Below are 144,179 nucleotides of genomic sequence, written 5' to 3'. Positions count from 1 at the left end.
ATTCAAGCTGCTTTAGTTTCCTGTTGTTCCTTTTAAAGGCAGAGTTTCACATAAGGTGTTGTGTGTTACTGCTGAGCCTCAGGCAAACAATGTCAATGTTGCTTCATCTCCGAAACAGTAGCCTGTCCCTCATGTGCCCTTCAGTGCTGCTCTCCACAGATATTGGGAAGCAAAGTAATCTCTATCCTTCTGTCCCCACTTTTTTGTTAGTATGATTTTCATTAGCAACACATGGGAGAACTTAAAAGATGTCCTACTGGTAAAGAGTCAGATCAGAAAATATCCTTCTTAATACTCTCTGGCACACCCAGAGAACAACTGGTCATGTGCCTGGTTTTTACCAAGAATCCTAGTATAGTTTATCTGTACTTGAAGTGAACAGACACATTTACTATTCCAGATTTTCCAGGTGAATCTGGATGTGCAAGCAATCGAAATAGTGGCGAAAGTTGACCTACATGAAGTGCTCAGGTCTCAAGTGTGTTGCAGATTAATGTTGCTACTGAAGAGCATTGAATATCTGTCCTTTGGCTAATTGTACAGATGGCAGACCAACCCGATGCAGGTGGTGTTTGGCATTTGGATGAAAGGAGAAAAGGGAAGTCTCAGACAGTACTTGCTGAGAGCCACATGGCACAGCTCTGGTACCACAGCTGAAATCAGGAACCAACACCAAGAATCAAGGTAAAGAGAGCTCAGGAACTGACCCTGTTGAGTAGACACTGAAATACTTGCAAAAAGAAATCGGATTAACTAGAGCAAGAGGCCTAAGACTTACCAGAACAGGGTGAAAAACTGGCATAGTGTGTCATCAGTGAGAATATATCTTTTTACAAGCAGTCATTGTTGCAAACAGCCTTAGTGATAGATGCAAAGACAGAAGAATCCACAGTCACCTGAGACAATAAACTATGTGTGCTCAGGTGCAGTAACCTCAGGGCATTTTGAATGCATGAATCTCAAGGTGCATGAATCTCAAGGTGCATGAATCTCTAAGGAGAATTTTAGGTACAAAAATGTTTTGGTACTTCAAATGGTGTTTCAAGACATCTCTCTGTAACAGCTTTTAGAAATTAGCTGGACAAGTAATGCTCATTACAACTTATTTTGTTTTCTCTTTTTTGTTTGTTTTTTTCATGTCATTAAGACAATATTCATTACTGATGTGTACTAGGAGTTAAGCTCTTCACAGTTTCCTCTTTCCAGCACTAACTTGTTTCAAACACAAATTAAGTGCTATTGAGCTAAACCATCCTTTCAAATTTACTACAAGGAAATTTGCCATTCTCTGAAATCCTGAACAAAAATAGAACCAAGGTTTGTGTTTCTTGCAGAAAGCTTATAAAAGTCTATTCCAGGCTGAGAGGCATGTGCTGAGAGTTCCTGTGTTTTACAGCAGCTCTTGCCAAATCACAGTAGCATCTCAGAAACAACCTTCCAACTCTTCCTAATGTATTTCACATTAGTATGGAATAATCTGTATGAGAACTCAGCAATTGCCAAAATGAAATAGTGGAGACTAATGGCACAATGGAGCAAATATATTACACCTTCATATTAATATGTACTTGTTCACTTGCTTTCTTTGCACATGACCTGGCTACAAACAAGTACATCAAGGATAACTCATAATGAATGATTAGAGTCCACTCTTAATCACAAAGAGTTGAAAACACTAATAATTTTCCCTTCATTATAAACATTAGTTTTAACTTTTAAAGTGTAGACAAAATTACATTCTGGGTAAAGTTCACACTAAGACTCCAGTAGAAATCCTTTATTTTAAACTTATTTTAAATTTTGACAAGCAACAAACTAGGAAAAAAGTTTTATAATTTTTAGTAATAAAATATTTTAAATTCTCAAGCTTACTTTTCTGCTATACTGAAGGTCAGAACTATATTTTTTTTCTTGCAAAGGAAATTTTCATTTGTTGCTTAAGACTTTCACATTTAGGAATGCCATACATGTCCAGAAAAGTAAATAACAGTTACTAGTAATGTATACAATAAAAATAATACAAGAAATTAAACTTGAAAGTCATTTGCCTAAACATGTTTATTCATAATGTGAAAACATATTTTTTCTATTTGTAGTAACCTTCCAAGTATTCTAAACATACTTCTGGATAGATTTATTAGAAGATGGTCTATTATTATAAACAAGCAGTTCCAGTACATGGAAATCAACAGTGTCATTGCTTTCTTCTATACTGTTGGCAATTGACTTCAGACCTGAGATCAGTGTCTTGCTATCAACTCATGTTTTCTAGACAGATGGCAACAACATACATTCTTGGGATGAAATAAGGCACTGATGTAAGGCATAATGAATATATAACAATGATACTAAGTGTCAAGAAAATTCACACAATACAGTTCTAGAATTGCTTCTCTAGGGAAAATAAATTGTCTGCATAGTTTAAGAAGAGATTTTATTTTAAATCTCATCAAAATCCAGGGGTCGCCAAAAGAGTTTGTCCTTCATTTTAGCTCATGGGGAAGTTTTATGTTTGGGCTGTTTCTGAAACCAGGACAAGTTGTGGATGTAACATATGAGACTACAGTAAAATAACAGATTCCTGTTTGAAGGCAAAGGCCCCATATCTTATAATTCATTGGCTTTAGTGGCTACTTCACATGCTGACCAACTGGGGCCACGGAATGGATACACAGTTCAACAGAATGGCTTTGCTTTATCTAGCCATGCACATGTATTGGTTAGCTTTTCTTTCTAACCTCAGTCTTACTTAGTCTACATGTGTACTGAGGAGTAACTTCACTGCTGTAAACACATTTTATCACTGTTATCCCCTGGAGTTTCCCTAAAACTCCTTTATATGAAGTCACTATCACTGCTGTAAACCAGGATGGAGTCTAACATGCCCAGCTTCAAAGCAACCTGAGAGATGAGCCTTAGGCCTAAAAAATTGAAGCACTTAAAATAATGATTAAATTAGTGCCAGAAAAACTTAATTCTGACTAATTTATTTTAGTTTAATACATGCCCAGAGGCTAAGCCCAGAGCAAAGGGTGGCACAACATCTGAGGCTCATCCCCTCCTTGTTTTTTGTCTCGCTCCAGGGAGTGAGTAAGTTCCTACTTGCACTTCAAAGGCTGAAAGTCACCCTACTCTTTAAGCTGGGGAACAGGGAGGCTACATATGGAAGCCATTTCTTTGCCTCTTCACAGCCAAGTTGACCCTTGTAAGAAATGCCTTGAGAGAACGAAGATCCAATAAAAGGTACTATTCAAGCAGGCATCAGCAGGATACAGTGGCAAAGAGGTCCTCTGGCTATTTTAGTTTTTCTGATTTTACTTATTTCCAGCACAGCAAAATTATGCCAGCATATGTTGGCATATGCTGGATGGACAGCAATACACTTAGTGCCAACAACTTAACAAAACCAGCATGATTGGAAAACAAAACAATTTGTGGTTCAGCATATTTGAAGAATTTTCTTTGTTGACCAATGGCAAAAGGAAGAATAGTTTACAATTATGAAAGTTTAAATAATTCTAATGAGTTTGAAGAATTATTTGAAATCTTATACAATATATGCTCACATTTTAGAGTATTTGACTTGAATTTAAACCTTTGCAGATCTTTTAGGAAATGGAATGGAAAGGACACAGTGTTAAAGAGACCTTATCTTTATCTAATAAATTTTTGTCCTTGCTTTGATTGCTGCTGTTGACCTTCAAACATGTTTTATCACATTATATCCATAAGTTTGTTTTATTATCTTCACTTGGTCTAATTACCTGGATGATTCTATACTGTTCCCTACAGGGAAATATACTGCTGAAGTTTGGGTTTTTAAATACTAATTAAAAAATTCATTAGTGTGTGAATTAATTTCCACTCTTCATATTTTCCTCTCCCTCTTGATAGCCATCAGAATCTGATAGCAACGTAGTTGTTACCATACTTTAATTATATTGTTAGGATTCCTTAATCCACCTGTGGTATAGGGATGTATACTTTGTTACACCCAGTCAAAGTGCAAAACCATCTAAACTGTAGATCTAATAGGTTTAAATAGAACTAACATTCCTTTGTGTTGTATAAAATAGTTCAGCTGTGTTCCTAACATTTCTTTATGTATTTAGTGAGTGGAACAATATTTTAAACCATCCTTTCAAAAACTGCAGAATCTTCATAGAATCTTAGAGGTTGGAAGAGACCTCAAAAGATCATCTAGTCCAACCCCCCAATAATTCTTGTGCAATGTATTGAAGACTGTGTTCATAAATCTTATTTGTTTTGGTAAGTCATACACAATGCACTGCAAACAAGTGTCTAAACACTTGCAGTTCCTTACTAGAGGCTGGTTTTCATTCAAGTCTTACATGACTTGTACACACACAGTTTCATGAAAGTGATTTTAATTTTGTGGATAGATTAGTGGTAGGGGTTTTTTTTCTTATGATTGATATGTGCAAGATGGTGTTCAGTGAATGAACTAATTTGCCAGGGTTTACTGACACAGGATTCAGATTTGTTATGGAAAAGTACAGATATGGCATGACTGCTGTAAAAGCAAGATCCTAAGAGAGACTACTTTGTAAAATCACATAAAAATACTGTAACAACACAGTGGGAGCATCCATGCCAGTTGAGGCTCAGAAGCACCACTGTGTGTCACTGGTTACTAAGGAACACCTGTCCATGATATTATTTAAAATGCCGTTAACTGTAAGAACAAGCATCTAATCAGGTACATGTTCATCATCTGCCTTGTACAGCTTTGTTTATTTTTGTCTTTTTCCTGGTACAAAGCTGAATGAAGAAAACATCAGAATAGTTCCTTTGTGCTGTAAGTCATTAAGATCTTGACCAATTGACTTCTACCAGTCTTTATTAAACTTACAAGAAAAAAATAATGTGTCTTTCTAGATTGGGTCATTTATACTGAGAATGATAGAAAATACTATCATAATTCTTGTTCCACTAAGGCTAAAATAATACTAAATTACAACCTGATACAATGCAGGATACAAAAGTTCTTAAAATTCACCTATGATGATACGGTCAGAGTGCAACAATGGAGTCTAGCATTAGTAACTCAGGTCCATATTATGAACACTGAGCTGGAATTTTTTTTAATTTGACAAGATAAAAATGAGGAATTGATACTGCTATTGCTTTTTCTTACTCTGACTCCAGTTTGTTGAATTGCTTTCTGCACATTTACAGAGCTTCAGTAGGAAAGCTAAAAGCTGCAGATCCATTGTCCAGTAGTAGAAACTAAAGATACAGATCTCTGACTATGAAGGAGAACTAGAGCCTGGAGTTTAACATTCCAAATGACTACCGCATTTGTCAGGATGTTGCAGGCACATAATTACAAGAGGGGTTTCCAGGCTGCAAATCTCTATGCAAATCTCAAAAGAGGTGTTCCAGTCATGTCTCTTCTGGTGTCTCCTGAGGGCGATTTAGGTGTATCTTCACCACCGCCAGCTTTTTCAAGTGCTGGCTGAATTCTCTTTGGACATCCCTAGCTTGCTTTATGAGACATTTAACAAATTTAGAGAAATTATTTGCATTTTAGGTGTAGAGCAACCTGGATGAGAAGCTGTCTAGGTATTTTAATGTTATGTGTGACAATATTAAATATCAATATTCCCAGGCTCCTCTGTATAACTGACTTCATATTCCCTGACTTCCCTTCATATTTGTGCTTCAACTCCCCCAAACAGACTTATCTTTCTCAGAATTAAGTGGCTCTGAAGTGTGTCTGTTTTTTCAGAATCTGTACTAACACTTTCTGAAAACTGGCTGCAGTAGGCAATTTCAATTATTTGACCACAAATTCAGAAATATCACGATCATTGCTTATTTCTGAAAATCAACACAAATATGTACTTAGATATACACTTACAGAGCTGTACATAGACATCTCCTGGTACACACAAATAAAACTTCACGTACCTAACTCAGTCTTCCTAGCAAATAAAGATTTCTGGTTTTTAATGCCAATAAATATCATTCAGAAGCTCACAAGGAAACCAAGTGAAGGATAAAAAATCTGATCCGGCACACCCTTATTGACAAATTACAAAATAAAGGTTTCAAAACAGCAGACTAGCAATGCTATTCCTTCTTCTACCATCAGTAAAGTGCAGAAAACAAACTAGAAGAGCTCATTTGCATTCATTCATGTCAAACAACATTCCCACTATCGCACAGAAGATATACAATCTCCTCTTACTGTGAACACAAACTGGTACGGTTCCATAATGAATGTGTGCAAGTCTAAGGAGATGATTGCAGCTGGTTCTTATCTATCTCAGTCAGAATTTAGATAGGGAGGCACAAAAGTCAAAAGAGACAAGCAGCATAGGTGGCCTGTGGATAAAAAGGTTCATTCTTCTGTGCAATCAATCACCTTCAGGGGCAGAGAGTTTGCTTCATGGGCAGAGAAAACAAATACATGTATGACTGAGAGGGTGAAACCTGCTTTGAAGAGACATGATTGCATTTGACTGAGTAGTGACACACCAGTTTCATCTTAAACCTCCAGTTTAGATTACACCACCTAAATACACACTCAAGGGATCAAGTATGCGCTAATTTTCCTTAACTTTACTCTGGTGCTTTTCCAGCTTCATAGAAAAATCTTATTTACAATTAATATTCAGGGGGGAAAAAATCCTATTCTCATAAAAGGAAATTAATTTATTAACAATTACTGAGTGAAACAGAAAAGTGAATGCACCCTGAGCAAGTCTGCTGACAACACCAAGCTGTGGTGCAGTCGACACAGTGGAGGGAAGGAATGCCATCCAGAAAGACCTTGAGAGGCTTAAGAGGTGAGCCCATGCCAGCCTCACAAAGTTAACAAGGCCAAGTGCAAGGTCCTACACCTGGGTGTAATCCCAAGCACAAACATAGGCTGGGTGGAGAATGGATTGAGAACAACCTTGAGGAGAAGGACTTGGAGATGATGGTGGATGAGAAGCTCAACAGGTCAAGGGAGGTGATTCTCCCCCTCTTCACCACTCTTCTGAGACCCCACTTGGAGTACTGTATCCAGTTCTAGAGCCTCCAACATAAGAAGGACATGGAGCTTCTGGAGCAAGTCCAGAGGAGGACCACAAAGATGAGAAGGCTCTGGGGATGCCTTATAGCAGTATTCCAATACTTGAAGGGGGCCTACAGGAAAGCTGTGTAGGGTTTTTTCACAAGCAACTGTACTGATAGGACAAAGGGTAATGGATCAAAACTGAGAGAGGGTGGATTAAGGTTAGATATTAGGAAGAATTTCTTCATTATGAGGGTGGTGAGACACTGGACCAAGTTGCCTAGAGAAGTTGTGGATGCCCCACTCCTGGAAGTATTCAAGGCCAGGTTGGATGGGGCTTTGAGCAACGTGGTCTAGTGGGACGTGTCCCTGGCCATGGCAGGTATGGTTGGAACTAGATGATCTTTAAGACCCCTTCCAACCCCAACCATTCTATAATTCTATTAATCTATGATTCTATTACGGTTTTGTTTTTTGTGTTTTTTTTTTCTTTCAGAGAATATTGGGTTGAACAAAAGAAATACAAATTAAAATCATTCATTAATAGTCAGAATTTTCCTTAGGCTTGGGCAGAGCATTTAACTTGAAATTCATCAGAAAAAAACACACTGAAATATATTTCCGTAAGTTAACCCTAACACTAATATTTTTGGATTTATAAAAGGTGGAACTTGTATTGAGGCCCTGCGCTTGCACTGACAAATGTGTGAACAGGCAAGTGCCTCTGTTTCCTGCAAGATTGGAGTCTGAGACATCTATTGCAGGATCACTGTTTGGCTGAAGATGGAGAGACCTCTGGATGTCATCTGGTCTAACGTCCCTGCTCAAGCAGAGTCACCAAAACCAGTTGCCCAAGACCATGTCCAGGTGGCTTTTGAATATCTCCAAGGATGGAAAATGCATAGCCTCTCAGCAGCCTGTGCCGGTGTTCGGTCATCCTCACAGTAACATATTGTTTCCTACTGTTCAGACAGCACTTCCTGAATTTCAGCCTGTGCCCATTGCCTCTGATGCCACCACTGGGCAGCACTGAAAAAGAGCTTGGTTCCCTGGGTCATTTTTTTGCAAAGGTGCTTTCCAGCTGGGCAGTTCCCAGGGTGTACTGGTGGGCAGGTTTGTTCCACCCCAGGTACAGGACTTTGCACGTCCATTTGATGAACTGCATAACGTTCCTGTCAGTCCATTTCTCCAAAAATTTATAAATTAGTATCAAGATTCATCCCCTTAAAGAAAACTGGGATTGTCCAACCCTTCCATCTGACAAAAGGTGAGGAGAAGATAATACTCCAGTAAGTAAAGGATTTTGAAATATTACTTGGAAGATGTCACAGAAGTAAGAATGCAAATTTATTCTTGAGTAAAGACTGTGACAGTGCTTTCTAATCAGTAAACAAAATCTCAATTCATTTCAAAACCAGGAGTTAATCCTGTGTCCTAAGAACTGAGAAGGAGGAAAGGAAAATTTTTCTAATTGGTGTTAATGTATGATTTCCATTGTTAAAATCTGCAGCTCCAGTTAAACACTTGGCCAAGAGTTAAAAATGCAGTTTTGGATTATATGCTCCATAACTGGGGTTGCCATCACTTTGTCCTGTTGTTCCAAGTCCAAAAACTCTGAAGAAAGAAATAAGTAAACCAGAGAGATTATGTTTAACTTCAGAAGATGATTACCAAGCTGTAGTGTTTGCCAGAAATTGCTGATATGGTTAAAATAGGGAAAAAAAAGAAAAAAAAAAGTGTTTTTTTTTTTCTTTTGTTCTGACTGCAAAGATGCACAAAAGGTCACATATCTTTGAACAGGAAAATATTGCTCTTGACATATAAGTCAGTATAGCTTGTAAAGCATGAGGAAGTATTAGATGACATAAAACTCACCCTTCAAGCCTCTCCCTCAGTTCCTTTCTAATGATGTGAGGTGAATAAGTGTTTTTTTCTCTTACCTCATATCTTGTGACTAGTTAAATGTTAGGATCTTTTCATTAATTTGCCTACTACAGTGAAAAGTGTCTTATTTGGTATCTCTAGAATTTGAAAAACAACGATAGGGAATAATGGTTCTGAAGTGACAACATTCTTCATATTTTTGCTTCCCAAAACATGAGTATATTAACTTTTTAGCCTATCCCAAATGCCATATCTGGATTATTTTGGCTGTTTGGGGAAATCTTTTTCCAAACTTAAGACTTCTAACAGGAAAAATTATGCTGGGATGCCTCTAACACTTATATCAGTGGCAATATGGATCTTTCCTAGAGGCAAGTCTTACCTGTACAAAGCAATCTTTTTTTATTAACATTAGAAAGAAGAATGAAGGTTTATCAAATTTAAAAGGAAAGTGGCAGGAAGTTTTTGTAGATGTCTAGAGTTTAAAACTTTCAGAAAGGGATAACTTAATAATGCCAAGATTTCCCTCCAATATTAAAATGAAGACATTTGGAAATTTAATTTTTACCTACTTAAATATTAAATAACCAAACAAAAAATGCAATCAATAACAGAATACTATGTTAACTACAATACAAAACTTGGCACTAAATACAATTCAAGTAAAATCCTGGCAGCAAGACTGGACAATTTGGTAAGTAACTCACTGCTTTCTAGACTAGAATCAAATTTCAGACTGAGTTAAGGAGTAACATGTTGTACAATACACACCATCTCCTGCATGCTGAAAGGATGGATTTTATTATAGCCAAGTTCCAAATAAACCAATGTGCTCTCCTGGCCTACCAGGGACAGAAATAAAACCTTCTGGATTACATTTTCTGCAAGACCATGTGACACGACAGTATCAACTAAAAATAATTGCCTATGTTTGTATATTGCATAGAAACACACTAATAAAAGCAGGCCCAGACATAATCCTTCATAGATTTTCCAGTATTAATGTAGTTCCATCTATGCTTGGTTCTCTGCTGTAACTGTACATGGCTACAGCATTCATAGCAGTGCCAGGGCTCAGCAGGACATAAATATAAAGGCAAACATTAACCATATGCCAAAACCAACACCTTAATAAAGAAATATTTGAGGAAAAAAGTGATGCATAAATTCAGTACAGGTAACCAATTCAAACTGTAAAATGAGGAAGGTAATAAGAAAATATAAATGTGGTACATAAAATGACATTTCTTTCTTAGAATCATCAAGAGAGTAAAAAATACAAACTTCAGATATCTCACACATGGTGTAATCTGTCACATTGTGATTTAAGAACCCAGTTCTACTTCAGTTACACAAAATCCTTTTCATTTTCTAGGATGTAAAATATAAAATGATGTCATAAAGAACTATTGCAGGCAGGTCTCATCAACCAGTCGTTAAAACGCAGAACATCTGAAGGGTAACTAAGACCAGGGTTTTTAGAAAAAACAAAAAGCACTGTGAAAGAAAATACATGCATCTATAGAGGGAAACATTTAAATCACTATAAAACTATTGTAATTTTCTTGTTCTGAATATAGTTAATATTTGATTAGGTAGGTGCTTGGAACTAATGTTCTTCTTAATTAAATGAGACTCCTCCTTCTCTACCCCAAGAGAAAAGAAAGATTGATCATGCTTTTTTTCAAATGCTAATTACTACAAGCAGGGAAAGTCTTAAATCAGAATGCTTTATTCAGTCCTGCTGCTTCATCCATTTGGATCCTACTCACATTTCCTTGGGAGGCCTGCTCTTTTGTATCTGCAAAAATAAGCACAGATGTTGGCTTCACCTTCCTCAAAGCAAGTTTTGCCTAATGACCATTTTGAATGTGTCCCACTTGCACCTGTTCAACATTTTAAAGTAAAATGGAGCACTTGATTGACTCCAAATATCTTCTCCAGATTTTCTTATCCTGATTATGTTGCCATAAAAGCCAAGAGATTATTTGAGCAGCAGTCACAGTATCAGCTGGAGTAGAGCCAAAATCATCATTTCTGGAAGCATTTTTTTGTTACTGTTGAAAGTCTGACTTGGAAGATATTGCAGATTAATTAGAACATTAGATGGCACTACTACTGCATTGAGCTACAAAGGGAAGCAAAGATAACCATATGTAATTATTCAGAGGGCACTAAGTATACAAAAATGGTAACAGTAATACAGTCACATTGATCTTAATATGACGTTTCTATAGAACGGCTCTCCTTTGTAGCTAGAATACACTAGCTCTCTTACTTGCTTCCTTCTCCCACAACAGAAATCCTTGTACTTAGTTTCCTATTACTTCCATTACAAGTGTCTGAATTGAATTCAACACCTCCTACCATAATTAAATTTCTTGTCAGTTTCCTAAGGTTTTCAGCAGTCTGGAGAAAATACTTTCATTTACACTTTAATAAATACAAGTAAACTTTTCTGAAATCTATAGAGCTACTTCTGGTTTTGCAATTCTAAAGCAAAGGGAACATGGTCTCTTAACACCTAATAATGTGTATGTTCAAGTCATTATTATCACCATTTAAATTTACAGAAAACTCATTGTTTACTAGCAAATGATACATCACTGTATGAGTGATTTTGCTCCAAAATCAAATGAAACCTTGATGTTCCATAGTTCTGTTTGAAAATGAATTTGTATATGAAATGATGGGAAAAAATTACACACGATCAACTGTAAAAAAAATATCAATTTGATATTTTATATACACATGCTATTATGTGACGCAACATTTAAAAATTGAACCAGAAAACCATTCTGCAAATATGTATTGGCATTTTCATTAAAACAAAAAACAAACACAAGATGTCTTGTTATTACCAGAAAGTATTTTCTTTACTTTCAGTTATTTTGAATAAACATAAAATTGTGAAATATTACAATTTTGACTATATTATACTTTCCAATAGAAGATAGTTTTGTAAATCAGTGGTGAAGCAAGAGAAGAGTTATTTGACTTTAGATTTTATACATCATATTAGAATACCTTGATTGCAGTTGCTTAAAATTTTATTATCACATTTTTTCCCCACAATATCTCAAATAAAGGAATCTTGTATCTATTTCTTGATTTTGTAACTCCTACATATTTTCCTAAGAGTCCTGTAATATGAATTTTATCTTGTGTAATTCTGCATGTATGTACAAATAAGAAATACATAGGTGTGTATGCATGTGCATTCCAAGGAAAAATGTATTCAGTATCATATCAGAGGAGGATTATTAATAGATAATAAGGTATAGATCACTAAAAGGTTCACAATTTATTTTGCTGATTTTTTTTTTCTCATGAGAATAGAGTAAGGCAGAATTCCTACAGCATTTCTAAATATTGCTAATTTTAATATATATCCTAATACAAAAATACAAGAATACTAATGAAGTCCTTACAGAAAACCTGCATTCTAGCATCTCCTGACCATGTGCTTTCTTTGTTTTTTTAGCATCCTCATTAAAGTATATTAAATGCCTATTGGTACAAACCAGTTTTATTAGTATTATCTAGTATATCATAAAGCATAATATTTTTTAATTAACTGTCAACATGTCATTATTAAAAAAAAAAGAAAAAAAAGAAAAAAAAGAAGAGATGATGTTCTTTAGGTGATAAGTGGATAATAATGCAAAACTAGAACACTTCTATATTCTTCTCTAAATCATGTCAAACCTTAATGCAAACCAAAATCAAATTACTTATCAAATGGTATCATAATGCATAAAATTGGAAAAATTGGAAAGATTTGTTATTTATATCAAATGTCTGGTAATCAATTATGTCAGTTGTTATAATAAAATATCTGACCACCATTCTCACATATGAAGAAAGACATAAGATGTGTTGTGATTTGGTTTTCCTATAACTGTACGTAAAATAAAATTATATCTGCTGAATAAAAGTAATGATCCCATTAAACACAGAATAAACGCGTTATAGTGGCTAAAAATCATTCAAAAGTACACTGAGACAGAAATTAAACTGTCACCGACAAAATATCAAGCTGCACCTTAACCAATCAGATGAAAATAATGTTTAACAGCACAGAATGGAATTTCGTACTAGATATTTCTTTGTATTAGATCTGTTGCATCTTCAATCTTCTGTTAGTTGACTTGGCAATAAAAGTGTTGAATGATTAATAATGCATAAATCCAAGATTATCATTAAAAAATAATGTCCTTTTATTTTTCTGTCTTAATATCTAGTTGAACTCTATGGACACACTGACAATTTAATAAATACGCAGAACTTGAAATAATGATTTTCAAGTTATATGTCAAAATTAGTTTTAAGTACACTTTTTTTTTTTTTTTTAATTCAAAACCAAACTTTTAAAAACCCAAATAAGAGTGCAATGTAAAACATTGAAAGAGAGAGGTTATTTTAAGGCATTCCTAAATTGTTGCAGTAACCCAACAGGTACATCTAACCATTTAAACATAAAGGGTGAAACACGTCATGCCACCTTCCTTACCTACACAGTTGAGCACACAGAACAGCCAGATTCTCAACTGAAGTAGGTTGGCAATAGCTGCAGTTTAATCAACAGGACCAAATGTCTTTGCACAAGCCGAGGATCCAACCCAGAAAATGGAATTACCAAGCAAAGGAAAATTCCCTCACTTATCTTGGATGAAGGACAGCTTCCAAGCTGGTGCACCTTCTACATTCTTATTGCCCTTCATTTCAGTGCATACACATTATATTTTCTGAGTACTGACAGTTTACTCCACACAAACACATTTTTAGACTACCGTATTCATAAAAGCACTCGATAGGCAGGGTTACACAGTAATCATACCAGGCTGTATTCTCCAACAACCTCTCTGCAAAAGTGAAGTCACCAGCATCAGCTATTCATGTTCCATGACTCTTTGGCAGTGACTGTTTCCTGGTACTATCCAGTTAATCTATACATTCCTTAAAGAAAGTGCTCTCTGATTAGCTTTTCAGTGGGCTGACATGTTAGGATATTACTAAACATGGTGAAGTTATTCAGACAATGCAAGTAAAGGTTGCGTGTATGTAATGGCAGTTAGCTGTGCAGTTGGCACAGTCTGTGATTTCTGTTAGGCTTGCACAGCAAATTGCAATTTTAAGGGTCTGGTTTTAGAAACATTACTTTGCAATTTAATATTTTTTTTTTCTGAGATTTTATTCTGATTATACATGGCCCTGTATTTAAGATACTATGTTTCATGCAAAGCATCCTAAACTTTCCTAGAAAACAGTCTTCTTGTATACATGACAAAACAATATATATATCCTTGGCAAGTAGGAGTCCCTACATATTTGTAGCGGTCATATATACAATTTTCTGCTAATTGGATAACTCCATTACTACAAAAATTCATTACAGGTATGTTTCATACATTAACAGAAGCTTTTAAGAGAAAACTTCAGCTCTGATCTCTGAGCTGAAATGCCTTTGAAACCCCATTAGCTTCAAAACCATTGAAACAAGTCACCCTAGCTGCATTTTCAACAAGTTAGATTATATAAAGATAACTGAAAATAGATCATCCTATTCACTCTAAGATGCTGTTTGCAGAAACAGCTAAAAATATTCCTTTCATATTGTACTGAGATCCCTTGTCAAGATAGGAAATTAATTGTTGCTATACAGCTTATTAGCCTCTACTAACTAAAAAAAAAAATACAGATATTTGATGAAAAAATAAAGATGTGTAGATTTTTAAAACAATGGACAACTCAGACATCTAGTCTATACACCAGAAAGACTCTATCATATCCAGTAATATTTTTATTGAACATAATGCTTATTCCTGGCAAGAGTATCTCTTCCAGGAGGGTATTCAGATTTGGTCTGAGTTAAGAAACATAAAATTAAAATATAAGCTTTGAGCTGTGACACAATATTTTCTTATATGTTTTCTTCTGCAATACATTAAATAATATGTTTGTGAAAGAATAAAATGTAGTGAGAAATGTACATATAATTAAATTATGGAAGTGGTTTGCACAGATCTTAGAATTAATGTACTCTGTGACAAAAATAAAAGAACTAGCTGAAAATGAAAAGGATAAGGAAGAAGAAAGATGTATTATTGAGCCAAGACTGTCTTCCAGCAAAGTCTTAAGCAAAATATAATCTCCACAGAGTATCTGGTTAGGTGAGCTTAAATACGAACAACAAAAAGGTCATGATGACCCAGAAAACATTACTGACAGCTATGTCTTTTGTGTCTCCTAAGAGAGTTCTTTCCCAGAGATTCATGAATTACAAATCCTAATTAGATATGTTATTAATCTTATTCACATGAGAAAAATTACGTGTGCACAAATATTTGTTAGATTAGAGCCATAATATGCTTCTAGAGGCTTTTTGAATGTAAGCTTCTTGTAATTTTCTAATTCAGTGAATGCCTTCCATCTCAATATTAAAAACCGTTGTTCCTAGTTAGTTTTATGGTCTTTTTAAAGCATGCTTAGCTTTATTTTTCCCAGAATCCAATAAATATGTACAATGTCACCCAATGATAATGAAGAAAATATTTTTTTAATTGAAACTACAGTAATACTGCTAAAGTGGATGCTACTTAATAATTAAGAAAAGGTCTTCTGTCATACGTGCTGAGAAACATTTTCCTTGTACAAATAATAAAACATCTCCAGGAAGGGGTAGGAACATTTAAAAGCTAATCAAATACAAATGAGATAAGTGAGATTTTAAATCATAAAAGAGACAGCAGTTCCAGGATCTGTGAGATATGTTACCTTTTTTTTACTTTTTTTTTACTTTTTTTTTTTTTTTATGGTTCAAACGTGAAGGGACCTTAAAGATCATCAGATTCCAGCCTCCCTGCTATGAGCAGGGACACCTCCCACAAGGAGGCCTCATCCAATCTGGCCTTAAACACTTCCATGGAGGGGGCTTCCACAACATCCCTGGGAAACCTATTCCAGTGCCTTACTACCCTCATAGTGAAGAATTTCTTCCTGATGTCTAACTTAAATCTCCCCTCTTTCAGTTTAAAACCATTGCCCCTTGTCCTGTCACTACCCTCTCTGGTGAAAAGCCCCTGCCCAGCTTTACTGTTGGCCCCCTTCAAGTACTGGAAAGATACTAGAAGGTCTTCTCAAAGCTTTCTCTTCTCCAGGCTGTACAGCCCCAACTCCCTCAGCCTCTCTTTGTAGCAGAGGTGCTGCAGCTCTTTGATCATCTTCGTGGTCCTTCTCGGGATGCTCTCCAACAGCTCCATGTCTTTCCTGTGATGAGAGCTCCAGAGATGTACACAGTAATTCAGGTGTGGCCTCACCAGGGCAGAATCACCTCCCTGACCCTGCTGGCCACACTTCTTTTGGTGCAGCCAGGATGCAGTTGGCCCTCTGGGCTGTGAGCACACATTGATGGCTCATGTTGAACTTCTCATCTACTACCACCCCCAAGTCCTTTTTCTCAAGACTGCTCTCTAGCCATTCTCCTCCCAGCCTGTATTTTTGTCTAGGGTTGTGCTGACCCAGGTGCAGGACCTTGCACTTGGCCTTGCTGAACTTCATGAGGTTGGCATTGGCCCACCTCTCCAGCCTGTCAAGATCACTCTCCATGGACTCCTTTCCCTCTTGGGTATTAACCACACCACACAGCTTGGTATTGTCAGCAAACTTGCCGAGAATACGCTGAATCCCACTGTCCGTGTCTCCAACAAAAATGTTGAATAACACTGGTCCCAGTACTGATCCCTGAGGAACGCCAATTGTCACTTGCCTCCATTTGGACACTGAAACATTGACCTTAACTCTCTGGGTACAGTCATCCAGCCAATTACTTATTCACTGAGTGGTCCATCTGTTAAGTCCATTTCTTGTCAGTTTGAAGACCAGGATGTTGTGTGGGACAGTATCAAATGCTTTGCACAAATCCAGGTAGATGATGTCATCTGCTCTGGCACTATCAACTATCTCTGTAGCCTTATCATAGAAGGCTACCAAACTGGTTAGGCATGATTTGCCTTGAATGAAGCCATGATGGCTGTTACCAATCATCTCTGTATTTTCCATGTGTCTTAGCAGATTTTGCAGGAGGATCTGCTCCATGATCTTGCCAGGCACGGAGGTGAGACTGACCGGCCTGTAGTTCCCCAGTTTTTCCTTTTTCCCCTTTTTGAAATAGGGGCTATGTTACTTTTTTTTTTTTTTTTCAAATTGACAGGACCTTCAACTAGACCACCATGACCTCTCAAATACGATGGACAGAGACTTAGCAACTGCATTCACCAGCTCCCTCAAGACAGGATGGAACCCATTATGTCCCTTCGATTTGTGCACCTTCAGGTTCTTTAGATGGTCATGAAGCTGTTCTTCTCTTATGGTGGGGGGTACTTCATTTTCCCAGTCCCTATTTTCTCCTGCTGTGGCCTTTGTGATGAGTCTGGAGCACTTGCCAGAAAAGAATGATGCAAAGAAGTCATTGAGAACCTCAGCCTTCTCAATATCCTGTGTAGCTAGGTCTCCCGTTTCTCCCTCTCAGGAGAGGGCCTACATTTTCCTTGGTTGTCCTTTTACGTCCAACATAGCTATAGAAGCTTTTCTTACTGCTCTTTACATCCCTGGCAAGATTTAATTCTATCTGGGATTTAAACTAGTAAAATGCTGAGTCTCTGCTCCTGAATTCCGGAGTGCATTTTGATTTTCACTATTTGTAATAGTACAAAATCTAAAATACTCAGCAAACTCTCACACAACTTCATTACTTTGTGCACTGATTTCCACAGAAATTAAACACTGGAACAAAAAGCCATGGTGAACCCCAACCTCATATCTGATCTGTACAAGCTTGAATTAGGACACAAGTGCGAATCTGACATGCTATGAAGTCTAGGTGAATCCAGAAACACATACAAACAGAAGAGATCTTTGTCATGGGACAAAACAGAAATTAAGGAGGTGACATGCAGAAGCACATACTAACATTTTATAATCTTATGGCAGTAAACATGGAGTTCTTGTGCTGTTTCTTAAAATTGGAAAGGTGAAAAATAAATCTTTTGTAAAATACTTGTCCTTATTTACATGACAATTTGTGTCCTTTAGTACTTGGTTCTGTTTCCAGATATTTTCACAGTTCTTCATTTCACTCTGCTAGGACTGGCATATGACTGTGTGAAGACAGAGCTACCATCATCTGTGATCAATTATCATCCTTTATAATTAAGAACCTTTCCACTGACTTGTATCTGAACTCTGGAATTTAGCAAAAATACTAAATTTAAATGCATTTTAAAGCAGCAATAGATTTATTTCTCTTTTTTTTCATGGAAAACTTGAAATAAATAAGCACAGTCTTTGATGTTTTGAAATAATTAAAGCAGACCTCAGGAAAGCACAATTCACAAGAGTTTACAGACAAGAAAGCACAAGAAAACTTCAGTAGTCTAATCTACTGAAACAGAAGGGAATGTTTTCAATTTTCTATTTAAGAGAAGCTTAATGCTAATGTACATGCAGCAGAAACATCCAACAGGATTCTAGTTTTATGTCAACAAGCTATCGTTAACACATGTTATTCATTTTTCTTACTGTGTTTCTCTACTGGTGGAGCCCTGTAGGCATGGTCCAATAAGATTATAAGATTGTCATTGTTCAATAGCTTAAATATCACAAACAAAACTATAAGATGAACCTTTAAAAAATTCATCCATCTCTCTTATTTTCCTCCTTTTAGAATTCACTTGTTTTCTTCCTACTGCAGTTCCCACAGAAACAACATGGACAGTTTCCCCATTGTGAGCTATGTCAACCCTGATGTTTGTGCAACAGGTCAATAGTATCCACTTTCTAAGTACAGCCTTTCAAGGTCCTATTCTGCTATTCAGCAAAACCCATTTTCACACTTAAAACTTCTGCCCCTTCAGGCAATTCTAGAAAAAAACAGAAGAGTGACAACCCAAAACACAGAAAACAAATCAGTGTTGACCATGGTATTGAAAAGGTGATGTAGATTATTTGCTTTACAACCTTTATGTACATATAGACATTTTTATATATGCACATATCTTTCCAATAATTAATATGAAGAAAGTCTCTTAATATTCAGGATCAAAAGGGTGCTAGCAAGACTGCAAAATCTGGGCTGTAAGAGATTAGTTATGTATTTGCCAATACACACGCATATCATTCCTCACTTTTCTATAAATACCACCTTCAAGCATTTTGTGGATTAGAAATTATTTTCCACATGTTTCTGCATATGAAAAATGGCTCAGGCTTTCTAATCTTGTTAGCATTGTATCATTCCATTTGTTAAAGCTGCATTTTAATTGCTAAATTGCTTGTCATTGGTTGCTTGAAATACTTTCTCAATTCCATTATAAGCATGAAAGACTTTCAAAGGTACTATGAAACTTTCTCTACAATAAAGGTATTCACTTTTCAAAGTAAACCTTATGTATGTGTCTTTCACAGGACATACAATGTTAGCTGAGAGAAAACCACTTACTAAATATGATATAGTAAGGCTGATATATAGGATTTTGGTGTCAGCCTAAATTTTTGGTTACTGTGTATTTTTCATTTTAATGCAGAGTTTACATATTGCCTCTGTTTGCCTCTTTATGTCTTTCTCATCCCTGAAAAAGGTATCATGAGACACCAAGCAGAACCAAGCTGGGACACCAAATGGCTATTTCTGGTTAGACAGATGTCAGTGTTACAGTCTTAAGGTTTTGGCTAGAGATACGCTAAGAAGACCATGGTCAACATATTCAAGGTCTGGTGTCTCAGCTGCTGAAACCAGATTTTTAAGCAGTCTTAACTGTTAGACAGATGACTTTGCCAGCATGCCAGCAGGTCAGCTCTTCCTTAGCTTATTTTCCCCTAAACTACCAAAATACCTAATAACTGTATATTAATAAAGGGTAAGATCTGATTCAGAAAGCGATACAAGGCCTAGACACACTATTGAGATTCAGGTGTCATATTTCTCACTATGGTTCTTACATGTTAGGTACCAGTATAGTTCATATCACCCAGACTGTGCAGGGAGCTGCCTAAGATGGTAGAAAATAATCAAGTGTTGGAGAATTCCTTCAGTTTCAGGTGTCTCTTCAGATTAAGCATCTCATTAAGATGAATGACAACTTCTTCCTCTGCTCAAGATATTCAGCTCAAACAACTGGAGGAAGAGTCTCTTCTTTGCCAACATGGTTGGAAAATAAGCTTGTTGTCTTCCCGTCCAATACCTTTGGAGATCTAGTTCAAATTTCTGGCCATACTCAAGCACTTGCAACTTGAATCATGAGAATTGAAGGACAGTAATTACATAAGATTATGATGTATACTGAAATATGCATCAGCAGGTAAGGTGCTGAAGTCATTTTACTTCATGGGGAATAATTAAGTATTCATGGACGTTATTTTAAAGCATGTGCTTTGCCATACTAGGTTGAATAGAACAGACTAACATCCACTTAAGACACTGTCCATAGTGAAGATTCAGCTGAAATACTTTAACTAGTTTAGTCAATGCACTTCAAGAAAGGTGCAAAGATGTTGACAAGACTCCAGAAGAGAGCAACGAGAAAAATCAGAACTTTAGAAAATATGACCTATGGGGAGATGCTAAACAAATTGAGGTTATAACTGATGGGAAAAAGTGAACTAAAGCTAAAAATTATAACAGTTTTCAAAAAATGTGAGAAATACCAGAAGTAAATTGTTTGCCATGGTTACTTTGGATAGAACATGTGATTACGAATTTTTCAGAAATGTGGACTTAACATGAAGTATGAAGGGATATAAATCAGTTTCAGCTTCACACACATTTAGGTGATGAAAACACAGGCATCCACATGTAAGCCAGCTATTTAGGCTACCAACATATTCAGTGGAGCTTTTAGACAGCTGCCCATGTTATCCAAAACTTGACACTTCTACTTGGTAACTGAGTTAGTCCCTGGACTCCTCTGACTCTGTTGACTAGATTTTCACCAAGTATAACAGCAGCTCAGACATTCAGCTCACATGCAGATGTCTGCTTTGTATAAACCTAAAGGTACATCTGAAACTCAAGATGAACCCTGCTGTAAGAGTGATGCTGCAAGTGAGGTTGTTGAAGTTCTAAAACAGATTGGCTGTGTGTGTTGTCTCACCCAGTAGCAACAGAGAGTGGTTTATACAGAGCTGATCTTTCCTTGGGGCAAAAGGAAAGCAGAATAGCCTAGCTCAATAAAACTTGAAATGATATCTTCTGTACTGCTGTTAAACACTGCAAGCTCTGCTCACTGCTTCCTCTCTCGGGAGCCACACAACATATGGAAGAAATCAGAATTTTCTTCCTGTGTGTGTCCAAGCTGGCATAAATGCAGACGACATTATATCTCCAGTTCCTGGGACTGATTGTATTAACTGGGCAGCAACTATCTCAGCAAAGGAAAAAATTAGATGAGGTTGCTTCCCACACTCGTCCCTGTGCAGGATCCTGTGTGGGAGGAACAGAATTTCCAGCAGGACCAGAACCCTGGACTTCTACAGAGCAAACTTCGGCCTCCTCAACCAATTGTTAAGGGAAGTCCCATGGGACAGAGTGCTAGAAGGTAAAGGGGCTCAAGATAGCTGGACAATATTCAAGGACCACTTCTTGCAAGCACAGCATCAGTGTGTCCCAATGGGTAGAAAATCTAGTAAGGGAGCTAGGAGACCAGCGTGGTTAAAAAAGGAACTGCTGGGGAAACTCAAGTGGAAGAGGAAAATCTACAGATCATGGAAGGAGGGACTGGTCACTTGGGAGGAATATAGGAATGTTGTCAGGGAATGTAGGGAGGCAACTAGGAAAGCTAAGGCCTCCTTGGAACTTAACCTTGCAAGTCGGGTTAAGGACAGTAGAAAGGGCTTTTTCAAATACATAGCCAACAAAGCTAATACCAGAGGCAATATAGGCCCACTGCTGAATGAGGTGGGTGCCCTGGTGACAGAGGATATGAAGAAGGCAGAGGTTCTGAATGCCTTCTTTGCCTCTGTCTTTACTCCTGCAGGCTTTTCCTATGAGCCCCAGATTCATATAACCCCAGAAGTAGTCAAGATAGGTGAGGACATAGTAGATGAGGATTGGGTTAGGGATCAGTTGCATAATCTGGACATCCATAAATCGATGGGTCCGGATGAAATGCATCCAAGGGTGCTGAGGGAGCTGGCGGAGGTCATTGCTAGGCCACTCTCCATCATCTTCGGTAAGTCATGGGTAACTGGAGAGGTGCCTGAGGACTGGAGGATAGCAAATGTCACTCCAGTCTACAAGAAGGGCAAGAAGGAGGACCCGGGTAACTATAGACCGGTCAGCCTCACCTCCATCCCTGGAAAGGTAATGGAACAACTTGTCCTTGGCACTATCTCTAGACATATCAAGGAGATGGGGGTCATCAAGAGCAGTCAACATGGTTTTACCAAGGGTAAGTCATGTTTGACTAACCTCATAGCCTTCTATGAGGAAATTACTAGGTGGATAGATGATGGTAGAGCGGTGGATGTGGTCTATCTTGATTTCAGTAAAGCATTTGACACCGTCTCCCACAGCATCCTTGTAGGTAAGTTGATCAAGTATGGGTTTGATGATCAGGCAGTGAGGTGGATCAAGAACTGGTTGAAAGGAAGAAGTCAGAGAGTTGTAGTCAATGGGGCAGAATCTAGTTGGAGGCCTGTGACTAGTGGAGTCCCTCAGGGGTCGGTACTGGGACCGGTGTTGTTCAATATCTTCATCAACGACCTGGATGAGGGCACAGAATGTACCCTCAGCAAGTTTGCTGATGACACCAAGCTGGGAGGAGTGGCTGACACACCAGAAGGCTGTGCTGCCATTCAGAGAGACTTAGACAGGCTGGAGACTTGGGCGGGGAAAAACCTGATGAAGTTTAACAAGGCCAAGTGTAGAGTTTTGCATTTGGGGAAGAAAAACGCCATGCACCAGTACAGGTTGGGGGCTGACCTGCTGGAGAGCAGTGTAGGTGAAAGGGACCTGGGGGTCATGGTAGACAGGAGGATGACCATGAGCCAGCAGTGTGCCCTTGTGGCTAAGAAGGCCAATGGCATCCTGGGGTGTATTAGAAAGGGTGTGGTTAGTAGGTCAAGAGAGGTTCTCCTCCCCCTCTATTCTGCATTGGTGAGGCCACATCTGGAATATTGTGTCCAGTTCTGGGCCCCTCAGTTCAAGAAGGACAGGGAAGTGCTTGAAAGAGTCCAGCGCAGAGCCACAAGGATGATTAAGGGAGTGGAACATCTCCCTTATGAGGAAAGGCTGAGGGAGCTGGGTCTCTTTAGTTTGGAGAAAAGGAGACTGAGGGGGGACCTCATCAATGTTTACAAATACGTAAAGGGTGAGTGTCAAGACGATGGAGTTAAGCTTTTTTCAGTGAAGACCAGTGATAGGACAAGGAGTAATGGATACAAGTTGGAGCATAGGAGGTTTAAGATGAATATCAGGAAAAATTTTTTTACTGTGAGAGTGACAGAGCACTGGAACAGGCTGCCCAGAAAGGTTGTGGAGTCTCCTTCGCTGGAGACATTCAAAACCCGCCTGGACGCCTTCCTGTGTGATGTACTCTAGGTGACCCTGCTCTGGCAGGGGGGTTGGACTAGATGATCTTTCGAGGTCCCTTCCAACCCCTATGATTCTATGATTCTATGAAGGACAGCAAAAATATCATGTGCAATTCTATTTGAGCAGAATCTAGTTCCCAAATCAGAAAACCCTTAAATTAACCTCTTGTAGATAAAAGTAGTAGAAAGACAAGGCTGTGAATCTTGGTAGGGTTTAGGCACATACACATTAACAAACTACTTCATAATTTGTCCTTGAATTAATTCATCTTCTGTAGTTACATTGTTCTCCAATTTTCATACACCTTCATAGTATGAACTGTAAATTGTCCTTATGCAAATTGTTGTCTAAACTGTTTTCCACATCAACTTCCAAGTTCAAATAAAAACTCTGTAAATACTGTTTTCATTTTGTAAAGTCTAAAATAGTTTATATCAACTTGGAGGACCACAATTCAGTGCCCAGAGAATAGTGAAATAGCAGACACCATCTCAAAATGTGAATTTCACCTATCTAACTTGAGGAAATTAGACTAAGAGATTCATGAATCATCAGCCAAGAGAGACAGGTGTCTTTGGCATCCATACTGAACATCTAAGAACAGTAGGATGAATGTTACGAGCAATGCTTTCCACAAATTGAAAAGTGGACCGCTACACAGAAGACTTCAGATCTTTTTGCTTTGACAGTGAATGCCAACCTGTGCACAATGACTGACAACTACAGCTGGAATTCTAGACACATAAAGATCTGAATATTATCTTGTCTTCTTTATGTTTGTGAGTTCCATATTTTCATATAATTATTGTATTAGGGTTTGCATGTAAAACTCAGTGATGTAACCTTTGAGTATGAATAGATGTTGAATCATATAATTGTCTTTACAAACACTGACATTAATATGGTCTTCTGTTCTGTAAGGATAAACTGTACCAGAAAATTTAAACAAAAATCAAAATTGTAAGTTATATTTCTATGATAACTTCCTTTTCAACTGGCTGAATGGGGTTTAAGTAATCTTTCTAAAAATAATTGGGCTAAAAGGAATATCTTTTCCTTGGTTAACTTTCAAAATATACTATCAGTTACATATGGATACACACACTAAAGTCCAGTTCATTATCTGATTCCGAGCAGAATATCTGCAGTTCAGCAAAGTATATCCTATTGGTTTTACTTCTAAGCTGCTTTTTCAAAAACTGTAGATAAATGGATTACAATAACATCTTCAGTTTGTAGTTAAGTTTCAAAAATAGTAATTTAAATTGTCACCAAAGCACATTTTAAAAAAAATACAGTTTAGAATTGAAAACTTTAGGATACATTTTGCTTATGTTATCTTAATGTGTACAGTCAGAATACCTCTATTGAAATTTTCCTTTCTGTTTATTTGGGTTTTTTCTTTATCCCCATAAATTAATAAATATAGTGAGTGAAGACTCAAAGCATACAGAAACAGCTGAATTTTCACAGCAAAGTATTCTGGTGGTAAATACATTATGTTGCTTGAAAAGTATTTTTTTATAGTATTAGAGAAAACTGGGGTAAAATGCCCTTAAAAAAAGAAAAAAGAAAAAAAAAACCCACAACCAAAAAAAGGCTTCATCGTGTAGTACATAGTTGTTGGTACAATGGGCTCTGAGTAACCAATTAGCTGTGCTTTTTTTTAAAAAAAATTATCCTAGGCTTTGTCTCTCAGCTGAACAGTAAACAAGACTGTGCTATCTCTGTCTGTCCAATCTAGTTAAATCTTTTTCTAGGAAACAACCTGGCCTGAAGGCCAGGAAGGACACTCATTCCAAGACCTTAAGTGAGCTAACTGAACCTAACTCCAAAGAAGAAAGATGCTCTGTTAATTTGGCATGTATGGGTGAGTGCACATCAATACCACAAAGGGCTCCATTATTGCTGTATCAAAGTAAATGACTGAAAAAAGTGAGTCAGGGAGATAAATGATGAGTTAAGTCTTAAGCAGACACTGAACGGAAACAGTGAGTATCACACAGTTGCTCTCAGAAGGAATGTGGCAATTGTTAACTCCTTAATTTCCTTTGTATTAAACCAGGTCTTATGCAGAACTTTTTCAAAGTTCTTTTATTACCCAATTCAGGGAGATTTTGTGAAACCCTTTAATAGATTAACACAGTCTGTGGGGCCTGGAAAAACCTTTCCTACATTAAAATCCATCCTAAATAGCAAGTAATTTTGCATTTGAGAAGCTATATATTCATTGCCAGAAGAAAAAGTTATTTTGACCAAACTTATATAGGCTCTGAATCCTGTTTACAGGACAACATGAGGCTGACAAGAATTGCTTCTCCAGGACTTCTTGGGAGACTTCTGGGTCCTGGCAAAAAGAAATACCTCACAACTTCCACCTGCACCACCTTCTTGCCTGCCACCTTTAGGACTAGGAAAAAACCAGAAGACAGTACTTTAATCCAAAAATTACAATTGTTCCTGACATTGCATTCCTTTCTTATTTTATTCAAATGTGCTCAGCAATGAAGAATCAAGAATAATCTAGCCCTTTTTTCTTTTCTAGATCTGAAAATTAAGCAAATGAAAACTGAAACCGGTACTTGCTAACTCACATTTTCCAAGACACTACTACAGCCAAGGTAAAATAGATGTTAATCTGGACTGGACAAAATACAGAGTCTAGTAAAAATTTTTACATGATGGCTGTGCAGTGTTACTGCATGTGTAAATGTAATTACTGTCTAGTTCAGTTACTAAAGCTAGATATGCTATAATTCACGTGAGGGTAATCAACACTAGCAATTCTAAAAGAGGTGCTTTCCAAAAAAAAACCCAGCAAAGTAATAATTTATCTTTGAGCAGGTATATATCTTTCTGTGAGAATATAATTGATTTTTAAATGATAGAAAGGTAGATCTAACCTGTTTAGATTTTCAAAAACACATAACATGGGACCTGAAAAAAAAAAAAGTTAAATAAAAAGAATGGAAACAATACCAATTGAGTGAAAAGAAGAATAAAGGGACTTCTGTGAAAGAAATGTGAAGGGTAGGATACAGGGACACTGCTTATTAGAACTAAGATGGAACAAGTATCATTGAAAGTCTTAAAGAACTATTTTTAGGACTTAACATACTTAATTTTATCACTATTTGTCTTTGCAGAAAAAGAGAAATGTACTTATGAAATGCATTGATAACCCACAATGTAATTAGAGAATATAGTTAAGTATCATCCAGAGAGAAACCTGATATTGAGAACTAATATAATAAAAGTGTGAGAAATCTGCTAGTGTACATTAGGGACTAGAGATAAAATTCTTTGTTAAGTAGGGAATTCAGGTGGAAAGGCAGAAGGGAAAACAAGCCTAAGTGCGTGAAATAATCACTGGAAGTATCCGTGAAAAAAATACAAGGGATTTCTTGTCATACCAAGGAAGTAATAGTGACATTTTACTAGGGATGGATAAAAAATAATCTGGCAAGCGTTGTTTTAATAATAAAAGTGATTTAAAAAGAGATACTGAGATAAAACACAGAATAGAATGCCTGTCATACAAGAAGGACTAAAAGAGCTTGACTTCTTGCAGTTAGACAGATAAAGGGGCTGTGACTCTCTTCAAGTAGTTAGGATGCAAGTTCATGCAGGAAAAGGGTGGAAAAGAATATTACGCAAGACAGTAAATGTAAAGAAATAAGCAGTACAAACCTATACAAGCAACAATGACAAAAAAAGTATATACTTTTAAAGATTTAACACATATACTAATTAATAAATATCTGGAAATATTTCTTAGAAAATACAAAAAAAAAAAAAAAAAAAGCCCTGAAAAAGCCCAAATTGATCCTTTTCTAATAACTAAAAATTGTACTGTATGGATGTGCTATTGCTATCTTTAAATCTTCTATTTCTGATATAATAAAGAGTTATCAAAAGTGTCTGTTAATAGAAAAAGTGGTCTCAGAGGTACAGTATCCCTTAGGGGACAGATGCCAAAAGTAAAGACAGACAGATTGAAAAGAGTAATTCCTTACATACCTTCAGCAGAGATCTACAAGTTACCGCTGAATGCACTGATACACAGTGTTAACATTTCCAGGCAGCTTACTGGTATATCAGAGCTCTGTCCACATAGTTTTAATAAGTCTTTCCAATTGTTTCTTTTCAGTACTCCAGTATCAGAAAATGAATCTATGACAGTTGCTTCAAAGTAGACAAATTACTGAATCACGGAATTCCATTTGGAAGGGACCTAAGAACGTCTCTAGTCCAGCCTTATGATTAAAGCAAAGTTAGCTCTGCAATCAGACTTGGTTGCTCAGAGCTTTATCCAAGTTCACCTTCAAAAATTTCCAAGAATGGAAACTGTACAACCTCTTTAGGCAACCTGCCCACTCATGGCTGTTTGCATGGTGAAAAAGTTTCTCTCTCTCTGTCTCCAATCAGAACCTCTCTTGTTTCAACTTAAGCCTGATGCCTCTTGTCTCCTCACATGTACTGCTGTATGAAAAGCCTGCCTCCATCTGCTCAGTCACCTCCCCACAGACAATGAGGCTGCTGCTATGATCCCTCATACCATCTCTGCTCCAGGCTCCATAAGACAGCTCCTGCAGTCTCTTCTCCCAGGGCAAGTGCTCCAGCCCCCTTTACTATCTTGGTGGTCCTTCAATGACCTCACTGCAGTTATCAAGGACTTTCTTGAATTGGGAGCCCAAAATTGGATGTAGATTTCCAGATACAGTTTAACTAGTGCTGAGTAGAGCATGGTAATCACTTACTCCTGATCACAGGACACTTTCGGTTTCTCTGCTGCCAGGTCTCACTTCTGGCTCAGGCTCAGCTCACTGCCTACCAGGACACTGAGGACCTCTTCAGCTCACTGTGCAAGCAGGCTCTGAACTGTATCATTGCCAGGGACTGTTCTCTCATGCATGACTTGCTTTTGTCCTTATTGAATTGTCCTCCGAACAGCAGCAGTGCATCAGCAGTCCACCAGCTATTTGATACCATCTCCAAACCCGAGGAGCAAGCACTCCATCAGCTCCTCCAAGTCATGGATAAAGATATTTAATAAGACAAATCCCGGAACCCACTACTGTGGTCTCCACCTTTTTACCAGTCTCCTGACTGATTACAATCCATTCACCAATAAAATTTACCAAAATTACTTTTTAGGTTATTTATTTTTTCTGGAAACAAACCTCTTTCTGAAAGCAAATACAAGTAATTTACAAAAAAAACCTGCAAACTTCCATATGAGGAATAGTTGCATTATGGGTCTAAATTTTTTATCTGCCATTAAACTACTGACTTCAGACTTATACTTGTTCCTGAAAAAAATCTGGCAATAAACAGTTTTCAGTCTTGGTCCAAAATTTTACTTTATTTCAAATTCAAGTTGACTCTGCAATAATGTTACACTGTTTGCCACAAAAGTAAGCTGTTTTAAAAATCTGGATCTAACTCTTTCACTGAAGCACAAACATAGCAATAAATTATAAAAAAGGAAGATATTGGATTATTTTATTTGAATTAAAAAGAAGTATGAGAGAAGGGGGAAAATACAGGATATAGTCTTATGTATAAAGACTGCAACATCTAAAGAAGGTGACATATGGATAAGGTTGGCTATGCCATATTCAGGAGATGTTAAATTAAAAAGTATTCTGAAGGAAAAGGGCAGGTTGGAGACCTGCTCATAAAGGTCAAGCTGGTGTAATCACTGACACTTTGATCAATTGCTAGGTATAACTATGAAAGCTGGATCCTCAAGGCAGCAAATGTGAAGTCATCAGAATCCTTTGAGATTCTGTGTGGCTGAGATACATTGAAGACCTCAGATCAGGAAAAAGACAAATGAGCGTGTATTGCAGCAGTGCAGAAAGAACCATTTACTGCTCCCAGAACATAAAGGAGAGAAAGCTGAAATATTTCAGGGACGTACCAAGGAGAGATGGAGATCGATCAACAAAAAACAATACTGCAAGGCAGAACTGCAAGCAAAAATGGAAGCATGGATTGGGTCAGCAACATAACAAAAGGGAAATTTCCACAAGTAATGAGGGGATGTCAGGTCTTGTGAATCATGATGCAAAGGGCCACTGACCTCCAAATTTAAGGCAGACCTTGATAATAATGGATATAGGTAATTTATCAAACAATAATGTCATCTGGTAAGCAGCCTAGTTAAAAGACACATGAAATGTAGTTTCATGTTTCTGACTCCTCAAGCACCATACAAATGGGATTATGCTGTTTTCTAGTAGAAGCTGTGGATTTCATAGATTAAAATCCTACTTCATTCTAATTCATAAAATATATCTAGGCACTCCTTATACATAATCAGATATCATAACCATTTCTCTACTAGGAAAAAACAAAACCACATACATCAGTTATATATATATATATTTTTAACTCAGCTTAAATATTCTTATAATGAACTTTTATATGACAAAAAATATGGTGACGAAAAAGGGGAAGAAAAGGAGGAAATCTTACACATTTTGCTCCTTTATCATGAGGAATAATATATTATAATACAATATCTCTGGAACAGAACTCCTGTATTGTTGGCACTTTGAAATCTCAGCTACCCTTAATGTAAAGAAGACTGTGAGAAATACCCAATGAAATGTTTTCCAATGAAAAACAACAATATTAGAACACAGGTCAGTTTAATTGAAATTACTACCCTCTGAATGAGAACCAACATACCAAGCTGGGCTCTTACACTAGAGCAGGCTCACTGAGCTCCCAAAATATAAATGCAGGCACTTGAATTAATATCACAGACTGTTTTTATAAATCCCAACTAAAAAAAATACGGAAATTATTTTGTGTACATTGTAACTTTTAGTAGTCTGGACCCCTTTGAGGTTTCTATATGGACATTTTACTTCACTCTTTCTAGTACTACATTTAAAAATATCTGCTATTTTGCCCTACTTTGGTCTTTTCACTGTCAATCTGGACAGTATTCATTCCCTTCACACCATTCCAGTACCTCTAAACCCAGTGTTTCCCTGCGTAACCAAAAATGGCTTCTTCATACCATTGCAAGTAGCTTAATAGCTTTAAATAGTTTCATCCACTGAAAAGCCTGTTTATCTAAACCTCAGCTAACACGAATCTTCTTTCCACACCATGTTATATTACTTCTTCCTGCACCACGGATATCCAACAGGGCATATTCTTGTGTTGTATCTGTGGAACATCTCTTTTTTGCCTAGAATAATCATTGTTCTACCAAATTTATGCTTCCTCTCTTCTGCAAACTTCTGAATCATTATCACACCGAGCATGAGAGAAGATCTAAAAAAATAAATAAAGTAATACATGCATTATTTCCATACTGAAATAATCTTCTTCTATGATCAGATTTGTTACAGAAAGGTTACACAGAACAAAACATAATGAACTGATTACTTTAAAAAAATAAATATAACACTTTATTAACAGGCTTAATAAACTTCAAAAAAGGGGTTTATATGTGGCTAGTATTTCCTCACCTACAACCTGGCATTACAGCCCTGTAAAACGGGATCACATTTTTTAAGAAAATGAACTTTTTCTTTCTGTTATGCCTACTGCAGTGTCTTAGGTAGAAAAATCCTCTGGGGATGTGCTACTTCCTCTTTTCACCCAAAAGTGACAAATCACAGATGCAAAAATTGCTGATGCTCCCAAATATTTTAAATCTGTAGCAATGAGTTACTGCTTTATATGCCCTTAGTTAAAAGCAGCCTTAATAGGAGAGGAAAACATTCCATTGGGTGCATTAGCTGTATTGAGCTAATTTCTCTGTGTACATTGCACTTGATAAATTGCAGCTTCTAAATCTGAATGAACTGCTTAAGCTACTTCTGTCTACATGCCATGGCTCCTTGAAAAGCAAGATATATGACTTCAAAGATTTTTGTGTGGTTATAGATCAAAAATAAATAACACTATCCAATTTAGTTAAATAAAGTAAGTATCTATATAAATCAAGAGTCCTCTCATGCTTTCAAGAGATGAGCTGGCAAAGCATATATAGTCCTTCATGATCAGAGTTTGTAAGTTCATGCACTTAAAACAAGCATGTCTTGGGAAATAAATAAAAGTCACACTACTACGTATTCTGTTTGGAAAATATTTGATATTATAGAAATTTGCCAATAAGCAGCAAATCAAGTTTGTGAATAGGTGAAACAATGTGTTTAAGGCATGTTCAGTGTTGACTGCAACAAGACAATCACTGAAATTTTCTATGCTATCCAGCAAGATCTAACTCTTGTAACTCTCAATATATAGACAGCTTTAGCCTTGAGCACATTTCTAGCCTGCTCATTTTCAACAGCATATTTTTAAATCACATTGCAAAACAAACCTTCAGGGGTTTTGGTTTTCTTTAAGGAGGAATATGTAACTAAAAGAATTCCTGGGAGACGCACAGCTATATTGTTTCACTGTGTGTCACTTCACTGTCAACATCTTTGAACATATAAAAGAAGTGTACAACAGAAGTAGTCCTAGGGGTACTGTGACAGCTGGGAAAAAGAACTAAGACATGGATAAGGTGGAACAATATTAGTTTATATGAGTGAATGCCTTCCGATAACCTTTGACATGTAATTCCATATTTTTTGTTTCCACATCTCTAATTTTATTTTTGTTGTTTGCATTGAGTAACATCATTTTTAATGTAATTGTAACCCATAACTGGCTATGCAGATACACAATTACTATTGGTCTAATCACATAAATAGAACACATATTTACATAACAGAAATACTTTATTAGAAAGTGCAGTTACAGTGTTAATGGAATTATGCTTTGTGTCAACCTAAAAGTCGCCATAAAACTCAGTGGGAAAAGGACCTATAAAAAAACACTATAAAAAAAAGAGTTCAGAATTTTCTCCTTTAGCCCTCTTTCTCAGTGTTATATCACCAAATACTCATTAATTTTGCTATTATAAATGGAGGTTGGCCAACATTTATACCTATTTTAGAAGTCCAAGTCTGAATTGTGGAAATTAGAGATAAAAATAACTTAAGACCATCTATTTATTTTACTACGGTTTACTTTTTTGAGGTGGAAGAACAGTAATCGCTCTAGAAGATTCTGGCCTTAGTATTTCAACACAAACCTATAAGACAAATGGAACTTTGCAAAGATCTCCTAAGTAGAAGAATCTAATAAACTGAGGACTGCTCTGATGGATTATATTGATTGCATTTTATTTGAAAGAGTAACCTTAAATCCTATTGGAATCTCTATAATCGGCTCAGCCTTTCTTTCAATGTTAATAAATATTTGACTTCTTAAGTCTGAATACTTTTATAGTAGTTTCATTCCTCTATTGACTTGAAAGGCAAATAAGCAACCTTTGACTTTTGTCATTGATTGTTCAAGCAGTTACTGGATGGAGTCACACTAAAGCTGTCTTTCTACCTCCTCCCTCTATATTTTTGCTGAACCACAGTTGCATGAAATGTGCAACAGTCCTGATTTTAAAAGAATACACTCGGAAGGAAGATGCCCCAAGTTTAAAAGGACTATGTCTCTTCCCACAGCAAGGGAGTTGGAACTAAATGACTTTTAAAGCCCCTTCCAACCCAAACCATTCTATAAGTCTATTAAAACAATGTGTCTGGGTGTTTTGTTTTGTTGCTTTTTTTTATGGAAACTTGGTGCTGCTGAATTAAACTTAAGCATAGTAAGGCATATGAAAAATACTATTTTTTCCCATTCAAGTATATGTGTACAAATATAAATTACATTCAAGTTGTTGTTTATCCCTTAATTTAAAACATTAGTTTAAAAGCAGCATTATTGTACTAAGTATGTAGATGTAGTCAAAGCACTCTTAGAAGAGCAGGTTCAGCTGAAACCACATAAAATACTGTTCCATATGTTACTTTCTGTGTTTACATACCTATTACTAAAATATGAAAAATTACAACATTGCAGGGTGACCCCTGTGACCTGTTCACTGAAGTAACTACCTATGAATATCCAAGAATAGTTTATAATGACGGGCTTTGTCTTCAAGGAACCTTATTATTTGGCCACTCCTTTTCTGAAGGATTCTCACCTTGCTCGGTAATGAGAAAGATGATCCATCACAGCCATTGATACTTTGTCACACACCTGAATCAAGTGCTTGCTCCATGTTTCAGAGCTGGAGTGGATAAAAAGGCATTTCCTGAGAATACCATCTTGATGGCAGGAGAAAGAAATGATCTTTTGAGTTTGTAGAGATTAATATCTACAGCCTTACATTCACTGAGAGACATAAAAAGGGGACAGAGTAAAAGTCTGAGGAGGTTATACTGCAGTACATGTACAGCTATAAGTGGATGCTGAAATTGCAGGTGTAAAAGCAGTGGGAAGCTGACAAATGTACATATATGAGATCGGTGTTCAAATTCAATGTTTTAGGTCAGGTAAAGCATGGGACAGAACACTTAGCAATGCAAATATTTAGCAGATGAAATTAAAAGATTCTGACTTTGGTAATATTATTTTTTTTTTACTACTTGTGCAAACCTGCACACAGGTCACCCAACCTGTGTTTTGAAATGTGCCCCTTCCTAGGTGCAGTACTATACTTGTAGCACAAAAACTGGAATGGACTGAAGAGTGTAAATTACTCCAGCAACTGCTTTTAGAGTGGTGACACCAGTGAGAATATGGCTGTAGTTTCCTTCTTCAGATTCGGTATGCTGCATTTTAAAGCCTGAAATATTAATCAGAAAAGCAGATAGGGCCTATCTGATCTTTACAGTAGACTAAGTATTTTCTGACAATTTCAGCATGTACAAATGGATTAGCTTTGAAGTGAAAAGATGTCCTAGATATTAACCTCTCAAGTCATGGATAAGCTCAGTAGGGCCTGCTTCTGAAGGAAAAAAGAAGCAGGAGCAGAGGGTGACCAAGGCACAGACCACAGTGCGCCCACCTCAAGCAGGACCTGAGCAGGGCCAGGCTGGGTTATCGAGCTTGGCACAGGTCTGAGTAGCTTTTTTTTTTATATTACAATTACTCCCCTTTTTTAAAAGTAGTCTACTTATGGCATTGTACAATCCATGGCTTAGATTAAGAACTACCTTTACTACAATGAATTAACATTATTTACAATAAATAAGCCTACTATTCAAGGGACATTTTTTAAAAAATTAAATTGCTGCATTTGAAGCAGTTACTGGTTAAGTACTTGAAGCATAAGTGTGTTGTGATGATAATTCAGCTGAAAGCAGCAGCAGCTGCCTCTCCTGCCACATAACCTCCAGCTAATGCCACAGCATTCCTGGGCTAGTTCCATGAGATTCCACCATTTTGCAGAAGAATATTGGCCAAAAAAAATCTTTAATCTGGCCTAAAAAGTCAATCACATGCAAGATAATGTGCCTCTGGTACCCTGAGAGCTCCTCAAACAAATGCTCTGTGTCTTGGCATATAATTGCAGCTCTGGGGAAGTGTTTCTTGCACCATGCCTCACAGCATTTTATGGCTCATTCAGAAGAAGCCCATAGCCTGCTGTTACCAGATGATAAACAAGGCAGGACTAGAAAAGCAGAGGATATTCATATTTCCCAGTGATTACTGCTTCAGCTATCTGTGATCCTAATTTCCTGGTACAGTCCAATTCATGAAGTTAAATTCAGGCAACTTTGGTTCCCATTTCTTTGAACAAATGTGACATAGCATGAAGAGCAGCACTTCACTGGTTCTCTGGACAATAAGGACTGTTGATATCTAAGATATACATCTGCAAATTCACCACAGCTATGGCATTATCATTATGTAGACTGTCAGAAAAAATACCAATATCTAATTCAACCACAATCATGTAAGAAGTAAATATACATCTTTAATTATATTTTTTTGTTCCAATACTTCCACTTGTTAAATTGCTTAACTCCATGTAAAAAATAAACTTGTATATCGAAAGTTTTGGTATTTCAATTTTTTCTCCACATACTAAAAATGACTCACCATTGTTTTCTTCATAGATCTGAGACTTTTCAAGGAGATCTGGACTAATTTTGGAAATCATTTTCTTCAGTGTGCTTTCAAAAGTAGATTTAGAAAAAAACCTAAATATTGCCAATAGAAACAGAGAAATATTTCACTGACATGTAAAAATCACAATTGGGCAGTTTGCGTGACCTGAAGCAAATTAAAGTAAAACTAAAATGTAATACTCAGAGTGAATAAGACTGTCAGCTTGCCATCACCATAACCATGACATTATCAGCATGCTCTTCACATTACACCTACTCAAGCATGTGATTTACTCAAGTATTTGATTTGTCACAATTCTCTTTTGGCCAAAGAAGAAAGTTATTTCAATGCAGTACAAGTTGGGCATGTCTGGTGTTTCGAGCGTGTTTGAAGTGTTGGGTGTCGATCAACTGTGTATTCAGTAAGGATTTGTAAACAAGTTATACATTTCCACATTTTGCACCTAGACATGTACAGGAAAAATAACAAGAGCATATGTTTTCATTTCATGATGCTCCAGGTTAGGATTTGTAGCAGCATTATTCCATCAGAAAGAATTGCACTACTGGAGCCCATGGGCACAGATTTAAATATTTCAGTCTTATGCTAAGACATGCTGCCACCACTATAATATATGCTGAAAGAAGAACTGCTTCTACTGCTTCTCAAATCTCTTCTTCAAGGGATGTTAGAAAACAGTTAACATGGTTAAAAGACTCAAGTAATAATTTTTATTTTAATAGAATATTTCAGCAGATAGCCTACACAGCCTATTGATTATCAATGATTGATTTGGCTTCGTTGTTTCCATGGGCAAAATATTATATAGAGGATACACAGAGTTTCAGTTGAAGAGAACAGGGAAAAAAACAAACAAACAAACAAACAAACAGACAAAAACTAAATTAATTGTAACTGGCTCCAAATATAAGAACTCTTCAATGAAATGCTTAAACTCCTCAAAACTTCCTTAGCACCAGAGCCCTGAACAACAACTAATTCATCCAGTCTTTAAAAAGAGTTTCACAGCAATCTGTCTCTGGTAAACTGATTTCATCCCTGTCCACACCAGGGGAAACTATAATAAAAAATAGAATTAGTAGGATTATGGATGATATGACAAAAGAAGGAAAAAACTAGAACATCTTTTCTATATGAAAGTTACACCTCAGTGACCTACTTAAATTCCTTGAAAGAGTCAACAGGAGATACAATAGGTGTCTGGATTGTGAGTGTTCAGAGAGTCCTCATTCCTTACCAGCCTTTTGAAGAAAGCAAGCTGCTATACAACAGCAAAGAAAGTCCACACATAACCAAATACTTAGTTAAAAGAGAAGAAGCAAAGATCAGGAGTAAATTACCAGTTTCCACAGTAGAATAGCATTCCCAGGGATATGCGATAATATTAATCAGTGTCTTATTGACGTGACTCTACAAATCCATGAATTGTCAAAAAAAAAAGTGTAAACAGTGGCAACATTTTCCAATGAAATCAAGGCAAGGTCCAATGGTGAAATAATGTAGAAGGACCTAGTATAAGTGACTGGATGACAAAATGTAATTCAAAGTGCCTTAATATAAAATGGAATACATAAAATAATAGATCCTAACTTTGCATGTAAAAGGACCTGACTATTGCCAGTTAGGAATGATACCTCAAGACTAAGATGCATGAAAATGCCAACTAAGCAGCTATCAAGAAAGCAGGTCAAATGCTGGACATTTTAAGCAAAGATCATCCTAGTCCTGTGAAGAAAGCATATTCTTTATTGAATCATAAGATTGTCAGCAGTAGAATTAAACTGAGGATTTTTTCTTTTTTTTTAATAGGCTATGTCTCATAGAATTAATTCACCACAAACTTATTTCACCTTGACTACAAGACAAGAATTCAATCATTTTCAGACTTTTTAATGTTTGGAGTAAATCCAAGAGAAAAGGTTGCAAGTATTGAGTATTTAAGCCATGGAATTCTTCCAGTTATGAAGATCTTATCTTGCCATAATAAAAATCCTTTTACCTATCACTAGCTAGCATCTAACAATTACATTGATCATCTTGCTTTCCTCGCTTATCATAACTAATTTCAATGACCAATGAGCTATGACACACAGAATATTTCTGTCTATTTTCCATGCCAAGGCATGGTTTGGGTTTCAGGCACAAATTATGTGGCTCCTTTCATAATTTTGTTTAATTTTATCTTCTGAGTCTCCCCCATGAGTTTTTATTTTTGTTATAGTAAGGAAGAAACTAGGTACAAGCGCTAAACTATTTTCTTAATTTTTCTGCTCACACCTTTCTTCTTGAGCATTAAAACTGACTTTGAAAACTGCTTGGATTTTTAAAGTTAGTAGATCTGGAACCGTAAAGCTGAGGTTTTCCTAGTTAACAAAATGCAGTGATGACAACACTAATTTTTGCAATACCTTGAAACTGCAAGTGACAGCTTTGCAGTTCAAGTATCTTGATCAATAAGCACGCGGCAGCGCAGAGCAGAGAGCGGCAGCGGCCGTCACAGGAAGTGGCGCGAGGGCAGGCACGGAGGGAGCAGCGGGTGCCTTCTCACAGCAAGAAAAGCAAACTAGTAGCTAGATAGATCATGGTCACTACGCGGCCAAAAACCATAGTGAAGAAGAATGTGGGGACTCAGACAGAGCTCCCAAGCAGGCACGCAGCCGTGCAGGTCTCTGGCTGCAGTGAATGCCTGTGCCTGGCACTGGTATCAGAGGGAACCAGTGACACCGCATGTGTGCGGTGTGAGCAAGTAAATGATCTCCTCAGGCAGGTGGTTAACCTGACAGAGGAGGTTGAAAGACTGAGAGCCATTAGAGATTGTGAAAATGAAATAGATTGGTGGAGTCATACCCTGAGGCAGGGGCAGATCGAAGAGGTTGAGAAAGTGACGGACGCCCTCCCCTCCTGTCACCAGACAGATGGAGAGGACTTAAGAGATATTAAGGAATGGAAGGAGGTCAGACCTCGGAAAGGCAAGAAAAAATCCTCCCAACCCCTTCCACCCTCCCAATTGCCCTTGAATAATAGATATGAGGCCTTGGAAATTCAGGGACAGGAAAATGAAGTTGGAGGGGTAGATTTATCTAGTGAAGCACCTAGGACTCATCAGTCACCTCGAGTCCTTAGAACTTCTTCAATCAAGAAGGAAAGGAGAGTAATTGTAGTGGGTGACTCCCTTCTGAGGGGGACAGAAGGGCCCATCTGTCGACCGGACCCATCCCACAGGGAGGTCTGTTGCCTCCCTGGGGCCCGGATTAGAGATGTTAAAAGGAAACTCCCTGATCTTGTGGGTTCCTCTGATTACTATCCACTGCTGATTTTTCAGGTTGGCAGTGATGAAATTATCACAAGAAATGTAAGGGCAATGAAGAGTGACTTCAGGGCCCTAGGACGGCTAGTTAGGGGGTCTGGTGCACAAGTAGTTTTTGCCTCCATCCCTCCTGCAAGATTGGGTGGGGAGGTATATAGGAAGAGTTTCCAGGTCAATGAATGGCTAAGAGATTGGTGTCAAAGACAGGGTTTTTGTTTTTTTGATCATGGGATGCTATATGAGACACCTGGCCTGATGGTGGCAGGTGGGATGCACCTGTCCCAGAGGGGGAAGAGGCTTTTGGGGCAGGACTTAGTAGGGCTCATTGAGAGAGCTTTAAACTAGATGTGAAGGGGGAAGGGGAGAAAACTGGGTTTGTTAGGGACAAGCACAAGAGGAACGTACCAGGGCCTGAAGGCAGATGGTCTAAGGAAGATTTAGTCCCACCAGTGGGCTCTGTTTGTTTCCTGAAATGCCTGTATGCTAATGCACGCAGCATGGGGAATAAGCAGGAAGAGTTAGAGGTCTGTGTGTGGGCTAAGGGTTATGACCTGGTAGCAATAACAGAGACATGGTGGGACAGGTCACATGACTGGAATGTGGCCATGGATGGTTATGTACTTTTTAGGAAAGATAGGGCGGGGAAGCGAGGTGGTGGAGTTGCTCTTTATGTGAGAGAGCAACTAGAATGTATTGAGTTTTGTGCAGGGACTGATGAGGGGCAAGTTGAAAGTCTGTGGGTAAGAATTAAGGGGCAGGCTGGTGTGGGTGATACAGTTGTGGGGGTCTACTACAGACCTCCTGACCAAGGCAAGGAGGTTGATGAGGCTTTCTACAGGCAGCTGACAGTAGCCTCACAACTGCAGTCCCTAGTCCTCATGGGAGATTTTAACTACCCCGATATCTGCTGGAAGACTCACACAGCCAGCCTTTCACAGTCTAGGAGGTTCCTCCAGTGCACTGATGACAACTTCTTAATGCAAATGGTGGACAAGCTGACTAGAAGAGGAGCGCTGCTGGATCTTGTACTAACCAACAAGGAGGGCCTTGTTGAAGCAGTGGTGGTCAGTGGCAGCCTTGGCTGCAGTGATCACGAGATGGTGGAGTTCAGGATCCTGTGTGGAAGGAACAGAATACCCAGTAGGACCAGAACCCTGGACTTCCACAGAGCGAACTTTGGCCTCCTCAATCAACTGTTAAGGGAAATCCCATGGGACAGGGTGCTGGAAGATAAAGGGGCTCAAGATAGCTGGTCAACATTCAAGGACCACTTCTTGCAAGCACAGGATCAGAGCATCCCAAGGGTTAGGAAATCTAGTAAGGGAGCTAGGAGACCAGCATGGTTAAAAAAGGAACTGCTGGGCAAACTTAAGTGGAAAAGGAAAATCTACAGATCATGGAAGGAGGGGCTGGTCACTTGGGAGGAATATAGGAATGTTGTCAGAGAATGTAGGGAGGCAATTAGGAAAGCTAAGGCCTCCTTGGAACTTAACCTTGCAAGTCAGGTTAAGGATAATAGAAAGAGCTTTTTCAAATACATAGCTAACAAAAGTAACACTAGAGGCAATATTGGCCCACTGAGGAACGAGGTGGGAGCCCTGGTGACAGAGGATATAAAGAAGGCAGAAGTGCTGAACACCTTCTTTGCTTCTGTCTTTACTCCTGCAAGATTTCCCCATGAGCCCCAGATTCATATAGCCCCAGAAGTAGTCAAGATAGGTGAGGACATAGTAGATGAGGATTGGGTTAGGGATCAGTTGAGTAATCTGGACATCCATAAATCAATGGGTCCAGATGGAATGCATCCAAGGGTGCTGAGGGAGCTGGCGGAGGTCATTGCTAGGCCACTCTCCATCATCTTCGGTAAGTCATGGGTAACAGGAGAGGTGCCTGAGGACTGGAGGATAGCAAATGTCACTCCAGTCTACAAGAAGGGCAAGAAGGAGGACCCAGGTAACTATAGACCAGTCAGCCTCACCTCCATTCCCGGAAAGGTGATGGAACAACTTATTCTTTTCTCTATCTCTAGGCATATCAAGGACATGGGGATCATCAAGACCAGTCAGCATGGTTTTATCAAGGGTAAATCATGTTTGACTAACCTCATAGCCTTCTATGAGGAAATTACTAGGTGGATAGATGATGGTAGAGCGGTAGATGTGGTTTATCTTGATTTCAGTAAGGCATTTGACACCATCTCCCACAGCATCCTTGTAGATAAGTTGATCAGGTATGGGTTTGGTGATCAGGTAGTGAGGTGGATTAGGAACTGGTTGATGGGAAGGAGTCAGAGAGTTGTAGCCAATGGGGCAGAATCTGGTTGGAGGTGTGTGACTAGTGGAGTCCCTCAGGGGTCGGTACTGGGACCGGTGTTGTTCAACATCTTCATCAATGACCTGGATGAGGGTATAGAATGTACCCTCAGCAAGTTTGCTGATGACACTAAGCTGGGAGGAGTGGCTGACACACCAGAAGGCTGTGCTGCCATTCAGAGAGACTTAGACAGGCTGGAGAGTTGGGCGGGGAGAAACATGATGAAATTCAACAAGGCAAGTGTAGAGTTTTGCATTTGGGGAAGAACAACACGATGTCCCAGTATAGGTTGGGGGCTGACCTGCTGGAGAGTAGTGTAGGTGAAAGAGACCTGGGGGTTCTGGTAGACAGGAGGATGACCATGAGCCAGCAATGTGCCCTTGTGGCCAAGAAGGCCAATGGCATCCTGGGGTGCATTAGAAAGGGGGTGGTTAGTCGGTCAAGAGAGGTTCTCCTCCCCCTCTACTGTGCATTGGTGAGGCCGCATCTGGAGTATTGTGTCCAGTTCTGGGCCCCTCAGTTCAAGAAGGACAGGGAACTGCTTGAAAGAGTCCAGCGCAGAGCCACAAAGATGATTAAGGGAGTAGAACATCTCCCTTATGAGGAGAGGCTGAGGGAGCTGGGTCTCTTTAGCTTGGAGAAAAGGAGACTGAGGGGTGACCTCATTAATGTTTACAAATACATAAGGGGTGAGTGTCAGGGAGATGGAGTTAGGCTTTTCTCAGTGATGACCAGTGATAGGACAAGGGGTAATGGGTGGAAATTGGAGCATAGGAGGTTCAAGGTGAATATACGAAAAAATTTTTTTACTGTGAGAGTGACAGAGCACTGGAACAGGCTGCCCAGGGAGGTTGTGGAGTCTCCTTCACTGGAGACATTCAAAACCCACCTGGATGCGTTCCTATGTGATGTACTCTAGGTGACCCTGCTCTGGCAGGGGGGGTTGGACTAGATGATCTTTCGAGGTCCCTTCCAACCCCTAGGATTCTATGATTCTATGATTCTATGATTCTATGAATAAAGGTTAAAGTTCATAAAGGAATACATAGTTCATATCTCCTGGCTGTAGCTCCAATACTACAGCAGCTTTAGAATGAACTTTAAAATGCAAATATTTTGTGATCTGAATATAAGAATACCCAAGTTGATTTACTTTTCCTATACGACTATGAAAGGGACAAACACATTATTAGGAGATATATTTCCTGTAGCTGTTAATGCCAAGCTTCTTGGTATTGTAGGTAAAATCAACAGTTGCTCTCAAAAAAATGAAGAACTGGCAACATGCCCTCCTGCCACAGGCTGGGGAGAAGGAGAGCAAGGACAGACTGATCTGTAGAGTAGGGAGTCAGGAGTCAGGTTGACAGCCAGGTTGGATGGGCAGGGGCCCTCTGTCACATTCCCAAATGAGGTAAGCAGAGCAGGGCAGTGATGGCCACCAGGGTCAGCCAAGAACCCACTAATCTGCAGAGAAGTTACAGTGATGAGGAAAGTCTAAAGTCCAGTCAGTGAGTCAGGTTATGATCAGTATCATCAAGGTCCATGGACACAGGCACAGGCATCTGCCCCAGCAAGGACCATGGACACAGATATGGTTCATAGGCACTGTTGCTTAGGGGAGGACCAAAGATGAGTGTCAGTTGACACACAGCCCATGCTTGAGAGGGGAGTCCCTAGTTGCTTACAGGACAAGCTGCACTTTTTCCACAGGAGTCTACCTTGCCCCAGCTGTCAAGGCTTACAGTTTTCCCTGTTATTAAATTACTAGAGCTGTTCCCACTGCGAAATTGCTAGATCCATCCCTACACATGATTTTGGCTCAGGCCAAACAGCATTTTTGTGCCCCAGTCAATGGCCACATAGAGTTAAGGGGCCAGTTTTGGGCCATGTAGGTCGGTGACCATTGCCCACGGTTATTAATTTAGAGCACCTAGAACACCAGCTTAGGGGATTTTTCTTAAAAGACCATTAACACCATATGGAAGAGTAACTGAGCATATTTTTACTATTTTATCATAGTATAAACTCAATTTAGGGTATTTTAAAATTATTAATTAATTTAAAAAAACCCACAAAGCCAAACCAAATAAAACACCACCAAAAAACCCCACTAAAACCAAACACAAACAAACAAAAAACCACAAACTGTAACACAAAAAAAACCCTGTAACATTATTGACAGTAATTAAACCTTAGATTCATTAAAACACACCCATTACTGAGCATTTAGTTAACACTTCTGTGCATACATACATATTTTGCTATATGGTTAATTACTGAATATATCCTTATACAAACAGACAGTTTAAACATAATTAATAAGAAGTCTTGAGTTATTTGCAAACTCCTTTGATAACTTCAGTTATTCTTCATGCAGAATAAAGGTTTACAGAAATGGGGTGCATGTTTCCATTCACTAAAATAATTGAAAACAAAACTCCATTTAACACGTACAAGCAAATGTCAATTCCTGAACACACTGTAAACCAATATCCATTTGTGTTTCAATAACCAGGTATGCATTTTGTATAACTACAAACTGGATTTTGTTACATAGCAACAGCAGACAAAAATCAAACCCTCTTGGTCTTCCACTTAGATTATTGCCAGAAAAGATGTATAAATCAACACTCAAATGTAAGTGCAAAAATTAAAGGATAGTTGTATGATTAAGATATGTATCTAGGACTTTGAATGTTTACATTTAAAGCCTAGCTCCACAGCATGCCTCTTGTATCAGCTTGAACAACTACCTTTGAGCCTAATTCTATGAAGTGCACTGGAGTCATTATCAGAGCCGCAACACTTCCTGAGAGAACAGACTGCAAAGTGTGTCAGATGTGTTTTTTCTGAAATTGAGGGCAATAAGCACCAAAACCGAAGGTGGTGAACAACGCACCATGCTCAAAATGTCTCCTGGGTCTTCAACTCTAGTCATCTGCTAATGAAGACAGCCTACAACACCATCTTTTTTATAAGCTTCTACAGTTCCACTGAAATAAACCAAGATTTTGACTTCTTTCTTCTAGAAAGCTGCTCCAAATTTTCACAGCATTCACGGTTCATCAAAACACCAAGTTTCTTTTAATTTCACATTAAAATTAATTTATGTCCTTGTGCCAACACTAATTTAACTCAAATACATCTTCTCCCTTCCCCCCACTGGTGATTAATCATACCTTTTTCAATCTCCACTTTACAAGACTAAGCAAGTCTCCTTTACCAGCCTCTCTTCAAATAATAGTTTCCAGACATTTGACAATTTTTTTCCACCTGTTCCAATTCTACAAATGTCTCTTTCTCAGCCCTGAGCACCAAGCCTTGGAGGCCTTATGAGACAGTACGTCTCTACCTCCACTAGAAATACTTCGCTCAAAATGTGTTCAAGTAACATTTGCTCTTTTCATGACCATGTATGTGGACATGCTTTATTCTCTGTCTTGTACAGATAAAGAGCCATTATCTTAGCAAATTTCAGTTCCTAGTTCATGACCATGTTCCCCCCATTATTAATTCTCTTTCCTAAAAATAATATTCCTCTCAGTTCTCATGGTGGTTCAGTTTTCCTACCAAATGATATTCTGATAGTCCTTTTTGTTAAGGTTATTTTGTGACCTTAGTAATTTTTACTAGCATGTGTCTACTTCTTCAAATTTTATTTATGACAATATTAAACAAAGTGGTCTGAAGATGGATCTATGAGAAAATTCTATGTAATGACTTCCTTCCAACCCAACAGTTACCCTTTCAGCTTCACCCAACAAAGCCTTTTTTTACCCAGATCTTTACACACATAATAGTATATCTATTAATCCTCAGCTTCTTCTGTTGAAATAATAACCTCTCATGAGGCACTACGATCAAAGACTGGATTGTATTCTAGATAGATGAAACCTGCTACAGTTCACTTGTCTGGAAAATCAGTTATCTTCTCTTAGGAAACCATCAAATTAGCCTCACACATTCTGTATTTGGTAAAACCATGTTGTATCTTACCTCATTTTTACGTATCTGCACATTTCAAACTCTTCTTCACTTCTATAACTACTCCATTATGTTGTGTATTATTAAAGTTATATTAACAAGTCTCTAGCTGGTAAATCGGGGATTTTATTTTTTTTATTAAATATACACACATGTAGGTGCTACATCTTAACTTCCAGTCATATTGAGCACTTCTAATTCCATAGGTAATACAACAGATATTCTTGACAGCAAACGAGCAATTTTACATGCAAACATGTTCAGTGCTCCAGTCTAGAGACCACCCAGTCCTAGACACAGAAGTATGACTGCAAATCAGGTATGTATAACAGGAGAGATCTTCTTCTGAAAATCTGACCATACTGATGGTGAGTTCTGTATTCATCTTCAAAATGGACATACTTTGTCTGCAGTAGTTTTCATCTACCAATAAATAACAAAACAGATAATAAAATAAGGTGGCTTACGACTAAATGCATCTTTAAACTTTCCAACTCCCCATATATAAAGAATGTTAGACGTGTTTCTCAAATGGCTTAAAAAATTATCCGAGGTTAGAAGAAAATACCTCATAAAAACTGAATGAGCTCAGTCTATACCTTATTAAAAAGACAGACAAACAAAACCAACCAGAAACAAACAGAAAAAAGCCCTCACAAAAAACCAAACAATCAAACAAAACTAAAAGCGAAATGTAAAACAAAAACACTGAAAGGAAACCTAATTACAGCATTGAAGTACAGGAGGTATTCAGACACTGAAATACTTAAGCGAAGTAAAAAAATGACAGTGGCTACAAGTCAAAGCAGATTAATTTAAATTGGAAATGAGATGCATTTTTTTTAACAAATTATAGAATCATAGAATCATAGAACTATTCTGGTTGGAAAAGACCCTTGGGATCACCGAGTCCAACCATTATCCCTACTCTACAAAGTTCTTCCCTAAACCATATTCACCAACAACACATCCAAACAACCCTTAAACACAATTTCCAAGCTATTTATTGCACTTTACTTATACTAAGGTGATGTTAAATACCTGGTGTGCTTAATGCCTGAATCAACATACTGAACACTCAAAGTCATGTACTAAAAACAGCAGCAGATTTAGTGATTATTTTGATGCTATGCTTTAGGTTCCATCTGTTGATTTTTCTTCCCTATATCATTGTTCGTTTAGTTATTTAAATAATACACTTAGTTCAACTGAGATATGTTCAGACAGTCTAATTAGAAGTTAAAGTAATAATTTTAATCATATACAAAAATATCCCCTACTAAAGCTGCAGTGTACCTACCAGTGGCAATATCTTAATTCCTTTTCCATTTTTGTTTATTCTATCATTCACCACAGTTTTTATTCAACATATAGACTTTCCAACAGTGGACTTCAGTGTTTGGGATGGAGAAGGCAATACACTGTTGCTAACACTCTGCTCTGAAGTTATAAAACCCCATTCAATCACACAGCCAGCAGAACACAATAATCTCTTCATTTTTTTACCCCTGCAAATTACACTGTTGTGGCAGCTGCCCAGCTGAGTTGGGAGCCACTTTCTGAGTAGAGTTGCTGGCATAATGTACAGCATGGGGGGGAGGAAACGCCAGAGCAAAGGCCCTTCCTGGCAGGGCTCTACCAGCAGTTCCATCTCTCTAATTCAAAATAGCTTAACGTTGAAGGCCTCAAGGTCATCCATAGTATAGTAAGCAATGCTAAATCATAGATTTCAGAATTATTTTGCAATAATCCATACTGTTTTTTAGCAGGCTTCATCACATGGATAGAGAACATGCCATGCTAGTCATTCGGGAATAGTTTGTGAAATAGCAGGGCTAGAGGGCTTCTCAGGAGACCATTCAGAAGAGGCAGAATAGATTAATTAACTCTGTTCTGGGGAGGAAAAGATTTTAACCATACATGTGTCTGACCACAACGCTTAATCTTATGGGTAGAGAAGAATCCCTGCCGCACTCTGGCCACTAGTTTATGTGGCTTGTAGCAGTAGACCTACTGCTTGTAGCAGCAGCAGTTCAACGGAGGGAAGAAGTAGCCTCATTGCAAAAAGGAAAGGTTTTCTGCATATTTCATCTATGCCTGATACACACAGCTCCATTCATCAGTTTGCTGCTGTCCTTCCTCATGCGAAGGTCTCTGGCTGCCAGGCTGAGCACAACCACTATTCGCAGGGACATGCTTGCAATATATGCGGAAAAGCAACCAGACGGCCAACAGCTATAAATTTATATATAGGTGTCATAAAAGAGGAGAGAACAGGCACCTCCATTGCTTCAGAACACTGTTCTAGCTTAGTGCTACACAGGATGATCTGATCAGATGCAATATTAACATAATCATCATTTGTCATCATGTGCATCCAAAGTAATGCTCATGCTGGTGGTTGATGCATCCCTCTATGCAAAAGCATTAAGCTAATGCAAAAATAATAGGAAGAGTGGACCATCTGAGGCTGCTGAGCAGGGCAAGTAAGCAGTCAAAGATGCCAAGACACCTTTGTTTTATCCATTTTCTCCCTGTTACAGAACTTCTTGGATTAATAAATAATTCTTTGTTTCAAAGATTTTTAGCTTAGAATCATTTTAATCAATCAGTGTTATGACTCACAAGTGCTCGCTTGGTATCTAGGTCTAGAGAGATAACAAGACAGGATGAACCACAACAGCAAAGGTACAAGTACTTTGCAGCCAAACACAATGACACTTTGCAGATACATGCTCTTGCTATCCATGCCCTTAGCTGTGTAGCTGCTCTTATGCAGGCCTGAGCTCCAGCTGTTTTCTCAGACTTATTTCCTCAGCCATGACAAGGCACAAATCCAGCATGTCGGCTGGTGGTGTGAAGCACAGGCAAACAAACTGGCATCTGCCTGCAGAATAGCTCATTGATGCATCTCAGTAGTGACCAGGACACATGTTTTGACTCAAAGAGGAGAGAAGACATGAAAACTTACCCTGAAAGTGATAGGCTTAGAAGTAACCAAAAGCAGTTTAAAGTGTTGTTGCTGTTTTCACTATGACTTCAAGTCACTGTAAGGAATGGAATCACAAGCTAAATATATCAATGGACTTTTTAAAGACTCTGAGTCTGATATCCAAGGGCAGGGACATGGTTGATTTTGCAGAATTTCCAGAGCCCATTAAAACATCATTTGTCTCTCTAGAATATCTTGCTTTGAATAGTATCTTTCTGCTCTAAAAGCATTTCACTAGACCTCATATTTAAAACTAGATACACAGGAGCAGAGAGAGAAAAAATTAGCAAACTATAGAGCTGTGAAGTGGTAATAAAAAGAATACAGCTGGTTCCTGACATGATCATGTCTCTTCAGTGTCACAGTCAATTGGAATTTCACCAGACCTCCACTTTGAGTTTGATAGCTGCTACAGGAACTTCCAGGAATCAGAAGGTTGGGAAAATATTGCATCAACTCCCACTCATGTCTCCACATCATCTAAAATTGGGATTCAATCCATTATCACTTTATGTTTCATAGATTTGAAATAAATATATAAATAAGTACAAGAAAAAAAAAAACCTACAAAAAAACCCAACAACAACAACAAAACAAAACAAAACAAAAAAAAAAAACCAAACCAAAACTAAAAAGAGTACATAAATTATTTGAATAATTATATTTGCTTCCATGTCTTAGTCATCTTCTTGCTATTCTTATGTAACTTGAATGTTAATACTCCTTTTTTCAGCTAAAACCCAGACATGGTAGCCTGGGACTAATTGCTACCCATGGGGCCATCAGTCATGTTAGTTCACATGAAAAGGCAAACAGCATGGGGCCAAATTTAGTGTGGAACTTCATACACTGACTGCACATGTCTAATGTCACCACTGATTTACTTATAAGTACTGTCAATCTATACTGGCAATATATGAGAGGTAGGAAAACTTTTGGAGGCAGCTTAATTTGCAAGTTTGGTGAAAATCCTTTTACTTAGATAGAAATAAACAGTAATAGGATAAGCATGTGCATATTTCCTGTGCTGATTAACTTCCCATGGGTTCGATCCAATTTCAACTCAAGTCAGTGGGAATCTTTCAACTTTCCTCAATGGCAGTTGGCCCACTTTCTCAATAAAAAGAATACTGCACTGAGCAGCAGTTGTTCTCCTTAAGAAAAATATTAAAGGTTTTAAAGTCCACAAGTAAAAAATGGGAATAAGATGTCCTGCAAGCATGCTGACAAGATAATCACAATGAGAAATGAGCAATTTAATAAACTGCAAGTCACATTTGGTAATTTGGAGACTCAGGGATTAAAATTTACATATAAAATGCTTTATTTGTTGCACTGAAAAATTCATTACACTTTTGGCAAATGTAATCCTTCAGGTTAGATGAACTTTGCCTGTTTCAGATTGATAATATCTTCACCTCATTGATCACGTAACTTCAGTGGGATGTTTATTCCAATAGCGGTCTTAATAGTAAAACTGAGCTTGTCTGACTAGAAGCGGGTGGGGGTGCACATTGAGGTGAGCTAAATTGGAACAACAGGGGCTTTTCATCACTTAAACAATGAACAGTAACAACAATTCTGGCTGGAAATGGAAGACTGATTTTCATGTGCCTTTACTTCCTGAATATTACTTTGTCAGGAAATACTTTATGCTCAGAACAACGCAGACAAAAAACACCTTTATATTTACATTTATTTACAATATCAAAACTTACATTTTCAGGAATTCATTTTATAGAAAATCAGTAAACAGTAGCCACAACAGCTTAATCACTAGTATTTGTTCACTTGCACTGTCCTAAGTTTAAAATACCCTATCATCCACATCAATAAATACTACCACAGAAGATGACCAAAAAGATGAGGCAGTGAAGGTCTATGGTGTACCGAAAATTACTTTATAAGAGTTATGTACCCAAGGATAACTAGTAGAGAGCACAGTCTAGGTCACCAGGTAATACCCTGAGTCTGAAGTTTATGTATACCATACTACTCCATAATTTGTGCTATAGAACAGAAGGAAAAAAAAATAAAAATAAAAATAAAAAAATTTGGAGGGCCATCTAGTGTCATTCAAGAGAAACGCAAGGTATTTAATTGCTTCAAATGCATGTACCTCTTCTCCTAGAGCAGCTGAAAATTTCCCAAGTATTCACTTTTGTTTCAAAATAAACTGATAATTAGCACCTTCAGAACATCATTGACATTTTGCAAGGAAATTGTATTCAATTTAGGTGTCACAAATATATGAGACTTCATATCAGAAAATTATGGAAGCCAATATTTCTAAAAGGAAAATACACACAAAAAACAAAGCAAGTGAAATTGGTGTCATTGTAATACTTTGTCAACTAACATTAAAATGTCAAGATGTAATGAAATATAACTTTGCGAAATAGGAAATCGGGAAGATGGTGTGATACCAAATCTGACTGAGGAAAAACAAATTCATTCAGTCACAGTGTAGCAACATAGCAGTGGAAATGTGTTAACTGTAAATGTGTTTTAAGCTTGAAATAATATTCATTGCATAGCTATTACAAGTGTGACTGAATAGAGAACTAAATAAAAGTATCTATTACACCCATCTTAATTGCTTTCCACTAAACACATGCACAAATGCTCTTACTCTAAGACCAGAAGGAGCAGCTCTGATTACCTTCTCTTTCTTTATGAAATTATATAGGCCACAGAACCTCGGTGTGCTCATCATGCATACAGCATGTATAAGAAAATTACTCCTTTCACAGTCATCTTTATCATTGTTTTATCTACACAAGAAAAAACTTTCATACATGTGATAATTTACTTCTTTTTTTTCAGATAAACCATTTTATCCTAGTAAGAAAATAAATTGAAAGAATAATTTGAAAGCAGTAATAACTGTGTTTCCTTTACAGTATACTGCTCACTTTTGCTGTAACACTATACACTCCTCACTTCAGAAATGCTGGGAGGCAAACAAATTACCTTAGCATTTATCTGAGATTATATACCAGGCTAATGGCTACAGCAGCCTTATATTTAAATTAAGGATTTAAAGTTTACAGCTCCAGGCTTATAACACTATATAAAATTTCCTGTTAAAAAGTACAATTGCTTTCTGATTTGACTAATGAACTCACAGTGGGATTTACAGTGTTTGTAAAACTTCTTTTTTTCCTGCACATTTCATTGTAAGCTATAGCAAGAAAAAAACAAATACAGCTTCATTAGTCACAATTTACTATGGTGTCATTTGCTCCATTTAACATTTTCTGTTAAAAAGTAACAAATTCACACTGCTTTATGAGTGGTGTTGCTCAACTATGACAAAATTCAAAGACGGGAAGAAGAGTAACAAGTTTTATACCAAATCAGAATTTTAGGCCTGATTTCACACTAAATTCAAACCCCTGTCTCATGTTTAGTCCACATAGTCCCCCAGGGGTCAATACTCAGTCTGTTCTTGTTCAACATATTCACAATGAGCTGAACAAGAGGACAGAGTGTATCCTCATCAAGTTAACTGATGATACCAAACTGGGAGAGGTGTCTGACATTCCAGAGGCCTGTGCTGCCATCCAGCATGACCTGGACAGGCTGGGAAGCTGGGCAGAGAGGAGCCTGATGAGGTTCAACAAGGGCAAGTGTAGGGTCCTGCATCTGGGGATGGAGAATGCCAAGCTCTAATATAGGTTAGAGGTGAATCTGCTGGAAAGCAGTTCTGATGAGAAGGATTTGGGAGTCCTGGTAGATAGTAAATTATCCATGAGCCAGCAGTGTGCCCTTGCTGCCTAGAAGACAAATGGAGTCGTAGGGTGCATAAGAAATAGTGTGGCCTATAGGTCAAAGGAGGTCATCCTCCCTTTCTACTCTGTCCTGGTGAGGCCACATCTGGAACACTGCATCCAGTTCTGGGCTCCCCAGTTAGAGACAGGGAACTGCTGGAGACAGTCCAGCAAAAGGCAACAAAGATTACCGGGGAACTGAAGCATCTTTCGTATGAGGAAAGGCTGAGAGAGCTGGGACTCTTTAGCCTGGAGAACAGAAGGCTGAGGGGAGACTTTATTAATGCCTCTAAGTATCTAAAGGGTGGCTGCTGGGAGAGTGAAGCTGGACTCTTTTCAGTAGTTGCCAGTGATAGGATGAGGAGCAATGGGCACAAGGTGGAACACAGGAAGTTTCATTGTTAACTAGTGTTACAGAAACAGAGGGTTCATGAACTACTAGTCACCTTCATTTAAGGTTTCCTAGTGCTGCCTTCACCTGAATCTCACACACTTGCCTTTCCCCCTTTCTTTGCCCACAGAGGCAGTGACAGTCTCTGGGGCTAATATTCCTGATTTTAATTCAAGTACCCTTTACTCTTGGTCACTGCAACATACCAATGTTTGTCCTACTAAAAAAGAGAAAAGTCTACCATTCCAAGCTTAATTCAAGCTCCTGGAGGAAGAATGATCCTAACACTCTGTGGTTAATGAAGTCCAGAAATGGTGTGTTATCTAGCAGAAAATACCCAAGATCCTGAGACACTGGAGCTTAGAAATCCGTATCTCTGTCTCGTTTTAAGTACAGCCAACTCCACCTTTTCTACAGTTCTGTCTCCAAAAGGGAATCAGGTCACAGAGATAATCTAAGTGGTAGAAATACCTGCTGTGGAAAGCAGTAAACAGGGATGCAAGGACCTGGCACAGTGATTCTGAGGTGATGTTTTAGATATGAACTTCCTAGGTTGTTTTCTACAGAGCAAATGAAGGGCATTTAGTCAAATGAGTGCTGGATAATCAATGGGTCTGCGCTGTCCTGAAGGACAGAAAACATCTTCTGTGATGTTTTCTCTTGCTCTGAGTCAAAAGTATGGCTTCAAAAACACATTTGAATTCTGGCCTTATTTTAAAACCTACAGACAAAACAATATCAAAAGAATCCTGTCTTTCCCCAAAATGTTTGGCTTTGAACTAGCCACACTGGGCCATCTTCTACAATGACTGATTATTTTCAGAGTATTTTAAGTTTGCATTATAAACAAAAGCATCTTGAGGCTTGTAATCATCATGCTGAGAAAATACAGCTGAGCAGTGATTTCTTGCCCAATCTCTTTGTTTGAGGACAGCACATCATATAGCTCAGATTTGTTAGTACACGTAGCGTGAATAAAGTTTCATGCATCTGACATGCATATCATCTTGTGTTGGAGAAAACCCTTGTCTCCAGAATTTCTAGTGGTATCCTGTCTGGGCCATGAGTTGAGCATGGAATCACTGTTCTCCCTTGCAGGTAAACATACAACGAGACAACCTTTGAGGAGCACAGAAGGATGTCTCATATAAATTAACTTTGAAGATAAGTAATATCTCTAAAGCTAGAAATCCAAAGGTAGATCTCCAGAGATCCTCTTGGCAAATAATAGATGTGCATGTGGTACTCTGTAGGCTCAAAAGGTTCTATGCAGACAACAGGACCAAGGTTGGAACCAGTCTTATCATTGCCTTGGTGTTGCACTGCCAATACACACTCTCATTGCTCAGGAACATTTTAAAATAAGATTGAGAACCAAACCACACATGCTGTTTTAAGCAACACAGACAGATCCAAGCTGTGTAGCTTCCTAAACTAACAGTTCAGACTGTGTCATTATATGCAATAAAACCAAACAGACGTACAATTAGTTTAACAATATAATTACCATAAACATACTATAAACAAACATAGCCTTTATTTCTTTCAGAGTCAGTCTAGGATTTTATTCCTAACAATAACTAATAAGCAGAGGTTTGCAGGTCTGTACATTGGTCTCTTCTGCCACCATAAAATATTGTTTGACTCGGGAGACAAGTGAATGCATTGTTCAGGTGACAGATATGCTCCACAGCCATTTAAACATGGCTTTGGACATTTATGTATTACTCGCAGCAACCTAAGAGGTAGTTGCCCATGCAAATGAGCAAACATTTCAATCTCCAATACCCACCCATGCAAGGCTAGCTTGTGGCAATACCCAACAATCCTCTTGACAAGTCTTCAAGTGCCAGTCCAGAGCTGTAAACAACCTCATCGGGGTGTCTCCCACAGCACACAGGGCATCAGTGATCCCAGCTAATTCTTTCTCCAATGCCAGACTTCTTTGAAACAAGCAAATAGCTGAATCCAATTGCTGGCACAACTTTTGAAGTTCTGCTATCGCTTTCACTGAGCTATTTATATATCATGACATTCTTGAGTACTAATGCCATGGTGTTCAGCACTTCCCTTTGATCATGCTATAACGAAACAGTTCCTGGTTTGACATAACTGCTTTATCATCGCATCATCACAGTGTGGGAAAAAGCAAAAGTTTCAACAACATTATTACTCAGTTGTATCTCAATGTGCATATATACATAATGAGAGATTAAATCAAAAGTTATATTTGCATTATTTGAAAAATAATAAACTCATTTCAAGAATTATCACATTGCAATCTATTTCACTTCTTCATTTTGAAGGATATATTAATACAATTTTATTATTTATATCTATGTGTTTCTATATTAAAAATGTATCTATATTTCATATTAAAAGCCAAACACTAATGTAGCCATATACTTATAAAATAACTAAATCTTACTGCAAATATTTTCTTAGCACTTCTTGAAGCAGGAAGTCATTTGCATTTAACTGCATGGGTGAAACTCAAGACTGAAAAGGAGGAACACATTATGTGCACCACTGAACCTTTTTAGAAAAATCAGTTCTTACATCTTCTTCCATGATTTCTCAGAATTCAAGTTGTTTAGGTACTGCTATTTGCTGAAAATTAATATATGGGAGATAACCAATTGTTATGTGATTTATGGTCTCTTATAAAAATAGATATACTAGTAAAAAATCATTAACAAAACTGTTTTGAATCCTTTTTCATCTTGCTGAAAAATCTAGAATCCATGTAGAATGTGGTCTCTGGTCACCCTTTAAAAAAAACACACTGTCACCCAGAAAATGGAAAGCTTTGTCTCCTCATTCCTTGAACTTTTTTTGAAACCCATGGAAAAAAGTAATATCTTTTTGACTTGCTGTTTAGGACAGTACTTTGGGACTGTCAGCATCCCTACCCCTTCTTGAGTATAAAACCTCTCATTGGTGATTAACCAGCCATAACAGCCATTCCTAGAAGAGCCAGAGTGGAAGAAGACACCTTACAGAACATACAGCCTACAAGGAGAAAGGTGGATTTAGGTGGATTGGATGTTCTTTGAAGACTTTCCAAGACAGTCGAAGAAGAAAATGAGGTGCTTCCATGATTTTCAGCCTCACAAGTGCACTGACCTGTTAGGAAATTTAAACAGGTGGGGTTTTTTTTGATAGACCACATTGACCAGCTCTGCCAAAAACACAGGCAGTGAAATTGAGCAGTCTGGATTACACCTCCTGTAAAAAGAGAATTAAGCTCTTCTAATAAAGGCAATAGTGCTAAGGTTATTAGTAGCTTATTAATACTCATTCCAGTTTCATCTGTAGTAGAAAGGAAAGTTTTACTGAGGATCTTGTGGAGTACACAATTGTGTCTCTACTGGAGTAAAGAAGAACAAACATAAAAAAAGAGGACACAGAGAATTAGAAAACTTTGGCTTAAAAATTTCTTAATCAAAACAGTTTTTAAATTTCTGGGAAATAACATAATGAATTAAAATAATAAACTTAAAAACAGAACACAGTTTTTCTTTGATGGTGAAGCTTGGTTGGTGAATAAGTGGAAAGGAATGGTTGTGACATATCAAGGATGAGTGTAGCTGCCTTCCAAGCAGTTGATTTGCCTCAAGTTGTACCAGGAGAGACTTAGATTAGGAAAAATTTCTCTGAAAGGCTTGTCAGATGCTGGAACAGGCTGCCCAGGGAAGTGGTTGAGTTACCATTCCTGGAGGTATTTAAAAGAAGTGTAGATGTGGTGCACAGGGACATGGTTTAATGGTGGACTTGACAGTGCTGGATTAATGGTTGGACTTCATGATCCTAAAGGTCTTTTCCAACCAATATTATTCTATGATTATCACAATCAAGCAAAAGAGATGCAACCTAGCTTCAGTCATCCATGAAGCCATGAAAACCAGAAATTCTTGCAACAGCCCACAGTCTATACGTGGCTGCTCCTGGAATGTTCCCAGTGCCATTTTCCTGTAAGGTCATGTAGCAAGAGGGAAACTAGTACCCTTTTGAGGATGACTTTGTGCACAGCTCTGGATGTAGATGACTTAGAACAGATACATCAAATTTGGGGGCATTTTTATTCCTAGTCCTTTTAGCACAGCAACTTCTGCTCTGGCTCTTTCTGCAGTTCCTCCTGCTGCATGAAATCTCTGGCTCATTACATCATATGGCAGAAGAGATTTATGCATAAATACTTTCAGATAGGCCTTTGTTCACCTCTCCAGTGTAGCAGGATTCTAAGACAATTCATACTAAAACACAAACTTTTGAAACAGGAAGTTAAATATTTTTTATATTGAAAACTAATCACAATTGCTTTTTTCAAATTTGCATTACAGCATATCACTGTATCACTCAAACTGCTCATCCCTGCTAAATCTCATTTACACTCAGACTTACAGAATACCAGTATCTTCCCCCAGGCTCACCTTCTTCAAATTTTCTTCCATTCTTGGATCGGAGCATGAAGCAATGTACAGGGTAACAACAGATCATGAGATGTTTCTCTCCTGAACTGAGCTCAACAGACAAGCACCAGGGAGCTTGCCATTTGTAAGTATTTGTTCAACACAGTTGTTAGTAAGTGCACAGCCTGCCACAGCTCTAGGAATTACCTTCAGGACATCTGGCTTCATGCCAAACCTCTCTATGTGAACTTCCCTGAAAATAAAACACCAGAAAATATAAAAATGTATTGACTTGTCTGCAGAAAAGATTTGCAGGTTGCTTGCTTTCTTGTAAAGTAAAAAAGTAACAAGGTTGATGTGAGCAAACAGAAAGACATAAAGAAGCTAAGACCTGTCAATAAAAAGACAAAGCATTATGCAGCTGAAAGTCATTCCACTGGGGATTATCTCTAAAATCAAGCTTTATTTTTGACATCGACTTTTAAAAAGTTGCTTGAACTTTTCTTTAAAAAAGTGATTATTTACAAGACTTCATGAAAGAGAGGATTAAAGAACGTCTCACAGCAATTATTATTTCATTATTTGAAAAATAAACCAGTAGTTGTGTACGTGTGAAGAACCAAACTTCATGCCTGTGATGCTTAAATCACTGGGGACCCAATACTTGAATGGCCCAAGTAGCTATGGTTTGGTATTTTCATATAGTTCCTGTGTTAGGGAAGCAAGTTTATTCTTGCAAAGAGACTCAACCAGTGTTTCTGCACTGGAGTAATTCTGCTCTGTACTCAGTGTCCCATTTACCAAGCATTTTAATCCCAAATGATAGTTCACATTGTTTAAAAGAAAGCCAGTAAATTTAAATCAATGCAGCTGCATGGAAGTAGAAAGATAAAAATTATTATTACTATTGCTCTGAACATTTTGTACTCCAAGAAATGCTGGTGTTTGCTTTCAGTTTTCTGCAACTATTCTGTTTTCTTGTTTTGCCCTTATCAAAAAAACCCACAAAACCAAACGAACCAAAACAAACAAAATAAAATACCCACCTCAAAATAGAGAAACTAATTAAATACTGTTTTTGCAATCTTTTAAATAGGCTATTGACTAGAAGGCAGGAGAGATCTCATGAAGCAGTAATATTTATTTAATTTCTAGTCTTACTGGCACTAAAGCATGATTTGAGAAATCCAAAATCTGGAACATAGGAGATTACCTTAAGAATAAAACACTATTTGTTAATAAAAGTCTTTTTAAAAGAGGATAGACCTTATTCCATAATAATTGAAAAGATGATCAGTATTTTTGTCATCAAATGGTATAAACGAAGCATCTGCTGCTATAATTAATGAATTAACTAGAACATGATTCCACAAAGAATTTGGTCACTCTTGCAGGTTTTTTGACAGATTATCTGAGTTACAAGTGAAATGAAGCATATGTGTAACAGTATATTCAGTAAATGAATGATATAGTTTGTTATCAACACATTTAGAAAATATATTAATACATTATCTGTTAGCATATATTATTTTGCATGTTATTAAAAAGTAATTAAGTGTAATCTGTAATTGGTTGTAATTAGTATTATCATGAAACTATTAACAGCATTAAGAATGCTGTTGTTCTACTACAAAATCAAGATTTCTATTATTTTAAAAGTAGAAAGCCTAGAAGATATTCAAAGTAATTACATGTATATTAGAGCATATCTTCTCATTGTAAGGACAATTTCAATTTAAGAGACCCCAAACTCAAATTAAGTGAAAAAATATTGCTTCTTTCACGCAATTTATAGCTATTCTGCACTGCCCAGAAAGTATCAGCTAGAGGAGATCCTAAAATTGTACAGCACCTCTCAGGAAATCCAGTTCTCCTTTTGCACTCCAGGATGCTACACACTTGTTCCCTTAGCGATTAAGTTAATGTCTATCAGAAGCTGGCTGCTATTGCTGTCTTGAGCTCATCTGTGCCCATTGTTATAATGACCACAGTCAATATTTAATTTATGGTCTAATAATACTTAAAGGGTACAAACAGATGTGAGCCCATTATACTTTTTAATGCATGTACTCACAGACAGTCCCTCTCCTTAAAGTCACGCAAAAATGAGCCCCTAACTCATAGGGAGATCTTGGAAGGAAGTTGCAGTGTTTCATAAGACCTCATTAAAGTCAGTGAAGGTTTATCTGTATACAGCTCACCGTGGCTGTTTGATAGTACAAGAGGAAAAGTGGGGTGAAACTAACCATATTCATCTTTACTGTGACAAGTAACAGAGTTTATTGTCAAGGTTACCTGAAACTCCTCAGCATAAAACACTGATTTCTGTTTTTTTTCCACATTTTAATAATATGTTCCACCTCACATTGAAATCTTCTGGAAAAAAATCCCCTTAAATTAATTCATGCAAGTCTAAAGACAAATAGAAGATAATCTAAATTGTTATGTTTGTTCCTAAACCTTTTTCGTTCAAGAGATCTGACCACAATTTGAGGCAAGGATTCAAATTTCAGACTTTGAGTCAGTGATGTACATTTAATTACCTCTGCAAAAAGACCAATAAAAATACTAATACAAAAAATGACTGATAGAATAGGTAATGAAATTTATATTGCTGCAAATTGTAGGATGACTTGCAGATGCTTCGACATAAGGGAGAGCAAGACAGACTTTTTCTGACTGAAAATACAGAAACTAAATGAGTCAGTCACGAAGATTCATGGAAAGCATTAGAAAAAGAAAACTGCCTCAGGAAGAGAGACAATGGAAACCAGAGGGGTGAAAGGAAAGTGACAGCGATAAAAACAACAATTGTTACACTTCAAAATGGATCTGGGGGACAGAACCAGCACTGGGAGCAGGGGAGGAAAGCAGGGAAAGTTAATGGGGCTGGAGGATCAGAGAAAAAAATGAGGAATAACTGTGATTGTGCAAACAAGAGAAATACTAAATAAAGAGACTTGCAAGCAAGGATCCTGGAAAGAACTGAATAGACAGTCTGAAAACAGGACTGTTTGGGGGCTTAAAATCAGAACAGAAGCTGGGAAGGAAACAGCAGAAGACACTTGTAAAAGAAAAAGATGCAGGAAGTTTAGGGCTCTTTCTTGGACAAGGGAGAAGAAGAGAGAGACAGATATCAGGTTCTTCCTGACTCTTTGTAAAAAAAAACAGGGGCTTCTACCAGGAACCAGAAACACTTGTCCACCAAGGCTGTGTGCTTAAAAGATACAGATGTTCATACCACAGCATCTTTGAAATATCAACACTAGCTGTTATCAGGAATCCCAAGATGCACTTGCAGAGGAAATGCTTGGTTTCAAACCTTTCTTAGGCAAACAGCACTCAACATCCTTTCTGGAAATAGCAGGGAGGAGGTATGAATATGCCTTTCCAGAGTCACACTGTCTTGAGAGTGAGGCAGATCTGTGTGACCTGCCTACAACTGCAGCTTTTACTCTTAGAACAGAACAACTTTCATTTTTAAAAGGTAGCGGTTGTCCTTGGGCCCCAAATCAACTATTGTTTATATATCACTTACTCCATTTGTCATCAGTATAATTTGTAGCAAGACATTGACAAAATCCTTCTTTCTATCTTTTCCTGAAGATGCTTTGAACATACAAAATAAACCCTGGTTTTGCTCGTTTGTGGGTATTTGCATCAGTATTACATGTGTATTCGAAGGCCTGAGCCAGGATTCTCATGTATTATTATTCACAGAGATAAGCAGATTATTCTGTGGATGCCACAAACTAATGAATCCTGATTTCTGTTGTACTACTTTGTTGCCATTACCTGATTTTTAAATTTAAGAATGTGTAAGCCCCATTCATAGTTGGGACAATAATGAAGACTCTAGCTAATAACACAGGAATTAATTTTTTCCATAGTCCTGGCAAGATTTGCCTCTTTACCCTGCTGCCTTTCTTCATAACATTCAGAATCTTAATGACCTTTTCCTTCTTGCTAGATCTGAGAAAAAAAAAAAAAAATAGTATTTGTCATGTGTAAAACTGCACTGTGCCACAAATTCTTGAGATTCCCTAATGTCAAGTCTTCTCAAAGTAAATCGGTCATTAAAAAAATAATTAAATAAACTTTCAAGGAAAAGCTCTACAATCCAGAAATTTGTTTTTGAGAAATCAGTCTGTTTCTATGAATAGATTAAGAGCTCTGTAACAGGAAATTTCATTTATGTTCTATCCTGAAGAGCAGTCTGTCACTGAAAACAAACTCCACCCACCTCCAAATTTTTGATTATAAAAACCAGAACATATCTTTCCAGCTCTTACAGACTACTGTAACATTCACTTGCCTTTCATTCTCCTTTTTCTTATTCCTTTATTTTCCCCTCTCTAGTGGGTTACTGTCTGCTTGCTGTCTCCTCTGCTGTTCCTGGTCCCCTCAGTGAAATACTACTATATCAATAGAAAAGTGTTTGATTTGAAGATATTACCAACCTGCCTGCAGGAGTACGTATCAGAATAAAATCAATTTTATCAGAAACTCTGTACTAAGCAAAATGTTGGCCAATGAATACTCTTCTCCCTCTCCCTTCCCTTCCTTTTACTTGCCTTTATTCTCCTCCCTGTCTCTCGCCTTTTCAATGTCAATCAAAATGCTTAGAAAACACTGCGTTTGGCATTTTTGTTCTGCATAGCAAAGCTCAGATTAAATTATTTACACAACGTAGGAACCTCATGATGCCCATCATCAGTCCATGACGAAAAACGGAGCAGGTCCTATCCAATGGACCTTTATGAAGGAAACAGACATGTATGCCAATTGCCACCTACGTTATTCCCATTCATACTCTCTTTCTCAGCTTACACAGATCATATAAACTCTGGTTTCTCTTCCATATTTTTTCTAGTTTAAATTTCCTCTAGAAATTTGCAAGAACAGCTTGTTGTTGCATCATATGCAAGACTGACAAAAGTAATACTGTACAGCAAGAAGAATTTAGGAGCAACATGCTTCAAGTAAAAACACAAACAGAAGTTTAACCTCAGAAAAAAATATATGCAGAATATGTTCCATTAGTCTCATCTTTTTTAATACTAAAGCAACATGGGTGTATATGTTACACAGCCTTACCATGCCCCAAACTTTTATCTGAATCAAGACAGGAATTGTATCCAATAAAAACAAGGATGTATGTATTAATTACACCAAAAGACATGAAATAGAATAACTTTATTAAGATCGCAGACTGAAGTGCTCCAAAAGATACTAAAAGTGAGAACTGGGGTTAGCCAACAGTCTTAGTTTGACTTCTTTGAGTCTATATAAGAGAGCTTTCACTGACTTGAACACTTACTCTGTTTTTCCCAGGATCCACTCCAAGGTACAAGTGTGCATGAAACAGGACTCTACACAACTGACTTTATTCACTGAACAAGAGCCTGGCCATGACCCTAGAGGCTGGAGGTTAAAGGCAATCAAAACATCAATTTAGAATTTTATTCTTAATCCTACTATTATTTCAAGTTATCTACAGAAAGTGGAAGAGCTTCAATAGGACAGACTGAAATACACTAAGACTTAAACAGACTCTCATCTCTTGGGGATGGAGAGTTGCTTCAAAAGGATTTCGATGCACTCTAGACACTCAAACTAAGCAATCTACCCACTGGAGTTTTTTTTGTAAGAAAAACAAACAAACAAACAAACAAACCCAGAGAATTTTGTCCTTTAAGTTCTCAAAATTATCAGCCTTTTCCTAGGCATCTTTCCAAAATATGTGGATATATATATATATATCTTTAATGTCAGGAAGGCTAAAATGTACTGAATACTAAATTTCACCTGAGATTACAGCTTTGGTCAGTCTCAACCTGAAGTTTTACAAACAAATAACTTGATGTAAAGTATTTTCTCTGTTCTGCTGGGACTGGAAAAGCATAGATTTAAAGTGTATACTAAGTAATCAGAAAAGGGGAACTCTGATTTAGTTAACAGGATCTGGTAAATAGCAGCAGAACCTTGCTATCATATATTCTTAATCTGGATTTTATAGAATAGCATGCCCCAGACTTCATGCCATCACTTTAATCTATAGTGTACTAAGCAAATAAAAAAATAATTAAAGACTGTTCCTAAATTATTTTTTTAAAGATTACCATAATATTTACTTCTCTTAGAATAGTCAGCCCTGCAGGTGGTTTCTAGCAATTTTTTTCACCTGTTGTCTCTCCTGCCTATTTTTAAGACCCACTGTGCACTTCATGCTTGCACAGACTAATAAAGGAGGGTCGCATTCTCAGAAATTTCTACTCACTACCTTAATTATCCTAATTAACCATAACAGTTCAGTAAAACTCAGAAGAATTAGTATCTCTCACTCTGAAAAATGTGTTTGCTCCTCTCACAGTAATGAACATATTTTAGCTTCATATTTAGGCTCAAGCTTGAAGTTTTACTTATTAAGATTTTAAAGAAGTAAAGAATATTAAGTTATGCAAAAAAAAATGGAGTTTTTGGCTTCTGGTCCTCCAAGAACTGCCTGCCTCTATAAAATAATATTACTAATTGGAGAAGATACATTTCCTCTTCTTTGCATTTCCTTGAACTTTAGAAATTTCAATTGATTTGTGCCATATTGGAATAATTTGGGAGACTAAGGAGCTGAGCATGTAGCTGATTTAATTAAAACACACAAATTACACAGTATTGCAACCAAATGAATACGAAGTGTGCTGCATACTTCATGAGCTACATCTATGCATATGCCAAATTACATAAACCTCAGGGGGAGAAAACAAAAGCATATCACGCTGTGGACTTTTTCACATTCTATGTTAGCTTATAACCATCAGCTATTTTAGTATTAAAGCTACTAAAATATACAATTTTTGGGAAAAAAAAAAATCACTTATGAAAAATGTTCCCATCATATTTCTTAAAGCTTGCAAAGGAAAGAGTTCCCTCACTGCTCCCTCCTTCATTTTAATATTTCTGGATGAAAACAAGCAGCAAAACTAAACTGAAGGTTTAAAAACACAAGGATCTAAAATAAGGGAACCTTTATGCAACCCAGTAAGACAATCTTAACCACAAGAATCAGAAAAACACCCTATTACAATGCAGAAAATGGTCAATAATGTCACCTACAGTTGTCATCACAGTTTTTTGGGTTTTTTGTTGGTTTTTTGGGGTTTTTTTTATGAAAAAAAAAATAATCAGAAATGACCAGGAAATTAAACACAAAAATTGGGTAGGTTGCTTTTGTTTTTCTGTTGAGATTCTTCATTTACAAGTACCATTTCTCCTAATTTAAATATCTCCCTCTGTATACTAAAGAAAGGTCAGGCCATCCTCAGTTTAGTTTTTGGTATGGAGCACATGATAACTTGCATCTTCCATCAGAACTGTCAACCTACATGAAAACATGAGCAAGGAAGCCTTTGTGGTAAGATGCCTCACTAAATCCTCTTTTTGCAGGCAGGTGTAAGTGAGACTAGGCAGCTGCTTCAAGCTTAAAACTGATCCCTTCATTCTGCATGGAATTTCCCAGCCGTTTCCACATCCTTATCAGTACTCATGCTTGGAGTCAAGCCCTTCAGCCAGGGGATGACAGATTCTAAAAACAAAGTGATGATTTTTTCATACCAGTAATGACCCTGTGAACAAAGTATGAAATGGCTCTGGGTTGCAGTTTGAAAGGTGGATGGGAACTGATCAGCACGATTTTCTTCTGGTTTCTCAGAAGGGGGAGGTGTGGGCTTGGGGCTTTTTTGCCGCTGTTCTTTTCTTTAGCCCAGCCATCATGTGGTTGGCAAGAACCTATGCAATGCACTAGCACTGCACAGAGCCGCTCTTGCTGGTGCCAGATATTACTGAGTTGTCTGGGCCTAAGAGCCAAGATACTCACCAGGTGAGGTGTTACTCCTTTTGTGCACTTGTGGTAGATTTTTACTACGCAGAGCAAGAATAAGATTGAGAAAAACATCCAACACAGAACAAGAATTGTAAATGTACAAGCAATCTAGCAGCAAGTCCTTCTTAAAAAGTGAGAACCAAAGCAAAGAAAATATCAAATTTCAGCTCTGTATTTAAGATCCACAATTTTTGTCATCAAATTCCAGTTATCTGAGTGTCTTTCTTTTCCTTATACATCAAGAGCAGTAGTTTTAAAACTATAAATTTATTTCCCCAAACCATCACTTCAGTGTGAAGTGTCCAATTTGGAGAACTGGAAGGCATCCAGGCTGGAAGTTCATATTACCAGGTTGTAGTTTCAGACTCCTGTATGAATGCACGTCAGTTGACAGTATGTAAAAATTACATTCTCTATTATCCACTTTGATATGGCAAGCAATCCCTTATTAAATCAGTTATTTCTCATAGGTAGTCATAGTTTGTAGACAGGTATTTTAATCAAGGGCAAAGATTAGACATTTAATTACTCCACACAGCAGCAGGACATAGACCCTGCCTTTCTTACTGCCTATGCTGTGCCTAGACAATGTCTAAAAAGGCATCAACCAGTACACTTTCTTGTGATTTACAATATTATGTAGAAGGCTGAAAATCTGCATATTTATGATTAAAGGATTGATGTCTAAAATTAAAGCTTCTGTTCATTGATCAAAAGCTTCTTTTTGTGACTGGAATAGCTATAGCAGGAAAATACTGGGAGTAAACATGAGAATGCACCTTTAGGGGCAATGTTAATATTCAAGGTCATCAAAGGGTGGTCAGCTACCAAAACACTATTTCTGCATTGAAACTTCATGGTTTTGTACAGACAGCATGGTCTTTATCTCACTGGGGAATGCTGTCTCACTGACCTGACCAACTGTCCTGACAAAAACTTTATACCTGGAAATGCTCCATATAACTGAGAGGGACACAGTGTTTACCCTAGAATGGGTATAATCCTAGCAATAAAGTAAAATTGCAATATACGAAGCCTTCTGTCTCTACTGAAACTTGTTAGTATATTTTTCTCTTCTGAACAGACACCTAACCAACACATGCAAATTATGTAGCTCCAAATAGCACCTTTACAAATAATAAAATTATTTAAAATATTTCTGCATCAACCTGACTTTTGCATTCTAAGCATCAATATGCTGTTTTAATCTAAAACATATCACCTACAATATTAAAGATAAGAAAGATAAAAGGCCAATAAAGAAATAATAATGCAGAAGTACCTGACACAGAGGTGTCCCGGCTTGTTAGAGCTAGGGGGAAAATACTGTAGGAAGTGTTATCATTTACATAAATTAATGTCTACATGGATTTAGTTCACACAAAATTGAATAATTTTTCAACATTCTTTTTTAAAAGAATAGACCTGATTTCATTTATTATGCATTATTAGAAGAACTGTAAGGTCACTGAAAATGTATTCTCAGCAGCAGAAAAATTCAAACAAGCTTGGTGTGACTCAACAGATATCAGGTATATATATTAATATTGTGGGGAAAGTATTCAATTTATGTGTATTATTTATTTACAATATATATTCTGTTCTCCTCAGGACCTCAAAATATCCTATATTTTGCTTTGAAAACTCCCGTGGAGTCAGACTAATATAAACTGATCAAGTACAAACCCATCGTTTAATGATTCAAGGTTGAAGATAATGACCACTTCTGACAAACCAGAAATACACCATAAGTGCAATCTTTCAGTACAGAAGAGAGGAGTGGAGAAAGGGTAGAAAGATTCAGCCAAGGCATCCTCTCCATTAACATTCCCAAGGAAAAGATATTTTCCATTGGTTAAAGAAGTGGTATAAGAACGGGAAAAGTAGTAATTTATCCAGTAATTCAAAAAGATTCTTCTGCACTTGCAAGGCAGCAATTCATCTGCCTATAAAGCCATTCACTATACATGTAATGCTTTATAAATAAGCACAGTAAGAATATTAAGGTACAAGATAAAGGGTACTATAGACTGGACTGAATATCCTGGTTCTCACCCTTTGACACATATTCCTGACTTTGCATCCCACTCACCAATATATAAAAGAAACTTCCCTCAGTCTGGAGTGTTTTTAAGTGTTGATCATGCTCCCTATTCTCCACATTTATCCTGCTTCATTTCAAGCTAGGCATATTGTTTCAGCCGTATTTGCTTACTAAAACCAGGTTTTTTTATAGTGAAAAATGGTGGTATCACACTTAAAAGTAACTACTTCAGTTTGAACAAAAAATTTCAGGCTGTATTCTCAAAATTGTGGGTTTGCTGGTTAATTTCTCATTTGGTAGCCACCGTTTTGGCTGACCATCTTCTTTTGTGAGCAAGTGCTTTGTTCAAGTCACCCTCTACTGACAAAAAAATGTTCTAAAGTTTATAAAAACAATCAGAATCTATAAAACTAGCACCAACACAGTCCTGAAAATTACTACATTTTTGTATTGTAAATGGATATTCATTTTTTTAAAACTTCAGAGTTCTATTAACTTGTTGCTTGTAAAATGTTTTTTTGAGTTAAACAGAACAGATTAGCAAATTCAAAGTAAAACTTGTAGGTTCAAGTTCTATCACAAATATATATACACAGACAACATTCAACATAATGACTTAAGCTGATCTAATCCAGACATAAAATATAAAAAGCTGTCTGCCAAAGAGGTGTCAATATGTGTCATCTCTGATGGCAAAGTAATTATTAAGCCACTTAACTCATCAATATGCCTGACAAGAGATTAGTATAGAAAATGGTCACTCTAGACATGCTTTGACATTTTCTATAATTTTTCTGGTTTAGAAACTCACAGCTATTTTCTACAAAAGAGGTAAATAGTTGCAAAGCTTATATAGAAGCCTTCAACCTTCTACTGTTTCCCATAAGCCTTCTCTGACATTTGACCTACCTCTCACAGGTCAGGACATTTTATCTGAGTTGGGCATAATTACAACTGACAGCAGCTCATAGGTTTTTTTTTTTCCTTAGTCTTAGTTAGAGAGAAAGAACAGAGACAACAGATTAGAGGATTGTTCAGCAATCCAATTTGTGGCCTATTAGAGTCCTGAGCAATCTTTTACTCTTGCTGGATGGGCTCACTTATAAGTTTATCTCATGGAAACTTTGGTCACAAGGAAACTCATGTGATAAGAAACTTCATAAACAATTGTTAATGAATTACAGTCAGAAATCACTTCCATGGAATCTGATTCATTATCAGGGAGTTCAGTATCAAGGAATAATGTTGATATTTTTTCAAGTAGGGATTTTCTAATGTAATTCTAAAACCAGACACTGAACACTTTTGAAGATTTTCATTATGCCTTTTTTCTGCACAAGGTTTCATCTCTTCTTCAAATGGTCAACTAGAAATAGGTCCTGTCATTGCTAATTTAAAAATTACTTAATTGTCCAGTTATCCCTTACAGCCACAGCTTAGCTTTAGAATTAAGTATGGCCCAAATAAAAATAAATTTGTAAGGCCTAGGCATTAAATTAGAAAAATAGGCTGTAACAGAACTTCCTTGTAGTTCTTTATTCCAGAATAAAGGTCCCCCCTTCTGGGACATTTTTTTTAGTTGATTCTTACTTAGAAATTCCTATTTCTCTTTAGAAGCAGCAGTCAGCATCTTACTAGTTCAGCATCTTCTGATTCTTAGTGGTTTTCTTTTAATAAAATGTCTTCATCATTAAATGAAGATGTTTAAATAACAGCATGATCCACCTCTCTTCATAAATCTCAAATACTTCATTTGCATTAAGAGAAAATATTCACAAGTCCATTGTAGAAGATTCTGCTCAAACTATACTAATGTGCAGTAGAACAAGAGCCTCTCCAGCAGCATCCTCCACCCTGTTGAGGAACCAGTGCATTCGCTGTCAGATAGCCACCTTACCCTGTCCCTCCCACCCCAGTTTTACTAATGTTAAGTATCTCACTCAGCCCAGGGAGAGGCTCCAATATTTTCATAAAATTCCCACATTCAGAGAAGTCCTGTTATCTGGCAAACCTGCCACTGTCTCTCTCCTGCAAATCAAAACTAAAGACGTTTTCTTAAGAATGTCATACTGTATGAAAACCACCTAAATGGTGTAAACTGGTTGAATATTTATTACTACAGGTATTGTCATGTGAGGGTTTGTGTCTCTGCTACTCAAATAGTTCAGAAATGCTGTGCCTTGTCCCATTAACACCATTACGAGACTGAGATGCATCCTCACCAGTGCTGAGTACAGGGGCACAATCACTTCCCATCTTCTGCTGGTCACACTATTTCTGATGCAGGCCAGGATGCTGCTGGCCTTCTTGGCCACCTGGGCACACTGCTGGCTCATGGTTAGCTGGCTGTCAACCGCACCCCATGTCCTTTTCTGCCAGGCAGCTTTCCAGCCACTCTTCCCCAAGCCTGTTGCGTCGTATGGGGTTCTTGTGACCCAAGTTCTGGACCTGGCACTTGGGCTTATTGAACCTTATATAGCTGGCCTTGATCCATAGATTCAGCCTGTCCAGCTCTCTTTTAGAGCCTTCCTACTCTCAAGCAGATCAATGCAGCAGATCAACACAACAGATCAACACTAAGACTTATGGCTTAGTGGCTACCCCACTCAGAAGGTGGTGGGGTAGATTTTGGTTTGGTTCTGTTATTCTTTTTTGCTCTAATTTAGATACAGACTAGGTTAGCTGTGCAACTACTTTACAGCTCCTATTTAAGCATTAAGATTATTAACTTGAATCCCAAATAATTATTAAAATTACTCATTTATTTGTGACAGCAGAGTTTTTTAGCTGAAAATGTGTCTTAAATAGGACAAATAGTTCCTGAAAAATGGCATAATGAATCTAGAATCTGAATACTTCATAATGTTTTTATTAGTAGGAGGACATTACTGAGCTATTGTGTGGATTAAACAAAACCAGCTCACATTGCATGAGGCAGTAGAAATAACATTTTCAATAACTATTTCACTACTATTCTGTACAATCCCATCTTTACAGGTATATTGTTTTTGTCAAAAGTGTATAGAATAAAATACTGTAATACACAGTAACACCATTATAAGACAGGCCTAAATAAAAAAGAACAAAGGAATTTCAGTTTGAAAGCAAAATAATTTCTTGTCATTTTAACAAGTCTAACATCATAAAGAAAATATGTTCAACACTGTTTATTTAATGTATCTTATATGAATCTTTAAGGTCCCTTCCAACCTTAACCATAACCATTCTAATTTTAATATTAGGTTTACAATTTAATGATATGTGCTTAATGATATTGCTTAATACCTTTGCTATGTAATTTCACCAAAGGTTTGACTAAATTTGCTTAATAAGAAATATGGCCAGTTAAAAAAAAGGGTAATGTTCACTAAATAGCAGAAAAATAACTATGATTGTATGTAATGAATGTAATGAAGAATTGTAACGGAAGAAACTAGAACAACTCATAAGACTACAGTGCATTTTCTATTTATTTAATTCTACTTATTCATAGTATTCAGTGAATCTAAAGACCACCAAACTAAATTTTTCATGTATTCTATTGGGGGAAAGGTTTAGCACTGTAGGATCTCTGAGCAACCTGATCTAATTGAAGATGCTCCTGGTCACTGCAGGAGATTTGGACTAGATGACCTTTAAAGGCCCCTTCCAACTCTGTTCTGTGATTCTGTGGTATTAATGCCTTAGTAATTTTATAAGAAACCAATATAAGAAACTGGTCAGTGATGACCAGTGATAGGACAAGGAGTAATGGATACAAATTGGAGCATAGGAAGTTTAAGGTGAATATCAGAAAAAAATTTTTTACTGTGAGAGTGACAGAGCACTGGAACAGGCTGCCCAGAGAGGTTGTGGAGTCTTCTTCACTGGAGACATTCAAAACCCCCCTGGACGCCTTCCTGTGTGATGTACTCTAGGTGACCCTGCTCTGGCAGGGGGGTTGGACTAGATGATCTTCCGAGGTCCCTTCCAACCCCTATGATTCTATGAATCTGTGATTCTATGATTTTCTTTTTTTGACTCTCACCAGGTGGGAAATTACTTGATTGGGGTTTTTTTTGTGTCTGCTGCATTACTGAAGTAGGTTGGGAGTATTGCAGCTTGCTGCTGCTCTGATGAGGTGTGGAAATGAAGTCAACACTGAAATCCATGTCTGCCTCCATCTTTTGGATAGCACCCTCTGGGGCTAGTAATTCCCCTTTTCCAGGGGATTATAGGTGTTGATGCTGATCACAGACAAGACAGGTGTGCTACCTTAGGTAGATGAAACCAGATACAGAAAAAAAAAAATAAAAAAGCAGAAGTCACTCCTCCATAAATACTACACTAATACCCTGCTAATTAATATCTTAACAGCACTTAGAATGTTACTTCCTCCTACTAGGAGGCAGAACTTTGTCACTCTAATGAGTCAGAAACCTTCAGAATTCCATCCTGTGTTTATTCCTGTCTGTTAGTTACTCTCAGTTGTTCACATGCCAATAGTGTCTCTCACCTTAAATATTCCTTTTCCCTTTCCAGCATTCACTGCCCAGCATATTTATACTTGGCAACCTTCTTAGCCCTCATTCTGCTAGGTTAAGCAAAGTAGTCTCTTTTGTGAGAACAAGTAGGGTTAAGGCAAACTGGAGTTGCTCCTCTTCTTCTTTTATTAAAAGCAAAATAATAATTCCCTTTCTTTTTCCTGTTCCCACAGCTCCCCCTCCCGTTGCCATCTATGCAGGCTGTTGGAAAAACACAATAGCACCTGGAGCAAATTCCCTTTCCCTGTCAGAGTATGGAAGTCAGTGTGAAATGCAACCTGTCGATACGTGGTGAGTTTAATTATGGTAACATTCAATTAGGCTCACATATAATTGAGGAGTAAGGACACCAGGCCAAATCCATCCCTTTTGTTCACCTGTGAAACCATCAGAACAAATTCTGTTTTCCCACACATGTAAATATTGCTCTGTGTGAGAGTTTGCATTGGTATGAGAGCAGAATTCACCCTCTGACCCAGCTATGTAGGCTCTCACACCTCTTGCAATTATCTCACATCTGTTCAAAAGAGAACTGACCTATATGTGGGCAAAGGTCTCTGCAAGCTGACGTATTCCCCCAGGAGAATGTCATGGCATGTCATGCTGGTGTGAGGCACAGATGCAGGGATGCTTTTATTGTAAGAGCTGGTGAGACTGATTGATTTAATTTTAGCCTTTACTGTAAAACCTGAAAATTCCAAGAACCTGCAAAATATTTTCATGTTTTCAATGTTCAATGCCAAGATTTTCAAAACCCTGTCTGCTGTTTGGATGTCTGTTTTCAAGTAAATGTAGCAAGAAAGTCTAAGCAAATTTGAAAAATCTCAAGCTAATCTGTATTTTAAATGTTATGAGTTTAATGCTGTAAATATACAGTTTTGAAGTGATTGATAGAAATAAATTTATTTACATTTGCCTCCAATGCTTACAAGTGAATTTTTGTACCAGTAAGTACATACAGAGTCATTTCATAGCCTGTGATTTCTGTGCTTTTCACATGCACCTGCGTATCACACAGTAAAACATACAAAATGTTCTAGAAATAACCTATATCAGTACATATAAGCTATAGGGATGCAATAGTATTTCCCAGCTATGGCTGTTCTGCTAATCAGGATCTAAGTATCTCTCACCTTGAAAACTGAAACCTTCATCCATTTATTAACTGATAAAATATTTTAGGACCCTGATGCACTACTGAAAAAAAAATGAGAAAGAAAGTGAATACATAAAAGGAGAGTCTTACTCATTTGCAGACCTTCTCAGTTTAACGTATCTCCATCAGCCCCCATTTCTAAAATTGAGAGCACTTCCCTGTTGCAATATTCCTGGAGCCAGACTGATGTCTGACAAGGTGTAGAGGATACCAGGAGAACTAGCATCCCATTCAATATCAGATGTGTATGAATATGTACCATTCTCCCTTTTGCAAAGACCATCAGTCCAGACTATCAGTTAAGTGATATGCATCCCCTAACTACATAACTGTACCATTTTTCTGCCTTGGGCCTGTATGTTAAACACAAAAGGGCATTATTATGAGCAAAAGCTATTTTGTTAAATCCATAACACGTGTATGACAATGAGCCAATGATTAAGAATACAACTGCCAATGTTCTCCACTCCTATAGTTCCAATCCCTCATCCTCATCTCACGGATTCATTTTCAACCTACAAATGCCACATATCCACAATGTTGTCCCATCATCGTCCATTGCAATATCTGCACCAAGCTACCCAGCACAATGACTGCTCCAGATTTCTCTTTTTTATTTACTAGGTTCTCACACATCTCATTAAGTCTCAGTACCACCTTACCTCTAGCCAGCTCCACCTACTACAGCAAAAACTATTTGTTCAGAATGTGCTGCTGACCAACACTCTGCTTATCAGCAAATAAACTTACAGTTTGCAAAACTAGTTAAACAGCAGCTAATCTCCCTATAGTATTCTGTGGGATTTCTGTATCCTGTTCTGTGTATTAAATGCATTTGCCAGTTCCTCAAATTAAACAGTGGCAGCTTTAGAATTAAACAGCGTAAACTAGTAACTGATGGTTGGCAGGTTCTTGATGCTGTAGAGCTTACTATACAAGATGGTTTCTGGTCCATGTTTGCCACCATCAGTTTGGCATGAGAAAAATATAGAGGAAACAACAGTTCAGGCCCATAAAAATATCTCTGATGATACAGTTCAGAAAGAGGCCACAGTAAGGCAGCTCAGGAAGTCCCTGTGGAGGAATTATGATAGCAAAAGATGTTGGGCTGACATAAAGTACAAAAGGTAGGTTCAAAACAGATTTGGTGGCCTGAAGTAATCATAATGCTTCACATGCACTTCTCTCAGATTCTTCAGATTCAAAGCATTCATTGATACTACCTAATAAGTTAAGCTAAAAGCTTTTAGAAGCCAGAAAAGGGCTCACACACAAAGAGGGGGAATTCATCTCACCTGGAATCACAGAATCACAGAATTGTCACAAGTTGGAAAAGAACTCTAAGAACAACCATCCACCCAGGAGGAAAAAAAGAAAACCAACAAAAAAATGGCACCAAACAATCAACAACACTGGTGACCAGCCACCAGCTGGATTTAACTCCATTTACTAGCACTCTCTAGGCCTGGTCATCCAGAGAGTTTTTTACTCAGTAAAGAGTACACTTGTCTATGCCATGATTCGCCAGCATCTGTAGGAGAATGCTGTAGGAGATGGTGTCAAAGGCTTTACCAAAGTCCAGATAGACAACGTCCACAGCCTTTCCCTCAGAAGCAGAGAATCTATTAAGAAATTATTCTGTTCTGGTTTTCTAGTTCCTGCTGTAGTCAAGAGGGAAAGACAAGAACATCCACAGCCTGATTCAATCCATTTAGCTAAGACAGATGTCTAATTGCCTTAGACAAACAGGATCTGGATCCAATGCTTATATGAGACAACTACCCTAACCTAGGTTCACAGCTCTTGGTGATTGATATCAGGACAACAATCCTGTGCTAACGCTCAGATGTTTCCTCAAGGCATTGTGAATCCCAAAGTAACTAACTCCTAGAGGGAACTAGGCAACTCAGCAGCTAGGACCTGAAGCATAAATATATATTCAGCTAAAATAAAGCAGAAGTTATGAAATTATAACAGCAAATATTAGGAAAGGTAGCTCCAGTGCTATTATGTTGTTTAAATGAAATGTTTGCTTTACTTGGTAATGCATCCAGTGTATCTTATTTGGGAATAACCAAGCACAGAAATATAAAAGACCTTAAACGCATTATGCAGAAATACAGACTCCAGATATTTCTTTCTTTTCCACCTGAGCCATTTAATACATATATATAATAAAAACAAGGCATTCAAATATTGCCAACCTTCCAGAAGTTCTCGTCTTGCTTTGTGGGCTGTGGTATTTGCTAAAATAGACTTCTTGAACGGGAAAACCTTTTGGCCTACTTAACTGACAATTCATCACTGTTTGAAGGATATCAAATTGGGTTAATTTGCACTGAGTACAAATTAATAAATTAATCTTTTCCATAAATAAATAGAACATGCAAGCAGCAATCACAGATCTAAATGTTAAAATATTGAAAGCTTTTTACAGTCACAATGCAATGCTTCTAGGTTAAGGCCTGACTTATTAAATCACCATCAAAGTTTACTATTTCAGACATATAATCTGTCAGTAAAGAGCAAATAAATAATATTTTACTTGCCAGGTTAAATGGAATTCATGAAGCTGAAATAATACTAATTGCTTGTTCTGTCTAAAAGTAGCTTTTGCAAAAAAAAAAAAAAAAAGAGAAAGAAAATGAATGTAAAGTGGATGAAAAAGAACTTGAGATAATTATCTGTCACTACATCCAGTCTCTAAAAAGCAGTAGTTTAATGATGGTAACTTACCTAATGATGCTGCTGAAGACTTCCTCTAACACACATTTACACTCTAAGAAATGTTTCAACTCCAGCTTCTGCCTCAACATGGCAGAACATCTCATCACCTTGCAGGTGCTCAGGGACCAGTTGTGAGGCAGGGAAAGAAACAGTTCTCAACCTGGTAAATGCCATTTAACTTGATGTCATTCCAAGCAAAATTTGGACAACCAGATTTGTTTCAGAGAGCCAAGAAAGGAGACAGTCCCATCAGGGGAGCAGCATATAAATGCTGCTGGCATTTATATTATCTAAGATTACTTGCACTGCCAGACTAAGAAGCTGCTGCTTTAAAGCTAACATCTCTTTTGTCTCTATCCAACATAAGAAGGGTTCAGCAACATCTAGGATTTGGTGGTTGTCAGTGGACCAGTGGCATGCATAATGCACACCAACCCAGCAGCTTGAAGGAGTTGGAAGTAGTCATCACCTTTCAAAAAAGAAATAAAAAATGACAGTAGGGGACAGTGGGGAAATATTAAAAAGTATTTTAATTTTCATCCTTATAGAGTGGGAAATAGCAACTGCAAATCATAAGAGAGAAATCACTGGCAACTTTTCTGACAGTGGCATATGCACAGTTCAGCAATCTGTTACTCTCAGAGAAACGGACATGAGATTGACAAGTGACTGGCACAAATGTCTCTGGAATAATTGCGGCAGGGTAGTATAATAGGCATCAAGGCAGGATTTATTGCAGGGTGCTACTTAAACAACAGGAAGGCTCCAGTATGAAAAAACTACATACAGTAACCTTCTCCAAGCAGAATGGAGAAAGAAATCTGAGGCAAGGTCAGCAGTTTTAGCAGCTTCTAAAATGGGCAAGTACTTACAGATCCTAGACTCAGAGACTTTGAGGCCTAAATGGATTCTTCCAATCATCTCTGCTTGCTCACAAAACATAAGCTAAAGCATTCCATCTAATGACAACTTGTAGAATTAAAACATATGTAATTATTATTTCACACTTGACATGCTGTAGGTGTTTGGAAAGTAACATGCAATAAGATAAACAGGAAATGAAGATACAATAGCTATCAAAGCCTATAGCAGTCGCAGTGCCAAGATTCAACAAAACAAGGGTAGATTAGCTGCTGACTTCTTATGTGTCATGCATGTAATGCAAATTATAAAAGTAATGAAAAAAAGTAACATGCCCGAGTGCTCACAGTACGTGTCACCTAGACTCTGTATAAACTGTGGCGACTTATCTGAAACACACTGAAGGGAATGGGACAATTTATTGCATCTCTCCAGAGATATTTTGATCTATTACATATATACAATGTTGTACATAGGCACAGATCTTATATCCATATTCTCTTATAGATGAACAATCTTCATGAAGAAATAATTTAAGAAGTACTACTCCAGTAGTAATATTACTCTTTGCCAGCTAGATTTTCTTCTGTGAACAGAAGAGAGACCTCAGAATCTACCAAGCAAAGGAGCATAAAAATTAATTTTCTATAATGATGACTAGATAAAGTGCAGCCACTTGGCCTAAAATCAACTGCATTTCTTCATGGCAAGTAACTATTTTATGACTTCAGAACACCATTCATATGCAAAACTCCACTTTGAGTTACTATGCATCACGTAGTAATAGTCTTCACACCATTCACCCAGGAAATACAACACTTGCAGCCAACAGTAGAAGTGGTATTCTGTCCCCACAATTTCTTCAACGTAAATAAATATTAAGGGTTTCCACACTGTGGGTGGTTTTTCATCCCTTTTATTTTTCTTTGTCTTTTGCTACTTCAAATAAAACAATTAATTCGCACATGTTAACATATCTGAATAGATACATGTTTAAGACCTAAAAGCACAGATGGTATTGGAGGTAAGCCAACTTTGAGGTTTATTTTGTAGCTTGATGCTTTTTACACAGCTGAGCTGCTTTCAGAAACCACCATTAGTCTCAAGAAGCAAAAGACCCAGGGTATTCACAGGCATAGGGAAAATTTTTGTCTCTGTGTAGGCTGAGTTAAGATCTATGCTGTAGTTTTGCCAGATTTCAAGCATGTGGTTGGTATGCAATGACACATCTGCTCTGACTGAAAGGGAAAGAGAGTAATGCATGAAATGGCTACTATTTCAGTTGCTGCCTCAAAATTACTTCAGCATCACAATTTTATTGGGCAGAAACAGAAGCTGGTTGGAACAAGAGATATGGAATTTAGAGGAAGGATATCCAAGTTAATGAAGATAAAAATAAACATGCAAAATAGCTTTACTATTTGACATTGAACTTGGGTATGTCAAAGACAAAACATTTCAGGAGATTAATTTTTTTCTGTCTCACAAAGACTTTCCTTTTGTTCTCTTTCACTTAATTTTCCTACACCTTTACAAGGACAAGCCCTAAGGCACCATCCCTAGCACATATTCACTTTTGGTTCAACTTTTCCTCAAAGGACATGTGGCACAACCATTAAAAAATGTGCAAAAGAACTAGAAAAGGTCTATTTCTGTTCTGTTGCTGCCATAAATTCTCTGAGAAACCAAATCTATATAAACCAGTATTTCTGTGCTCTTCTTATGCTTCTCTAAAATTGATCCAATTTCCATTTCATTTTTGTGCCTGGGGGTTCATCTAAAATTCTTCCAGATAAATGACAGAAATGCAGAAGTAGACAATCTCTATTCTAAATAGATCATAATATTAATAGATAAAATACTAAAAATGGGAGGGAGAGGAAATAAACAAAAAAATAAATAAATTTCCTGATTATATTAGGAAACAAATAAACAGACAAAAAGCCAAACCCCAAAAAAACAAACAAACAAAAAAACACAAAACCAAAAAAAACCACCAAACTTTTCTGCGCGGGGAGTTCTGTAACTTGGCTGAAGTAACATGCAAATTTAGGAATTGAATCCAGATTGATTACCTGAAGGCCAGCTGGGTGCTGGGTGCTTCTCAACTAATAAAACTCCCTGATACATTTACAGGGATGTTGTGATATTAAATGAATTAATGTAACCAAGAGAGACAAAAGAAGGTATAGAAATGTTTCAAAGTGTGTTAAATCCAGCCTCAAGCAAAGACTTGGGAGTATAAATCTCTGTGTCACAGAATTCCCACTGGTCACACAAAACAGACCTTGGTGTTCTAACACCATTCTCCACATGGGAGAAACTTGAAGGTCCAATTGTTCCTTTAGGCAGAACCGCCTTACTAGTGAAAAAAGAGTTCCAACACAGAACAGACACTCATTTTCACTTGGTGCATTAACATATCATCTCCTTTCAGGTAGATAAAGTCCAACAGAGTTACATGGTGTCTTAATTCCAGCTTTCTGCATCATATATCTTGGTAGCTTTTAAGCATTATTTTATTAACAAATAAATATACCTCATTGCATAAAGAAAAATGCATTTCTTACTAGTGTCATAAATACTAAGCTAACAGAAATTTATGTGGGCCTAGAAGCCAAACTTCATCTCTGTTTTTTGCTCCAAATTAAGTAGTCTTGTGCATGTAAATGCTCAGGACATTTGGAAAAATAAATAAATAAATAAATAAATAAATAAATAATGACAAATAATTAAGGAGTGGCAATTTTTGCTCACAATCTTCAGAACTCGAATTTTACAAAGTACCATTACAAAACTACTAAAACAATCCACCATACTTTATCTCATGGTTCTAATTACTCTTCTCTCCATATTGATTCCACTCTTCTTTTTTTATGATTCTTAAACGTCAGATAAACATATTTTCAGCATCATCTGTATTTTTCAGCTTCCCCATCAGTATAATTTCTTTTCCAGTCTATAATGATATAATTTTGGAAGAAATTTTCACATCTAATGCTTTCATACAAAATGCAATTTATTGCATTTCAGTGATATTTAAGAAATAAAATTTTTATACTGAATTATGCTACAAATTATCTCTAGCTAACTTGTAACTTATAGCTGCTTAGTTAACCATATGTTAAATCATTCATTTCTATCTCAACTTGGTAAATTTGGTATAATAAAGCTGTTGAAAAGTATGTTCTTATATTAACTGTGCACAAAATAACTTGTAGATCAAAAGTACAAAGGCAATGGAATTCAAAAGATGCATTTGTTATGTCACCACAGATCAGTTAATAATGCTGATGTCTGATTATGTAATTAGATTTAACATTCAGATGCCACACAGGATTAAGTTAATTACAAAATGGATTTAAAAATCAACTCTGCAAAAGGTAAACTTTTATTATGGGGTTGTTCAATACATTTTTCAAATATTGTAAGTGAAGATATAAAGTATTTAAATAACACTAAATACAAATTAATGGAGAAATATTTTGTGTGTTTCTTCTTAACAAAAAAATGGCCATACATCAAATTTATAGTCCATTACTTTGTCTAGTGGATAGCAGATAATACTGAAGCTAATGCAGAACTCTAATTCTATCTGGAATAATATGTAAATAAAAGTAAACAACATTGTACCAAATAAATGAAATCAGAATTCTTCTAAACTCCATTAATCGGCAAGAAAATGAAGTAAGATAGGTTGACAGGTTAACTACCAATATTAAAAATTACCAGGGAAATCTTCAAACTCTGATGGGAATTTGAGCCAAACCCATTGCAAAAATAAACTGGCAAAATCAAGAGTCTGACTGAATCTATATTTTCTTAACAGATAATGAAAAAAAGGGCCCAAAACTGTAGAGCAAAAATATGCTTCATCCACTGAGAAATCAAGTGGCTCTCTACACACATAATGAACCAAATCCAAAACCTATTAGAAGTTAGAGGAAAAACCTACACTGATCTCAATGTGCCTCAGATCAAGTACTATCAGGCTCCTTAACAATCACAAACCTATTATTTAACAAGTCTTAGTTTAGAGTAAAAGCACTCGAGTGAATGCTGCATGGCTACTGCTTCTGTATGGGCTGTGCAGAACCAGGATCTTGTTCGAAGCTGTTAAAAGCACAAATGGCTCCTAGGTGCAGTTTCAGCTAGTCAGAGACTACCTGCTTTTTGTCCTTTATCCTCCCAGAATGAAGAATCCAGAAAAGTCACCATGTGGGACAGTCTCAGCAAGTGATTGTACTTTCTTCACTTTTCTCACTTGAGATAAACCCCTAAGAAGTTCTAACCATTATAAGGTTCATAGCTTAAGGTACTAGAAGCAAAAACTAGCTTTTTTGATTAATGCATAAAAATCACTGACATTTTAAAGCCTAATCAAATGATAGTTAAAGACTCCCCATGATTCCACCGGGCATTAAGATGGCACCAAAAGAAGTATCTAAACTGGAAGAAGGCTAACGCAGGCAGATTTATTACTTTTCCCACTTTAATAATACCACAACTATCCCAAGGGCATTACAGAATGACAGAAATGAGGGTCGGAAGTCATGTATCCCAATCTTTTGTCTGAAATGGGGTTAATGTCGGTTCTGGTTTGTTTTGGGGGGTTTTTTGGTAGTGGGGGAAGGGCCCCAGGAGTGATTCCATAAGAAGCTGAGAAGTTCCTCTGCTCCAAAAGCCAGCCAAGGAGCCATTAGAGGGACAAGAGATGTGCCTCAGTGATTAACATATGAAAGAACTAATATCTGAGCAGAGAGGGACTTAGGGGAGAAGAGCTGTGCTGGAGGAGGAGACTGGTGCTGGTGGTTGGTGATGAAGAAGGGGAAGAAGGAGCCAGTGACTCTGTGAGAAGCCCAGGCTGGAGCAGCTTGCTCTGGATCTTGTGGGAAGGACTCATGAAGGAGAGGTTTCTGAAGGACTCTCTCCCATGAAAGGGACCCCATGGGGAATCAGGGAAGGACTGTAAGGAATCCTTCTTCCTGAGGAGGAAGGAGTGGCAAGAACCACCAGTCTGTGAACTGACTCTAAACCCCATCCCCTGTCCCCCTGTGCCACTGGGGTGAAGGAGGGAGAGAAGCCGGGAACAAAGTGATTTGGGCCCGGGAAGAAGGGAGGGGTGGGGTAACGTATTCAAGCCCTGCTCTTTGTGTTGTCTGTGTCCTGTGTTTGTTTGATTAGTATTAAATTATTACCTTTTTTCCCCAAGTCGAGGTTTTTTTTGCCTGGGACCTTAATTGGTGAAGAACCCTCCTTGTTCTTTGTCTCACCCCAGGAGCTTTGTCCTCATCCCAGGGTGTGTGGGGGAGTGGGGAGAGGGGGTTGAGTGGCTGTTCCTTTGGTATCATTTGGGCCCAAACCACAACAATGCCAACTCTAGATCAGGTCAACTACAGCTTTGGCTGAGTTCTCCAAGAAAGGTACACATTTTTTTACTTATTTTTCCTAATGTCCAGTCTGAACTTTCTAAGAGCAATATATACCTCTAACCAGCAATACACTGACCCAAAGTAAAGTGACAAGGTGTTGCCTTATGAAGAAGCTGAATTTGAGGCATGTTTCTGTATAACATTCACTTTTCCTTCCCTATTATTCAGCATGTGACAATGAAGGCTGCTATGAGTAGCAATAACAATTCAGAAGAACCAAATCTTCTAGACTTTTAACCAATTCGCATTGCTGAACAGCAGAGAGGAGATGGTCCATCTGCTTCTTCCTAACATCTATCCTTGCTGTTAATGACTGCAATATGGAGTGTGGAGGAAGTAGGTCTGCAATTCCTATTTGTTTAAGATCATTTCCTAGAGAAGACAGGGAATATTTGTTTCTCTGCAAGGACATGAAACATAAGCTCCAAGCAAGTTCACAGCAAATTTCAGTTCATTTCAGTACCTTAGTACACAGAGCCTATTTAATAATAATAACAGCCTATACATGTTCTAATTCGGCCTGTTTCCTTGTCAGACAAGATTTTCTTCATTCTTTGATATACTCTGAATAATTTTTAATGGTTTTCATAATTATTATATTTTTATTAAAAATAATCTAAATAAAGAATGTATTTATACAAATTATTGTACTGACAATCCCTCAGCAGTATGACTTCCTACAAAATCATAAGTTTATAAAGTTTTAATTTAATTTTACTTTTTGGAAGAACACACTGACTTAACAAAATTTTCAAAGAAAAACTGAAAAAAAGATTACTGCTATTCCTTTTTGAAGCTAAGTGGTTAATTTTCATTGTTATATTAACTTTACTGTATAGTCATTACTGTAAAGTAAAAAAGATTCAAAATTATACATTTGAAACATCTTTTAAACCACTTTAATTCAGAAAGTAACACAGTCAGAGAAGGTTCTGTGAGATCACCAAGCTGAGAGGGGAGTGGAACTTCCTGCTTCCCTTTGATTCATAATGCAATTAATTTTTAGAATGTCAGAATTTTCTGCAAAAGGTAATGCCAGGTCCTGACCAGCTAGGTTGATTAGGGCAAAAATATTTAATTCTGTAGTTTACTGTCTGATTTTACTATTTTTTGAGTGTCAGAGTGAAACATTAGAATAAATGATCAGTAAAGGTCATTCAAAATTAGTTCTAGTTTAAAAAAAATGTGCACATATAATAGTTGAGAATCTACTGCTTCTATAGATACATTGGTTGCATGTTTACCTTCAATTCTGCTCATACAAATACACACTCCCACCAATATGGAGCTGGCCACCTGCCAGTATAAGAAATACATCAGAGCACACAAGGACCCATTACCATTAGGTACACAATAAATACTGCCAGATGTGCACATGCTGTAAATTTAATTTAACATGTAGCTTTTTGCCAAGTGTACAATCTTAAAAAAATAAACCAAAACAAACAACATAAAAAAAGGTTTTTTTCTGTTTAATTTAACAGCTAAAATTCTGATGGTCAAAACTAATGCTGATTAGTTAGATTATTTTAATTTCCCGTGCAGACATATTCAGAGTGACAGAAAATGCCAACAAAGTTAAAATGCAAAAAGGAAACCCATGTTGTTTATGGCCAGCAAAACCATGGCACCCTGTCCCGTTCAACTGGGTGCTGGCACTTCCAGTGTGAGGACACTGATGCATCTTATCATGACTCTGCAGAGGTGAAATGGAGTTTAAGACCAGCCTAGTTGCCTCTACACCACTATTTAAGTGGTGAAAATAAAACCATTTGTGAGTTGCCTCCTGCTGTGTTGTTTGGTTTTTTTTCATGGAGCACCTCTGTGGACTGACCAGGCACAACCAGTCATTAATGCCAGAGGAAACTGGGACCAGGGAATTGTTTCTGACAAGGATTCATAGAATCACAGAATCACAGAATCCTAGGGGTTGGAAGGGACCTCAAAAGATCATCTAGTCCAACTCTCCTAACAGAGCAGGGTCACCTAGAGCACATCACACAGGAATGTGTCCAGGCGGGTTTTGAAAGTCTCCAGCAAAGGAGCCTCCACAACCTCTCTGGGCAGCCTGTTCCAGAGCTCTGTCACTCTCACAGTAAAGAAGTTTTTTCTGATGTTTATTTGGAACCTCCTATGTTCCAGTTTGCACCCATTGCCCCTTGTCCTATCACTGGTCATCAATGAAAAAAGCCTGGCTCCATCCTCCTGACACTCGCCCTTAACATATTTACAAATATTGATGAGGTCGCCCCTCCATCTCCTCTTCTCCAAGCTATAGACCCAGCTCCCTCAGCCTTTCCTCATAAGGCAGATGTTCCACTCCCTTCATACGTTTTGTGGCTCTACACTGGACTCTTTCAAGAAGTTCCCTGTCCTTCTTGAACTGAGGGGCCCAGAACTGGACACAATATTCCAGATGCGGCCTCACCAAGGCAGAATAGAGGGGGAGGAGAACCACTAACCACCCCCTTTCTAATGCACCCCAGGATGCCATTGGCCTTCTTGGCCACAAGGGCACATTGCTGGCTCATGGTCATCCTGCTGTCCACCAGGACTCCCAGGTCCCTTTCTCCTACACTGCTCTCCAGCATGTCAGCCCCCAACCTGTACTGGTACATGGATTAGTAAAGAGACTAAGCCAGTCAATTTGAGGAATTTTACTTTCTTCAGAAAATTAGAATAGTATAGAAAATTAACAAAAATTGTCTGTTTAATGAGCCCATGACAGCGTACTATACATTTTAGTCTTATGTGCAGACCAGCCTCATCCTGGTACTTCTCCTTTTTGACTTCTAACAGTGATCTTTCTCTCATCAGCTCCACTGAACAAAGTTTTATTATTCCTTGCATTAAACTGGATTTCTGATTTTCCCAAATGGTAAATGTCCTCCAGTATGTCAGTGTTACCATGCCATCTAGCACATCCTATAGCCATGTTAAGCTTAAACTAGTGTGCTGGGAAGCAAATCAGACATTCCTGCCTCCTGTTCCTCTCTCACCATTCTGCTGCTCCTGCCCAGGTACAAATCACCCCAATCCTCCAGCTTTGGCTCACTCACCAGTGCTATCTGGTTCCTACTTACTGCCATAGAAACGCTACCTTAGGCAGACCCCAGGATAACAGGGTCCACATTTCAATACCCCGATTGAATTTAGAGCCCCTGGCAGAAGTCTGGACAGTTCTTAGTACCTGATAAAAAACAGAGTATCTTCCATAGTGAAATGATAACTATTTATTAGAAATAATCATAAAACCATAGCACTGAAAGGACCAAGCACTCCACCTGTTCAGACAGACTTACTGAATATTTTGTAATACAGAGATCCAAACCATCCCAACTGGCACCCTTGGCCACCATGCCAAAAAAATATCTGTCATCCTAAACAGAGAGAAACTTCAAATTGTCATTGGAAAGCATAGTCTTAGTAGTATTTTGAAGCACCTTTCAGTCCCTGAAGCTCTCCTAAGCCACTGATGTGAAGCCTGGCATTTTCTGAGGATCAGCACTTCACTAAGCCATGGTCACACTGTGAGGTGTGGAGGTGACAAATTACATGTGCTCACTGTAGGAGAGCTTACTGGAAAATGCGCATTTCAAAAGTGACAAATATAGTCTTTCTTGGCTTCAGACAGCAGAGAGCTCACCCTCCCCCTCCCATAACTGTGCACTGAAGGAAAGTGCCCTTGAACTCCAGGCCCTAAGTTATCCTCGGTAAGAATGCTCTTCAAGTCCCGTATTGAAACAAGGTCAGTTTGCAGCTGGGAATACAAGACATGTCAGACAGAGAGAGAGGACACAATTAGATGATATCTGTATATCATGATGAGAGGAAACCAGAGTTCTGGCCCTTGATTTCAGAAATCCTTTAATACTCCATCCATGCAGCTGCTCAGTCTAGCTCTCTGTACTGTTACCTAGTAGGAGAAGTGGAGCATCTCAGAAGTGATGGTTAGAGCATTCTAACAGGAAACAGGATGCCAGGGTTCAAACCTCTTCAATCTGAGGTTGGCTTACAGAAAATTTCCAGAGTAAATGCTGTGATTATTTGACAGTAAATAATAGGCATCACACGTTTCTCTGGCTGCCCTTCTTAATTTATTCAGAACTGCCAGGACTTGCCAAACAAGCTCAGCTAACAGCTAAACCCCTAGGGACACTTGGGTAAACAGGTGTCTTGCACTAGAGAGGGTTCCCTCACTCCCCTACCAAGGATTCATGTGATTATGGTTGCTAACCTCAATATATGTGCTTTGGGAGATTTTTAGGTTGGCTGCTAAGACACCTATGATGTGTTTTAGTGATCAGGAACCCAAAAGACCCCCATGACCACTCTTCTCTGCAGGGACTGGGGAAAACTATGCCTGATAGCCAGTATTAGCACTGACCTGCCCTTTGAGCTAGTGAAAGACAATCTAGATGCAACTCAAAGGCAGAACAGTCACTTTCCCAGAGCACTGAGTCCTCTCCATCATATCCTGCACCTCAGCAGAGCTCAGCACTGCACTTCCCCACTCGTATCGTTTCCATGTGCCTTGCATTTTAACAACCTGGAATAGTTTGCTCACACCTCTCTAACATTAGAACTAGCTGTTTAGCCATGTATAATAATTTTCAACCAGCAGAGAAAGATAATCCATTCCTAGGCCTGAAGAGTCTATTTCACAGTCATTTTCCTTGCTTTATATACAAATGACCTGGGCATACAAGTAAAAGCATTTCCCTCTTTTTGAAAAGCCTAGCACTGAGCTTAGATCTGTTCAAGGGCAGCATTAACTTTCGCACTGTTATTTGCCTGAATTTGTGGTCTTTTAATTATTGCTGGGTCACACAGAGAAAAAGCTGCTCTCTTCCTTTTAAGCAATGAGCGGGTACAGGAATTATTTGTGGGTTACTGAACACATCTCTAGTCATTAGTCCAACGTTCATTTCACAAGAGTTTGATTACATTAACAATCCAACCATCACAGGAAACCTAGAGATGTAATAGTCATTTTTTTAAAAATAAAAACATACATTGCAAAATAAAGCACATGTAAAAACATGCATTCTGGTTTTGTACAGGAGTACTGTCTTGAAGGATATCTGAAGAAGAAAAGTTTTTCCTTAATACCAAGTCCTGTGAAGGAAAAACTTCAAACAATTTTATGTACTTTTACATGCAATCTCCAGAAACAAACAAAAAAAATTAAAGGAAGCTCATAGCGACAGTGCAAATGAACATATTAAGTGGAATTTGAAACCAGTTAATTGACTTCTTTCGCATACACCTTTCTTCTTTTTTCATTGCTCTTTAGCATCTTGCATACAAAGACAGAAGTGCATGTATTTGCAGCATGTCACAAGTTCCACTCTGCTATATAGTTTATTCATAAAACTATATCCACATCAAGCACACTTATTGATTTTTGCTATTAAAGATGTAGATTATATCGACAGTTCTGTACTGTGAATCTCTTGGGATAATCTTATACTCCTGTGCAGCCTTGAATTCAAGAGCTTCACCTTTATCACACTGGGGTGAACAAAAGAGGTTGTTTTCAACCCTGTATATCACTAGCTTCATTCTGCTGTCTTCAAGTTGAAATATGAAAACCAAGCCCTGTAAAAGCATTAACAAATTGGTAAAATAACTTGATAAACAGCAGAAATCCCTATTTTCCACAGTTTCTTCTCAGATTGAATTGGGCCATTTATAGCACATACAGATCACATTTTCCCAGATGTCCCTGTTTAAACACTAACTTTTCAATACATTATGTAAACCGTCAGTACAATTATTGAACTTATTTGTTGCCAATAAATTAGTGGTTGGATTTGGCATTTTCTCCATTAATAACTCACCCAGGAACCAAAAGTAACCTTTACGGATTTACTTATCACTTGTGATTTTCACTCCAAGTAGTGTGACTTTTCCAATTTTCTTTTAGTGTTCTTCATTATCTCATTGGTGGTTTTGTGACATTGGTAACCTTAAATAAGATTATATTTTTTCTAAAAGCAGGAAAGGGCTGTATAGGGGCAAGACGGCACAAGACAGGCAAAAAGGTTTATCATGTACCATTCTCTTCTCCTTCAACTTACATATGATACACCTCTAAGAGTATTCATTCTGTTAGATTGAATGTGTTCTTAGAGTGACCATCAATTAAATAATTAAAAACACTGATACATGATGACGTACCATGATAATACAGTTAAACCATTTTCCAACATTTAACTTGTGGCCTCACAGACACAAGAGTTTGTCAAACCAATTTTTCCCTAAATGCATCTGAAAGAGTTCACATTGACACAGGAATCAGCTCCAGACTGAAGACTTAATTTTTTTAAGAGTAAAATCATGAGAATTTAACACTTTATTCAAACTTGTTAGCCATTCAAATATTGCAATCAGTAATTAATCAGTAAATTAACTAATCAATAAAAGCCTTTAGAGCCACAAAGATGATTAAGGGAGTGGAACATCTCCCTTATGAGGAAACGCTGAGGGACCTGGGTCTCTAGCTTGGAGGAGACTGAGGAGTGACCTCGTCAACATTTATAAATATGTAAAACATGAGTGTTAGGAGGATGGAGACAGGTTCTTCTCAGTGATTTCCAGTGACAGGGCAAGGGACAACAGGTACAAAATGGAGCATAGGAGGTTCCATGTGAATATCAGGAAGAACTTCTTTACTGTCAGAGTGACAGAGCACTGGAACAAACTGCCCAGAGAGGTTGTGGACCCTCCTTTGCTGGAGACATTCAAAACCCGCCTAGACAAGTTCCTGTGTGAGGTACTCTAGGTGACCCTGCTCTGTCAGGGGGGTTGGACTAGATGATCTTTTGAGGTTCCTTACAACCCCTAGGATTCTGTGATTCATGGTGACCTGATGAACTTCAGTTTGTCTCTCTGCAGGGACCATCATCATCTCAAAACCAAAAACATCCACAGATGTTATCTCTGTGTGAGTTACAGCAGACACATTGCACGTACACTTCACAACCTTGTTAACCTTGTTGTGGCTGTGAAAGAGAATACCATTATGTCATCAATAAGAAATTGGATCTAAATACATGAGCATTTCAATATAGCTTTTTCTCTAAGTACCACAGTTTGAATTAAACATTTCTTTAGCTTGTACAAGATGCAGAGCTTTCCCTATCTCTTTTTGTAATGTGCAAGCTACTGATCTTGATAGAACCCTCATTGGCTAACCTCTGATTTGAAGAGTATATTTTACTTCCAGGTTGCTTGATTATTTGTCTTACATAATTGCAGCAGATTTTATTGTTGTTTCTGTAGCCAAGGTGAGCTATAGAATCAGGGGCATCCTGAACATGAATTTCTGCAAAAGAATGTGCTCAGAATGGTCATTAGGAGGAGTCTTAGCCATCATTTTGCTGTGCCAAAACTGCCTTTGAAAAATAACTGTAGGTTTAAATTCTTGGCCCCTGGACAGCAGCAACATTTGACACTTGACACTGCTGACTAAGAAACAAGAGGTCATTCAACTTACAAAGCCTATAAATTCAAGGCTCCAATTAAGAAAACACTTACAATGTAAGACACTGTATCAAACCAAGAAGAAATAAATACAATTTAATATCAAGAGTACTACAAAATTCAGCAGAGAAAGTGATCAGGCAGACTTATTTTTCAAAAACCCTAGTATATAATGGAGAAAGTCTTAAAATACCAGAGTGGAGAAGCAGTGTGCTGCAAAATAGCACTGTATCATCCCATGAAATAAAAATAAAAGTGGGAATATAAGCAGTCAACCAAAGGCACTGTTCATCATATCTGTTAGCATAGGCTGACTTGTATTAAGAAATAATTCACTAGCAATTAGTGCTGGATAGTTTTGCACCTCTCCCCCATGATATGTGAATATGAATATACAGGAATTAAAACAGTTTAAAAAAAATAAGGGTGCTAAGTGACAACAAGCTTTATCACTTTATTAATCATTTCTGAAGATTCATATTGAAGAAAACAGCTAACATGGGTGCCCCTATTGATTTCTAACCAGACAAAACTTATTCTTCACTGGTGTGAATACTTAATTTTAAAACTAGTATCTGTGTTTATCTGGTAACAGAAGTACAATTGTTTATTTCCATATTGAAATGTGTATGGATTTGACAGGTAAATACCTTGTTAAAACAGACTCTTCAGTAATGAGTTTGGTTCTCTGGATATTTTACAAAACACGTCTCCTTTTCCATCTTTTGTTAATTGTCACTACTGCACGACTTATATAAGTCATTGTACTCTTAAAATGCAGATACATGTGATTTAAATACTCTTTTTGTTTCTTTTTTTTGGAAGATTTAGAAGTCATAGCTTCTGGAAACAGTGCAGTTGCCTTAGGTCTTATTGATCCCTATACACTCAATCAAAGTCACTAGTAGTAGCTCAAGAGCATTATTTTATAATATTCCAGCTTGTGCAAGAACTCCAAATAAGACATTGCAGTTTACACTTCAGCAACACGTGAAATCTTCTTATGTGTTCCTAAACTCAAGTATGGTTGATTCAGCACAAAACCAAATTGTTTCTCCTTTAATTTTATTTAAATTAAAAATAAAAAATAAATGCCCCATGTGCATTTCCTTCTCCCTGCTTGCTCTTTCTTTCTAGCACACATAAAACAAAGTTCAGAATCCTCTGAATAAAGCGCAGCATACAGTTTCTGCTCTGAATTTTTGCATATCTCTCCCTCTTCTCAACAGCCAGGATTTTCCAGAATTTCTGAAAAATCTCTCCTTCCTGATATGAAAGTGTGTCCTTCTTGTCCCTTTGGCTTTGGTCCCAGGTATCAGTACTCTTTCTCAGTTTCTGCCCCCTTATATTTCCAAAGAGCAGTACAGACACCAACGTTTTTCTGTCTCTAGGAAGTTAGCTTCTCTAGATTCCAATACAAACACAAGAGTTGGAGAAAACTCTGTTCCCTAGGATGTAGCATGCCAAGAGGTTTCCAGCTCAATAGGATTTCAGAATCTAATCATTAACCATTGTTCTTACCTTGGGGGTTTCATCAGTATGTGCTCATATAGACTTATCTCTACATTTTCAGAAAACATCTCTTGAAGATAAACTAAATTCATATAGCAAGCAGCAAAAGCATGAGCAATTATGTTGAGACATTTTCATTAAAATGATGTTGAAATCTCCAAAGTTTTTCTCTCAGACAAAAGTAACAGGGCAAACCCTGAAGTCTTATATAAGAGTCCTGTTGCTGCAGTCCACATAACTTCTTTGATTCATGCCAGCTGAAGATTTTGTCCATAGTTAAACAGTTAAATGAATGAGGTGGAACTGATCATCATATTGTTACATTAAAGAAATGAGTGTCGCTGTCCCAGCTAATGCAAGAAAACTAAAATCCACATTCTCCTTGTAGCTTTGAAACAGAAGCAGGAAAAAAATTCTGTCAGTGGAAGTGTACTCTCCAGTAGCAATATGTCATCCCAATATCTTGCAGAAGGCACTCACTGGTGAAAGCCCATTGTCTGTCACTGCTACATCACCTCAGTATCTTTCCAATTGAATTAATACGTTCCTGACAACAACAAGTATTTTTATTTTGGTCTGTTTTTCTTTCTTCAGTCAACTTCCATAATGAAAAATCTCATCCATTTTGCAAATACCAATAGTTTCTTAAATATTTGCCACTAATGCTTGGATGACTAGCTGGTCTAGTTACGTGACTGACTGGTCACTGCTTCTGTATAGCTACCTCAAAATACAAGTAAGAGTAGGAGACTATATAATCTATGAAAAAGTTGAAGCAAAGCTTTTCCTGAGATAGAAGAAAATGTTAAACAAAAGTGAAACGTCAGACCAAGAAAGGTGCTCATGATCTGTAGCTCTGACACAGGCAACTGTCTTTGCAAATATGCCTTACTTTCCCTGTTGCCTTCTTGAGAGGACTGACACCTTTCAGGATAACCAAATAGTGTAATAGAAAAATACATAAAAACAGATTTCAAGGGGCAGCTGATTCCAGGCTACTGATCATTCATTTAAACTCATATGCAGAGACATATCTATGCAAAGGACAGCAACAAAATGCTGTGCCATAAGAGGCAACATAGAGTTTGTATCAGTGCTGAATTGCACAGTATTGTTATGCAACCATTCTGTCCATGTCTTTGTAGAAGAAGAGGTTGGGTGATTAGCCAAATCGGGAATCAATACCCCTTGGGTCGTTAGAGCAGAAGTATACATAGAAAAGGATCAGCTATAGAAGTATTAGATGTACTTAGAGTAGACAAAGCTGCAGGACAACATAATATGCATCAATAAACATCATCAGACTTTTGTTAGGAAACTGGTGAACCTTTAAATTACATTTATACAAGTTCAGTAGCTGCAAGAGAGATTGTGGAGGAACCCAAACCACATGTTCCTAAAAGATACAGGTGATTTAACGTGATTTCATGTAAGAACTGATATGGAGTGAGATAATGCTAAGAAATAGCTTAAAGAATAAGATGACATCTCAAAAAGCATAAGAAAATGTTTTAAGGGGATTGAAAAAGGGGTGAGATAAGGGTTATATGCTTTTACTACTCTGGCACATCTTAGCATATTGAATAGAAGCTGTAAGGAGTCTCAGACTTCAGCTGCCTAGAATTGGTGGGTTCCCTGCTGAGAATAAAGCAAAACAGCAAGACAGTTCTAATTTTGAGGATAAATTGTGGAGTTCAGAACAAGGGATTCAAGCTGCAAGTCCTTTCACTATTGAATGAGAAGCTAAACAAGGTGGCATGAGGAATTTCCTTCTCCCTGAATCTGTTCAGGCTCTTAGAGGTGAGTCTTACAGTGCTGTGGGAAGAGCTCTGCTTCACCTAGCAGAAAACCACTGAGAAAGGACTTGTTTATTCTCTTATTTTAGTAGGTGGTGTCAGAAATCTGGCAGACCCAATGTACTGCTACCAATATCCAAATTTGCAGAAAGAAAGAAAGAGTGAGTTGAGCTTCAAAGTGCTCTTTATTTGAACTGTAGTTACCTTTACTTCCACAAGCTTTATTTGGACAGTTAAGCCAGTCATTACAACTTGGCTTAGATGAGGAAAGGCTTAACTAAGTGAGATGAGATTCAGTTCATTTAGAGCACACAGTCAGATTCAGAAAGACTGTTTTTGGGAGACAAGTAGGAAGGATAAAAAATGCTGTCATCAAAACAAAAGGAGAGGACTACAACCTAAACATGGTCGTTCACAGGTAATGCAGCATGCACTGATGACTGATGACTACTGTTTTGACAAATGAGACAACTAAGTACAGATCAGACTTTCAACCTAATTCATTTCAGATAACATGTAGTAGTAGAATGGCTGATGATAGGGAGGAAAAAAAAAAAAAAAGAAAAAACCAAACCAAACCAACCAAACAAACAAACAAAAACCCAAACCAAACCAAACCAAAAAAAAAAACAGAAGTAAAAGTTTGAGATCAAAAGCACTATCTATTTATTCAAAGGCACAGAGTGGTTATCAATAAGGCCTGTCTCTATCTTATCTTCAACATAATATTTGTGAAAAAGAAATTAAAGCAAAATGGAAAATATATGAGTCAGAATTGAAACTCCTTGTAGCAGATACAACATTTTTGTGTAGGTACTTGTAAGATTCTATTGTGACCATTTAAAATGTCACTAATACCAATATTAAACCATGTGTTGTTCTCTTGTAGCTTTATTGGAAGTGATGCTCATTTCCAGATAACGTTTTTCCAACATACTCTTTTCTGCAGGATACTAAAACTCCTTCTGAATATAGATATTTTAAGCCTGTAAATCACTGGCCACTATACCTATACAGTGAGGCATGAACTTAAAGTTAAAATTACATATTTCTCAGCATTACATATTATATTAAGCTCGGTATTTTTAGTATATAGTTTCTATGCCTAATTACAAACTTAAGTATCTTACTTCTACACAATATATAGAAAAATTATAACCTCAAGACACATAATTGAGCCATCTATTGCACAGTGATATGGCAGCTGTGGGTTTCTACATTATGTAAATTGTAATCATGGCACCAGCAGTATCAGAGTTCAAATATTAACATCTCTGTTGATATTCAATGGTTCCTTGGGCAAACACTAGCGACATCAAGCCATGTCACACTAAAAGGGACATTGAACAAAAATACTGTTAATATATGCTTTAACACATACACAACTTTTATGTATATTCACATTGGCAAGGTTATAAAGCTGTAGCTTCATTTAAAACTTCTTTCTGCTCTTTGATGTTGCAGAATCACCAGCTGCTCCTTTGAAATGCAGCAGCAGCTGAACCAAATCACTCTCAATTGACATTAGTGATAACCCATTCAATCTCCTGTCCCACGGTTGACCTCAGTCTGGTTTTGATCAGAACTAGTTTGGGTAAAAGAGCATTCACCTTCACAGGCTGACAAGGAGAGTCAGGTAAATTGAAAGCTATTTATGTCAGCATTTCAATATCTTATAGCTATTACAAATATCTATATAATCAGCATTATACAAAGTACACTCTATGCTATCTGAACTTTCAGTTGATGAGCAGTTGATCAGAAATTAATGTTTTAATATACAGCTAAACAAATTAATCAGTATACACAGACTTTTTTCTTTCTTTTTTTTTTTCATATCCTGGGTTATAAATTGACAGCAGCAGCAGCTTTCATGCCAGTGGTATCAAATATATGATCAATGTCTGTGAGAAATTCAAAGTGACTTTAAATAGCAATGTTCTAAGCTACTTTACTCTGCTGACTGTTACAAGATTCTGGATTTGGATATGCATTTTAATTTGACCTTTTACAGCCCCATTACACTCTCACTGATGGTTTTCATCTTTCCTGTGCTTGCTCTGAAGTAACCCTGAAGAAACCTAGGGACTGGCATTATCCCAATTCACCACTGTTTACCAGGTGCTAAGTATTTCTTGGGGGATGATGTCTAATCAAAATGTGACTATATGGCAAAAGAAACACACTACAAACAAATTTATTTCAGAAAGGCTTAAGAACCCCAGTTCCAGCAGATTGATGCTAAAATCAGTATTTTTCTGTGCAAAGTTGGGGGTATTCTATGCAGCAGTATCCAGGATGCAAACAAACACAACTTGCTTCTCTGAAATATTGACTTAAATAGATTTCAATTTACCTGACTCTTGGGGCAATATATTCCAGTTTTGAAGGTCTAAAACATAGCACATGAAAACAATGTGTTTTCAGAAGCACACCACGCAGAGCATTTAGTTTTCAATAAATCAGGTTTGTCAAATGGGCTACAGCATTATTATAGGACTAATTTTTTTTCCCTCCGTGCTATCCACCAATAGAAATTAGATTTCAAAGACAAATAGAGCAGATCTCAGCCATCAGTTATGGCTGTGTATCCCTACTGCCTTTAGATGGAGTTGCACAGCTGTAATGAATGACAGAATTCTGCTGATTTAGGCAGACAGCTAGACTGGCTTGGTGATCACAGGAAGTTTTTCTGCAATTACAGATTCTAGTTTACATAATATATTTACAAGTTGTCACAGTCAGCTCTGACTGATGGATGCACTATATGTTTGGTTGCATATGAATACTGCAACCCAGAACAATAGGCAGGAAAAAAAGAGGAAAAAAAAACAGAAATTAAAACATCAGAAATAACATTTTTAGAAGGCCTTAACAGGTCATCTAATGACATGTTCCAAGGCCAAATCAACTACACCTGCCTCATGCCTGAGAGACTTTTGCATGGCTTTTTCTTAAAGATCTCCAACGATAAAGACTTCATAGTATCTTCCAAACAATGCATTGCTGTACATAAAGCTGCTGTTAAAAGATTATTTGTTCTGTCTAATCTAAATATTCCTTGCTTCAGCTCAAGCCCTCTACTCATCATCTTTTCTGCCTCTGGTTATCCAATGGACAGCTCTTGACCAACAATGTTGATGAAACATGTAGGACAGAGCAGGGGTCAGGAGGAGGCACTGGTTTAGGACCAGACCAATTACAGAAACTGGAGGCAGGAACTGTTCATCTCTGAAATGGAAGAGACACCTGTTCTGTCAATTCTGTTAAAGGTAAAACAGTCTTGTGATATGTAAATTTGCTGAATGTGTGTTGAGAGTGGAGTATGTCATTCACAGTAGGACATTTGTTAAGTTTGTGCTCTTCTGCCATGAAGAATCTTGAGCAGATATCTGTATACTCACATCTATCCCAATGATGTGAAAGATAGAGAAATAAGTATAAATTAATTGAGGTTTAACCAAAACTAGCAATATATGTACAAATATTTTAATTAGATCGTTTGTGGTTTAAAATTCATATGACAGTATCAGAAACCTTACAGAAGTTGACTCATGAAACCTGTTCCTTGTTTTTTGAGTGCAATAATTTCTTTGCTGCTATGAAAGGAAAAGTTACTGGCTTAATACACAAATTAAGGTTTAATTTGCCTTACACAAATTCTTGCTGTTCCTAATTCTCTCAGTTTTTGTTTTGGTGCTTTCATTCTCTCATTTCTCTTTGATTATACATGACAGTTGAATTTAAAGTAGATGAGCTGATAATTTCTCCTCTCCTCCCTTCTTTCTTTCCTTTTTGATGACAGAGTTCACATTTGCCATTTCCTAGCTTTCCAGTAACCTAGCTGTCTTACACAAATCTAAGATATCTTCTTATTCTTATGAGACTTCCTCAGTCACTCTTGAACATCCTAGGAATAAGTCCTTGAGGCCAAATGATTCAAAAGTATACAATGTATTCAATTTCTTTCTAACAGTTATGGAAAGGATGAAAACAAAGACAGGCTTGAGAAAGTGCTATCTTAAAAGTAATATAGAGTACACAGCACAATATCTTCCTTGGATTGCAAACCATGAAACAGTTGGCAACTGGTAGCCAGGTGCTTTCTGCTTCTGGCAATATCTTATCAGTACTCTATCTCTGAGGTTTCTTAAAAAATTCTCAGAAGAATCTAAATTCCTTAAACTTGTAAGTATTTAAGCCTACAAATTCACATCTACAATTTATGTGTGGCATTTCGTACACGTGATGGTGAAGTTCTCCTGGCAAGCACATCTTAATGAATGCTAGAAAACACTATTTATTATACAGGCTGGCAGGTCTTATGGGGAAGTGGAGAAGCTGAATATAGACATCAGGGGAGCAGATATTTCTGAAAGTTCTGATATGCAGAAAAGTTTATTATTCTTCCTCCGCAAACTGTTCTAAAAGAGATTTACCAAGCGTGATGATGATCACAAGGAACAGAAAGCAATCTGAAAGATATGAGACAGTTAAAACTTCCTTCTCCTTAATTTTAATAAATTCTTATATTTATTAAAGTAACAAGACCTTAGAGAAATAAGGTGGTCAACAGTCTTTAAAAGAAAGCATTCAGGTCACAGTGCTTTTGCCTTTAAAAAGCACAGAATTTTCAAAGTTCTTTTACCACCCAAAATTATCAGAAATTTTATTTAATAAAAAATATGGACTCTCCATTTTTATTTTGGAGTAATTAACTTAATGTTTGATAAGCATAGGGACTGGGAAAGCCAAATCAAACAGAAGCAACCTTCATATACAATGAAATTCAATGCTTCAGAATGAAGCATTTTCCTAGACATTAGTGAGAAAAAAATCAGGAAATTTTTTAAAATTTCTCACTCCTCTCTCAAGTATCAATAACCAAATGAATAAAGCATTTCATTTCTGCTTCATTAGAAGTCCTGAATATTCGGACAGGCTGTTAAGCATCTAGCTTTAGTGCATGAAAAATGCATGCTAGTCATTTTTTTCTTATGTCAGTTATTTAACACATTCTATATAAATCAGTTTGCAAGATATGAAGTTTAGTATTTTCTGGGTTTATTGCTTTACCATTTCATTTATTTATGGCGCATTCTGTGAAGGTGGAACTTTGATTTTAAAATTGGCATTTGTAGGCCTGAGTGTCGATACTACACACACAACTCAATCACTCTGATAGATAATGCATCGTTAGGCTTTACAGATGTTATCCCCTCTGTGGATCAGTAGAATTTTTAGTCCCCAATGAATTCACATGGAATGTACATACAGGACAGTCATGTCCTTTGCATGAGAGCTACTTCTCATTGTCTGTGCAACATCAAGCACAGTGTAGCCTCTATCCTATTCAGAGGCTCTAGCTGACACCATGTAATTTATGTTCATTTGTTTTCTCTACTGGTAAGAAATAGTAATTTATTAGTCAAGATTATAGCTATGTTCTACCTGCTTTATATTCACTTTTCTTTAAACACAGCATAGAAACCTAGAACAAAAAAGCTTTCTTGGGGCCTGGGGGCTACTGTCTTCTCATTGTAAGCACTGAATCCTAAAGCCCCCTTCCAAAAGCAAGCCAAACAGGAAAATCTGTTATGCTCCACCTTATTAGGAGGATGAAGACTGAGAATAAGAAAGGAAGAATTGGAGATGGGACATAGCACTTGTGTGATTATTATCACATAAGCAAAAATACCTGGGCCTATGTGGAGAGCTTCATTCCTCCTGGCACACCGCTGGGTACCCACCAGAGTGCCGAATAAAGGCAGGCTACTTCTACCAATTCCTGAGGCTCATTTGGAGACAAACAACAAACTTGTAACCCTTTACAGTAATTTGATAGTAACAGGCACCTTTAAGTATGATTTATCTAGCCTGTTTTAGGTGTTTACTTTAGAATTATCTGAATTACCATCTACAAGTGCCTATTTCTGCATTGTCCATAAAGGGAAACTTCAGTGCTCAGAGCTGAGTACTTACACTGGAGAGATTTGTGTTTGGTGAGATGAATTCAAGCCTTAGAGTTTAAATAGACAAGACAAAGAATGAAGTGTTTCAATAGCATGCTTGCATCAGCATCTTGCAATACGCCCTGAGATTTTTATCTTTGCAGGAAAAGGGGTTACCAGAGGGACTTGGCCTTTTTCAAATGTTATTGGATATGTGTTTGCTAAGTAGAGGGTAAACAGGAAAAGAAAGGAAAGGAAACAGAGGTGAAGGACTAATGAACACAGGGCAAGGAAAACAACAGGAGAGAATGCATGATTGACATGAGGTCATCAGCGTGTGGGGAGTATGGTGGGGTATGAAAAGTCAAAACCAACAACCAGGAAGCTTAGAGTTCACGGTATCCAGCCAGAACTTCTGAGAGAAGCTTGATCACATAATCACTCCTGAGCCCAAATAGCTATTTCTGAACTTTCATAGATCCTGAATCCAAGAAAACAATGACATGGACTTGAAAGGCAATACATAAACATACTGACGTTTAACAGCAATAGAAAACACTATATATATATATTTTTGTGAATCTGATAGCATATTCTTAATTTTTTGGAACTTTTCTCCAAAACAGAGAGAAAGAGAATTAATCTCACTTTTAAAAAATATTAGAATATGAAATTCTTTATACAATAACTGAGCTCCTAACACAAACATTAAAATTTGCCTGATTGCATTAGTAATTCTATTAACAAAACACCTGTTCTTTCAAACTGTTTTCCATGCCTTTTCTTATTTGTTCAAGTTTGCAGGACCTCAGGCTAGGATCTATCTGCAACTTCTTAATTACATAAGCCTGCATGATTAAAGTTATTCATAGCTGTCACATGGGCTCTTCTCTTACAAGAACTCACGGTTAATCTTGACATAAATGTCTCCAGCTTAATTCGTAATAGTGAATCATCTGAACAGTCAGGAAACAATCGGGTTTTATAAAATTTCAGATTAACAAAATATATAAAATTTAAAAAAAATCAGCATTGTCTTTACATGGACAACATGGACAAGACAACTACTTTATTTGGCATGGTTGCTGCTTTTGAAGCTTTCCTGTGCCCCAATTGCAGATTATTTCTACTGTGTACTTGGGAATGAGGTCCCATGAGCAATATGAAGACTCAAGTGCCTCATGATCCCATTTACAGTGCAGGTAATCCATACCAATCCTGAGTCCAGTATCACTACAAAACCTGTCTTCTCTTGTGGTTAGAAAAAAAAACAGTCCTAGGCTCCTGACCATGCTCTGTGATTAAATACTGCAGGGAGAAATGGGATATATAGAGCTTCTAGGATTGCTGAAAATGCCTATAGCAGATAGAAGGATAGCCTGAACAACATGGATCATCTGAGGTTTGCACCATGATTGCTAAAAAAAGTCATCTAAGATGCTCCAAAAGGAAAGAGGAAAAAGTGAATTAATCAGGGCTCTAACCAAGTCCCTCGCCCAGAGTGCAGATCTCATCAGAAAGTTAACAGAATTGAACCAGGTGAGCTACAGCCAAAACTGTAGACACAGGCATTTTGGCCTTTGTTAAAAGATGGAAAAGTGTTTTGTTCTGGTATTTAAACCTACATAGTACATGGTTGCATGCCAGGGTCTCTCCCACCTATTTGAAGAGAATTCCTTGAACAGCACAAGTAGCCTGAGAATAAATTTTCTCAGACAAGAGTCTTAGTTTCCCATTACAATGATGCAACAGCTTTTGAAAGAGCCTCAGTTATTTCAGAAGCACCTGCACAGCATCAACAGCAAGCTCACTCCTCAGACTAGAGGAAACATTACTGTAAAAACCCTCCAAGTACCTTGTGTACTACAACATGATTTTGTAACCTCTCTTCAAATATCTCTCTATCCCTAAGGATTTAAATCCAAAAAGCTCAGAAATCAGTGGCCATTTGGCCTCCATTGGCTTCAATAAGTTTTAAATAAGACTGACATCACTGTGAAGTAAAAATATTTTCCAATAGAAACATTTCACATTATACCAAATAATTCCCAGAGTAAATGGAATCTCAGAAAAGAAGTTTTGCTTTGCTCTGCTTTCATTTCTCTCTCAGAGGGTATAAAAGAAACAGAACTTTATCCAGGATTCATATGTGTTTCCTGAACATTTGGGGATTATCTTCTTCTGTTCCTAAAGGTCACTGGGATTATACATTTGGGTATTTCCAGCACAGTTACTTGCATGTTCTTCCCTTCTTCTCAGAAGCTGAAAAATCATGCTCAATCAGTATCCTGCACATAGGTGGTCCTTTCTGGTATGTCATCTTCAAAATTGGGCCATCAAATTAATTTTATCTATTTTGCTCTGTTGTGAAATTGCAAAAATAACCTCAAAGCCATTTCCCAAATAATGTTCTCAAAAGTAGGACCTCTTTAAAAAAAAAATTAAAAAAAAAAAAATCAGTTTTGATAAATCGGAACTTTCTTTTGAAAACATTCTCTCAAAAATTGCCCCAAAAGTTTATCAACTCTTTCAATTTTCCCTATGCCTTCCTTCTTTGAAGGTGAGTTACAAAGCATTTCTGAGGTCTTAATGTAGGGTTTCAATAAGAGGATTGCACTGGGAAGGCTGAACTTCATTGACAACAGAAGCACCAGGCTGAAGGGACTCTTCCCATTTATTAATTTCCCCACTGTGTTTGCTTACAAACTGAAAACACCAAATTATTTTCATTGCTCTACTTCTTGTAATCTTGTCCTACACATTCAGGCAAGCTGGACGCACACAGACAGGTGGAGGTGGACAAGTTCATTAGGAAAAAATCCATCCAACACCCTTATTCTTCAAAGCACTCAATGCAGTGTGCTGACTCTCTGCAGATAAACCCTTAACAAGGAATATAAATGCACCACAATAGAATGAGTTTGTTTTTTCAGTGCCAATGTGAAACTAGATTGCATGCTACTTTTTTTCCTATTAGTGAATATTTGTGTGAGGATGATGTTGATGCCATTTACTTACTCATTTGGATCTTCTAATGAAAACTGTTTAGGAAACCAATGGCTAATTATCTTCCACATACAAAAAAATTAAGCATTCAGAACATGATATTTAGCAAGGCTGGATATTAGTATTAAATATGATACCCAATTTTATCTCAAAGGACATACTGGGACAATTCAGGGAAGGAAAAAAAAATAAAAGAAAAAATATAAATCACTCATGAGGTGGAAAGCTGCTGGGGAAGAAACTTACTAGCAAAAATATTATGTCTGGATTAGCTCCAGAGGTTCATAGTACTTGCACTCATGTTTACTACTAGATATTTATCAAGCATAGATGGTAACGTAGCAGACGAATATTCACTTAAAATACTGAGTTCCTAAACTTCAGAGCAATGATGTACTATCTGACTCTTGTCCACATTTCCTGAATGAAGAAAAGATCCTCCCTTATCTCCCTCAGGGCACACTTAGGCTACATAATTCAGTGCAACACAGGGATATGCCAACCAGCTGCAGTGCACACTGAGCGCAGTACAGCTGCACTGTGACACTACTCCAGCTGAGATGAGCAGCTCTACTAATAATCTGCTGGGACTGGAACCTGCTCCTTCAGCCTGCACTCAAAATTCTCCAGAGGGTAAAGTGGGAACAACCTGGCAGCCTGTACAACAGCTAATATCTATTATTAGTAGCATCAGAAGTATTTCTGAATATAAGTTGAATATTGGTCCTAGTATGCAGTCTCTAGCTTCTACAATCCTGAAGTTATTATTAGATAGCTCCTAAACCTTTCACAGGGCTCTCAGAGGTGCAGACTAACCTTGGAATCCACTGCTATTTCATGTAAGTTTGAGCTAAATAACTAACAAAGCCAGAAGGCAATGCTACTATAAGATTATTGACTCCTGTGTGATATGACCTAAACTTCACAAATAGAGAAAACATGCCACAGTGAAAGGACATAGTTAATGCTTAATTTAAAAGTTCAAAAAGAAGACTAAGCATTTTGCCCAAATTCCTTATTTTCAAGTACTTAGAAGAAATTATATTTGTATATTGTGGGGAGGGAGTTTTGGAGTTTTGGCTTGCACAAGTGCAAGAGATTAAGGTTTCCTCTTTATTTTGATTCTGCTTAGCTGTCAACATGTGAATAACAAATTTGTGAATATAAATATTCCCAACGAAGAATAAGCAAAAGGAAGCAGTTGTGGGCAACCTTCACCAGGCAACAATAGTTGGGCAAAAAACACACTGAATTCTGCTGCAGCAGAAGGATGCTGTAAGTAATCATTTGTTCTCCTCTGCTCCTTCTACCACTGCTTCATAGAATAAACAATGAAGGAGTTAAGGTCAAAATGGTAAATAATTGTTTTATCATTATTAGTGGTTAAATAAATAGCCCCACTGTGTTATGCAGTAATAATAATTTTCTCCTCTCACCTTTTATTAATGTATCTTCCAAATATTTTTATATATTGTGGTCTTAACAAGTGGCTTCTTAAATGTGGTTTCTGTTTTCTCCTGTAAACGTCTCAGAAGAATGTTTACTAACGTTTATGTATTAGTAAAGCTGAAATAAGCAGGGATATTTTGTATTCAATACAGTAAAAATACACTTTATAATCCTAAATCCTGAATAGATATCTCAAATAATTTTGTTTTCCTTTGTCAATCTGACTACTACAAATCAGGGAATTTTGTTAAAAACCCCAATGATTTTTATCTTGGCAGTGCCTCTTTAATAACAAAATGGAATTAAAATTAATTATTTATTACTTTAAAGTGCACTGAATAGCTTTGCAGAAAATGACCATGTTTATATTTACAGAACACCTGAACATAGCATAGATAGGCTCAAAATTCATTATTTATACAGTGCTGGCTTTATTTATAGAAATGAAGTTCAGTAATTAGCATCAGGTACAAGATGTCACCCATTCAGCTTTAGTGAATTGGACACAGGGTGGAAAATAAAAGCGAAAAAGAAAGCTCTGGTAGGTTCAGAAATCAAAGAAACTACTCTCTAGCCTATTGGTTAGCAAATAAATATGTCTAGTAGTGATGGCAAAGTTGATGGAAATAATACCACTAGGTCTGCTTTATCATTCCTGGATTTTTAGTGACTATTTTGGTTATTTTGTCTTATTTAAATGTTCTACCCAGTGTAGTTACTCAGGCTTACCTTGTTCTTTTAAATGAGGTGGGGAAGAGCTCAAAAAGTAGATAAAATACAGTGGATCCAACCCAGTATTCAAAACTCCTTACTTCTAACGGTGTGTAGGAACAACAGAATGAAAACAACATGTGAAGCAACTTCTTCTAGCCATAGTAAAAATACAACCCTTCTCCATGTCATTGAAATGAGTGATCTCTCTGTTACACAGGGTTTTTGGTGTTAAGGTTCTGAAAAACTCCAAACAACCTTCACTCTATATATACAGTTTATATTGAAATTAGCCTGCAAAATACACACCTTAAACATTCAGAAGTTTACAGAGAAAAAGCTTAAGGCTGTAATCCTGTGGCCTTGTACCTAGCAAGACTGAATGCAGTCCACTTTTATTGCCATCATGTAACTAATGCACCATCAATATTTCATGTATGCAATTTCAAATGAGTAAATAGCTTTCTGCAAGTTGCATAATTTGCTCATAATCTCAGTGTGTCTTGTTCTATTTAAAGCTAAGTGCCACCATTTTAAAAATGCCCCATCAGGAGTGATTCAGTCTATCCAGGAATGATTATATCTTACAAAGTCACCAACCTCATTCTTGCTGCCACCCATCTTTACTGCCAGGGTGAACCATTAATCCTAACACAAACACTAAAACAAAACCAGGCAACAGACTCTACCAAATATTGAGCATTGTGACTATTTAGTCACTAAGGGAGAGACAAGAGAGAAAGGAAAAAGCTAAGCTGTGATATATGACGTGTGCTACGTTTAAGGAAGCTAATGAAACTGAGGGCTCAGTCATTAACCTTCAAGGAAGAAAAGCCAGGCCTACTGCTTTAAGAATCACCAGGACCAATCTTTCACCATGACATGCATTAGTAATGAATAATTAAGCATTTAATATAATGTTGCTTTGGTGAAAAATGATAATTTTGCAATTGATAGCCCCTAAACCTATTCAATGTTATTCTGGTGCAGTAAAAGCAGGAAGAGAGCTTTAATGAAATGCATGTTTTTCAGTGTTTTTTCTTTTTTCTCTGTGTTTTTTTTTCCTCATGGTTGGACTGAAGCAGTTACAGTTATTAGGTTCAAAATCTTTTCAGGGATGAACAGTGGCCCTGCTGAGAGAACTTCATGAAAAATTTAAAAAGAAAAATTCAACCTGGAACAGTCTCATGTCTCATGCCAGTGCGCCTGAGGTCGAACTGTGTTTTTGCCCATAATATTCATCTACTGTCAGGGAAATAAATCATTCAGCAGATGCAAATGCTGAAACTCTCTAAAACAAAAGTTTAACAACTCAACTTGAGAACCTGTTTGATTAAATTATATGGTTGTTTAAATTAAACAGATGTTCTCTTTCTTACTTTCCCATAATCAGAAGTTTATTGCAAAAGAAATATTTGAGTGGCAAATTATTTGAGCTGTACTCTAAGATCTCTCTCTGCAGTTAAGAAAACTGAAGAACCCTGCTGCAGTGACTCCTCAAAGCCATTTCTCTCTTCCTCAGGACCTGCTGCTGTTAACAAGAATTTTAGAATGGTTAAGGTTGGGAGGCCCTTAAAGATCATCAGGTTCCAACCTCCTTGCTACAAGCAGGATGTCATGGTTTGACTCAGGATTGGCAATTAAACCAGCAACAACAACGCTTTTGATCCCCTTCCCCTCCCACCCAGGTAGGGAAAGGAGAGAGATAGCAAGGAAAGAGACGTTCCAGATTAAAAACTGAACTAGACAGCTTTAATTAATACCAATAATAAGAACATATGTACAAATATATACAAGTATGTTCAGGAATGTGCAAAATCCTATCAAATCCCCCCGGCCCCAGCAACTCCCACGGCATCTCCAGAGCTGTGAGCAGCCTCAAAATGTCCCAGAGCTTCCAGAGAGAGCAGCAGAGCAGACAGGAGCGGAGGGGAGAGTTGTGAGGGTCAGGAATGTACAGGCCTAGGGATCAACAGTGATGGATAGATGGAGTCCTCCCCGGATGCCTGCCATGAACAGGAGCGAAGGGAAGAAGAAACATGGAGGAAGTTGACTTCCATGATCCCTGACCTTATACCAAGCTTACAAAGATATACGTATGGAATATGGCCAGTGTTGCTGTCCATCTAGTCCACTCCTCCCTACAGAAGGGCTGCAGATACAAATCATCTGCTCCTGCAGCATCTGAGGCTGCAGAGCAAAGTGACCTTGACATCTCAGCAGTAACATAAACATTCCAGCTTTATTAGTCCACTAGCTGGAAAACTTTCTGCTAGTTAAAAGAGGTCTCTCTAAAGTAAAAAACAAAAACAAAACAAAACAAAAAACAAACAAACAACAACAACAACAAAAAACCCACACCAAAACAGTAAAAGGAAAATTGGCTTCATCCTGGCTTAAACCAGGACACAGGGACACCCCACACTAGACCAGGCTGCACAAAGCCTCATCCACCTTGGCCTTAAACACTTCCATGGAGGGGGCTTCCACAACATCCCTGGGAAACCTATTCCAGTGCCTTACTACCCTCATAGTGAAAAATTTCTTCCTAATGTCTAACTTAAATCCCCCCTCTCTCAGTTTAAAACCATTACTCCTTGCCCTTTCACTACCCTCTCTGGTGATAAGCCCCTGCCTGGCTTTCCTTTTGGCCTCCTTCAGGTACTGGAAGGCAGCTATAAGGTGGCCCCAGAGTCTTCTCTTCTCTTCTCCAAGCTGAGCAGCCCCAACTCCCTCAGCCTGTCTTCATAGCAGAGGTGCTCCAACCCTTTGATCATTTTCGTGGCCCTTCTCTGGACTGTCTCCAACAGCTCCATGTCTTTTCTGTGCTGACAGCTCCAGAACTGTACACAGTATTCCAGCTGCAGTCTAACCAGAGAGGAGTAGAGGGACAGAATCACCTCCCTGACCCTGCTGGCTACACTTCTTTTGATGCAGCCCAGGATGCAGTTGCTCTCAGGGCCGTGAGCACACACTGGCGGCTCATGTCAAGTTTCTCATCTTCTACCACCCCCAAGTCCTTCTCCTCAGGACTGCTGTCCAGCCATTCTCCCCCCAGCCTTTATTTGTGCCTGGGGTTGCGCTAATCCAGGTGCAGGACCTTGCACTTGGCCTTGTTAAACTTCATGAGGTTGGCACTGGCCCACCTCTCCAGCATGTCAAGGTCCCTCTGGATGGCCTCCCTTCCCTCCTGAGTGTCAACTACACCACACAGCTTGGTATCGTCTGCAAACTTGCTGAGGATACACTCAATCCCACTGTCCATGTCTCCAATGAAGATATTGAACAGCACTGGTCATAATACTAATCCCTGAGGAACGCTACCTGTCACTTTCCTCCACTTGGACTCTGAACCATTGACCACAACTCTCTGAGTGCGGCCATCCAGCCAATACTCACTTGGTGTGGCCATCCAGCCAATTTTAAATGTGTATTATCACAAAATATAGGTTTGGGTAGGTTTCATGAAGAGACAGTGCGTATTTTTTCATTATACATCAGACCAAATGGTATTTGTTTGTTTTAAATTGGTTTTAATATAGTTGCTTTAGAATCCACTTTCTAATATAGCATGGAGGAGTTAGAATCATAGGGTCATAGAATGGTTTAGGTTGGAAGGGACATTAAAGATGATCTAGTTCCAATCCTCCTGCATAGGCAGGAACACCTCCCACTACACCAGGTTGCCCAGAGCCCCATCTAACCTGGTCTTGAACACTTCCAGGGAGGGGGCTTCCACAACTTCCCTGGGCAAAATTAATATATTAAAATAACAAAATTAATATATTTTAAAATAAATTAATAATGACACCTTTTATACCATAGCTAGGAGGTGATTGGAAGTCTTCATTCTTTACAGTCTTTACTTAGGTATGACATTTGCCAACAACATTTAGTGTTCATTTGGTTCAACTCCCCCTAAACAGTCACAGGCATTGTGAGTTTTCAGTGTACCATGAATCCCTGAGAAATAAAATAGTAAAAAAACATACCTAATCTTTCAATAACAGGAGTTGGGCTTTATTTTCCTCTCAGTCAACCTGGTTATTCTCTTAATCCCATAAAGATTAAATTTCCTCACATCTGTAGTAAAGCTCTCCTGACTTTAAAAAACACTGTGGATTATGAGGAGTGTGCATCCATGTGCACCCACTCGTGTGTGGGGAGGTACCAATCCCACAGAAATAAATATCAGTCAAGAAAGGACATGCAGTTAAAGTATGCTCCAGATGGATTGCAGTCTGTAGCAGTTGTGTAGAAATGGCCACTAGCTTGTTGCGACAGATTCTTTTCCCAGAGTTTAAAAATGCATCAGCTACAGGAAAATCTACTAAGCAATTACTGCTGAAACCCTGACCTTGAATAGTTCATAAATGAATGATTAATCCCAGGCTTCTAGAAAGAGATGAACTACAGCTTTTTCTAAACACCTAGAAAGCTTTTTAGAAGACTTTATGCAGTAGCCAGAGATAGAACATTATGAGTCTCTGAAGCACAGCTATGTTTCTTTTCTCCTGATAATACCTTTTTCACAAACTAAAATAAATACTTAAATGAAAGGTTGGTGTGAGTTTTTTCTCTCAAAGTTTTTTTCTTGAAAAGCGGACACAGTAACTCTGCCAAGATTTTAAGTAGATCCTAACTATCACTGTTCCACTTTCAAATAGAGAAAAGGAAATACAGTTTGGGGTGATGTTATCAACAGAGACACAGCCAGCAGTGCTGCATCACCTTCCCTTAGTCCCAGTTCCCCTGCTTCTTTTGTCATCAGACCTAATCTGTTAGTTTTTCACCAACATAACACCCCATTCCATCTACATCTTCTTTGAAAGGGGACATCTTAGGACTGATTCTAAGCACATCAATACAAAACCTAACAATTTACATTCTTATTTTAAGATAATAGTTATAACTTTTAACATCACACCAGTAGGAAAAATTATTTCAGTCAGTCACTGCTGCAAGACAGCAAGTCATGATCAAGTTCTCATCTTCCAAACAATTAAATAAAATGAAATAAAACAGAGTGTTTTATTTAATAGCTGAAGTATATTCTCTACATGTTTATCTTCAGGTTGTTGGTTTTTTTCCATAGGCATTTTTAGTCATAGATAAGACCTTTACTGAGATAATTCTATCACTTCAGATACAGTACATTAGAAAACCTGCCTTTTCTCTTAAATTGATTACAGGTAACCAGACTGAAGCCATCCAATCTGCATATCACATGTTTAAAATCTTTTTCTGCTGCTATTTTCCACTTCTTCTATTAAAGGAGGAAGAAATAGTATTTAGAGGCTATTTATGTGACCATATTGCAAGAAAGTACCAGTCAAATCTACTCTTTTTTTTTTTTTTCAAAAAAAAGATTTGCCCGTTTATTACATTTTAACATTTCATAAAACAGTGGATGGATATACGTGGCTATAGCTAAAGGATAGTAAATTATTATTCCCAAAACAGTACTTGTACTTCATGCTGATCCTTTCTTTATACAATTAGAATATATTCTTCACAAACAACAAATAACTAGGGGTCAGATTTCTCGGACATGGTTACCTCATGTGAGTACATATAAGGTGCCCACACATGGTTGCGTATATAGAAACTTGTTATTTCTATTTTCTAGGTTGTTCAATATGAGCTAGTTCTGTAGTCACATTGGCACAGCTCTGAATCCAAGCCAGTGCAGGCTACTAACAGACATAGTATATCTGCTTAGATAGATTCATAAGATGGTTCTGACTGGCTGTGGTCATGGGCTGGGAAAGGTGCCTACAAAAGACCAGAGATGTGGTGTTAGTAAATTCAGGGCCCTGCATCTCTCCAGATTTGGATTCCACAACAATTTCTTTAAAATGTGATACTCAGGAACACAAAAATACTAAATTTTGCCAGAGTGGGAACAGCATGCTTAGTATGAGCCTTTGTTCTGGACCTCAGAACAGACCCTAAAATGCCCATTATGCCTTTCCTATGAATTAACTAATATCTTAACATGTAGTTTTAGAGTACAGCACAATTCAGGATGAGATTAATTGCAGCAAGCTGTCTGTCTTCTATCAGGAACAAAACTCCGCCAGTAGCAACTACTGGATTTTCATCTTCTCAGTGAATATGCCTCATGGAAAATGACTGAAATTTGAAAATCCCAGAAAAAAAGGGAGCTCAGAACTGAAGACATCACATAGAATCCACCCTACTAGTAAATAATACTGAAAAGTACAGAAAACTCCAGGGAGGGAAGGAAAAAGTCAATTGTGTACAGAGAGAGGTTAAATTTGTTCTAGCTATCAGTAACAACTCAGTAACACACATTGAATCTACAAAAATGCCTCCAGTTCACTTGTACCATGAGTTCTCAGGTTTGGGCTGTGGCTTACCAGGAATTTGGGGGCAGCTTTCAGTTGGGGCCAGCTAGAATTACATATTTTGTTATGGACACCAAAGTAATACCCAGAGCTCAAGGCCTAAATAAGACTATCTACTGACTGTACTGACACCTGGAACATAGAAAAACAAAGGCTGTTGGCAGAAGTTATCTCTCCAGAAACATCTTGATATACAACAAAGAAACAGAGTTCACCACTCATTCTTGTGACCTAACATATACATCCACAGGGGATACCCAAAGAAAAAAAGATCTTCTTGAGTATTTCCTCCATATATAGAATCATTGCCAATATATATACACCACAAATGATTTCAAAGAACAAAAATAGAAATCCGGAGCAGCTGTTCTCAGTGACTGTTTTGGAAAACCAGCACATATAACAGAGAACAGGAGGGAATACAGGCTCATATAAATGCAGTCAAAAACTCTTTGGAACTGCTTAAAGTTCAGGAAACCTGCTAGGTTTCCTGTGACAACATCTTTCTTGCTTCTCAGCAGGGACACCATCAACTGGATAAGTTTACTGCTATTAACATGAGAAATCCCTATAGATGGGAATTACAATGAGGCGTCAGTACCTTACTCTGAAGACAAAAAAGAATCTGTAAATTTCAGCAGCACAAGCCTTAGTGAGGGAAAGAAACACCTTTGGGAGGTATCTGTCAGAAGGTGATAGTCAAAAGAGTCCAATAAGACAGCAACAATCCCCCAGAGAAGCTCACCTAGGATCAGCAAAGGAGCAGCAGGCTGAGGCAACCATTAGCTTCCTATCCCCGAATTCCTTAAGATTTTTCATTGACTTCTACTGAGTCAGTGGATCAAATGAACAGACAGATTGAACTGAGAAAGCTATTTCTGCACGAGCCATGGGGTCCACATGTCATAAATTTTATGATGCGAATTCGAACAGCATGTCTCCACAATGCATACCCTTTTACTGAACATCATTCCACCCTAACCCAAGTCAACACAAAAAATTGTATCTGCATCTGTGATGGGAGAGAGAAGCCTGCTGTTTTCAATGCACAACAGAGTAAGGAGAACACACCTACTTATAATCTGTAAAACTTAGTTTCACTGCCCTAGGTGATCCTGCTCTGGCACGGGGGTCAGAATCAATTATCTCCAGAGGTCCCTTACAGTTCTATGATTATATGATTATAGATCTCCCTGTATTTTACAGAAAGTTCTCACTGTCAAACAAGACAACACTGTGTATTGCCTGAATCTAACATTGGATTATAAATACAAGATGCAGTTTGACTCTCTTTTTTTCACATTTTTAGTAATTTCCACTAAAAGTTCACCTTTTTCCATTAACAATTTGCTTTTGGAAGTGCTAACATGCAAAATATAATTTATCTAAGACAATGGGAGATTAAATTACTGAATAGAGCTTTGGACCTCAAAGACTTGCACTTTGGTCTTACTCAAACCACACTCTTATTATGTTAACATATTACTTTATTCAGTTCTCTGTCAGGAAAATTGACTAAGACATTGCTACCTGAATTGTTATACATATTCCAGGGGATCAAAACCAGTAACAATCATAGATGGATCCATTACAGTATCACAGAATCATCACAATTGGAAAAAACTTCTTAGATCACAGAGTCCGACTGTCAACCCAGTAAAAACCCACCATGCCCCCTAGAGCATGTCCATTTTTTTAGTATTTCCCAGGATGGTGACTCAAACACCTCCCTGGGCAGCCTGTTACTGTAGTGAATACAAGCAAAAAGATACCTAAACAGAGAGATATGACTGCTGTGTAAAATTAGAATATATATAGCATAGGCAGTTTGGGACCTGTTGTTCTTATATGTATATATACATGCATCTACAAAAAAAGCAAACTGTAAAAATAAACAGTATGAAAGAGCAGTTCTCTATGCACAGCTGTAGTGCAAACTACAATTATTTTCCAATCACAATCTTTTCCAATTGATTTCTTTTTTTGACTGTAATAGATCCAATGCCTGAACAAAAGGATCCAAGGAACAGCTAGGGAGGATACACCCAGACAGTATGATTCACTGTGCTCACTAAAGCAAAGCAACAGTACTTTGAGTGTCTTTCATTTCACCCATATAATTTTCAGTATATATTTTATAATGTCTGCAATATCTTTGGCAATAGAATTTGCTGGAATTTGCAGGAGGTATTTGAGAAATCACTCCTTCCACCCTTGCCCCCAGAAACAACAAAGAACACTTTGGTGGTCTAAGTATATGTGAAGCTGGGTGCATTGCAGAATGTGCTTAGATTTCACAGGACAAAAGATTTCTGCCTCAATACAGGGACCATCCAACCCTGAGATCCCTGTGGATGAATCAATACCTTGAAGTGTAGCCATGACAACCATAAAGATCAAATAGGCTCAGCACACACAGTATTCACAGTATTGATTTTTCAGCACAGGACAATACAGTGCTCTCAGTGCCTGAATATGGATGAGGAGTAGCTGGCTGAGGCAGACTTCTCTTGCAAAGTCTAAAGTGATGCTGCTGAGGAGAAAGCAGCACTTCAAGGAATTTCACACCACTATAGCTTTGGTGTCCATTCTCCAATGATTTTAGACAGACTGCAGCCTTTGTGTCCACAGCTCACAGCTCTAGGTTTCTGAATAGCTGGTTAGCCATGATCATGAAAAAATAAAACCCTTTACTATTCCCTTTTGTTGGAAAAAAATATCCCCGAGACGCTGCATATGCTTATAACCAAGGCTTTTGATCTAAAACTCTTGACATTTAAAGTATGAAGCTACTGCACTTTAAATAAATAAATACATATATATAAAATAAAATAACACCAGCAGTTCAAAACAGTATCTCATCTGCTCAAGAAAGGCAACAGCAGTGCATCATTGCAGTGTCAGACTCCATTCTGCTCATGTTTCTTAGGGGCTAGATTCAGAGATCTGATGTTTGCAATGTTCTCTAAAGCCATCAGTATGACTGTGATCTTGAGTGGTCTGGAATGCTCTGTTAATGCAATAATGGCAATCACACCAAATGATCATGACCTATGACAGTTAAATTTAATTGGAACAACAGAACAGTCTATTCAAATCTGTCAGAGAAAAAGCACTCAGGAATATGGAATGTGTTCATGGAGCCATAATCGCTCTTAACATAAAAGCTTGCACAGAAAATGTCATTTTCCTGAGTTAGCAATTAAACACCTACAGCTACAAACATGGATAAAAAACATCAGGAAAATTATCTGCTTCCATCAAAAAAACTCAATGCGTATTTTAAAATAACGGCCAAAAATTTAAAAAGTGCAATAATGTCGAACTGTCTGAGTGTGATGCTTCACAAAAGACCTTGTTCTGCCTTCTCCTAGGTACTTGTTCAATGGCACACAATTCTTACTTAAGTCTGTGCCAACACCTACCAGAGAAAGGGTTTTATAACGATATACTGAAGGCACAAGTTGCCTGACCTAAGGTTGGCATGTGGGTGTTTCAGAGCACAAAGCTTATGGAAGTAGGGCCACGGGGCTGTGGAGGGACCTAAGCCCAGTTCAGGCTTTTCCATGATGCCTAGTAGGAGTGATCTCTAGAACAGACAATCCTCAGAAGCATTCTTGAGTTTCTCTGAGAAAAACTGGTTGATTTAGACCAATAGATCTGAGGAACGAACCACCATAAACACAGTGCAGACTATCTCTGGGAAGGAACCTGCGCCAAGGGCCAGGTAGGGAGCTAATATATTCGACAGCACAAATACCTCTTGCAGAAAGTTTTCAGCTGAACATTTCTGACTAAAAAGGCTCTAGATTTGCTTTGTCGTTAATTTGACATTTTCTGTCAGAATAAAAATATATTTTGCTTTGGAATGGAACTGAATATATTTGCATGTTTACTCTTTAACACAATCCCTGTAGCTAGACACCATGTAAAAAACCAAAGATATTTTTAACATCATGTGGCAATTACTAGAGAGAACTTCCACCAAACTTACTGTATTGCTCCTCAAGCAAGACTGCATTCCAAATTGCAGTTTTAGAGATCTACAAAACTTGTCCTTCATCTTGGTTTTCTTCATCATTTGTTCTTTTTTTCTTGAAAGCAACTCTTTGTGTGTATCTTAAAAGAAAAAAAACAAAAAAACAAAAAAAAAAAAACAAACAGGCATCTAGAGGAGATACAGATGTCCCAGAGCATGTATGTATTCATTGGCTGCTTGTATCAGTCATCAATAACTCCTCTATGTCAAAAAAATACAGTAATGATAGTTAATATGAAGTAATTGTGAATACACAAATGAACTATTAGTGAGCCAGCAACAGTTAAATAAAAATGCAGATTGTCTAATTAGGGTAAGGATATTAACAGTGGGTATTTCTTTTCCAGATTTATGTTGTGTTATAATGCTGCAAGTCTGCAGCTTAGAGTCACATTTAAACAAAACTATAAAGTGCTTCTATTGTAACATCTTAATTCTGTATGGATACTCAAAGAGCAGCAAGAACAAGTATGTTTGCTATTAGAACTTATAAAACTGCTGTATCTCCTGGCTCTCGTATAGCAGCCCATACAGCACTAATATCCAGAAGAGCTGGAAGAATTTTGTGTTAATAGTCAGTTACTGTATAGGAAGTTATAGCTAGGTTCAGAGATACATCTCTAAAGTAGAGTTAGACCTGTTGATTAAATATTAACTGATATCATAGTCTCAATCTTCATAGATAGTTCATGTTAATATAGAACACAGTCTCAGTAAAAAATGCTCGGCAAATTAAAATATTAGTGGTTTTAAGAAGAAAAATTTGGACACGTCCAGCAGTAAAAGTAGTACTAGCAGTAGTAGGCAAGGCTATTTTGCCAAAGTATTGCTATATTCCATACCACATAATAACAAACTAATGGCAGTCTTCAGTGAATGAACTTGACCTGATTCTCCACATGCTTCATAAGGCACCTGTGATAAGTTTTAATGGTCCATGACATTTATGCACCTGTTCCCTTGCTGTTGATTTGCATTCCTTTATTAAAAATAATGCTGTCTTGTTTCTAATTGCATACATCTGTCCACAGTTCAAAGACACTAATTCTTCCTAATTAACAGATAACTGATTATTTAAAGAACCTGTCTGTACAGTTCATGAGTTCTCTGTAAGATTATGATCTCTGAATATGCCTATGTTAAAATGCCAACAATTTTATTTGATTACTTGCCTTTGCCTCTATATTTTTATTTTCTTTGCTGCAAACTGTTCAACAGTAGAAGATAAGAACTAACAGAAGCAGATTGTTTACTCAAGCACTACCACTTAAAAATATTTAGCATATACAACAAGCCAATTACCAGCAAAAACAGATCTCTGAAGGATGTGGTCAGCACACAACCGTGTTACCTGGCTGTGCTTGTTGTGACCCTATGGAAACTGTTCCAAAGAATACCTGATAAGTAGTTTAGAGAGCAACACAAGGGCAGAGTCAGCTGTTGTCCTCAACTTGTTTTCAGTCATTAAAACTGCAGGGAAGCAAGCTGTCTGCACTAAGAATCTGGTGAAGCGGAGGAAACACTGATAATCTAACAGATTCCAATGAAAGCATGAACTAGAACAAGGAAGTGAATTGCTTTTTTTTGTATAGCAATATAAACTCTAGTATTTTTTCTTCAAGCAAGTAAAAATATGACAAAAAACTGTGGAAACCCCCATTCTGTTACTCGTGTTTCTTTATGTCTCATGTTCAAAAAATATATTTATGAAACAGCACAAAATTATTTAAATATATGTAGAGACTGTGAATAAGGGTGCTTGAGATGTCTTACCAAATGTAAGGTCAGACACTAGGAATAACAATACAAGCCCATTAAATCTTACTTGAAAGGACTGTTCAACTATGCCTGTCTTTATACCTAGTAATATTGGGGGTGGGGCAGAGTGGAAAATTGCAACAAAAATTGACTTGAGTTCAATTTTGCCAATCAGTAACCCTCTCTAGAACCCTTACCACTTTTCCTAGTCTATGTTTGTCTATCTGATAAAACTTTCCTACAAATAGCGCTTGGCACTTTTTCCGATTAAGCAGCACTTTTCCTCAAATACATACAGTTAAGTCAAGGAAATTCTTAATGTCAATTTTAGACTACATATTGCTGAAAAATGTTTGTTGAAAAATGGTCACTGAAAAGTTTCTAACAAATTCATAAGTAAGCATGTGTAAAGTCTTGTATTTATTGTATACATATATCCTATATAAAATATACATTAGTAGTTTCAAGGAATCAGAAACCAAGTGTTCATAGAATAGCATAGTAAACTAGAACTCAAAGCAATAATTATAAATAATGCATTTTCTGAGAAACTATGATAGCAGCAGAGCTCAATCTGCTTAAGAGGTTACACTGCCTGTGACTGTCAGTGAAGACTTTTAAGCCTGTTTAGTGGTGAAATTTGATAAATCTGTTAGTTTAGCTCCTAAATGCTGATGTAAGACAGAACTGGTAATAAAAGTGTGAAACTCAGGTGCAGTGAGGCTGACTTGTTGCATGTTTTTGCCACCTAAACAAGAAAAAAAGAACAGTCTTAAAATGTTTCTATATCACATTTTTCCCCTGGGAGACTGCGATCATTAGTCTAGAAAAGCGGTGGCTTGCAAACTGATCTGTATTTGCCTGCAAGAGAACTACGAAGTGCTGAATCCTGTGTAGTGGTTATGAAACAACTTCTGTGTGGAAGAAAAATTATGAGGGCAACAACGAGGGAAAATTTTCAAGGATTTAAAGGCAAAAACTCACCATTTGTTTTGCTGATCAGCAAGATGCCTTCAGGGCTCTTTCTTAACATCATCCAGCAGTGGAGACTCCCACAGCAATAGAAGTAACATATACAGCTTAGTATAAGAAAGATTTCTTTAAGTAATCAGTTTATTCACTCCATTTTAAAGTTCTTTGTCCCCTTTAGTGGTCCTGAGAAAGGATGAATTCATTTACAAAAACAACTCACATATTCTAAAGTGAATTAAACTTTCTCATTTTTCCAATATGCATTACAGTCCATTTGTAAACTTAGATGGAAACTTTGACCTAGATTTTTTAGTTTTTATCCAGTAAAATCTCATTATGGTTTGTATTGTTTTGATGTTCTGTGTACACGTTTCAACTCTCTGATCAGAGAACATTGTGCAAAGGGAAATTGGAAGTGTTAAAATAAACAAAGCATATCTTTGTGCCTGGGAGCAGGTGTGCAAGCTGTCTGATATTTGCTGGTTCAAAAGATATTACTTTCTGTTACCCCTAATGTCAGATGCATGGTTACAGTAGGCATATATTTAGTAGAGGAGCTTAATCCTTCCTGCTCCATCAGCACTGACACTGCAAACACTTCTGGCTTATGCCAGTGCAAAGTCAATTTAAAGGATACCAAATCCTGATGAGCCAACTACAGTGGTACACCACCCATAACAACTTCAGACAAACTGCTGAGCCTTGGAAAATTATGAAAATAAAGTCTGATTTCTTGAATATTTTCAGTTTCACCAGTCACTGTGGCTGTAACTCTAATCACAGCACAGAAAAGTTACAATAGTATGACAGATAATGTGAGAAAGAGAAAGAAATCTTAAACCTGTTTAGAGAATGCCTAGAAGTTTTATATATAAGCGTATATATGAAGTTTTACATAGACAAACGGCATTTCTGTCCATGACCTTTGCACACCTTTGTTTTCAGAAAGCCTGTACGATAGCCCAGAAGCAGTGAGTCTGGCTGAAGTGCTGTGAGGGCACTAATAAGCCTTAATGGCCTAAGTGATCATGGCTCCGTGTCTGATCTCGGTTACGCTCACCGGACCTGATCTGGACCTGTAGCCTGATCTCCCAACTTGACCTGCCTCATCATCATGAACCTGCCTGCTGGTCTGAGCTCTAGGCTGAATGTGGCTGTGGTCTCTGGGTCTGCTCTTTGGCCTTGCTTGCATGGGTCTGGGTCCTGGTTAGTAGGTTGCCCTGCTGGCTGTGTTATCCCCCAAATTGGCTCCTGCACCTGATCCCTCAGGGGCAGCTGGCCTTTGCTGCTCCCCATCAGTTACTCAAATCGTTCTCAAGTGGAGAAAACAGAAATAATCTAAGTCTCTCCATACCCATTATTCCACATTTAAATTACACGTAATAGGATGCATTTTAAAGCTCTGCCAGAGTGGCTCCATTGTGCTTTCCAAAGAAGGAAAAAAATTAAACATGGTTTATATTCTTTTTTAAAAGTTTTAATGAAAATTGCAAAAGTTCTTTAACTTACAGCCCTCACCTAGTGGTTGGCTAGAATGTCTGCTAAAATATATATATTTGATTTCACAACCCAATTTTCTGTAACCTTGGAAGGGAACTCACATGAATGAGACACCATGAAATGTGGCACTGTAATGAAGACAAGACTTTTCAAAATGTAGGAAGTTGTGCAGGCTGACAGTCATAACCAGTGTGACTAGCCCAACTTTTCAACTTTCCTTCTTGCACAAAACCCCTATTCAATCCCAGGTAACAATCTTATGAGTGACAGTCCCCAAGGTCTCTTATTCTGCTATGAAAGGAAACTAAGCTATGTTGGTTCAATCAATTTTTTAAAAGGGTAGATTGATAATATTTTTTTTATCTCCCTACTGCTTACAAAAACTTGCTTCAGTATTTATTCCAAAGTTGTTCTTTTTTCCAGAAACTGAAATTTAGCTGGCTGATCTATGATCCCTTGGCTCTCCTTTTCATTTCAGAATAAAACTTGCTACATCTGTTCAGCTCTCTGTCAGGTATTCTTCACAAAATAACCAGTAAGAATCATTATTCTTTTTGTTAATAGCCTATGGTGAAGCTTGTCGAGGAGCTGATAAGAAAATATCTACTTCACCTGTCTCTACTGTGCTGTATTCTTGCCTGAGTTCTTTCAACTCTTTGTGGTCATAATTGTACAAGCAGCTCCTCATAAATGAACTTTTCATTTCTTTTTGTGAAAACAGATACAAAACCAACCACTAAACACTCTTATTTTTCAGCATATCAGTCATCAGTGAAAAGAAACAGATTTTTGTCAAAATTGCTTTTGGTTAATATAGTTACATAACTATTTCCTTTAGTCTTGATCTTTCCTGCTAGTTGTTCTTTAAGGTTTTTCTACATTCTTTTGTAATTTCCTTATATGTGTGTCATTAATAATTTGCCTTAGTTTATACTTTTCATATATTTTTTGTCCTTTGATGTCATTAATGGGTTCATGATTTTGCCAAGTCAGTCTCTTTCTACTCTTTTTTCTTCCTTTTCTCTAAACAGTATCATACTTCTGAGAAGTTAAAAGCTTTTCCTCATATTTTTATTAAAAATTGCCTTCAAGATCTCCCCTAATTCTCTCAAGTTAATTACATCAGACTTTTTTGGTTTTCCTGGTTTTCCTTTGTAAGAATCACAAAATTAAACATACCTTATTTTCTTTAAACAGACTGCTTTTCTCTTTGAACTGATTTCTTCTTTTTGAGCAAAAATTATATATTTTGGCATTTGGACTAAAGAAAATTAAGATAAGGTGAAAACCCCTACTTTATCAATTTCCTCTGTGCACAGAAGTTCGTATTTTTCCGTTTGAAATTTTCAGAGAAAGATTATGCAATAAGGAGTCTTTAGCATCATCCCTTGAAATCAATGAAGTTGAATATAAATTCACAGTTCTCCTCATAAAAATATGTTGGGTAATGTATTGTAGAGCATTCAGAAGTGCAATTCTTTGACTAAGAAATCAGTGAAAACATCCACAAATACACATACTGCCATCAATGTCTAGAGTACACGATATATTACTGTAATTTTTCAATTTACATTTACAGTAGTGAATAACACAGGTGTTGGATGTTGGTTCAGATTTTGAATCAAATATAGGCAGTGGGGCCCACCACACACCCAAAAAGAACAAAGGAAACTGCCATGCAAAGCATGACAGATGGCAAAACCCACAAATGGTGGTGAATACTTGAACAAAGGGAATAGACTGACAAAATAACCCTAGGCCTAGCATCTGCCATGACATCTCCTAAGTCTGTTGTACCTGGACTTCAATCAACTGAACAGCATTTCACTGATTTAGGAAGAGGATGGAGCACAAAATGAGGTCCTAAGGTCAGACACAGATATTCTTTCAGGAGGGGAATATCCAGGACAAGTATTGGTCTGGTCAAGAAGTGCACGGGCATTACAGGAAAGTTCCTTATTTTAGAGTGATTTTGTCCTCTGACATAACAAAAAAAAACCCACAACATAAGGTGAAAATGTGGTTTCCATCCAAAAAAAAATTGTGAATATATATAACATCTTGGCTTTAAAAAGATGCCCATTTGTTAATAAACTAGTGATCATATATCCACAGTATCATATCTGCAGTTGTCTGACAAATTAAGAGCCAAAAAAATTACTGCCCACATCCACAGCTCAATAAATATTTAGGGCTGTGTTTTTGTTTACAGCAAGACCACCTTAAGTGAGTAAGTGTAAGTTTTCCTATTTTAAAATGTCTTTAAACTTCCACAGTCTTAAAGAAATACGTACGTGAAAAAGGTTCCAACAGACAAAACTCCTCACGTGGCATAGCATAGCACACATACATCCCAGCAGGACTCAGAAACCCTCAATGTAAGGCTGCATTAATGTGACTAATAACCAACTGGAATTGAGACAGATACCTTCTGCAAACCTCAGAGCATGAACTTCCACTCTCCAGCCTGAATAACCGTGCTCACTGGCTCTTTCCTGTGGACCCTGCCTTGGCCACTCCCTTCTTTCTGCCAGTGCCCTGCAGAAGTAGTCCAAGTACATTTGAATAAAAACCCGTCACTAAAATTCATTTCACTAGTCATCATCCTGCTTTGACAAGACTTTCCACCTGAGTGCATGCTTCCAGACATGGGGCTGCCCCCTGCAGCTCCTTGGAGAGTCCCAGGATTAAGACATCCAACATGACAGTAAAAATAATCCAGAAAAAAAACCTATTTTAGCACTTAATTTTCCCCCAGTCTGCTACTAACTGGGACAGGACAAGACAGCTGAGATTCAGAATCTCGAGCAGACCTGCAGAGGGTAATGCTCAGCCTTTCTTCAGTTTCCTTTGTTGCTTTAGACTGAGCTTTCCTAACCATAGCTAAGGAAAGCCCACATGGAAGCTTGAAGGCAGAGTCCTTAAACATTTCAAAATGTACTTTGCAACAGCTAGTGCTGTTTTAAAGGTTATATAGTGACTTTCCAAATAGTACCTATTTTTAGAGAAATGTTTTGCGGGATTAGTTTTAAAGGTTATATAGTGACTTTCCAAATAGTACCTATTTTTAGAGAAATGTTTTGCGGGATTAGTTTAATTTATAGAAATATGAGACTACAGGGAGCTCGTGCCATCGTGTCCAATCCCCTGCTATTACAAGCAATCACATCATATGATCCTTTTAATAAACTGAAGTTCACTTGGATGCCATGGTGACAAGTACTCCATAAATATGTATATTTGTAGCCATGCAGAAAATGAAATTATTATGTACAGTGGATGAACAGGAAGATTCTGAGTGACAATGGTGAGTACAGCAGAGCTCTAAGGGTATTGCTTTTTCTTTTTTCCTTCCCCCAAGAGACTAAAGAAAACTTTACTGAAATCTTCACACCATCTCAAGTAAGTTATGTCAACTACTGAAGGGGTAAATTTCAAACACAAGACTGATGAAAAATACAATAGCAGAAGAACAACAATAAGAAGGATATTAAAAACAAAAAAAATACCACTGTCAATATAGAATACTTACTCCGTTCTTCACGGTACAAGACACAATGGCAGCAGCTCAAAAGAACAAGCCCTCAGGCATTTAAGGATTTATCCTTAAATTATAGTCGAGAAAGTTCATAGGAGAAAAAACATACCTTTTTTCATCATTTCCTTACCTTTGTACATATAGGAAAACCAGGGATCCAAACCAGGCTGAATTTAACATTCTTAATCACAAGAATTCATTGTATTAATTGTGCCGCTCTAGTTTATTTTCCTATGCTTGTCTTTCCTGCATTTGCAGCTTAGTTCCAGAAGATAACTCCTTTTTTTAATCAAGGAATTTTAGTGCATTTTGAAATAGTTGTCATTTTTATGCCAGTAAGGTTTATCAGTTTCAGCATAAACTGAAATCTTCTATATATCCTTGATTCAATCTTCTTCTATTTAGGAGTCACCCTTATTTAGTAGCCACACCTTTATCATGCAAGCTGCCAGAAAAAGGAACCAAATTTAATAAGGGACACAGTCTATTTACAGCCACAGGGAGAAGTAATTAAATTTAATGAAAGCTGTAGCTCTAAATAAAGGCACAGAGAACCTCTTCTGTTATCCTGCTGAAAATGAGGTTACAGGTTACACACAATGAGTAGCATTCAAACCCTTTGCAACTCCATCTCTTATGTTCCTACAGTAGTGATATATTTAACATACTTTTCATTCCAGAAGGAGGAATGGGGGGAAAAGTAAGAACTGGCCATTTTCATTCTTGCAAGTACATAAAAAGGAAGAATGGGAGCAAATGTTATACCAAGTATGATTACAACCCTTACAAAGTAAAAGTAAATGCATTTCTTCTCCGTGTGTGTTTGTGGTTGGGTTTTTTTAACCATATGAGATACATGGTTAGGTAAACAAGTGAAAGACATTATCTGCAGATTTCCTAGGGAACCCCTAGGGATAAAAATGAAAGCATTTACTATGGGGAAAAAAAAATAATTCTGTTGCAAACAAAGGAAGAAATATACCTTTAAGCTCCATCAGATTGGATATGTTACCACATTGTGCAACAAAGGGCAGGTATATATCCCCTTGAGAAATTAAACAGATAATTTTGGTGAATCTCCAATGGAAGATGCAATTAAAATAAGGCCGGTTGGTTGTGTTTGGTTTGTTGTTTTTTTTCCTAAAGCCACTGCTATAGATTCTCTAGCTGTCTGGCTTCTGAAATAAAGCCTTGACAGTCAAGAAGTTTTTGCAGGGGAACTCTCAGTATGGCCTCAGCACATTGATTAGTATTTTTTAAAAAAAAACTACCTTTTAGAAAGAGCAGGACAAATATTTTCTGTTCAAATTGTGTGCCTTTTTCAACCAGATATTTTTTTCTGCAAAGATTGCTTCATATTTTGTGAGAAAAATCAGGTCAATTAAATTAAGGTTGACCAAAAATTTGAAATGGCTTGGTCTTAATATGACATTTTGTTGCCTGGACATCTGTTGCTTGCCCGTATGCACTGCCCTATCTTGATCAAAGCCCACAGTCAGGGTACAGTCTCTGCTACATAAGGCAACCAGAGACTTTTGCAAGGCAGGACATTCTCTCCATGAGCTCAGCCATGTAGCCGTAACAGAGAAGCCTTTGCTCTTTGTCAAGAATGAAAGAAGGAAATCATCCAGTAGATTGTGAATTTCTGATTATATTTGCACTTACCAGACTCTGTGTGGCAAAAAACAACAGCCTGGACAGAGCATTGAGGTCTCACTAACAGACTGCATTTACGGCAATGTAATGTGATGGCCATAAGCAGTCCCATCATAAAATGGGACCCAACACAAGAGTACCAGATCTTAAAGCACGTTCCTAGCCAAAAGACTGGGACTATCTCATGAGATGTGTTCCATGGCTATAGCTGTACTAAAAAACTAAGCAGGAAAAGTTGAGTCCCATTCTGGTAATCTTTGACAAATGGGATTGAACAGTTTGTTTCACAGAATCACAGAATCACAGAATGTTTGGAGTTGGAAGGGACCTTGAAGATCATCGAGTTCCAACTCCCCTGCACGGGCAGGAACACCTCCCACTAGAGCAGGCTGCTCAGAGCTCCATCCAACCTGCCCCTGTTTCATAGAATAATAGGATGGTTTGGCTTGGAATAGACCCTAAAGATCATCTAGTTCCAGCATCCCTACCATATGTCTGGAGATTTTCCATAAGACCAGGTTGCTTAAAGCCCCACCCATATGACAAAATCTTCTTTTTATGCACTCAAAAGAGAGTAGCTTAATTCCTACTGGTTATGGAAATATCCTCTGACCTTCACTGTCCCTTGATAAATACCCAAGTATTACCTGGGAATATGCTATTTGGTGCAAGCTACAGCTGTTCAAGGGAGCAGGCTAGCTACTAGTTCTGCTGCCTGGACAGTCACAGGGGCGCTCAAGACTGCTTACTGATGAGTTTGGGGGTCTGAGGTAGAAGTAGCCTATAATTTCTGCTACCAACAGGAAACTAAACTCTGAGGGAAGTGAGGCATAGATTAAATAAAGTACAGGCCTACTTACATAGCATAGTAGACCAACACAATAAGCAATGACATAAACGCTTAATATGTATGTACCGGTGCACCAAAATTTAACCACTGTGGATTTTCAATATCAGGTCCAAAGTTGCAAACAAAGTTACAATCTGATGTCAGAAGATGATTACCAAGAACTTCTGTGAGCACTCAGCACTCTCAGTTTAAAAAAGGACTCCTCAAACAGCCTTAATGAACACTGCACAGCATCAGTGCAATGCTGCATGTTCCTCTGATTGCACAGGTTGGTGGCATGTAAAGCATTCCTTGCATTTTAATTAAAGTCTTCCCCATTCTTTTCAGGCCATTTTTATGCCATTGTCATGTATTTATACAATTAGATCTAATTTATACAATTAGATTTAATTACTTAATTGTTGTAGCATGCTTGATGAAATAATGGGAATGTATAATTAAGATGTGCAATTACATAATTACAGTGTGTAATGACATTAGGTGTAAATATCCTAAAATGTTATGGGAAAAAAAAGCACTGTTGAAATAGAAGGAATATTTTTTAGGTTTTGTTTCATTTTCAAAAAAACAGACCGAATTAAGAAATCACTCTTCAAAGCTGAGGAATTTTCTTCTCATTAACTCCCTATAGTGAAGCACTGCCCATTTACATCAGGAAAAATTAATTTTAATACAATTAAAAAGGGTAGGAAACTGTAGGAAAAATACTTATATACTAGGATAATAGAAGTTGGGGTTTTTTTCTGCTGTATTTTTAGAACATCAGACTCCATTTTCCATTTATCTTTTTTGTAGTCTGGAGCAAAAATGCAAATTTAACTGATGTATACAAACATATTTAAGACCTCATATAAATTATAACAACTTGATAACTTTGTGTGGCTATACAACATGGAGCCAATGAACTACCACGGTAATAAATACAGTAATTCCAGCCTGGTTCTGAAACCCAGTATCAGCTCCTCTCAAAAACATACAAACAGAAAATATCATGTCATCAAGAACTTCCTAAAATATCTGTTTGGGACCTCCCATCCCAAGAGGTCCTGTAGATGCCCAGGAAGATCTGAATTCTCAATGGTGCATCTCAAAACGTGCTGGCATAGAAACAGGCCTGTCTCACTTAGAGTTTTTTACTAATTAAAATTAGATTTAATGCATGTAAGCATTTAAAACTCACAGAGATACAGAAGGGTGAGATGGATTGCATTGCTGTTGTGGTGACTACACTGCTGTTGGTAATATGCAAGTATCCCAGGCTGATTTTGAGCTCTTTACAGAGCTGGCAATTAGAGCAGCAATAATTTTACAATTAAAATGAGCAATAGTGATAAGAATTTTTCTCTTCCTCAGAAAAAAAAAAGAAAAAAAAGTTGACCAAGGATTTGGACTTGCCAAATTTGAGCTTCCCAAACACTTACTTTGGCAATGTTTCCACCCCGAAAATTCAAAAACAAAAATCTATTTTTACCTGCTATTTCATGTTTATTTAAAATGCCTTTCATTGTAATGTATCAGTACTAAAACCTTTTTATTTTCTGTTCTGGGAAGTTTTATTTTCATGTATCTTCCCCTTACTCATTAATTTCACTACAGGACAGAACAGCATAAACAAAAGTTTGGTAAAGTTTTCATGGCCAAAATACTAATGTTAAAGTCAACTGAAAGCTGCATGACTATTTCTGCCATCAGTATCTGAAGTATAGTATCTGAAGAGTATTTGAAGTAATAGAAAGGTACAAGTTATTTCTCCATAAGGCATACAAAGAATTCCAAGCAGCTTTATGTGGGTGTGCAGGATGGGATAAAAAGATAAACGGAAGTAGATGTTTCTGGGATGCTTGCAGTCCTAAGCTCTAGACCTCCAGCCCCAGGATATGGGGGAGTTGTACCAAACTGGGAGCAGAGCTGCCAAAGTTACAGATGTGCATATCATTCCCTCCCAGCTGGGTGGTCTCTGTGGAGGAGACAGTGCACAGGTAATTATGGTAATTTGGACCTTGGATCATCTGTCAGTTGAAGTTGTTCCTGAGGCAACAAAGCTTCCCATGACATACCAATATATGCAGCACCTACATGGAAATGAAAACCCATCTGACCAGATGCCTCCAAGCTTAAGGTTTGTAGGCTTTGAAATTTTATTCTGATGAAAACAACTTCACATGCAGTTTTTACAAATATTCCACAATGTACCTTTCTTTAGAAAGGTAGTTATATTTCAAAGCAAGTTATATTATTATTATATATAAAGTAATATAATTTTCTTTTCTAGAGTTCTGAGATAATAACACACTATACTTAGTCTTCACAAAATGTCTTTCTTCCTTTCTGAATAATTCAGATCCAGCAACTTTCCAACATCACACCTGAAGGGCTGTTTGAAATCCAAAGATAGTTCTATAACAAGTAAAGCAAGCACCCCAGATTTAAAAGATGCTCTGCCTTGTACTACTAGTTCAAACCTGACTTGTCTGATGTTCCTTCATCATTCTTTCTAAGTCTGCAGATCTCCGTATCAGACACAAATAAATGTGTAATCCTCCTCCCAATCCTTTAAATGTAGAGGTAGACCGTTTTCATTATTGAGGTTATGCTCGCACAGTAGTTATATAAATGGAATCCAACAAGAAATCTAGGGCTGCCAAATTTTCTCTTTTATTTTTTTTTTCCATTTTCTGACAGACAAATCCTTATGAAAGAAGGGCATAAGGATGAAACATTTATCTTGCGTTAATAATTACTTTGCAAATGCTAGAAACACTAGCAATAACAAAGACATTTTGGCTCTTGACATTTAAAGAAAGACTTTTTATATCTGTCAACTTTGTTAAAATATAAAGAGACTTTGTGTGCCATCTGATCAGAAATCTTCTGATGGGAGAGGTTTGTATTTTATGCTAGCTTCAATTTTTCTGATAAGTTTCTCTTTTTTATTTTTTTGCCATTTATGATAATACATGTTATAAAATGAAAATTAAAGTGAAAAATAGTCCTTGGCTGAGAAATTTATTGACAAACATAATTACTATCTCAAATGTGATAAAGTCATATAAATCACCTGCTCATAAGTCCTGAGCTGTAATCTAAAATCTATCACAGATCTTTATTACAGCCTTCTCATTGTTTAGTGTTTCACCTGATATGAGGCTTGCAGAATTTTAAAAAACATATCAGCATTAAAACACTCTTCATGAAAGGTGAAAGGGTATGTAAGAGCTAACTGCATTGTGTTTTTTACCCTGTAGGTAGTTTACAACAAAACAAATCATACTTTGAATACTGTGGCAGAAAATAATACATCTTTCATCCAATTAACTAGTATATGGATGCTTGGGACCACATGGACTGTGCCCTGGAAAGCAATCATACTGCTCTCAGGGAGATAAGATAATGCTGGAGGGTTTAGCTGGTCTCATGTTTATACTGTGAGTACATAAAGCCTTAGTTCTTGGGGCTGTTCTGTCTCGGTGTTCACCCCTGAGCTGAGCCAGCTGTCAAAAGCTAGCAGGTCATTGAGTTTTACATGTTTTCCTGTTGAGCACCTTTGAAGACAAGTCTTACAAGAGAGCTAAAGATCTGTTCTGAGAGTGGGTTCTGTGAGGTGAAGTTACTACACAAGTATTCCACCTAAGCTGTGAAACGAGACCTAAAACACTTACCAGGAGAATTCACTGTTCAGGAAAGAAGGTGAGAGATGAAAATATATTTTCTTGTTTGTTTTTAAAGAGCCATAACAAAATAATAATAATAAAAAATTGTCTCTTGAACATTAGCTCTGCTTGGTGTGGAGTTTTTACACTACTGTTTTACACTCTAAACTGTTTAGCTCCACCAGTACCAGATGATCCAGCTACTGGGCACAGCCATACAGTAACTGAGAGTGCATGCCTTCCATCTGCTCTGGGGTTCTGCATTCACAGATAGGGTCCAGTTTAAACCATGTTAAATCAAGAACACTGCAGCACTGCTTTCCCCACTGATGGCAGGCACACCTTGCCAAATGCTTCATCTCATCAAAACTAGCCAAGAAGTCAGCTGGTTGGAGGATCTGATCCCATAAAAATGTAGCCCAACAAAAGAAAGTTATTTCCATCTCTTGCAGCTGGATGAAAGTAGAGCCAACACAGGGAGACTGGGAATACTGGACCAACACTTTCATCTTAAGCTGTTTGTGAGACAGCAGGGTAAGGCAAAGAGACTGTAAGGGCTAAAAAAAGGTATGTAACCTCTGAAGCCTCTGATGGCGGAAAGTTCTTTTAAATGTTGATCAGCATTTGACAGTACAAGCAGTCTATGGAAATACTGTAGGACTGGGATTTTATTTAGCATTTACGAATTAATATTGCACTCAAGAAAATGAATGGCTTGAGCACACGTTTTCACACAGCACCTGTCCATTTCCTTCTTGCTTCTGCTATTTCTCCTCACTCTGAAGATAGCTTGCTAATTGCTGTGCTGGTATGTAATATGACATGGCCATAGGGAATGAAGAGACAGGAGGGGGAGAGAGACAGAAAGCTTGTGATTTCAGTAAGTGCTTTATCTTGTCTCTGGTGGTAAAGAGTTTATTGTTCTAACCACTTGGTCACCTCTAAAAACATATTAAAGGGCAATGGCAACAGTTTGTAGGCACTGGTGTGGCAGACCTGTGATATATAGCTACATACCACCACCAGCCTGATCCAGTAAACTTTTCCCTTTGCTGGCATTCACAACAGAAACAACTAAATCCGTCTATTAGCACTCATCAGATTAGCACTTAAGGAGTAACCAGAGAGATCCACGTTACAAAGCAAGATGACAGCTCTGGGTAACTTAATTTCTTAAGTTACCATCATGAGAAGGAAGAAATGATGTAAACCAATGAAGGTTTTTGCAATAAGATAGAATCATAGAATCATAGAATGATAGGGGTTGGAAGGGACCTCGAATGATCATCTAGTCCAACCCCCCTGCCAGAGCAGGGTCACCTAGAGCACATCACACAGGAACGTGTCCAGGCGGGTTTTGAATGTCTCCAGTGAAGAAGACTCCACAACCTCTCTGGGCAGCCTGTTCCAGTGCTCTGTCATTCTCACAGTAAAAAAAAATTTTCTGATATTCACCTTAAACCTCCTATGCTCCAATTTGTATCCATTACAAGCAGTTCTCTGTCCTTCCTGAACTGAGGGGCCCAGAACTGGACACAACACTCCAGATGCGGCCTCACCAATGCACAATAGAGGGGGAGGAGAACCTCTCTTGACCTACTAACCACACCCTTTCTAATGCGCCCCAGGATGCCATTGGCCTTCTTGGCCACAAGGGCACATTGCTAGCTCATGGTCATCCTCCTGTCTACCAGGACCCCCAGGTCCCTTTCACCTACACTGCTCTCCAGCAGGTCAGCCCCCAACCTGTACTGGCACATGGCATTTTTCTTCCCCAAATGCAAAACTCTACACTTGCCCTTGTTGAACTTCATCAGGTTTTTCCCCGCCCAAGTAGAGCAGCCAGCTGGAAGATAATGTGGTATCAGTAGAGAATTTTGAAATAACCAAAGTGGTTCCTGGAAAGCTGCAAAATTTCTAGGGAAATTGATAAGTATGTGCTTTCTAGGAGCGCATATTCTAAATGGTCAAGCTGTACGTGAAATGTATTTCTGAAAGAAAACACATTAATGTTTCTGCTTCATTGATGTTAATGGTGAGCTCTTCTGCAACTTTCAGAATAAAAATGTTTTTTCATTAATATACTGCTATTTCCATGATCTGATGATTTTCTTCAAATCTTACCAGTGAGTAAGTATATATCATAAAGAATATTAAGTCACTTTCAAGCTATTTGATGTGGAAGTAGCCCCAAGGAAGAGTATTTGTGTTGGAATAATGTTCTGTTAAGAACACATTTCAATCTGTGTCACAACAAGATATTTCCATCTCAAAACATCTGTTTTATAAAAAGAAATAGCAAAGGCAAAAAACAACTTAGCCTATTTACAGCAAAGATAAGTTTACATAACTCAGAATCCTAAAACAGTAAATGTCAATTTGTTCTTCAGATATAGTACACCCATGTTCTTTGGGAAAAGTTTTCACAGAGATGTTTGATTTTTATGTTCACAGCTCCTAAAGTTTTAAGATGCTACCTTTTACAAGCTCTGTAAGAAAATGTAACAAGCAGAAAACCTCAGCCTTGTTGTATTTATATTTTTCTGTGATACTTTCTCACTCGAATAAATGAATGAATTTATATTCATAATACTCTTGTGAGTTCAGCACTGCCATTACTGTTCTTCTATGTAACCACATAGATATTAGAAGGGAATTTTTAGGGCTTGAGATAGTAGGGGGAGGTATTCCTTTGCTGAGCAGATTTCTGTTCCTGCATAAAACAGTTGGAGAGAAACCTGTTCTTTAAAGTACAGGAAAGCCCAGGGAAATGTACCATACTTAAAGAGCAATTTATCAAAGCTGACAGTAAGCATGCTCCCTTCACTAGCTACCACCTCTTTTTTTCCGCCCCACCAACATCTTACCTATCTTTTAGCTTTTTTTTTTTTTTATTACTTACTATTTATGCTGATCAGAATATGCTAGGTATTTTTTTGAGACAACCAATGCCTTGCACAGCATAATACAATAATAACTGTGTAGTACCAGAATGTCATTTCTCCTTCTTTTATAGCCTTATTACTTTCTATCTGAGCAGTTCTGAATTTAATGCATTTCTCCTCCTCTCCCTGTGCCCTAGGGAAGGACCACCATCTCTGTTTTGCAGATGGGAAACCAAATACACCTAGAGTGTAGAGTGAGCAGAGGTCTCAAGACCTCTAGTCTCTTTTGAACGTGGTCCAGTTGAAAACAGTCTGGTGAGCCCTGCCACTGCCAGTCCTTTCACATTCCATAGTAGCAATACTGTGTCATTCTCAAATAATTGTTAGAAGGGTCATGGTGCCATACATCTAAAGGGCATGAGAGTTTATAGAAAAGTTGATTTGTGGTGGCTTTATTATAAATCAGATTAAGCCAGAAGCATCCTGCAGAGCAAGGTAGAAAGTCAGATTTTAGCTCCCACAGACAGTGTGTCTGTCCCCAGAGGTTAACGGACAGATTCTTAAAGGCAATGGTGTCTAATTCCAACTGAATTCAAGAGGAATTAGGCAGGTATCTATCTTCTTTGAAGGCTGAACATAAATGACTTGGGCAGTCACTGGATGAGTAGTAGAAGACAAATTTCAAAGCCTATCTTCCAAGGCCTAGGTAAATGAAGAGTTCAATGAACCAACCTCATCTCAAATCTGTAGGACACTCAAACAAGGAGGATCTACTTTGTAGAGTTTTAATGTTCAAACCCATTTGTACAGGGCACTTTCTCTTCTGTCCTCATTCTCCCCTAGGCAGTAACACAGTTGATCACGGACTGCACAGCCTCAAAACTGGGGCACTTGCAATCTTTGGAGCAACTGCCTTCTGAATTTCTCTTCCCTAAATATGTTCATCTGCCACTAGAATCTGAAAGCATTGCTTTTAATTATAAACACCTCCTACATCCCTGCTGAGCAGATTGCCATTTTCCCTTCCAGACCATCTCTTCAAATACACCAGGAAAACTGCCAGGATACAGAGTTCCCCTCCCTCCTTCGTTGAGGAAACCCTATCCTGAGAGTATGGTACAGATGCAGCATTCATACAAAGCAGACCCCAGAGCCAATTAAAAATAATCAAGTCAGGATAAATTAGAGTCCTCTTGGGGATTTTCCCTTATTTTATGAAACCTTGGTAACTGTATACAAATGAATAATGTTCCAGCTATTCCATCTGTGATAACAAAACTTACAAATTTAACATATAATAAGTCTGAGCAAAACTATTTCTATCAAAGAGTTTGATGAAGAACATCTTATATATTAATATCATCAAAGAAATTTGCCCTCTTTTCCGTATTATTTCCCTTTTACTTAATTGTGGGAAAAGGAAGAATGGAAGGGTGGAGATAATAAATAAATTACAGAAAGAAAAGTATTGGCAGTTTCCCAGGATTTTTTTTTTTTTTTTTCCCAAATATAATCACAGTCATCAGTTAAAAAAACATCTTCCAAAAAGACAGACCTGTGTGGTCACATGCTCATAAACTCACAGTTCTCATGTGCTTTACTCTCATTTGTCTGTCTGACATTCATCTGGATTTGTACTGCCAAGTCTCATGCAATGAACATGATAATAAAATCCATTCCCTCCTACACTCCAGCTTCGCTGGATATGCCTTCCATATATGTGCAACACCAGTATCTTCCATACAATTGTGAAAGCTAGCTTTTTTCTGCTCCACAGATAGTTCTCCTGGGTTAGTGGGTTTACTAGGGCAATGTGACCCACTGCCCAGATGTTTCCAGGGTGGGGGAAGGTTGCAGAAAAAGGACAGGACTGTGGCACTGCTCTGCAGCCAAGAAATTTCATCAAGCAGGATCGCAAACACAACAAGCTCAGCTGGACAATGTAACGCCCAGGAGGGCTGTCAGCTCTGAGATGCAAACCTCTTCTGACAGCCTCTGCAATACATTCAGTTTATATTTCTTTATGAAACTGTAGACCATGCTGCAGCCCAACAGTACAGTCCTTCCACAGGAAAGTCTAATGTTCAAGAGACAGCTCTAGAATAAAATACAACAGCAGGTGACATAAAATAAGTAGTGTTGATATTGGCTGGAATTGGAACATAATACAAACAAAACCACAATCAGCAACTGGTGCCAGCACTCTGGACTTAAAGAATTGCTGTCAGCTCTTGGAACCACCACTTCCAGCTGTTTTTTTCCATTTGTTGTGGCAATGTGCACTCTTTCATATTATGTCACTCTCACACAAAAAACTGCCCTGTTTCTACCCTGTTTAATATAAATATATTAATATATATATTATCGTATAGCATAATCAGTTACTACATAGAGTAATACAGCATATGTAACTGTATGTAGCACACTGAAGAGCTTCAACTCAGGGAATTTCACTTAATTTACTGCCAATTTTTTAGGTAAAGTTTTAATTATTGATTCAGGTATTGAGGGGAAGAAAAAAAAAAAAAAGCAAACACCTTGAGAAACAAGTTGCCTCCCCCTTCTCAACTCTCAACTTTAGTCCAACATCTCTATTCCCAGCTTCCTAGTCTCACCTTCCCTTGTCTTGCCACACCCTTCAGTTCAGTGTTGAGTGGTGCAGGAGGTTGGGGGTCAGTGCATAGAGGTTTATTTCTGAAGCCCCTTCATTCTTACCTGTTTTCTTCCATTGCACCTTCCTTCTTACTGCTCCCCTGCCCTGGTGTGGGACCCTCCATGGGCTCCTGTCCCCTCACAGGTGTCTCTGCCCCAGTGTGGGGTGTGCATCTCCAGCCAAGATCCCAGCAATATCTCTGTCCACATAGCTTCCCAACTTGTCCTCCTTTTCTTCCAAGTGGATGTTTGTTTTTCTTCATGGTCACCCTTTTCTGTGTCCTTCTGTGTGTCCTCTCACACATCTCCATTTATATCTCCTCAGCCAGTAATTTTTTTAAGGAATTTTATGGGTTTTAACAAAAATATCACTACCTTAGTCAAATCCCAAAATATTTATTATAACAAAAAGATTTATAACTGAAGTGACAGCTAGTTAGCCCATCCTAGTAAAATGTTTGCTGAAACCACATTAGTATTTTGGATGTTAAGCCCCATATATATTTCCTGGATTTCTTTGGGGAATTTTTAAGGCTGGTCCTCCAGGACCAGTGACCAGCTCCCAGTTACTTCATTAAGAAAGACTATGAAGTCTTGAAAAGGATAGATCTCAAACACCAGTGGTCCCATTTATGGCCTCAACATATTATAACTGATGACTAGGAGTTTGGATACAATTAGTATTTTTCTTTAATACTGGACTGTAACCCTTCTGAAAAATGAAAGGTTCCTTTTTCAGAGTGGAAAAAAGAGGGGTTTTTTTGCATCATTGGAAAAAAATAATTTTTTTTTTTTTTAATGTCTAAAAGACATTTTTCATTTCTCTGGACTGATTAGATGCCTTGCACAAAAATATGGTGAAAAATCAAAAGAAACCCCTGTTTACTTTAAACCTGTCACAAATTAATTTGAACTAGGTCAAATTACATCCTGAGAAGAAAAACTGTAGTATGCCTTCTAAAACAAATATTCCAGAACTGTGTTCTGCACCTAAGAGTTACTTTTAAGAGTCACTTACTAATGATGTGTGTATTCAAATGAAGAAAGAACTTTGTAGAAAACATTAACATTTTCTTAGTAATGTTAATAAGTAACATTACATTTGTTATACTAATAATCAACAGAAAGCATATGTTCAGGTAAAAGAATAAAGAGAAACCAGCTACCACTCTGTAGGCTATGGTTTTCCAAAGCCAAAACCTTTGACAGTTATTTTTAATGAAGCTTTTGCTTTACCAGTTAATACCAGAGTGAAAAAGTAGACTCAATTCTACATGAAATTTAATTTTATCCATGCGTTTGAAGGACAAACAGTAGAAATCAGTCAAATGTTTGAAGGTAAGACAAAGAAAATATGAGGACTAAAGGAATACAGTTAGAGGAAGAAAAAAAAAAAAAAAAAAAGTGTTGGCTATCAAATTAAATATAAAATATCAACTCCAGTCAAATGACAGAAGGAATCACCAAAATTCTGTCCCAAGAATCAGCTGAAACAGGATTGACCAAAACACTTGACACTTCATTTTGTAAAACAATCCTGAATGATCAAGATGTTCCAAGAAGACTTTTCCATCCATTAGAGATAGTATTTCTCTCCAACTGGAAAACCAGTATAGCATTCATAATTCCACCAGCTGAACATAGTACAACCAGTCTTGTCGCCACCTATAGGAGCACATGTCAGCTGTCATGCTCCCTGACAACATCTAGCCTTGGCCTGTTGAACCGCATAGGCCAAATACAGCTTCAAATTCTTCCCCGGGTGGGAAGAAAATTTAAGGATACACAGTTTAGGTATAAGGATACGTCTTTTAAACTCCTCCAGGGGCAGTAATTCAGCCACCTACCTGGACAGCCTGTTTCAGTGTTTCATTACCCTTTCAGTGAAGAAGTTTTTTCTAATAACCAATCTAAACTTCCCTGGGGAGCAAAGAAAATCAGTGGTGGTTTGTTTGTTTGATTGTTTTTTTCTAGAAAGCATAAGCTTTACTAACTGTTACTAAGAAATGTACTAAGAATTTGTGGTACATCTCTCAGGAATCACATAGATTATTTTTCCTCCACTTATGCTTGTATTTAATTCTATGTAATGCTTTCTTAGAAGGCAGAATATTATTTAGCCTGTGTTCTAGTGAGGAAGTTAAGTAACTGAAGAAGGATATTCCAAAATATTGAGGAAGAGTTTGAACCAGTTTGACCAAGTCTTGCTAGTCCTTATTAACATTAAAAATAGGACTTGGCTGATCAATAACATGATATTGCAGCCCCTCCTCTAATATGTATGAACCTAAAGGTAAACAGCTGCCAACATGAGCTCTGTAAAGCTTCCTCCTATTCCCTGCTAAGTCTTCATTTAGTCACTTTATCATATTTGTAGATCAAAAACAGCTCTCCAGCTCCGCCTTAAGCACTGGATAAAGCAATTTTCTTTAAGAGTTTTAGGGTATTAGACCCACGTGCATTTCTGTAAAGTCACAAATGGAGCAGATAAAAGGACAAGCAATGGATATAAAAAGAAATAATCTCATCTTGATCCCTGGCAAAAGGGGGTGATTTTTGTGGCTGTTGATTTCACAAATCATTAAACATAACAGCAAACATAAAATGAATGTTTTCTGTCCATTTTTTAAATGTAGAAGCATAGGGGGAGCTTGTAATATTCCCTTACGTGAGCAGTCATTAGATTGAGCATTACATGGAGGGCAACTGTGTAAGTGCTCTTGCAGTGTCATCCTCAAATAGCAGATGCAGCTGGTTATAGCCCCAGGGCAGAAACCATAAGTACTTACTGTGATTGCAGTCAGAGGTCTTATCTGTGTCCAGGTTATTCTTTTCTTCTGCAAGAGAATACATCAGCAATTCAGCATCAGTATAAGTATACAGTGCTGATAGAGAAGGAGACATGGCTTACATTCTCTACATTTATAAGAGAAAATCTCTCTTTAACCATCTCCTCCATCTGTATTGCTGGGCCATACCTAAGCTGATACAAACAGCTGTGGCATAGGGTGGACATTGAGTGGCATTTTTCGGCTGTTACCTCAGCTAGACTGTTACACGACATCACAAGAACTATTTTCACAGTCCTTTATCCAGTAACTCTCTTTTCTTTGTGTGCAGCTTTCACCAAAGTGTAGTACAGCCATCTCAGTAGAGACATTCTTTAGACTGGGTTTCAACAAGTAATATATATTAAAAAGTAATACATATTAAATATATATTAAAATATATTAAAATATATTAATATATTATTAATATATTATTTATTATACATATTATTTGATATATTAAAATATATATTAAAAAAATATCTTTACTCTTGATAGCTTCATTTTTCTTGGCAGTTTTCCAGGTCATCTATCAATGATCTGACAAAAATAGTTTTGGCAGACTGAATAGTGAAAAACAAGGTATGCTGACAATCAGACTTCAAATCATGGAAAATATTGCTAGTTTTAGTACTATCTCAGAATTGTGTTACAGCACTGAAATCCAAAACCATTGCAGATAGGAACTGAATGTAGACTCATTATGGTTGGACTTGGTGATCTTCGAGGTCTTTTCCAACCAGGATGATTCTGTGATTCTATCACATGATTTCCTAAGCACTAAGACTTCTATTAATTTGCTCTTTTAAGAGCTACCAAGATCCTTTTTGTGATATTCCAGTAATCAAAGATAGGTTTATAGAAAAATTCCCAGCTATTATGGTGTTCATACTGGATTACATACTCTTTTAATTCAATTGTACATTTTTTTTAATTAAAAAAAAAACAACCAAACAACACAAAAAAGGACGTATGCTGGAAAATACTGACTGCTTTGAGTTAGTCATCATAAGACCACATCCAGAAAGCACTGAGTACTCTTTAAGCTTAAATCACAATACCGAAGGGAAGCAGGTACACTCATGAGCTTTTGATTCGGAATTTGTAATTCAGCTTTTGCTCGAGACTTGATTGGGAAAAACTGTTCATGGGACTGATTTAGAGAAAGGCTGTTTTACAGAGAAACCCATAACTCACATTGACATTTGTATTAGTGTCAGTGACAATTTATGATGTGAGCTCCTCTCAGGGTCACATTTAATATGAAATATCTATTCTCAATTGGGAGCCCCAAATGCCAATGCCCTTTTGCAATACAGTCCACTGATTTCCCAGCATTTGGCCTATTAAAAGCAAACTAAGATTTTATTAAGCTTTATCTCAAAGTACACTTTTTTTTTCTTTTTTACTTCCACTAAGTTATTTGATGACATGAAAGAGAGACCATAAAATCAATACTGCCTCAAGTAGCAATACTGCACATAAGGGGTAGCAGACATTGCAGGCTTTTGCACATCTCCTCATATCTGGGCAAAATGCAGTCTGGAATAAGTAGTCCCTTGAATCTGGCAAGCTAAGAGAACATTTGAAAGGCATCACAATCTTTCTAATTCCTGCAGCAGCAGTCAGGCCAGTGCCCCTAACCCCAGGCAGACGCATTACACTGACTGGCCTCCATAACTGATTCAGTTGGTGATGGGGTTGGTTGGCTTGCACTCGTCATGCAGGCTGTTATACAGCACTAGTAATAGGAGAGCTAATGAAGCAGCAGTTGCTTTGCTTAAATCATTCCCCATATTTTCCCTTCCAGTGACTGCCTGACTTAAAAAGAGAGGCCCTGAAGGCACAGAACATGCTGGATTTCCAAGACACACACATCAGGGCAGTCCCTGATACAGCCTTCACCCCCCTCTAACTGTTGCTACAACATCCAGTAAAACCCACAGCTACTTTTGAAATTTTAGGCAATAACAATATTTCAGGCACAGCTTTTAAGCACAAAAGTTGTTGAGGTATAACTAAATAATTTACTACTGTATCAGAGTGTAAGAGAGTACCGAAGGAATGGCTGCCTCTCTTATAAAACAAAATTGCAGCTAGGACCTGAGGAATTTTACATAAAATTAATATGTATTTTGATAACTTGAAGGCAAATAAGGTTTCCTTTGCAAATACTGGCTTACCAAATAGGCATACAAATACTCGGAGGTAAACACTCAGTATAGTACACAGGAAGCATGATATAAGATTATATACTCCACTGTGAAATAAAGAGGGGTACTCATGCATCCCTGGTGTGTTCATTGGAACAGTGAGCCTTCTAGCTGCTGACATGCAGCCACGTGGACATTTAGGATGTGTGCTTAGACCAATGGAAAAGCACAGATGGAAAAAAAGAATGGCAAGTGAGTGAACAAGAGTGAGACAATTACAGTATGAGCAATATCCCATTTGCACCAGGAAAAATGCTTACAGCCTAAAGGAGGCACAGGTTGCCATAATTTCCATACCAAAGCAGAGGGTATACCACACAAAGTAATTAGTAAAAAAGGAGAGCAGCAAAGGAAAACATCAATCTGATATGTGCTGTCACACAAAAATTCAACTGTATATGTCTTACACCATCATCTGTTTGACCTTTGAAATTGGTCCTCTACACCTATGACCATGCAACAAAGAATGATTCTTAGACTAAAAGGCCAGGAGGTGCACTCCTCCATGTAAACCACACAGTAGCCCCTAATTTAGTAACTCCCACCTCAGCCCTAATAACTTGAGAATAAACTTTCTTTTTGCTAACATGAACCTCGCCAACCAAAATCTTGCTCAAGTTCCTTAGAAGACAGTTATCCTAGAGGGTGTAAGTAAGTCCTTTAATCACCTATCTAGCAAAGAAAACCTTCCACACCTAAACATATCAACACCTTTCAACAAGTTTATGATTGCATGCAAGACCTCACACTGGGCAGGACCCTAACAATCCCTGAAATGCTGATGTGCTTTCGTATCTCATCACCAAATCTTTCAGGCCAGCTCCTTAATGTATTGCTGTTATTAAACTGTGGCTGAAAAAGACTAGTTAAAATACCAGAACTGGGACTTCAGCAAGCTTTCAATCCAGTGCCACACAGAGTACCCTGGATGATTCACAAGGAAATGGTTTAAGCTGTGCCTAGTAACAGTCCATAAACACAAAACTGTTATAATGGCACTGCACCAAGCAGAGGAAAGAGTCTAGTAAGAATCATTCTTTCTTTACTCTTTTCAAAATGGATCTGAAGCAGAAAGTAACAGGAATATAAACTAGACACTATTAAGATAAAATACAGAAAGGAAACAGAAGTGTATCTAAAAGAAAGGTGAAGTAATATGAAGAGTAAATATTATTCCAAGTATTACCTGGAATAAAACAAAGGAGAGCATGTTAAATTCAATTAACTTTAAAAAAGGGAGTTGGATTGTAGTCAAGAAAGCAGTGCAGTAGAAAGTCAGCATGACTTGGGACCTGTAGCCTGTCAAATGTTTGTAGGCAATGTGTCCCTTTGTGCATAGCAAGGTTATAGCAACTTCATGTGCTGTTTACTTATTGCATAAATATACCTAATGAGTCTAGTGTGGCTACATACAGGATAAAATATTTTTCAGTATTCAGATCAGATCCCAAACATTCCAGTGATCAAATTTGGAGTAATCCATGGTAGGAAAGAACAATTTGCCAAGGAGGCCAGAGAAGCAGAAAGAAGGATGTTACTAGGCTCAAAATAATTTCCAGAGCATAAGTATTATCCATCCATTTTCAACTGAAAGTTAGAAAACATGTACTGGCTATCTATATTATAAAAACAGTAAAAATTATTTTCAATATTTGAGATGGAAAGTATCATGAATGATATGACATTAATTATTCATATGAAGTAAATAAAAAATAAAGTAAAAAAATTACATTCTTTAGAAGTAAGAACTCGATTCTTTGAGACTTTTTGTTCTTGAAAGGTTTCCAAGTGCTTCTTAACATCATTGACCATGTCACAGAATATAATGAAACTCAGAATATAAGAAAAGGAAGCCTGCATAATGGGTCTATCCTAGTGGTGAATTAGTAGTTGCTTCACATCAGAATCTTCATGTTGGTTAGCATCCGTGTAATGTTAAAATTTATGTTCTTAGTGCCTTCTTGAAAATGCTAGGTTGTGACACCTGTGGTTCCCATGAAATTATCTGGTTTGGGTCAAATCTTGTTTAACATCTTCATTAATGATGTGGATGATGAGGCAGAGTTTGCAGATGTTCCTCAGCAAATTCCCATATGATGCATAATTGGGAGGAGTGGCTGATACACCAGAAGAACATGCTGCCATCCAGAAGAAACTCAGCTGGTCCTTGGAGATGGAGGAATGGGCTGACAGGAACCTAATTCAGTTCAACAAGGGGAAATGCATTCTCCTGTATCTGGGGAAGAAAAACTGCGTGCATCATTTTATCCTGGGTGATGACCAGCTGGAGAAAAAAAAGGGCTTTACAGAAAAGGACCTGGTAGACACCAAGTTGAACAAGGGCCATGTTGTGGCAAAGAAGGCTAATGGTTTCCTGAGCTGCATTAGACAAAATACTGCACAGATGCTGCTTCCCCTCTATTCAGCACTGGTGAAGCCCCATCTGGAGCACTATGTCCAGTACTGTGCTTCCCAGTACAAGGGACATGCAGGCATACTGGAGAAAGTCCAGAGAAGGGCCACAAAGATAATTAAGGGACTGGAGCACTTCTGTGTGGAGAGGCTGAGAGTACTAGAGCTGTTTAGACTAGAGAAGAGAAGAGAAGGCTCAAGACACATCCTATCAATGCATATATAGAGAGATTTATAATGTGTGTTTTCATATACACATACACACATGTGAAGAAGGGGTGCAAGGCAGACAGAGACAGGGTCTTTTCAGTGGTGACCAGAGACAGTGGGCACAAAATGAAATGCAGGAGATTACTTGTGAACACCAGAAAGCTCGTTGTTACTGTGAAGGTGACCAACCACCAGCACAGGTTGCCCAGAGAGGTTGTGGAGACTCCCTCCTCATAGATATTCAAAAGTCTCTTGGACACAGTCCTGGACAACCAGCCCTGAGTGGCTCTACTTGAGCAGAGGAGGCTGGACAAGCTGACCTCTAGAGATCCCTTCTAGTCTCAACCATTCTGTCATTTCGTGGCTTTGAGATGTATTAGTATGTTAAATAGTAATATAATGAAAGGCAGGATCTTACATACATAGTGGAGGAAGTATATGAAGAGCAAATAGTTTTAGAAAAAAAAATGCAGAGATAAATGAGCTTACAATATTCAGGGTATAAAATTCCTTAACAGATATTAGTTTAAAAATATATAATTGAGTGAGTTTTATGCAATACACAACCTGAAAATGAACAGAGAACTATCACACATATGCACTGGCCTTTCTGAATTTTAAAGGAATATGTTAGTGACAGAAGACCAATACTACCTGAAGAAAACTAGGAAAAAAACTATGCAATATCAATTTTTTGAATGAAAAAAAAAATATGTACACAGACAAAAGTTGTCCCTTAAATATAAAATAGTAGAAAAACTAGCAAAAGTAAAATGCTGCTTCTAAAATGTGTGGCAGAGAAATCTAAAACATGAAAATAAGGATAGAGTGAAAGGCAGTCAGTTATGCCTTCCACAACCATAAATGAACTAAACGGGTAAATGCCTTTTGAGATATTTTAAAAACTTATAATGAGATTTAGAATCCCTTGTTTTGAAGAATTTGTTTCTTTTTATTATTTATGTTAGCTGCAATGTTTCTGTAAGGTTTTGGCACTTGTTTATAACCTTATGTTTGATTTTAAAGCTTTGGGGCTTTTGTCTCCAAATATTTATTTTAGAACATTTAGGAACTGATCAGTAATGCACTCTGTCAAACATTCTAGGAACACATAATTAATATAAAACCTTGACTCTAATGGAAATCTTGATACTTCAGAAACACTTCCACTGCCTTTGGTTGCACTTGGGTAGCAGAGAACCATTCCCTGTGCCTCCAGCTTTGAATGTCAGATTGTTAATGACAGGGCATCTGCTGTACATGGTGGCTACTAACAACCTCATAAAAAACTGCACAAATCATCTGCAAAATGACTTAACCTTGGCTCCCCTGGTCCTTCCATTGCTACAGGTACATGCTCTGGACCCTAGCTCCTCCTGCCTCCGCAGTTCAGAACACACAGGGTATCTGCTTGGTGCAGATGGACCTCTGCCCTCTCTTGGCAAAGCTCCACTGCCTCTACCCTCTCCCCTCACTGTGGTGTTCTGCAGCACAGTGACCAGGGTGACTTCTCAGGCAGCTGCACATGCCACGATCCTATGATGACAATATAAAATATATACTGTGATCTATGAAGTGGCTCTTATTAGGGCTGATGTGTTTGTTTTGCAAGGTGATGCACCTTTGCGGTGTTAATCGAATATTGAGAAGCAGTAACTTTAACCTTCTGGGAAATCATGCAAGAAGGAGCATTTTTTCTCATCTTGAACTTTCAGTTCTAATCATGTTTTTTGCATTTACCATGGAAACTTTAGAACCAAGTGGGAAAAGATTTTAAGATGTTTGTCTTGTCAGAGTAAATTTCTTCAGTGAGTTTACAACCAGTGCTGTGCTGGATTATTATAAGCAATATAATCTTACTTTTGACTGGCACCTGAAATTTGATGCAATTTTTTTTTAAATCAAGATCTTTTACACTTACAGATTTGCTTCAAACAGCATCTCATTTTTCTCTTTTTCTGGACTAAAAATTTTTTAAAATATTGGTAAAAAGGACAACAAATTTGACTTTTTACTATAGTAAATAAAACATAAATTATGTCCAGCCAGTCTGAGATGCTTTATAGTTCAAAGCAAAGCCAAAAAAACCAACAACACTTCTGTTGCAGGTTTAAATTGTGATGGTGCTTTCTAGACAGCGATCTAAACCTTTTACTCTGTTTTAAATTAAAAAACAAACAAACAAACAACAAAAAAAAAAAAACCCTAAACCTAAACCAAAACAACATTATAACTGTTTCTGATGTTAGTAATTTAGCATATTTAGTCTTTTTCCTGTTAGCTGATTGATGAAAGGCCTTACTTGATAGGAGACAGACATAACCGTGACTATTTGCAAGAGCTGTTTCTGTCCTGCGTTCCCTCTGTGGAGAAACAGTGGCACCTAGCTGCCAGACAGGCTGGCTGCTCCTGGGCAGGGCACCCTACGCATTCTCCAGGGATCACCCGAAATTTCCTGTTGACATAATTTAACAGTTCCCAGTTAGTCCCAAAGCAAAAAAAAATACGATACTAAAATCTTTACCTGCTAAACACCAGTTTTCAGAAACATTTGGATTCTCCTTTCCGACCTCTGAAAAAGCTGCACATTAGTCTCAAACGTCGGATGTGAATTTGGTCTCTGGCTTGGAAAAGCATATTAAGAGTTGGAGGATCTCTGGAAATATAGGCCTGTATCTATCAGAGGGCACAGGAAGTAAATTCTTTGTGCAGATAAAAAAGAGACTGCAATAGCTCTGTTTACTCAGTCATTATTAATACCTTTGCTTTCACAGGGCTTGATTACATACCCTGGTACAGCACACTCCTCACAGAGTTTCATGGGATAAGGGTAAGTATTCTATATCTTTTCTAGTTTTTCTTAGCAAAACTACAACTTTCATCCTGCTCAGTTCTTCTGTTGTTCCACTTCCCTGTTCAGTGAGGTCTCAGAATTTGCTCATGGAAGATGAATTTCCCTTTGACTAACTGCATTTCATGATAGAACCAAGCCTCCCAGGCTGTCAAACTGAAATAGCAGAGTTGAGGGATGTTTCAAAATGCTTGGGAATGATACATAAATTGTCTTATGAATAACATCATATTGATGCATAGCACTACAATGTATACATTCTCATGAAATTACAACACTGCAAGCATTCTTACCTGAGAACAGTCTCGAAAATTTTAAGCCTACCCCGGATTGGAAACTAAAGAGATACGATCCCACTCTAGTTTTATCTTTTGATGGAGTCTGAATAATAATAATAATAATGATAATAATAATGATAATAATAATAATAATAATAATAATAATAATAATGAAAATCACATAGAAAATGCATAGATTCCTATAAAACATGAATTTATGTAACAGATGAAAAGTCTTTTATAATGTTGTCCATGCTTAGCAATCACACTTAGCAGTCACACAGCAGAATTCACTGAAGAAGCTTTTTACA

This window comes from Apus apus, chromosome 3 (assembly GCF_020740795.1).
Source record: "Apus apus isolate bApuApu2 chromosome 3, bApuApu2.pri.cur, whole genome shotgun sequence".
NCBI lineage: Eukaryota > Metazoa > Chordata > Aves > Apodiformes > Apodidae > Apus > Apus apus.
Note: the sequence above shows the minus strand (reverse complement) of the source record.